This window comes from Xenopus laevis, chromosome 1S (assembly GCF_017654675.1).
Source record: "Xenopus laevis strain J_2021 chromosome 1S, Xenopus_laevis_v10.1, whole genome shotgun sequence".
NCBI lineage: Eukaryota > Metazoa > Chordata > Amphibia > Anura > Pipidae > Xenopus > Xenopus laevis.
Window position 1 is genome coordinate 47,550,069 of NC_054372.1, and position 144,179 is coordinate 47,694,247.

General features: G+C 38.4%; 1 protein-coding gene across 3 annotated transcripts; it reads left to right on the forward strand.

Annotated features, from left to right (window-relative positions):
* Positions 1 to 8,911: 8,911 nt before the first annotated feature.
* On the forward strand, positions 8,912 to 115,192 carry hhip.S (hedgehog interacting protein S homeolog). 3 transcript variants are annotated; one of them, XM_041579560.1, is made up of 14 exons: positions 8,912 to 9,476; positions 24,076 to 24,271; positions 31,423 to 31,579; positions 33,248 to 33,449; positions 76,379 to 76,530; positions 79,937 to 80,110; positions 81,455 to 81,598; positions 82,516 to 82,637; positions 84,179 to 84,302; positions 84,634 to 84,764; positions 87,009 to 87,090; positions 104,390 to 104,538; positions 106,631 to 106,759; positions 114,276 to 115,192. In XM_041579560.1, exons 1-14 carry the CDS (start codon positions 9,207 to 9,209, stop codon positions 114,278 to 114,280), a joined length of 2,037 nt encoding a protein of 678 aa, XP_041435494.1. In that variant the 5' UTR covers positions 8,912 to 9,206; the 3' UTR covers positions 114,281 to 115,192. The 3 variants fall into 3 exon arrangements, with proteins under 3 accessions (XP_041435494.1, XP_041435493.1, XP_018098767.1); XM_041579559.1 differs by lacking the exon at positions 114,276 to 115,192 and adding an exon at positions 110,855 to 111,123; XM_018243278.2 differs by lacking the exon at positions 114,276 to 115,192 and having other exon boundaries at positions 8,913 to 9,476; positions 106,631 to 106,916.
* The last annotated feature ends 28,987 nt before the right edge of the window (positions 115,193 to 144,179 follow it).

The following is a 144,179-nucleotide window of genomic DNA, read 5'->3' on the forward strand; positions in this document are numbered from 1 at the left end:
ACATGGAACTATGCACTGCATTTAAAAGCACAGAACACTTTTCTAGACCTTTGTGATCTAATATTGTTTATATAGACTGGAGCTGTCCAGCCTGTACTGGATCCTGGGAATTTCATTGTATTCTTGTTATTGCCCACAAATCCCATTATAGCTCATTCACAGAGAGATGAGGTTACAATCCTGAGCGCTAGGGTACAAATCAGACCTCTGCAAAATAAGCAAGGGCTTTTATGCTTTAACTGTGCTGCAGCTCGTAAGTACTGTACAACTGTATTGGGCACAAGTGGTTCTAAAACAAAACATATTTTATCTGGTTACCTTCCCATCAGGTCCGGACTGAGAATTAAAATAGGCCCTGACATTTCAGGTACAAAGAGGCCCAAACAGCCCCCACCAGCCCACTAAATACTGACTTTCCATGGCACCTTATAGCAGCCCCTCTGGCATTTGCCAGAACCCACAGATTGCCAGTCCGGGCCTGCTTCCCATTGTTCTGCTCATATGCTTCTGGGGAGGGGAAGAAAAGGGGTGATATCACTCCAACTTGCAGTACAGTAGTAAAGAGTGACTAAAATTTATCAGAGGAAGTCACATGACTGGGGGCACCTGGAAAACCGACAATATGTCTAGCCCCATGTCAGATTTCAAAATTAAATGTTTTGAAAAATTAATTTCAGTGCAGAAGTCTGCTGAAGCAGCACAATTAGCTGATGCATTTTGAAGAAAACATGTTTTCCCATGACAGTATCCCTTTAATGATCCCAGATTTTTTGTTTTCTCAGTGATCATTTTTTGTTTGACTAATCCCATTGTTGCTATTGCACATAATGGGCGTGCTCATGCCAATGTTGTTTTGTTTCATGAGACATTACATAGCTATGGGTTCAGTGTCGGACTGGCCCACTGGGATACCAGGAAAACTCCCAGTGGGACCAGGTGTCAGTGGGACCTTCTGCTCACCCAACTATTTGCCTTGTATGCCTATACAACAGTAATTGCCCCATTTCTATATAAGAAAAAGAGAAGAAATGGAGGGAGAGATTGATGACAATATTTGAGGAAAAGTGATTAAAAGAATAAAGAAAGCGAATGACAAAAGAAGGAAAAATAGTTTGGAGAGTGGGCCTGTGGCCAAACGTTTTCTGGTTGGCCCAGGCATCCCAGTCCGACACTGTATGGCTTAATAAATAACATGTTAACATATAAAATTTTAATACAGCAATGATGTTAAAACTATACCAATGAAGGTGGCTTTCACTGAATAGTGAATTGGGGATATTTTGTTACCCTGGCAATTATTAGGTCTGGCTGGAATTTCTGTGTCTGCCATTGCCCTCAGACTAGAGGCAATTCTCTACAAACTTCTCCAAATATTACAATCACCCGTCTTCATAAACATAGATGTTTTTTATGGCCCTTTCAGAGCAAGCCATGTTGATCCCCACTGACAGTCAGTGTTTCTGCTTATATTTGTGAACACGGAAGTCAACATTACCAAGTAGGGATATGCTGAAAACAGGATTCTGCCTTTTTCAGCAAGTTCATATTCAGGCTAATAACTGGAAAGATGGGACTCTACCACGTGACTTTTCTTTACACGAACTAGGATTTAAATTTTTTTTAAACTGCGTGTGCGTGCGTAGTTTTCTTTAGCCCATCCTAGCACTATTTTGGATTTTACTGAGTCTTTCATAAAGGATTCTGTATTTGCCAGAATTCCACAATAGTGGTGACACCAATATTTAAGAAGAAGTGTCTGCTATAGACAGTATATAATAATTAAAAAAAAAGCTAATAGCCATCTGCCATTAGATATTAGGGCCTTTTTATTAGAAGATGAAAACATTGCCTTGAGAAAAATCCCAAGGACCGAAACCTTGGAAAATTAAATGTTTTCTGTATTTAAAGCTCTTGCAGTGTATTATTTTTTACGGATACTTGTTAATTCCTTATAGGAGCTAACCCATTACTTGCTTTCTTTTTCCATTTCTAAAAGTATGCTGTTGTGTAAGTAATTGATATTAGTTTTATTATTTTACCCTATATTAATGGACATCTTTAGCAGATTAAAGGAAAACTATACCCCCAAAATGAATACTTAAGCAACAGATAGTTTATATCAAATTGAATGACATATTAAAGAATCTTACCAAACTGGAATATATATTTACATAAATATTGCCCTTTTACATCTCTTGCCTTGAACCACCATTTCGTGACTCTATCTGTGCTGCCTCAGAGATCACCTGACCAGAAATACTACAACTCTAACTGTAACAGGAAGAAGTGTGGAAGCAAAAGGCAGAACTCTGTCTGTTAATTGGCTTATGTGACCTTACATGTGGTTTGTATCTGTACACAGTGAATCTTAAGATCTCAGGGGGCGGCCCTTATTTTTTAAAATGGCAATTTTCTATTTATGATTACCCAATGGCACATACTACTAGAAAAGTATATTATTATGAAAATGGTTTATTTACATGAAGCAGGATTTTACATATGAGCTGTTTTATGCAACATCTTTTTATAGAGACCTACATTGTTTGGGGGGTATAGTTTTCCTTTAGGGTAGGGACACACTGGGCGATTTGGGGAGATTTAGTCGCCTGGCGACTAATCGCAGCGACTTTTCTCCCGGAATGCCTCCCCTCACTCTGCGCCTGGATAAAATGAAAAGTCGCCAGCGCTAATCACACACGGCGATTCGTTTTCCGAAATCGCCGAAGTTGCCTCACGAGGAAACTTCGGGCGACTTCGGAAAACGAATCGCCGCGTGTGATTAGCGCAGGCGATTTTTCATTTTAGCCAGGCGCAGAGCGAGGGGAGGCATTCGGGGAAGATTGGTCGTGGAAAGTCGCGGCGATTAGTCGCCAGGCGACTAAATCTCCCCAAATCGCCCAGTGTGTCCCTACCCTTAAGGTGCCACACAACACATTGTAAAGCTGTAGAGAACTGCACACAGTTGCCAAGAGTTACCACTTAGCAGGATTCATGGTACACAGACAGAAAGTGTCACTGGGCAAAGTATACCAGTACATTTAAGAGACAAGGTGCAAAGATTTAGCTGACCACCCAAGTAGTCTGAGTTCAAAAAGGCAGCTAATCTGCAAATGCAAGATAGGTGTTTATTGTTTTTCATTTAGGTTTATTTATGTCATACTCCAGTCCAGAAGGAATTCTCAGTACTGAGTCTCCAGGTTTAATCCCTGTATTATTGTACCATAGTTGTATAAAAAGAGTAAGATACATAAACTTTCTTTATAGGAGTGATGATTTCTGGCTAATAACTTAAGATATTTTTATTGCTTTTAGGGACCACCTTCAGGGTTTATCCGTGCTTTTTTTTTAATCTCAAACAGTAGTCACAGACTGACACACCTTATAAGTAAAATGCTTCGTCTTGTTCTCCTGCTGTTCCATAGACTTACTTCCCATGTGCCTGAAATGTAATCTTATTACAATGTTTGCTCAGGAAAAATAAACAAAAAAACATGGGCCATCCAACCTACTCCCTCTTATCATCCCTTACAGCTCTGTTTCTACATCAATTTAGGCCTGTTGTGCCAACTGCCATACGTTACCTCTCTTTTCCCTTTCTTATTGCATAATGAACTAAGCATATGAAATGAGAATGAGAATGAAAGTCCACCCTGCTAATTTGGAACTTTTGAATGACAACTCCTAATGCCTAGTGAGATTATGGGAGTTAGGTTCAACAAGCATAGGAATACCAGGGGGATTTAAAAACATACAGGCTAATCTGTAGATTCTGCCAAGTGCCAGAGGGGCAATTTGGCCCGTCACCTGCGCTGGGCAAATATCAGCTTTTGGTGGCCTTTTTAGTGAAGTTTAAACCTCCATTTAAACCTCTATTCTCCCAACAACTGCCTCCTGTCACTGATAATATACTTTTTCATTATAACTCACCAAAATATCACATTATTTATTTAGGCCAACATACAGCAATATATTTCAGGATATTAATTGCAGTTCACATTACAGATCAGTTCTGATTCTAAGATAGAAATGTGGGTCGGTTTTGAAGCCTTGTAGGTGGCATTTTTAATTATTTTCTTGCAACTTTCCTAATTTGCAATTAACTAGCACTACATGATACCTGCTAAGCAAAGTGCCGGCAAATGTAAGCTCTTTTTGACAAGACTCTCACAGCCTCATGTGCAACTATGCGTTTTAAAAAAATGACTGATTCATTCAGTGCTTGAATTGCAGTGAAAAAAGTGGAGGGAAGCTCTATGTGGTGAGCATAGCGCAGAATACTAAAACAAGCCCCTCCCACAACCAATAAGCCACACCCATTGTTATAAAAAGCCTCACGCACCTATACTTTCTGGTTTTACCCACTTTAAAGCAAAGCCATTGCGCTATTTCCTTTTTGGTATTTCCTTCTAATACACAGTTTGATGCCCAGATTTATGTGACCTGTAGAGACACCAAAATTAAAATTGTGAATTTGTTTTTCTTGGCTGACAATTCAGCTTCTGCAAACACTGAACCTTGTCATAACATAGCACAACCCCATCATATTCTGTATTACCCAAGATTATTTCATATATATCATTCTCTCACTATTCCTTAATCTGCTGCTGTTTAATACCTTCATTTTCTCTTTTTGTTTCCCCTGTTTTCTTCCTCTCTCCTTTTCTTTATAACCCTCTCTGATGCCTCTACCTTCTTGTTTAACACTTACTCTTTTCTAATTCTCTCCCAGCAATCTTTTCTCTCCTTGTATCCTCTATATATTTAACTATATCATATTTAACTTCTGCATTTTATTTGCATAGTAAACTAACAATGCAATATCCATTAAGCAAAGATTTCCAAGCAGCAATATTTGTTATTGTGCTTGAAGGAATCTTTCCTTTATTGTTCAATAATAGGGCACATGCACGCACAAAACAAGAGTCCTTCACGTGAATATATTAAGTCCTAATTTATAGTACAATAGAATTTTTAGGGCCGGAAGGATTAGAGTTCTGGTCACTCATAGAAACAGATGGAATTTCATTCATTTGTAGAAAAGTTAAATGACCCCATCTACAATAACTAGAAACCATAGAATGAACACCTGAATTGGTAAAGGAAGGGATAACCTTTTGCATTAAGTCAGTGGATTACTTAAATATATAGAAAGTTTAGAGTGGGATCTTTTTGAGAGTATTGACAAGGAATATTGATTCCTAAGGTTCTGGAACTCAATAAAGAGTCTTAGAGAAACATTCTTTCTGTGCTACAATGCAGGAAAAATCTGCAGCAAACTGCATAACGAACATAGGCGGAGGGTGATTTTTTTTTTGTTTGGAGAGGCTAAAGTTGACCATAGACTGGCTAACTTAAAGGGAACCAATCATCCTGAATTTCTTTTACCCCACAGAGGGTGGGCTAATAGAGCTTGCATGCCGGTTGGGTAAAACAATAGGTTTTTTTTTCCAAAATATATTAAGTGTATTGGAGACAGTGGGTACTGGCACATTATACTCAGTGGGAGACAGTGGGTCCTGGCACATTATACTCAGTGGGAGACAGTGGGCCCTGGCACATTATACTCAGTGGGAGACAGTGGGTCCTGGCACATTATACTCAGTGGGAGACAGTGGGTCCTGGCACATTATACTCAGTGGGAGACAGTGGGCCCTGGCACATTATACTCAGTGCAGACAGTGGGTCCTGGCACATTATACTCAGTGGGAGATAGTGGGTCCTGGCACATTATACTAAGTGGAAGACAGTGGATTCTGGCACATTATACTCAGTGGGAGACAGTGGGTCCTGGCACATTATACTCAGTGGAGACAGTGGGTCCTGGCACATTATACTCAGTGGGAGACAGTGGGTCCTGGCACATTATACTCAGTGGGAGGCAATGGGTCCTGGCACATTATACTCAGTGGGAGACAGCGGGTCCTGGCAAATTATACACAGTGGGAAATTAAATGATAATTTACATATAAGAGCCTCAGGAAAAATGGTAGGTATAACAAAGGGCTGTTTCCTTGAAAACAACAATGAAAAAAGACAGAACAACTAGTATAAAGCAGCAAGAAACAGAGCAAAAAAAAAAAAAGGAAAAAGAAACTAAAAAACCTTTAATACTTATTCAAGCTGGTGGAGAATCTGCTGTATTTAGTACCTGTGAGTTGAATGAGCCTCCTCTAGCCTTATTGAAAATCCGCCTATGATAACGAAAGCATGAAATACTATTTTTGAATATCGGTATAGGAATTAACATTCTGCCATTTAGGAAAAATATAAGGACAAGTCTTCGTAAATTGAATTTAGTTCTATATGCTATTATCAACTGTAAAATATTGATGTCAGAGTCCACTGTTTCAAGTTACATAAACCATAGTGACATTGATTACAGAAATATATAGAAAAGAATACTCATTCAGTAATTTACCCATATGTTGTTGAATATATTATAAATATTATATATAAAAAAAATCATTCAGTATCTCATAAAATCCATTTGCTCTTATCGGGGATCCAATATGTAAAAAAAAAAAAGTTAAAATAGACTAGCACTTTTGCTCCTCTAGTGAGACACCACTCTTCTCTGTTACCATCCACCTCTCTGTTACCTTGGGTCTCAAAGCTATGCTAACGCCAAGTCCATCTGACATAGCCCAAAACATAACATTAATTACCTAGGTATATAAGGTATTTCCAAGATGCTTCAAGGTGTTTCCCAGCAGCACTGATAGTGAGCTGGTAAGTCAAAAGTACAGTTTTTAAATATAAAACTGGTTATATCTTTACAAGTGGTAAAAATCAGGGATTCACTGAATAGGCTTAATCCTAGCACTTTCTGCAAGGATTGGCCAATCAACTGAATGTTAAACTTTATTGTTTAAAATTAATACAATGTTTTTGTTTTATCTTCTAAAATTTGCATATGCAAATTAGTGTTCATATTCTATTTGGGATTATAGTGAATCTTTTGTAGAAGATCCACCAATTTGCCAAATCTGAAAATTATGGATTTGGTGCACCTTATCCAAAAAAAAGAAAACTGCTCAAAAGAACATACTGAGCAAAGTTTGTCTCAAATATTCAGAAATTATTTATATATATATATTTTAGATGTATTAATAAATCAATACATATCGACTACTGAATAGATTGCTTTGATATTCGGTTGAATAAAATTCACTGCACTACTGCTGCTATTCTTCTGCTATCACAATACATATCAACCTTTGAATAACTTGCATTGCCCTGTTCTGCTGCATGCATTTGAATGAATTTGCTATTCTGCTCAGTTCGTAGTTTTTTTTCACTGCATGACTAGCTATATTTATTGATTTATTTATTAATATATAGCATTCAGTTTTACTCTGCTACCATTACTGTGTTTATGTTTTCTTTGTTGTATTCAGCAACATGTATGCCATTCATTGAGCTTCATTACAACAATGTTTGGCAGTCTGTGGTAAATGCCAGAGGCCATAGATAGTCACTATTTATTGGGCTTGTGGGGGGGGGGGGAGGGGGGGTTGTTGGGCATCTATGCACTTGAAATATCAGGGCCAATTTTTAATACCAGTCCAGCAGGGCCAAAATTTCAATCTCAATCGACCCTAGGCCACTTGCACTCCTGTTCCCCCACACTCCCACCACCCCCATCTTGCACACCTACTGCTTCACCTGTTCCCGGTGGCTGTCGATCGCTGGGACTGAGTAGGAGATTCGAATTCTCTAGCCCTGTTAGAGTTGCCACATTTTGAAACAGTGGAGACTGGGCAGGGGGCAGGCCGTGACGTCAGGGGGCGGCCGTGATGTCAGGGGGCAGGGCCATGCCGTAGGTGTAATGGGCCATGATGTCCCGGGAGTGTCCATGACGTCAGGGGGCTATGACGCGCCAATCAGCGATTGGCCAATCACCGTGTCAATCAAGGGAATCCTGCCTGGTTTTCCTTATTTGGAAAACCGGGCAGGAAGTTTTGACCCAGGCAGCCCTTCAAAATATTGGGCTGTTCGGGTCAAAATCGGACAGGTAGCAACCCTAAGCCCAGTCCCAGTTTACACGAGGAGCACTTAGATTTTTGGTGCCCTAGGCCCGGGCCTGCAGTCCAGGCCTGATTTAGCAAGCCTTTCCACTTCTCGCCAAACCTTTGCTCCATATATGAAATGGGCTTAAATAGGGCACGCATCTACAACACCAGCCATATCCAGTGGGCAGCAGGCCCGGACTGGCAATCTGTGGGTTCTGGCAAATGCCAGAGGGGCTGCTATAAGGTGCCATAGAAAGTCACTATTTAGTGGGCTGGTGGGGGCTGATTGGGCCTCTGTGTACCTGAAATGCCAGGGCCTATTTTAATTCTCAGTCCGGACCTGGTGGGCAGTCTTATTACAGGTGTATTTACTTTCACGCACTCCGTCTATTTGCATTTATACTGTGGTATAGAAGGGTTGCCACCTTCAGGAAAAAAAATACTATATTCCTATATTTTTATGGTTTTTCCCTATAAATTACATTGGCATCAAGCAATGTTTTCACATGTCAGGCAGGTAAAATCCCGGCAACCCTATGTGGTATCAAAAACAGAGGCAGCACTCCTGGAAATAACTGGCAAGGAAGGCTAGTGCCAGTGTTTAGCATAGAGAAGCAGAGAGAGAAATGCCACTTTTTTTTTTCCTCACAAAATGTGCCAACTAGTATGGTTGAAGTGTAAGGGTCCAGGTGATTGGCATTTGGACAAGTCTGTATGCAATGCTTCATTTCTGGTTGTACTGCAGTATTGCAGCTGCCAAAGTATTACAGTGTGAATCTGTGGTGCTTCAGTACGAGGTACCGGGCAGCGCGCTAAATGCACCCCCTCCTCACTGTAGCGCGCGCTGCGCATGGGACAATGACGTCAGTCGGCGCGGGGTGGCAGCACCTCCTCTACTTAAAAAGCAGCAAAAATAGGAGCGAAACATGAGAGGCGTGTGGAGATGCGAGCCCTACATAAGCATTAAACACAGGCAGCTGCGTTACAGCAGGGTGAGACATCCCAGAGCGGTGCCAATAACCTCAGTCCAGCAGCAAGTGGCACCCAGCGCCCTCCTGCCTCACCTGAGCTACTGGCCCGTCCCACACAGCTCACCTCAACAACTCTGCTTTGGACCATACCATTTCCCTTCGGATAGGAGGCGATTACAAGTTTCTTTGCCGTTTCTGTGGACCCTTTTTTTTTTTTTCAGCAATGAAAAAGATTCTGTTGGTGCAGTGGATGCTACTTTTTGCGCTAGCTATGCTTATTCTGGAAAGCGACGCTAAGTTTGGGGAAAAGAGTGAGACTGTCACGAGGAGAAGAAGGTGCCTAAATGGGAGCCCCCCGAGCCGTGTGAAAAAGCGACACAGAAAATTACAGACTTTGGATCTAGGGGGAGCTGGAGAGGGGTGCGGGGGCTTTTATCCCCGACTCTCGTGTTGCCCCAAACCTGACATCCCTGGAATGCCAATGGACAATAAGGTAAGAGACACGTGTCATAATAACGCCAAAGCCATCCCACCAGTGTAAATGAAAGCAGCGAATGAGGAGGATGCAGGGAATTGTAGTTGCGCAACTGCAGATGTTTAAAGTGATGTAGCACAACACCTTCCTCTTGGTACCCAAGCCAGCCAATGAGGGGAGGAGGAGCAGTTCCTGCTGAAAGTCTCTCACTTAGAGCAATCCACGTGTTTGCAGTGCATGGAGCTGGCACTCACCTGGTGCACATATGGAAGAAAACAAGTTTGTTCAGTTTAGCACTGCAACTTGTTGCCTTCTAAAGCTGGCCACAGACGCAAACATCCGATCGTACGAATCAATGTTCGATCGGACTTTCCCATCTCACGACCCGCCACTAACCATTCAGATCAAAGTCTTACCATTCCGACCAAATAAAGTAGTTAAAGAACAGATCAGTCGATGTTCTGCCCCTGACAGCAATCGTACGATAGACAAAGCTAGTGACAGTCTCCCACCGAAAATCGTACGATCGGCAATACATGCAGAGATTTTACCCGCAGCCGACAGAAATTTTCTAACCTGTCCGATCGACCAAACGACCGATCTCCGCCGGATGAAAATTGTCGGGAGATCTTTGCGTCTATGGCCAGCTTAAGGGCATTTAGGCATGTATGAAACATACCCTCCCAATGGAGGGGCTCATCATCCTATCAGACCTGAGTCAGATAATATAATCATAATAGAGGCACAGAATAATACTGAAGCATACAGTAGTTTGTACACCTGTTAGCTGGAAAGCCTCCTGTATTCTGACTCTGGCACAATATGCCATCAGTCTGTAAAGCTGGAAGCACATTGCATCCCTTTTTGTAGAAATATGCCTGGTATGTGTGAGGGGCAAACTTTGCCCAGTGTGTATTTCCTTTCCAATGGACACCTGACTAATGAGGGGGGGGGAAGGATCGGACTAACACAATGAATTGTGCGACTGTATACTTATGCTCTATGAGACACTCTATGTGATTTCATAATTCCCTGCCAACCCCTCCTGTGCCTGAGTGAATGAAATATTGGAGCACTGCAGGAATCTGATTACCTCTGAATGTTAAGTATTGCCAGATTCTAGAAACTCTTTACAGTGCTCTTTTGACTGGCTGGCTGATTGTGGGTATTTATTTGTTCGCTTCAACTTTTCTGAGTGGTGCTCCGACTGGAACCCCCAGCTATGCTATAGGCAGAACAATTCCCATACATTGTTTTGGGACGCAGGGACGGGTAGAGGAGGGACTCAGGAGGGAAATAGAAGGGATCTTTACCAAACCAATTATCTCATTTACACTAAGGCTAAAAACCAATTATCTCATTTAGACCAAGGCTAGGATTTCCTAGGTTACATACAGCACTGCAAATGCAAACACTAAATTACTTTTCTTTTGTTATGAACATGAACAGTGAAGATATAAACATTAAGTTCCTCTTGATATTGCCTGTTGTCCCTGCTTAATACATTAAGTATCCCTAGAACTCCCATGCTCCAAAGCATTGTGATTTTAAACCAATGGCTCTCCCATTGTTGTTGAATTACATCTTTCCAAAATCCCAAGAACAGCTAACCGCAGTCATTGGCATTCCAGTAGTTTTGGTTCAGCAACAGGAGGTTTAATTATTGGTCTAAAACAACTTAAGAACCAATACTCAGTGGTACAATTTACTGTGTCTTGGCAGTTAGTTCTCCTAGATGTTGATATCTAAATTATTAGCTTAATACGATCCCAAGCCCACTCCTTTACCTAAAGACAAGCCACACTGCTTGGTTTTACCCATGCCTATGTCTAGCTGGTATGAATGATGCATATTCAGAGTCTTCCTTTGCTGCCCAAGGAAAGCTAACGTTTTTTTTTTATAAAGCAGTGATCCCTCTAGTTTTCCATATTGCTCTTCAGAATGCACTTTTAGTATGATTTTAACTTTCTTTTCTGCCACTCTCTTGTGTGGTCCTATTCATATTTCCATCTGTCATTCAGAACCACAGCCTGGTTGCTAGGGATCATGGCACACTACCAACCAGATAACAATTTTAAACTTTAATTTCTAAACTGGAGAGGTTCCAAAGAATGCAAAAAGGTTCAATATCCAAAATAAAAATAAAGACATCATGCAAATAAGGTAAATATGGCTGTGATGTAGTTTAGTTTGAAGACACCAGGGTGAGGGATATAACAGGGTTTTTGGCTTATGTCACATGGTGTCACATCCCTGCTGCCTCCCACTGATTTGAATAGGCACCCCTGGGAATTAATGGAGGTTCCCATCCAGAAAACATTCTAGTACTGACAGTAGTTGGTGGAGTTTCTGTATGAAACAATGGTATGTGTTATGGGTTTGTGGGATTATTCCTGGGTGAGAACCACCCTGTGTGATGTAAATATTTACTTCATTTATATTTCCATGCAAACCAAGAGCACAGAACAAGTTAACTTGGTGTTGCCCTGTTTCTTTATTACCAAGTTATATGTATAAGTGTGTGAGTGTATCTTTTAAGGTGGGATAAAATAAGTTTAGAAGTGTTTATATGTATGCGTGTGTGGGTGTGTATGCCCACCGTTTGCTTTAATTGTGTAGGTATGTACAGTATACACAAGTCGTATTCCCGGGCATAAACACACAGAATATATGTACTGGTGAGCATGAATGTACAATATTTAGATAAACTTTGAGTTTGTTTATGAATTTTAATATTATTTATAAATATTGACTTGTTGCTAATGTGTTTTTAGTACATGGCTTTCCGTAATACAGTGTAAGAGTGCTGGTAAAAGAAAGCCTTGTTTATGTGTAGCACGTGGGCTTTGTCCACTACATGCATTCCATCTTTCCTGCACCTGGCTTTGCTTTTCTTCTATTACACTGATAAATGTTTATATAAACCTCAAATTTAAAAACTGATAGTTAACACATGAGGCCCCATCTGTTGGGTACTATAACTCCCAGAATCCCCAACTGACTACAGCCTTCAGCATAGCAACTCTCCAATTGCCTTGACATACATATGCCAGTAACCCAGCACTAAAGTATTTAAAGCCCACAACTCCCTGCATCACAGCTTTATGTAGTAACCTAGCGCTCCCAGAATACTCAGCTCATGCCTTAAATTTCCAGCCCCAGCTGTTGAGACTATCAGTGTGAGTGTGTGGTAAGGACTTTAGATTGTAAGCTCAGCTGGCCAGGGACTGATATGAATGTTGAACGTTCTCTGTAAAGTGCTGTGTAAATGTGTTATGTAAATAAAGGATAATGTGATGATGCCTTTCACCACAGCATGATTTAGTGGAAGTTGTCGTGGAATGTTGTTGGAAGCTAGAGCATATTTCCAAGACTGAGAGGGCATATATTTAAGTTTGGGAGTGGTTTTAGCTGTTAGCAGCTCTAGTGTTCTCAGTCCTGGGACATTGGTGTATACATTGGAACTCACTGAGAGCATCATTGCTTTGGGCTATGCCGTTACCATAGTGATTATACTGGAGACCTAACGTTAACAACTTCTTGCCCATATTTTGAACAGTAACATCCTCGCAAACAGATCTCATGTTACAGACCACACAGAAACCAGAAAGTCTTACCAAAAGCCACATTTTAACTTGAAAAAAAAAGATGTGGGTGAAGAAGATGTTTATCTTGACACTTTCCTACTTCCTTCACCCTCTGCAAAGTTTGCAACACCTTGGCTGACAGAGGCCTTGCCGCCCAATAAGAGAAGCATTTCAGAAGCAGAATTAAATGCAGGCCTAAGCTACTCCTTTTCTGACCCACGTTATTTTGTTTACCATAGTCCAATGGAGCTTATATAAAGGTTAGCAGGCATTATGGGGCAGGCTGCTGCTGCTTGATATACTGGTAATCATGAAGGAGAATCTCACCTTGTCTCAACCAGAAGAGAGCAACTTTATCTGGAAAGTTGGAATTTTGGATTTATAATTACAACTTGAATAAATCCAAACATGGTTACACAGTACCTAATTGCAAGGTCTGATTATATTCAATCTCAGTTTATTTACTGTTGTCTATTGGAGCAGGACATTTCAAGTAGTTCATGGGTACCCACTCTAAACAACATGCGGACCCACCTTTTAGTTCTTACCCACATATCAAATCACTACTGTATTGGCTTCAGTTCTGGCTTTCCACCTTTAATTCTAACTGGAATTTTTCTGATGGTGTTTGCTGTTTAGTTCATAGGGTTAAAATGGGTATATCACTGAAAAGACAAATCTGAAACATTGTGCAGTCACTTAGCTGCTGTTACTACCTATTTCTCTCTGCCTACTTTTTGAACATAGGACTTAATGTTAACATTAACAGGGTACTGTAATAAAAGTCAAAAAGGTTGTGCCAGGTCTAGTAACCCATAGCAGCCAATCAGATGCTTGCTTTCATATAAGTGACCATTCAGTGCTACCTGCTGATTGTGTTGCTTTGTGTCTTAGTGAACATGCTGCACCATTTATTATATTACACAAAAGTCTCTAAACATCAATCCTAAAACAAGGACAGATCCTTGGCTGATTTGGCCCCATTTTGGCCAAATCCAAATCAGTTGGATCTCATGGGGATGCCCTGTAATTTTTCATGATTTTTAGTTTTTCCGCCTTCAATCAGATACTTATTGGTAAACCTGTCATATACCTCTCATAAAACCAATAGCCATTTCAAGTATTTTGGGTTGGACAGCTATAGGTTAATACCCATGCACATCCATGCACTGTGCTTTTGTGTATTCACCAACATGGGTCTATATGTCAAAACTTGTCTAGCTGAGCCATTGGGTTTTGTTTAATAGATGTGCAATCTGTGGCCTCCAGATGTTATTGCATTACAACTCCCAAAAGGCCAAAATATGCTCATTACGAAAAGGAATTTAAATAAAAATACTATAAATAAAGGAGCACCCTGGGTTAGGGTCAAGTGCGGGCACTGCTGGGCATGGTTTGGGTCAGGTGGGGGTCGAGTTTTAGTCGATCTGCACATCACTAGAGCCCTGTACTAATTTCATTCTTGAGCCCCACCATTGTCTCAGTGGGTCCCAAGATCTGAGGAACAGCAATATTCACTTTCCAACTGTACACTAAACAAAGGGGAAAATGCATAAATATAATAGCCTTATCCATTCAGGCATGGGACAGGTACAAAACAGATTCCAGAGACATTCAAAAGATATTTTAAGTCTAAAAAATTCCTTCTACAATTTTTATCCTGGGGCTATGTACATAGTATTTTATTTTTTGTATGAAGCTTCACAGGGAATGTACAGTAAAGCCAAAGAAGATGAAAAAGGGATGAAAACATATATTTTACAAACAAAAAAATTTGCTGCACAAAAGTTATATGTAGTATGGGGCAAGAAGCAAAAGTGAGTGTATGGAACCTTTTGATGGAGGTCCAAGATTAAGGGAATAGATAAAAGGAGTTATTTATAGTCACAAGTGCAGTGGGCTAAGCGAAATTTTAAGTGCAATCACCATAGATGTTTTACCCAAAATGCAGTGCTTTTTCCATGATTCCAGTGTTATTATGGTTGCCAGGGGGAGATAAACCTGACACAATCACACCAGTGCATCAAAATTTCTTTGATACAAATTGGATGATATTGTGCTGAAAATTTCCTGTCTGGTTGTTTCAATGCAACTGGGCTGCTGCGATAGATGCATGTCACTGTGGAAATCCTGGAGCTACCCTCTGCAGAGGTGGTGGTTTCTACAGGATTCTTTTATGTCACAGACACAACTGTGTCAAATTCGGAACATGTGGTAGGAGGAAGCCAGTGCCACTGACTGCAAGCAGCACATGTTGATGCAAGTACCATTAGTGTGGAAAATTAAGCACCCGACACAACTGCACTTGAGGTTGTAAACAACCCCTAAAGTATATCAAGATCAGCCTGTAACCCTCTGGCTGATATTGGACTTCAACTTTTAGAAACCCTTCTACCATAATGCTTCTGTCTGTCAGTGGTGAATGAGAGATCAGCAGCAGCTAGAGTGCGTTTGCCTTTTACCAGCTCTCTTGTGGCCAGGAGCATGCACAGTTGAAGATTATTCACTCCTGACTACAACTGTGTGTGCTCTTGGTCAGCATTTACCACCAGATGTCAAGTGGATGGCTATGAGATTCCAGCTGTGGCTGTCCAGTTGTCCAGGGGAACTATTGCAAAAATGTAAATTTAATATAAGCTTCATCTTACTGAAATAACTTTCTAAATACAATCAATTAAAACTGCATTGTTTCTGAAATAATCAAGTTTATATTTACTATCCCTCTATCAGCATCTGTTTCTCTTCATTCTCTCTTCATGCAGCAGTTGGGTGTCAGATATTCATTGACAGTTAGATCCAATATACCTTATAGGGGGGCTTCCTTTCTTAGCAGATGTATTAGAGCTCACTCAAATAACTGATCCCAGTACAAACAAAATAACTGCCTTTTGCACAAATTCTGCATGTAGAGAGACATGATGTCTGGTGATTTTAATAGAGTGAGCTCTAATGCATCTTCTAAGCAAAAGGAGCCCCCCTATAAGATATATTGGATCTAACTGCCAATGGTTATCTGACACCCAACTCCTGCATGAAGAGAGAATGAAGAGAAACAGATGCTAGGAGAAGGATAGTGAAGATAAACTTGATTATTTCATAAACAGTACAGAATTTTTAATTGATTATATTTATGAAATGTATTATTTCAGTATGCTGACTCTTATATTACATTTTCATTTTCTCCGTGTTCCCCTTTTGTTACACCTGCCCACCGGCTGTCAAACCTGTTTAAAAAAGCTGAGGCTCAAAGTAACTTGATAGAATCCTCTTTTAAAAGGCCTTTTAAAATCAGCAAATTAACAATTTGTTGGTGTGATTGAAATTATGGGGGAAAGGGGCACATATCTGCTATGCTCAACCTTAAGACACTCATGTAGACTTGCTGGATTTGCTGAACTTATAAAGGTGAGATTTTAGGAGTATAATAGAGGCATACACAGTGTGCATACTGAGATAGTATTTGGTTTCATTTGAAATTTAAAGAGACATTTTCGGTTAAGACTAGACAGTTTCCACAGTGCATGTGTTAAATTTGTGTTGTCCATTTCTCTGTACGTAAATGGGTTTAACAAATCATATATTTCAAAATCAGTGCAAGTGAAGTTAAGCATCAGGTGTCCCTTTTTCCTGTCTCCTGTGTCTAGTTTAAGAATGATTCAGTGGCAAGTGTGTTGTTTTCAAAGTCTGAGATAGAGTATCCTTGGAAAAGTTGTGTTTCTGCCTTTCTGGCCAAAGCATAGAAAAAAAATGGCTATTGCTGAATGAAATTTTTATGCCTAGTTCCCGGTAGATGTCATTCTAGTCTCATGTAAACAGCTTCTATGAATCAACATATGTGTCTGGGTGGTATCTCTCACTTTGTTTGGTAACAAAAAAGTCATATTGCATCATTTAATTTGCTCTAGTCATGCAAATAGGACAAAATCAATAGAACAAAAAGGGGTCGACTTCTCCTCCTCCCCACTGAACTGCTGCCCACACGCAGAGTCTTGTTGCTTATGGCAAAAGAATAACATTGTCATTGTTAGTTTGTTAGTTGGTTCACTAATGGATGAAACTGTAGAACATCATTCTGCTTCAGTATCTGCTCTTAGTCCAAATGTTCTTGTCTTTTCAGGGACTAGTTGGGTTATCCCCCTTTTTCATCCTAGATGAGTGAGAACTGTCTTGCTGCAGGTTTTTAGTGTCAGCTTGCCCTTTATTCTTTTCTCAATCAGGAGTAGTTTATGATTCCAAGCATGGAAAGCTCTCCATAGTTTAGTAGACAGGCAGTAGACAATGTTTAAAACAGCAACTGCAACAGATGGCATCAAAAATTAATGTTTTGTCATTGTCTTCTCATACAAACATACATTTACTCTGAATTTATCTGATCGTGCAATGGTATAGACCACATTCTTATTACGTTGATCTCATGCATATAATACTAGTCCCACAGATCCCATCCACTAGAAAAGTCCAGCCAATGCTTGTTTCATCCACTGAGACTTATTGATGTCTGTGTGCAACAAAAGATTTACGTCATAGTATTTAACAATATAGTATCTAATCAGACTTGCTTTTGACTTTACAAATGTTTTTCTTCTGTTAATGCTACCACCACCATATTAAAAATACATCTGACAATGTTGAATCACCAGCTCTTTCACAAGGGCAACACAATATAACACTGTAGCCAGTCTCAAAACATTTATCCACATAGAACTGTCCAAGTGCTGTCAAGCTTACACTGCTGATATAAGATAAGAAATATCCTATATCCCATCTGCCATAGTGATGGATAATGCTTATATTCTCATCATTTCCTCCAAATGGAATGGACACTACAAAGCAGGAACACCACTTTATACCTTCGGAAGTATTCACAGCCAAGTCTGTCAAGATATAATTGTCTGATCATGGATCTCAAGTGTGTCTTTTTACAACCATTCGCCTGCTTTTGTTCCACAGTCAAAAGCTATTGTCAGTATCATCCACATAAACAAAAATCTCTGAGGGTTTCTGTAACACATGCCGATTTTTATCATCTCAAATAAAGCAGAAATGTAATACAGGTAATGGGATCCGGTATCCGGAAACCTGTTATCTAGAAAGCTCTGAATTACGGAATGGCCATCTCCCACAGTCACCATTTTATCCAAATAATCCAAATTTTTAAACATGATTTCCCCTTTCTCTATAATAATAAAACAGTAACTTGTAGTTGATCCAAACTAAGATAAAATTAATCCTTATTGGAAGCAGAACCGGTTTATTTAATGTTTATATGATTTTCTAGTAGACTTAAGATATGAAGCAAGATCCGGAAAACCCCATGTCCCAAGCATTCTGGATAAAGGTCCCATACCTTTACTCTTAAGAGGCAGAAATGTTCTCATTGGGTATGGGGAGAAGAACTTTCAAATCATTATATTTGTAAATGTCTGTATAGTTAAATGACATAACTATCAATTTTTGTCATGCTATTGTTTAAATGGAACTGCATCACTGAATACAAGAACTTTCTGTAACAACTGTACCTGGTGGTCTAGCGGGAGGGGGTCTGCAGCGGTTCTGGTTTTAGGGTGCCAACCGTTACACTTTACCTTTTCTACTTCTGCTAGTCTTTGCAATTGGAGAATAATGCCTTTGCCTTTACTAGGAGGTAGAGTGCAAATGAAACCTTAAATTTTCTCTAATTCATTGCTGTCTGTCATCCATCCCATTGTAATTTAGTGTTACTGTGCCTGAATCACAGTTTAAGAAAAAAGTAATTTTTGGAAACCAATGAAAACCTGATCAATAGAAATAGATGAGCTTTTCCCTAAAGGTGGCCATAGATGCAAAGATCCGCTTGTTTGGCATTGTTGCCAAATGAGCGGATCTTTCCCCGATATGGCCGAACGATCAGATTACGATGTGCCATGAGCTCCGGCAGGATCGGTCGATTCAAAATCAAACCTGACCGATCGACCAAATGACCTATCTCCTCCGGGCGAAAGATGTCGGCACACGCCACACACGATCCGAAAATTTTACGAATCCTCGATTCGTACGATCGGATCTGTGTGTCTTTGGCCACCATAAGGGTTAGGCACAGTGGGTGTGGATTTTTTTAGGTGGCAGAAAATGTGACCTGTAAACTGCTTTTCACCAGCAGTCACAAGTTTAGCCTAGAAATATTTCCAATGATAGGTAAGTGGGAGGGCACCGTGGAACATAATGAAAAGGTCCCACTACACTCGACCTCGGGACTATCTGCAGGGTGTTTGAATACTATACATGCATCTGCTTATCTCTCAGTACTCATGTTTATAACCACACCCTAGAAACAAACAGGCAGGTTAATTGGCTCCTGATGAAACTGACCCTAGTGCATGTAAAAGAGACCTCAAACTGTAAACTCCACTGGGACAGGGACTGATGTGAAAGATGAACAGTTTATTCAAGAACTATAAGACGTAGCAATTCGTCACAGCGAGGCGTCACAACTTTTGAAACTAATCTCGGCAATTTATCACCATATCGCAAACGTCCTACGGTTCATTGTGGAGATTTGTGCACTTAAGGTGGCCATACACATAGAGATCTGCTTGTTTGGCGACATTGGGTTTGGTGATATGCTCACATTGAGTTGCAGCAACTCACCTTAATGAATCGCTATGTGTGTCTTTGTCCGAAAGTTTTGTTTGAAGCGATTCCAGTCAATCCAGAGGGGGTGTTATTATCTGGTACTTTATTGTCCATGGGAGAGGGGCTTTCCCCCTCTATATTACAGTTAAGATCCTTGTGAAACTGAGCTTGTTTGACATACTCATATGCCAGGATGTATATGTTGTTTGCCTTGTTGGGTTGGGCAGGGTCATGAATGGATAGATTAGGGGTTGTAAAGGGCAATGGGGCTCAAAAACCAACTGTTAAATATCAAGGAAAAGTAATTTCTTCCCTGTACATTAGGCTTTATACATACAGTGTGGGTGTGTCTATATGATAAGTATCACTGGTGTCCTGGGTTTTATTTAAACCAGCACATTATCCACATGCTTTTTGTATGCTCTCTGTGTGTTTTTTTAAACACTCTAGAATATTGTAAGGCTATTGGCTCCTCATGAAACTGACCCTTGTAAATTCATGATCTTAGACAGTTGGGGAAGGGAATAATGAACAATCTGTAAAGTCATGTGTAACATCTGTGCTATGTCAATTAAGAATTCTATTAAAATAGTTTTCCTCCATCATTTTCTGTATAAACCAATTGGTAGCTCCCATTTGTGTGCAAAGATGAACAGGACAGTCCGTTGCATTCATATTTTTGTTCCATTAAACCCATTAAAAGTGGTAGCATGGGACATTTATACTATATTTATATATTTATACTATATAGCCCCCCCCCCTTACTTCATCCTGTGGAAGAGCAAACAGGGACTACAAAACTGAAAGGTTAGCTAATGTGATGGTTATTTCTGCAAGACGGAAAGTAACTTTTTAGGGGCATAGTTATTATGTTGTGTAAAAAAACGGCAGGATAATACACCACACAACACCATGCTTTGCTGTAACATCAGTTATAACATCAGATTATAGAGTTTGTCAATGACAGATAGGTTTTACATTGTGTTGCACCAGACAAAGGAACAGTCTAAAAACAAGTCAAATGCTGTAATTAATTGTGAAACAATATGACCCGTAACTTGTAGTAAAACAGCTGTAGAAAAGTTCTCCGCCTAGAGAAATAAACATGCACGGCACACTTTAAACCCAGCAGCACAGCGGAGGTTAAACAAGCAAGCAAAGGCCTGAATGATCCAACATTCACAATATTGGTGTTGCTGAAGAAAATGGGCCTATCAACCATAATACTTGTTGGTGTCACAATAGCACATCATAGAAATCTGGACTGTTGCTTCTGTCCGTTTCTCCTTTGTCTGGTGCTTGTTCAACATTCCATTCTAGCCATGAATGTGTTAAACAGGGCCCTAAGGAGTTATAATTGACTTCACAAGAGTATTAGTTTATTGAGACCAAACCTGGAGTGATGGCTCTATCAATCTTCCTGAAAGTTAATTTTACCACAGACTTCACACAGAACAAGATGTTAGGTTCCTGCTGTGCTGGGACAGCATGAGACACAGAACAGAATACTGCAATTTTGTACTTAGACAATTTATTGAATAGCCCATTACAAATCTCACATTCATGCACGTTTTTTTATCTGGCCACAACTTCCATTAAATAATATTTTTTGACAGGTAGCTAGATGCTTTTGTAGTCTGCCAAGACCTAAGTTATCAGTACCAATTACATGTAGGCCTTTCCCCCTTTTTTTGTTAACCTAAAGGGATTGGTTCTGGTTTCTTAACTTTTTCTCTTGCATACATTGCCAAATGAAACCACATGCACCTGCATACTATCAAATTAAAGGAGAAGGAAAGGCTAAAGGCTCTATATAAATACACCAGTAAACCCTCAAAGTAATGCTGCTCTGAGTCATCTGTCAAAAGAAGCACAACATTTCTTTTCTTCTATTGTTTACACATGGGCTTCTGTATCAGACTTCCTGTTTTCAGCATAAACCTCCAGGGCTAGGGCTTGAGCATGCTCAGTTTGCTCCCCTTTCCCCCCTACCCAACCTGCTGTAATCTGAGCCCAGAGCTATGAGTGAGCAGGCAGACACTCAGACAGGAAGTGTAGGCAATGATGCGTCTACATGCATTTATGTAATCTTTTCTAATAGCAAAATAATAAAGGAGAAACACATTTTTTTTATCTGAGGTGCGGTCCATATCCTTTTGATCAGGAAGTGATGTTACACCAAGTTAATATAGCAGCTACTATCTTAAAGAGATACAGACACCAGAAATTAAACTCTTTTTTACATCTATCATAATATTTTCTTTGAAAGCAACTTATAACTTTGCCATAAAATATTTGCACAATGCTTTTACATTACCTGTCTGATGCCCCATGTTCCTGTATGAGTGGGCTGCCATATTTGTGCAACAGTAGTCCGTTAGCATTAGAAACTTTAACTGACAGGTTGAGATGGGACAGTCAGGTTGGCAAAGCAGCCAGGTTTAGAAACTTCAACTAACAATTACTTACTATAACAAACCTCAGCAAAAAATGATCAACAGGACCTATAGGTAAATTTTAATGTACGTTCATATTATAAAAAGTAGTTTTTTTTGTGTGTCAATGTCACTTTAAACAAACAGATAGATTTTCTAGAGCTGTTTACTCCGTTATAGTAAAGCATTCTGCAGAATAAATATAGTTTTATAGCTTATACTAGCAGAAGCGTAACTAGAGGGGGGCGGGCCCTGGCACAGGACGCCCAGCCGGGCCCCCGCCCCCCTCCGTACACCCGGAAACTGGGGGGGAATATGCGCCGCACAGAGGCGCGCGGACTGCCGGGGGGCCCTGAGGGGGTGCGGGCTCTGGCCCGCTTGCACCCTGCTCCCCCGGTAGTTCCGCCACTGTATACTATTGTGTAAGCTATACTGTGGCTAATCTATTGGCAATAAACTGCTTTGGTAGCTTTCCTTCTCCTTTAAAAGGGCAAGTAATAGTACTTCCACTGTCAGGTAATATCAGCAACCCTCTTCTTCCTTCTTCATGCTCTTCTTTACATTTCTGATATATCAAATATTCAGTTACCCTCTATTTTACAGAAGCCTGCCAACTGGAAATTACAGTAACTAATTATTTTTTACTGGAAGGTCAAGAAACAATTCTCTTACAAAATGACATGCTTATCTTTGTATGTATATGTGTGTTTCTAAAGTAGGGAATAGCAATTGTAACTGAGAGTTTGGCTAAAGTAATAGATCTTTATTTTTTCCTTATAAACTGAATTGTGTTTTAAAGATCAAGGCTATGGGTACACAGGCTGAAGGCTCCAGCTGTTGTCAGTCTGTGTATGTTTGCAGGCTGAGAGAAGCAGATCTGCTCCCTGCCCCATCTCCATTGATTTGATTTGATCCCAAATCAATGGAGCAGGGGCAGGGAGCAGATCCACTCTAAAATAACAATTACCTACACTAGACAGACACATACACATTTTGTCATTTGTCATTTTGTAAAAGGCTGATTGGATTCAAATCAATGGGGCAGGGAGCAGATCTGCTTCTTTCAGCCTGCAAAAATACACAGACTAACAATCTTCTTTGATTTAGAAATATGACTGGAATTCTTCAGTATATGAATGAGAAGCTCACTCTTCCAAATATTCACTTCCCTGGGATTAACAGGGGCCTTACAGTTTCGGTCTTACTTCAAGATGTTTTATTTGCAATGGCTATACAGGTATGGGACCTGTTATCCAGAATACTCGGGGCCTGGGTCTTTCCAGAATTTGGATCTTCATACCTTAAGTCTACTCAACTCAGGGAAACAAAAAAGGGTTACGTTTCTCTGAGTGGAATTTGTAGCCACATGAACTCTCAGCACTGAATGAGCCACATTGAGAGACTTCCCCTGGAGGAATTTCAGGGGTAGGATCAATACAAATATCATGTAAAGCTTTTCCATTTCACCCACCTGCATAGTTTTTTATTCAAATTGACCTCTTAAATATATATTGTATGCATAATTTGAATACAAATGATAGGGATCATTTTTTTCTTAAAATATTCTATGACCTTTTCTTGCAGAAAATTTAGAATTCATTTTAATAGACCAGCTTCATCAATTATAAAAGGCCATTTACGAAATGCAGCTCAAGATTTTTACCACAATGCAGCCATTTTCCCCAAAATACTGGAAAACTTGCAGCAGTTTGCAGTTCAACTAATGGCTATAGGGAAAGGGAGACCTGTCATACCCAATCATGTTGCACTGTGTACCTCATTTACCAAGGTAGTGCAAATGGCAGATTGGCAAACGCCACTAGTATAGGTGAGTGCAAGAAGGTGTAATTGTTTTGTGTATAAGAAAGGTAAAGGAACCCTAATGTTCAAAAATAAAACACATTTTTGAAACTTTTTGATGAAAATCAGAGAAGAAAAACTAAATAGCTTTAGACTTTATGCATCTCTTTTTTTGACTTGTAGATATTGTCTGTCGCCAACAACACAGAATGTGCAAAGCTTGTGGAAGAAATTCAGTGTGCCCACTGCTCACCCCATGCTCAGAATCTCTTCCATGCAAGTGACAAATCAGAAACACCAGAGAAGCAACTCTTCCTTCCTGCCTTGTGCAAGGACTATTGCAAGGAATTCTACTACACATGCCGAGGCCATATACCAGGTAACTTAAAACCACCATTTTATAGAAGTAACTTGAAAAAGTAAGAGCAGTTATATAGATATAATGAAAAATACAATATGGAGAGAGCAGCAAATAATCTACAGGGTGATTGATAAATAAAATGAATAATACATCAAGTATAAGTCTATCAAGTTGCTTGTCCCCATCCAAATCTTTTAAGGCTTCCCTATCTCCATTTGGGTGCACATTTTTAATAAACTGGCAAACAGATTATCTTCAAGACTGGGCCTCCACATCTGTGTTGTTTTACTGCAAGCCAACTGCAAGTAGTTTGTTCAGCTACATTAGGATTTCTGGGACCAAGCTGAATGATATTTGAGGCCCACAGAAACAACTGAACAATCTTTATGGGATTGCAAGCCCAAAAATAACGTTCTGCTTGATGAATAAAAGCAAGTTTGTGAAATACATTAAAATAATGAAATGTTTTAAAGTTATTTGAAAATATAGTTACAGTTGAAAGCAGTATTTGTCCTTTTCTGCTGTTCAGACTTTTGCACCAGTGGAACAGAAAGAAGTTGGCTCTCCTATAGCCAAGGCTCAGTTTCCCACAATACCTTGCACGCTGCTGCACTGGTAACACCAAAAAATTAAAGTGTTTTTAAATAATTAAAATATAATATACTGTTAGCCGTAACTGTTAAAACTGTTGTGTTTGCTTCAGAAAGACTTCAGAAAGTATATATAAACAAGCTGCTGTGTAGCTGTGGGGGCAGTCATTCAGTCTGAAAAAAGGAGAAAAAAAGCTGTGTAGAATCCCATTGTATTATATAAAGCTTATCTGTTATCTGCTGTGTAAGCTTTGAATGGCTGTAAATTATATCTTTTTTCATCAAGCAAATTTCCATTTTAGGTTTTATAATTTGAAGGTTTCTTTCATGTAGTTTATTAGCTACCTGTTCTTTATAAAAAGATGCCCTTTAAGGTGCTTATTTGACACATTCACATCGAGTTGGCACCTTATCTGCCTTTGTATGGTGCCCACCAATGAGCCTGTCCAACTGATATCTGTCTGAAAATCCACAAGATATCAATTGGGCAGGTTTAAAAATCCTGTTGGAAGAGGAGTGCATTGACATATTGATAAGGTCTTTGCCCAATGGGTCTTTAAAGGCCCTAGGGCCAATTATCACATAAGCCCTATTTGGCCAAGCATGTGGATGGCCAAATAGGGCCCAGATTTGTTTGTTTAGCCACCTCAAGCATATCTGCCTGTGTATGGCCCCCTAAACAGTTCAATAAAAGATATGCTGAACTTTCGCTCCAGTGTTCCTGTATAAAACTTTCCTCTTCAAGTCCCACTGCTGCCCCCATAAGCCTTACATAAGGCAGTTCAAATAAATAATTAAAGGGGAACTATCAAAAATATAATATAAGCTTTAGCTTATAGAATTAAGAAACTTTTCTAAATATAATATTTTCTACCTTGTTTGCCAATTTGTCATTTATAAAAATTGATCAAAAATGGAATTTCAGACTGCCGTTTTTACTGTAATCTTAGTAAAATGAAATACTATGTTCTTTTTTTGCCCTTTGGGGCTATATAATCAAAGGCACTAAGTTTGCCAAGGAGCAATAACCCATAACAACCAATAAGGGATTTGTTTTCAACATTAAGAGCAATGACACAAGGGGGCAACTTAAGTAATTTGGTACCTGCTTTTTTTAAGTAACAGGGCAGCATCAACTTGCCTGAAATCACTCCACACTGACTGCTATGATTAACACTTCTCACTGTCTGTCGGTTAGCAATAGAGACTGACACATTTTGTTGATGGGAACTGAAGTTTTTAAACAGTGGGTGGGACATTCCTTTTGTAGCATATTCTTAAAGGGGAACTATTGCGCAAATGAAAATTAAATATAAGCTTCAGCATACCGAAATAAGAAACTTTCTAAAAACAATCAATTTAAAATTCTGTACTGTTTCTGAAATAGTCAAGTTTATCTTTACTATTCCTCTCTCAGCATCTGTTTATCTTCATTTTGTCTTCATGCAAAATGTGGGTGTCAGATATTCATTGACAGTTAGATTCAATATATCTTATAAGGTGGCTCCTTTTGCCTAAAAGATGTATTAGAGCTCATTCTATTAAAATCACCAGAAATCCTGTTTCTCTACATGCAGAATTTGTGCAAAAGGCAGTTATTTTGTTTCGACCGGAATCAGCTATTTGAGTGAGATCTAATACATCTGCTAGGAAAGGAAGCCCCCCTATAAGATATATTGGATCTAACTGTCAATGACTGTATGACACCCAACTGCTGCATGAAGACTACTGCTGCATGAAGAGGGGACATCTGCCATTGACTTTAACATGAATTCGGCAGGTTTTTGATGACGTATTTTCAGATTCAGACTTGGAAGAGCTTCAGGGTATAACAAATCTTGAAAAAAAATTGTGGTTTTTTTTTTACCACAACCTTTTCAGCATCAAAACAGACAAAAAATTGTGTTAATAAATAACCCCCTATGTATTGAAAAAGGATAGGATGGAGGATTTCCACATTTTGTTAATTCGGTTCTGTTAAAATATTATTGTAATGTTTGTTTCCTACATTGGATGTGTGTGAATTGTCTTCTTTTTATGAACTAATATTAATGATTAATATCAGTTCATAAAAGGGGGATATTTCACGCACATCCAATGTAGGAAACAAACATTACAATAATATTGTGTGACCTAAGATCTCTTTAAAAAAGTGTAATCAGCTCAAGGATCTTTTTTAATAACACTTAGATTTTCTCGCTGCAATAGGGGCCTCATTTAAAGCATTGGGTTATAGGTCTTCCATTTTATTGGGTTAAGTGATCTAATTTACACTGTTTGCAACAAAACAAGTGTGCAGATTTAAGCCCTTCTCATATTCTTCCTGCATTTGCTGAAGTCTCAAGGCACTAAATGCAGTATATTTACAAAGGCCATTTTTTAACTAATGTGTGAACAATTCAAAATAAAGTAACTGCATCACTTACGTATAAGTCCCCTTTGTATGTACACATTTTAAATGTGTTCTGTTCAATATATACACTCATTTATTGTATAGCTATAGAATATGTTGGTGATTTACAAATATGTGATAAATTATCCACAGCTGCAATGAACATAGTCATTTTCATGACATATAACCATATATAATATTTAGTTTTTACTTAAATTATAGTCTGTGTATGTTCTTTAAGGGGTTGTTCACCTTTCAAACCATTTTTTTTTAGTTAGGTTGTTTAGACTTTTTTCAAATTGCTTTCCATCTTTTATTTTTTACAGTTGTCCCAAAATTGAAGTTTAAAATTTAATGTTCGTGTCTCTAGTGTTTCAATCTTACAGCTCAGTGATGCAGGAGCATCTGAAATGTTAGAATTTGCTACATTTAGTTGATACAATTAGTTGATACATTTCTCAGCAGCATCTGTAGAATATCAGCAACTATTGTATCAATTCTAACAGCTGCCTTTAATGACACTCAGGGATTCTGCTCAGCAGGGACAAAGATAACAAATGTATCAACTAAATGTATCAATTTAGAACAGTTACAGAGTCGGCTCCCCCTCATAGAGCTGCTTTAGAAGGTGAAAAATTAAACTTTTCACTTCAATATTAGAAAAACAGCCACAAATAGAAAATAGAAAGTAATTGGAAAAAATCTTTATTTCTGGTGGTTTCAATTTTAGTGTTAGTGTTAGTTAGTGTTACTGCAACAATGCAGTAGTATCAACTTTTGGCAAACTGCATACAGTATATTGTTACATAGTAAACATATTTGAAGAGGTTATTTTTATTTGAGATTGGTTAATTATCACAATTGCCATGAAATATTAAGACAGATTTGTATCAGGACTTGAGGGAGGTAGAGGCAGGAGCTATGAATAATGGGGGGGGGGGGCGGGTGCTTGATAATGCACCTGACAGCATCTGCTTGACTTCTAGGTATGGCCAACGTTTTCAACAAACTTCAAACAAACTTGCCCACTTGAATACTTTTCAAGCTGTACAATTAGCAGTGATGTGGATGGCTGATTCAGCCTTTGTGCTCAGCATTATTTATAGGAAAAGAATTATGAAGGCTTGGATAAAATCCGCTGGGGTATTTTACCCTTATTTTTATTACATTTTCCCGAAAAAAAATCAGATTTTCAAGAATTTTTCTGATTTTTTCATCCGATTTTCACGATTTTTTCATAATTTTCACCCGAAAACTCTGAAAACTTTGGGGTATTGCCTGAAACCCAGCGCACATAAAAAAATCATTGGAACTTCTCCCATTGACTTATATGCAACATCGACAGGTCTGAGATGCAGGATTTTCAGATTCTGACTTTACCATCCTTGGGGTTTAATAAATTCAGAAAAATTCATGATTTTTTTAACAGTCAGATTTTATTTAAAAAAAAAAAAGTCAGATTTTTATAAAAAAAAAAAATCACACATTTTTTGTGATTTTTGCATTCGGAGTTTAGTAAATAACCCCAAAGCCTTCCCACAAAAATGACTGTATCCTGATGGTATATCACTAAATCCTCCTGGAGAAAGCAGTCAGTTATACTCCAAAAACAAAAAGGTTTATATCTTTCCACCTACATGGAGTACAGTTTGATTCTACCAAATCAAGAAAATCTGCAGTAAATATTGCTTATTATCCAGCATTAGGCAGAATCATTTTATATCCATATTTGCTAAAAGATACATTTTGAGTTGAGGGCACTACAAGCCTGTGCCTCATTTTTACCCTATAACGTGTCACGGTTTACTCCAGGCATTTTATTCTTTTTACTCCTTTTTATAACAGGCAGCTTTTAGTGAGTACAAATGATTATTCCAGGCCAATCAGTGGCAATAAAAAGAACCCCTATCTACTAGTTCTACTATGTGCCTTTTGAGTGAAAATAAAGAGGATAGCAGATATTTTATTTTACTGAGGCCAGATTTCTATGATATATATATCTGTTAAGCCATTTTGCAACGTAACTTTTGATTTCTGAACTCTTGAGGTGCTGATGCACTTGAGCAATCCTGCATATATGATAAGTAATAGTGCACATAATCCATGTCCTGAAAATTATCTGTTTAAAGCAAAATATATAGAAACTAACCCTAACTTGTAAACAGAATCTATTTGCTTTAAAAGCAGATTTTCAGAATGCCTGAGAAGTATATTTGTTGTGAGATCTTGCAAATGGTTTCCTTCTTTTTAAAGATATATGTCATACAAGCTTTTAATCATTTTCCCAGAAAAGGAAGAGTTAAGTAGAAAGAAGGGAGTAAAGCTTGAAACAAGCATGGAGGAACACAGGAGCCAGAGCTGCTGGAACCTCATTCCCCAGATCAACATATGTGGTGATGAATGACAAATTTATTTTTCTACAAAGGATGTGTATATGTAAAACTCTGAAGTGCATCAAGATGTCAAGTGCTTTTTGTGGCCACCCAAGCTGCTTTGAAAGATAACCAGATGAAAGCATAACTAGCACTGGATAGAGACACACTGCTTGGCAGTAGGAGAACCATCAGCAGCCGCCAAGCCAGGGGCCAATTTTCATTGTCTGCATCGCAAAGTTGCTGATAATTATTTTAAAGATGTATTTAAAAAAGTGGAGAATTCTTGAGATGGCCTTAGAGATTTCGTTTATCCCTAATGGCTAAAAGAAAAGAACAGGCTGTGAACACACAGGCTGTTTTTAGAGGCTGATTTCAGCCTGAGTATTTGGGCTGATCTCAGCCTGTGTGTGACAGAACACAAGCTGATAGGATTCAAATCAATGGAGCATGGACACTGAGCAGATCTGCTTCTCTCAGCCTGCAAAATTACTCAGGTTGAAAACAGCCACTGAAAAACAGCCTGTGTGGCCATAGCCTTTATCTTCCATGTTTCCATACAATAGGACTGCAAGTCTGTGGCCCTCTGTTTGTTAGTCCTGTTCCCAGCACTATTAGTTGTAGACTTCACAGTAGCTAGAGGGAAAGCAGGCGTGACTTTTCGAATCATCCAAAACAAAAAATAATGCAACTTAATATGCCCTAAAACTCATAAAGATGCTTCTCCAACATAGCCACATAACTTCTGAAATCAGCATCAGCCTAACACCTTTTCTAATTTCAAAGCTTCAACACAGATATGGTGCCCCAGAATGCTGACCTGGGGCCTTTATTATTTATTGTCTGCATGTTTCAGTGTCTGACAACTACAGTAAAACCTCAATTTTACACCCCCTGAGTCTGTTTTCCTGCATTTTACACCATTTTTGTGGTTCTGCCAATATACATTGCATAATGCCTTTTCCTGAGTTTACAATTTCCCTGATTTATCAGGACTCTGTAAAAAATAAATTGGGGGGTTATACTTTATTTTAAAGATTTATTATACAAGTGGATAGTGGTTTATATGGGCTCAGATATTTTGTGTATTTCTGCACTAAAGTTATAGTCCCAAAGGGCCCAGAAATTGACACCTAAGTAATCTCATTCAAATATTGCAAAAGCAATTTTGCAGTTGGTCTGTATTCTAGTTTTTGGCATTTTGGCATTATGTTCTTTTACCCGCCACACATTTTTTTTAACAGAGCATTAAACATATGTTCATTAAAACTGATGCTCTCAATGTGTTATTCCTATATGGCAGTTTCTCAAACCACATTTTTCATAATTTAAATTAATTAATAAGTAACTGTGTATATTAGTGACTTCTAGCAATCAGGATATCCCTATGCAGCATAATGTTTCTAATTCAAAGATCTTATTCTGCCAATGTGTAGTATGAATTCTTGGCATGCCGAAAGAAGGGAAAAAAAGAGAAAAATATGCCAAAAATGTGTAAGCACTGCCCAAACATCAAAAATCCATTAATGATTATTATATATCAAAATAAGAGAAGGGGAGAAGCTCACAGTTCACCCCAGTCTGAGGGTGCAAATGATACCAAGCAAAAAGTTATGTGAGTGTCCCCAAAAAAATGTATTAACAAATAAGGTGTTAAAAGTAAAAAAAACATTTATTAGGACATGAGAGACAAGGACCTAACACGTTTCATGCCTGCTGGGTCACTAACTCATAGGCTGTGTCTTATTCTGCCAATGTGTAGTGAATTCCTGGAATGCCGAGCTAAACTTGCTCACCCCTTTGTCTTTCTTGCAGGTTTAATTCAAACTTCAGCAGATGAATTTTGCTTTTACCACGGCATTAAGGACAGTGGACTATGCTTCCCAGACTTTCCAAGGAAGCAGATACGTGGGCCAGCGTCAAACTACTTGAATCAGATGGAAGATTATGACAAAGTGGAAGAGATCAGCAGGTTCATAAAGATAAATTCTCTTTAATCTAAAAGAAAAAAACTCTTGACATACTTTTGTGGTTTTGACAGGGATTCAACTTAGACTGCCCTTATGTTCAGCAGATGTGCCCTCCAGATGTTTTACTCATCTGCTGTTTATATGATTTCTTGGGAACAAATGTCCTTTTAATATTCTGAATGCTAGTCATGCTTTGTTGGATGTTAGAATGTGCGCCCAGGGTTTTTATTTCTAGGTTTTCCTCTGGAAGCAAAACAGTTGTATTTCTATTAAGTAATACTATTATGTAATACTTTATTTCTTTATTATTACTGTTCCTTCATTCAGCAGGGACCCTTGCTGAGTTTTTGCTTAAATGTTACAGTATCTGATTATAAACCTGAAACTGAAAGCATGCATTTCATTCTATATTGTCACATTTTTTTTCATCTATCTTAATATAGAAAAACACACATTCATAAATTGTTTCTATTTATTTTTAAATTGAAAAAGAAAGAGAAAGGAATTAGTTAGCACTTTCAGCTCAAAAAATACTCACAACAAGGAGTGGGGAGCAAGGAGCAAATAGATATAAACCTGTATTAGAGTCTATGGGGGGTATTTAATAAAACTCAACTTTTTTGGACTAATTAAAAAATTATGGACTAATTAAAAAAAATGCAACCGAACTCCCAAACCTGAATACCCTTAATTTACCAATAAATCTTATTAAAAAGTCGTTGCAGGAAAAAGTATCGACAAAATCGATTGGACACTCGATCATGCGAATCACCCAATCGTGTCATCCATAAAACTCGACCTTACCAAATGAAAACCAGTCCAAAACCTCTCATAGATCATGAAGGAAAGAAACATCTTCAAATTGTTAAAGGGACACCTGCCATTTACTTTTACATGATTTCAACAAGTTTTAGCTGGAATATTTTAGGATTTGAATTTTTTTTTGCTCCTCTACAAATTCAAGTTTTTCCCCTTTAAAAACTCAACCAGAAAAAAATTAGATTTAATAAATGGACCCCTATATATATATATATATATATATATATATATATATATATATATATATATATATATATATATTCTGATCTAAAGCTGGCCATAGACGCAAAGACCTGATCGTACGAATCGAGGATTCGTATATATCTAAATGAGTATAATGCACTGGTACATTTTTATTTTTTTAGACAATATGTCTCCTTCAACAAAAACTAAGAAAGTTGTTTTGCATTACAGTCATTGTCAGACTGGGACACCAGGGGCCCACCAGAAAACCTTAGACTGTGAACATACTTTCCAAAATATTATTCCTCCTCTCCTCACTCAACCTCTTTAGTCTCCTAGTCTTTTATATCTACATACTATACTCTAGTCTTCCATTATTGAGCCTCTTTTTTCTCCATAAAGAAATAAGGAATGACCATGAAATATGCTAAATGTCTAGAAGCAATAGGGCCCACTTACACATGGGCCCACCTGGAATTTTCCTGGTATCCCGTTGGGCAGTGCGACACTGATTGCAGTTTATTTTATTATGTAACTGGTTAAGGTGGAAATGCCCATATTACCATATTTTACACTATAGGAAAAAATATATATTTATGTCTTCAGGTAAAGTTATTTAATTGTACCTTCAGCAGTAGTCACGCTGACCATTGCTTTTCTGTTCATAGCAAACATAAGCACAATTGCTACTGTATCCAGGAGGTTGTGAGAGGCTTAAAACAACCGGTTGGTGCAATGCATAGTGGAGATGGATCACAACGACTCTTCATACTTGAGAAGGAAGGCTATATAAAGATTCTTACACCTGAAGGAGATCTGTTAAGGGAACCTTTCTTGGACGTACATAAAGTGGTCCAAAGTGGAATCAAGGTAAGATATTTGGAATGTCTTCCAATATTTCGTACAGAAATGTTGTTGCTTTGTATGTTACATTTAGTCCCATTTGTCACTAGGTGTGTTAAACAAATGCATACATATCTGTATAAAAAGATTTAAAATGAGTTTAGCCTAAAGTGACAGCAATGAGATACAATGAGTGGAACAATGCAAAGGAGGCCACGCCGTGTACGGCCCCTCACATGGTATTTGCCAGTCATGAGCACCTTAAATTTGTACCTAATTTATACAGCCTTCTATTATCTGAATTTGATTTGATGTTTTGTATTATAATTTGATTAATTTAGGTTTGCATAAAGGAATAGCAGTTCAGTGGCCAGTGAGCAGCAGAACCCTTATGACCTTTTATCACTTTTTGTAAATACAAATATGGCCAAAGGCCTAAGGCATATAGTTATACAATGAAAGTTGCAAATCAGTGCTTTTCAACCCCATTTTTTTACTGAACTTAATATCACATGGTTATGAGAAATTCTGCATGATCTAAGTCGTTGATTAAATTGGAGCTTCGGTGTTTGATTTTTTTGTATTGTTGTTGTTTTGTTTGTTAATATAAATAATCATGTTAAAGGGAGCTACTACATAAATGGTTTAGAAAAAATATAGTGATTTTTAGCATAGACCATAAAAATGGTGAACATGGCACTATACACTACCAAAAAAGAATGTTATCAAGTGTAAATTACAGTCTGGGACCAGCAAAATGTATTTAATCCTCAGCCCTAATACCATTACACTCTAAAGCTCCCCATAGAAGCGACGATTCTTCTTGCCGAACGACCGATTTTAGGGAAGCCCGACCAATCCTTCGAAATTATCGTGCGGTTAGTGGGATTCGAACAAACGTACATCTTACGATTTTTCGGCCGACATCTGTCAGGAAATTGATTGGCCAGGTCAAAAAATCTTTGTCGGTCCCAGTGCAATCTATCTATGTTTGCAGGGCCAAGCAGGCAGCTCCCCTTTGTTTTCCTGGCAAATTGGTCTTTTTAGTTGATGGTCAATTCGTACGATCGTACGATCGTTCTGAGAAGATCGTGGTCTCACGATCAGGATCTGATCTTTTAAAAATCTCAACATCTATGGCCAGCTTAAGCTTCATCCTATAAATCTGTCACGTTCGGCAAGAAGAATCGTCGCTATGTTATATTTGATTGAAGCAGATATTCATAAAAAGAAAAGGACATTTGTAAAAAAATAAGATTCACTAAGGACCTAAATGCATTTTCTCCTGAGCTCAGATGTACCTCAGCAGGTTAATTCTCCAGCCAAATACTGTTCCCAGAATAGTCACAGAATTTGGAGATTTTGGGAATATTTATTAATCAGGAATAAAGTTTGGAACATATTAGGTCATTGGTATAATTTAGTGGGCAGCTTGCCAATAGATGCCAGTTAGCAGCTGCCTTTTTTGGCTGGCAAAGAGTATACAGTAGAACCCCCTGATTTTAAGTTTTTCCTCATTATACGTTGTTGTTTTTTGGTCCCACCTATATATTATGCATAATACATTTTCCTGGATTTTACATAATAACATTTTTTCTGGTCCCATGAAAAACGTAAAATGGGGGTTCTACTGTATTTACATTATTCTCAGTTAGCATCTATGGACTTGCCAACTTTTGCAACCTTTGTATCATCTGCATACATTAAAGTATATTGTTTAGTAAATAGCTTTAAAACATTCAGTATATTCCAGTAGTCATTAATCTCAAGACTCAAAAGATTGGACAGCAATGCTTTTAATGTCATGCTAGGTAATGCATACATGGAGATATGTGCCATGTATTAAATCTGTCAGCAACCTTCAGCATAAAGATCCATGGAATTTCACTTGTTTGTTTATGATCCCTTGCCAGGTCTTCTGGTTTGGCTACAGTTGTGGCTGTGTCATTCCTAGTGAACAGTGAGTGATCTTGGACTGATTATGTTAGGATATCGTTTCTTGCTGCAGAAAACGCAACTTTATAAGGTATTGGACCTATTATCCGGAATCATCGGGACCTGGGGCTTTCCGGATAACGGGTCTTTCCGTAATTTGGGTCTTCACACCTTAAGACTACTAGAAAATCATGTAAATTTTAAATAAACCCAATAGGCTGGTTTTACTTCCAATAAGGATTAATTATATCTTAGTTGGGATCAAGTACCAGCAACTGTTTTCTTACTACAGAGAAAAAGGAAATCATTTTTAAAATTTTGGATTATTTGATTATAATGGAGTCTATGGGAGACGGCCTTACGTAATTCAGAACTTTCTGGATAACGGGTTTCCGGATAACGGATCCCACACCTAGGAAAGTTTAGGAGCAAATGGCATGGCAAAGGGGATTGTATTAAAGATTTCTGTAACAATTTACTGGATGTTTTTCTGATACATATGTGACATCATTTACGCCGGGTTTGAGTGCTTGGAGTTGTTGGTTCAACAGGTTGTTGAATTGGAGAGGAAAGACCTGTCTCTGCCCAGTGAATTCAGTGCTGCCTGTTATGGGCTGCTCTTTATGCATGAGTGTCAGGAGCACCCGTCCAAGATGGCGGCGCCCATGACCTACGTGGGTTGACGCCGGCGCAATGATGTCACACGTTTGGTGCAAAAATTGAATACTAAAGGACTTCCAGGTCACGAGTTCAATGCCTGATTATAGCATTTGTTTAAAGCATCCCTGGGTGTTCCTAATTATTGACTGCATACCTGGACTTTCTGACCTTGCCTGAACCTGTGACTTGCTTCTATTCTGCCTGCCTTTGAACTATTGCCTGGATATTGACTACAATTACTTCTGATCGCAAACTTGGACTTTATCCCAAAGCTTCCTCCTTGGCCCGGACTTCTCCGCTGGGAGCTGATAGGCCTCTGACAATGAGAAGCCTTATCGATCACCTAACTTGTATATCATTTAGTCACACTATGTAGGGATTGCCCGTGGGCACAGGCTGTCGAGGAGCCTACCCTGTGGTGTAACACTCTGCCCCTCAAATGCAGCACACTTGATTCCAAAGTGAACTACCATTAAAGGTGAATGTAAAGTGTAAACTGATTAATATTCCCCATATCTGCATTATCAGCCCCTATAGTCTACTCGCAAACTGCATAGTTCCGAAGTACTGTACAAGAAGTTACTTTCCACTGTCTAATAGTCAAAGGGGCAGATTTATCAGAGGTCGAATTTCGAAGTTATGTGAATTTATTTTTTTATTTGAATAAATTAGAATGTACTCGAATCGGAGGTTACAGTGTATCATTTTTATATGAGAGGACACTAGAAAAAAAGAAGGATTTTCTTCTGAAAATGTTTAATGATAAAATATATAGACATATATCCATTCTATAATAATGTGATACTTTACTCACAAGCCTTTGATATTACTGTACAAGGATTGAAACAATGATTAGCCCTACTTTGAAAAGCAAGTGCTAATGTTATTATTGGGCACTCCAGAAAATATGCATATGGTCACAAATTCAGTAATGTTACTCAACAGCCTGAAAACCTTGGAACACTGATGCAAGAGGGGATAGTGGAACATCTACGGCAGTGATCACCAACCAGTAGCTTGTGAGCAACATGTTGCTCCCCAACCCCTTGAATGTTGCTCTCAGTGGCCTCAAAGCAGGTGCTTGTTTTTGAATTCCTGGCTTGGAGGCAAGTTTTGGTTGCATAAAAACCAGGTGTCCTACTGAACAGAAGCTCCTGTAGGCTGCTAGTCCACATAGGGGCTACCAATAATCAATCACAATCCTTATTTGTCACTACCCTGGAACATTTTTCAAGCATGTGTTGCTCCCCAACTCTTTTTACATCTGAATGTTGCTCACGGGTCGAAAAGGTTGGGGACCCCTGATCTACGGTATGAGAATGCATCCTTACTCTTATTTGTCATCCTCATTCTTCATGATGCTGCATATTTTCTGTGATAAACAGCAGCATCACTGGAGGACACTGGGATACAAGGAAAAAATGCTCTATTCATACTATATAAAAGGTCATATTGCAATCAAATCCAACTCTAAGTAAGTTTTTTTTTTGTGGAAGTCTTAATGACCATGGCAAGAGCAGACTCAAAGAATGGCTAGACATTGTAAGGGGAGGGGGAGAAAAGAGCCTTTTCACCTAGTAGCCAAGATTGCCAGATTTCAGGATCTGGGAAAGGAGATAATAGTTCACATACACATGTGTATATAAATTTCAGTGTTCTCTGTTTCCTCGAGAGGAATCCCAAGGAGCCACGTGTTCCCAAACAATTCTCGTTTGGAAAGGATCATTTTCATTGTGGGTGTTCGCTGAAATTGTATGCCTCATACCCTGTTATTACTGAAATGTGTGCTGTGCTCTCGAGAGTACCAGCGTCTTTTCTTATGGACTGTATAGATTATTGCTGTATCCCACACACAGAGCAAGATAATCCCTGTTTTGATTTTGTTAGGCATACAAATCCTTTTTGAACATTTAGTAATTTAAAAAATGTAGAGATCCCATCTGTATCTTAAACTGCGACATGTAAACATAAATTGCTTAATTTCAGTGATTTAATTAATGATTTATTTGGCCGAAACAGTGGTGTGGCATGTTTAAAGATTTTAGAAAAAAGCTCTACACTGAATTTGGTCTCTGTTGTACCATACTAAAAGTGTTTTACTTACTGAATGGCTTGTCTATTTACACACAATAAATACAGTCTTGTGCTAATTGCATTTGCAAAAGCCTTGCTTATCGCTGAGTTTTGTTGTTCTTGGTAGTTGGCTATATTTCAAGACTTGAAGGTCTTTGAAGACTGGAATAATATGTAAATGATACATTTGATTAACCCATAGCCCAAGTCCGTTTACTGTAATATCCCACTCATTTGTATGAAGCCGAATGATAACTAAATGTATGAAAAGGAGCCGCAACAAAACACAAATGGTGCATTTAACATCCATTGAACTTAAAACTAGCAAACAAGAAAACCACAGTTGCTTGGATAAACAGCCCCAAGCAGCACCATCATTTAGTTCCAAAGGGATATACAGTATATACAGATTTAGTAAAACCATCAATACCTTAAAGGGATTCTGTCATGATTTTTATGATGTAGTTTTTATTTGTAAATTACACTGTTTACACTGCAAATAATTGAATCTACAATATAAAATGTCATTCCTGAACCAACTAGTGTATTAATTTTGCCTGGTCATGTGCTTTCAGAAAGTTTTTAGGATGGTACTGCTTTCTTGCAGACTATTCTTTCTCCTACTCAATGTAACGGAATGTGTTCCAGTGGGACCTGGATTTTACTATTGAGTGCTGTTCTTAGATCTTCCAGGGAACTGCTATCTTGAGTTAGGGAGCTGCTACGTGGTTACCTTTCCATTGCTCTTTTGTTAGGCTGCTGGGGGGGGGAGGTAGGGGGTGATATCACTCCAACTTGCAGAACAGCAGTAAAGAGTAAGGATGCACCGAATCCAGGATTGTGTTCGGGATTCGAACTTTTTCAGCAGGATTCGGATTAGGCCGAATCCTTGTGCCTGGCCGAACGAATCCTAATTTGCATATGTAAATTAGGGGCAGGGAGGAAAATCATGTTAATTTTTTAGCAAAAAAGAAGATTTTTTTCCACTTTTCCCATCCCTGCCCCTAATTTGAATATGCAAATTAGGATTCGGATTGGTTTTCGGCCAAATCTTTCCACCAAATAGTGGATTCGGTGCATCCCTAGTAAAGAGTGACTGAAGTTTATCAAAGCACAAGTCACAGGACAGGGGGCAGCTGGGAAACTGACAATATGTCTAGCCCCAGGTAAAATCTCAAAATTAAATATAAAAATATCTGTTTGCTCTTTTGAGAAATGGATTTCAGTACAGAATTCTGCAGGTGCAGCACTATTTATTAATATTTTCCCATGACAGTTTCCCTTTAACAAATAAGTTGCTATACAAAGGGCAAATGCTCCACTATGAGTTTTTATGATTATTTACTTTGGATCTGTAAAGGAATTGTATTATTAATAAACGTATAAATTTGTGATGTAAGAAGACTCAGGAGTGGTAACATAGCAATCAATTAGCAGTTGTCTGCATAATGCTGAGGGCAACATTTGGTGCAGGATGAATAATGGTGTCAAGCGGTTTTTTATGGTTTGGACTGGCTCCATTGAAAGACATCCTTATAGGACCAGTAACATCAATTAAAAAAAAAAAAAATGCGTTAGTATACAAAGAAAAAAAAATAATTTAGACAAAGACAAATTAAACTTTGAAATTGAAAGTCTTTGTTAAGAAATAACTTACCAAAACTCCGCTTGCGCTCCTCTTCAGAAAAGGCGATCCGGCGATCCATCGTGCTGCACTCGATTTCTCCTCCTTGCCTTCCTTATAGGAGATAGCCAGGGAGGAGAAATCGAGCGCTGCACGATGGATCGTCGCCCTATCACCTTTTCTAAAGAGGAGCGCAAGGGGAGTTCCGGTAAGTTAATTCTTAATAAAGACTTATCATAAAGACTTATCAATTTCAATGTTTAATTAGTATTTGTGGGGTTTTTTTTCATTGTATATTAATGAATTTTAAAAATTTATGTTACTGGTCCTTTAAGGCTTTAACATACATTTCTTGTCAACAACATGTGCCTACTTTGTGGTAGATGGTAGTAGAAGGACGTGACTGACCTTCCCAGAGCCCTAACCTCAACCCAGATTAAGCGTACCAGTTGAATATTCAGGCTGAACTGATTGCAATTGAATTTAAATGCAATCAGTTCATCCCTGCAACATGCATTTATTAGAGGTGTCCCTGAATTTTCAAGTGCTCTGGTAACGTTAACCCAGATGAACTCCATTGGGATGAACTGCATTAACTTCAAATCTGATCTCCTAAATCGGTCACTCATTAATGTAACACTTGTAACTGAATGGGATCAAATTTTACCAACAATGTTTTATTTCTGATTTGAATTTGCAAGTAAGGGTTTTGATTCAGTTCGGTACTGAAATTTTTTTTGATAGATTTGCTGCATCGCTAGCAGTCACAATCAAAATAGCTTGAGCATTTACCGAATTGCAACTAACCTGACGAAAACAACAACAATAAAGAATTTGAATTGGAAACATTAATATTCAGTTTATTATTATTAGTAGCATTTATAGTCATCTACAATTTAAAAAAGAATGGGCTTTTACTTTAGTTCTATTTTCACAAAATGTTATCCTTTGCCAATCAAATGTAGGTGCGCCATAGACAATTTGTCTGCTCTTGTGGAAAGACTCATTCATAGCTAAGAAACTACAGAAAATGTCTTATCTCCAAAGTCAGTGGAAAAAACAAAGGTAAGAGCAGCCTTTTTAAAGGAGAACTAAAGCTTAACTAAAGAAGTAGGCTAGAAATGTTGTACATTGTAGTTTAGGCTTCTGTACCAGCCAAGGCAATCACATCCCTTTAGCAGTAAAAATATGTGCCTCCAAAGATGCCCCAGTAGCTCCTCATCATCTTTTCTGCTGATTCACTGCACATGCTCTGTGCTGCTGTCAGTTACTGATCTTAGGGGCCGACTCAAAATATATAGTACACATAGAATATAAATATCACAATATAAGGCTGATTAGTAATTAATATAGATAATTACTAAATGGCAGTACAGAAACCAGTGCAACTAGTATCAGAATGTCAGCCTTGTAGCATCAGTTTATATTACAGGCCAACTTCATTTTCTGCTTCATAATTTGTGACAACCCCTATGCTTAGCTTCTCAACAGCTGCTCATAGACCACCAAGCATATGAGTGTCACAGACACTTTCCAAGATGGTGCAAATAGTTCAGTTTATAAAATACGGCATTTTTTAGCCAAATTCATTTATAGGGTTTAGTTCTCCTTTAAGTAAACAAGTGCCACGAAGGCAGGTTGACAGTTTAAGAAACAAGTACCATGAAGGCATATGGCTTTTTTTTCTCCCACTGGAGAAGGACTGACTCAGAAAAGGATCTCACCTTGGGGCAAATTCACTAACCTCCAAAAATTAGACAGTGACGGCTTCGCTCACAACACAACACTTCGCCAGGCGTAGATTCGCCAGGACAACGCTAATACACTAAAATCTGAAGTTGCGCCAGCATTACTGCGCCAAGCGAAGCAAAGTGGTGCTAGCGTTGCCTAATTTGAAAACAGCGGGAAGTTAAAGTTCACTGGACATATATGTTGCAGCAAATACATTACACTACACAAGCCCGGGATACCTTAATAAAATAAAACAGAGTTGTTATAATGCCCTACACATGAGCCCAGTGTATAGTGCCATATGTTAGGAAATGTAGGGGGGAAGCCGTTTACCCCAAAAAAAATTTACACTAGCGTTTTTTGGGAATTAGTAAAATTTTCAAATATTTTTTGAGGAAGTCCTTTCTACTCTATTGCACTTTGCCTGGTCTGAGGTGGTGAAGGCAAGTCTGGCGCAAGAGATAACGTTTAGTAAAATCCGCATCTTCGTGAATTTGCATAGTTACGTCCATATGCCAGAACGCAAATTCGCCTGGCGTTAGGGAGCGAAGTACCGCTAGAGTCTATCTCCTTCGCTAGTGAAGTTATGCTGGCGACCGTTAGTAAATTGGCGAAGTTCTGAAATGACGTCATGTTAGTCACTTCGCCCTTTAGTAAATTTGCCCTTGTTGCTGTAAGGCACTTGTGTGCACTATACTCTCATTGACAGATCTTATCATTTTAACACTATGACTTGTCATCAAAAGAGGCAATCCCCAATATAACATCAGCCTGAATCCCCATTTCTATGTGATACCAATAAAATCTCACTAATATGTTTACGAATCACTACATTATGGCATTTATTTGCTCATTCAGTTTCTTAAGATTTGAGTTTCACGTATTAATTGGAATCTGTCTACATATTTTTGATTTTTGCTATTGCTTACTTTTTACAATTGAAGGTATGTTTTTGCTAGAGGAAATCTATTATTTATTGCTTTAGGCTAAGGGTTTACATTTCCAATGGCATATCAGTCTATTTTTAGAGGTTTATTTTAAGTGATATTTACAGTGCTCATTCTCCTTATTTTTCTCATTTCTTTTAAAATGTGTACATAATTAAATTTTATTGTTACATATGTCATTAGTTTGCATAATTTGGTCACCTGGTATATTTTTAATCATTTGCTTGCCCTGAGCCTGTGTTTATCCAGTTGTAATCAGCCTAAGATTTAGTTTAGCTTTTACTGTTTTGGTGGTTGTGGTTAGCTCCAACACTTGTAGTTTTGCTTCAGAGACATGTGTAAGTCCCTTGCTGCAGGTGTTATATAATATCCAGGAGGAGGATCAACAACCATACCAATAGTTTCAAACGTTTCATCACTAGAAAAACACAAAATACTAGCAAACAATAACTCCTAACAAAAATAATAGCAAGACAATAAGACTGACTCATAATGTGACCTCCTAGGCACCCATCCACCAAACACTAGCACCATTATTCCCTTGAAGCTATGCACAGCGAGGGAGAACTGGCTGGAATTTGCCATTCTGCAATGGGCACCCTCCACAAAATGGAAAGAGTTGTCTTTAAAGGGGACCCGTCACCCAAGAAAAATATTCAGAATCTTATATGATCACATTAGCAAAATTATTTTTAATTACACAATGTAAATTATTTGAATCTTGTTTCCTTCAGTCTGGGAATTCATAATTATAGCAGGCAGGCAGGAGCCATTTTGTGGACACTGTTATTAAGACTAGCCTTCCATCATCTCAGAATCTTGTTTGTGCACCAGAATGGGGGAGTTGATGTCCATCCCCATGACCTGGCTACACAACTAAACGGTGAAGAGAACGGGGGAATGTGTGGAGAGCAGTGACATCTAGGAAGTGCTGAATGGAAAGTGAAAGCAACTACATGCCCCACCTCTATGTCTAAGGCATAGAGGAGGGGCAGACAATATTTGATTGACAACTGAGAATTAAATTAAATAAGCTTACAACAGCTATGAATGCGTTAATAATAAATAGAAATTGGATTTCATGTTTAATTTGAAAAGGACTTTTATTGTACAGATTTTTGTGTCTGGGTGACAGGTCCACTTTAAGGGGTGCAAGTAGGGGTGACCACACTGCACCAAGGGATCCTGTATTTGAATCAAATTTTTGCAGTGGGAAAGTAAAGATCTATTACTTTCCCAGGAAGGGACTGCAGATGTGAACCAGTGGATTAGAAATAAATTCTAACCCAGCAGAGGGCAAGTTGTGTATATGGGCAAGGGAGCTGAGGCAGATGGGGGGTACTCATGCAATTGACACCTGTGCAAAGACTGTCCAGAGAGCCCTGGAGACAAGCATAGCATAGGGGGAAGGGCGGCATGACCAGGCCAGCCTACTAAGCGGTGATTGGTTAGGCAGAATAGACTGGGCAAAGGAAAGGGGGGGGTTATAGTGGGCATAGGTTTGGGCGCCAAAAGGAAAGTCAGTCAGCGGCCATTTTACAAGGAGAAGAGACTGGTCGTACAAACCGAGCGACAATGGAGCCAAGCATTGAAGCGATGCTAAAGCAGCTGAGAGCAGAGGCGTCAATGAGAGGAGCGGGGTGGCTTCAGCAGCTGATACTAGAAGCACCAACGGAGACGGACAGGACTGGAAGCAGCGGAGCAGCGCCGGTTGAAGCCAAGAAGGCACGGCGGTCCAGGCCTCCTGTCAGACTCAGCCCGTCACCACCACGCAGAGGCATCAGACGGACAGCAAGCAGCAGCCCGCAGCCAGCGCAACAGAGGTACCGGAGTCGGAAGGAGGCAGCTGATACGGCGAGAGGTGAGACATCCGGGAGACAGTCAGCAGGGGCAAGTGGAGACAGCGGGAGCGGCGCGGAAGGGGGTAATACCACTCAGGGCAGCGCAGCAAAGCAACCGGAGAAGCCACGCACCGGGGGAGGAGGTACCCCGCGGGTAGGCTGGAAGCGGCACAGGAGCGAGGCGCCAGCAGGGGGTCTAGAGCAAGGACCCGCCAGGTGACAGCGCTGCCGCCGGAGGAAGCGGTATGGTCTACCCCAACTACGGCAAGGGGGGAGTGTCAGCTTGCACAGCATCCACAACACAGTGCAGCGCTGCAGCACGGCAGTCAGCTCAGGCCATAATAGACCCACAAACATTCCGGGGGAACAGACAAGTTAGAGAAGGGTCGCAGCCAGCTGAGAACAGGCAGTCAGGGTTCGCGGGCGACAGGGAAAGATCCCTGTCAGGCAATGGCTCTTCACAGATCACAGATGACAGCGTGTTGCCCAGCACTTCGACAGCTGGGATGACAGCGAGAGCAGCAGAGGATCAGCGCAGCACAGTTGCTAACACAGGTAGCTCTAGCCACACAGCACAAATTATCACCACACAGAACATGCAAATTGAACTGGGGCAACAGGGAAGGGAGATAACAATCCCAGTTGGGGGACAAGGAGCACATAAGGTTCAAGAGGGTAATACCCCGGGTTCAGACAATTCTATGGAGACATTCCTAGGGGGTTTGCGCACATTACTGATGAAAATGGGTGGTGCACAAGGTAACAATATACTAGCCACTGCGGCAAGTGAAATAAGACCACCAGTGGTAAGCACCACAGAAAAGGCTGCAGAAAGCACAGGGAGTAAAGCAACACCTATTTCAGATGCAGCTAAGGGGCATACATATGTGTGTTATGAAGGCCCACTAGGGGCATATCTGAAACAGGAGGTTAGAGAAAAAATTTGGAAACGAGAGTACGTGGATATATTTACGTTACTACCGCTGGAGAGGTTTAATGCAATTTTGGCCAGTGTGACAGGTGAAAAACACCCAGGGCAATGTTCTGGGTTATTTTGTTATTTAGATAGTATCTGGGAAGCACATAGGGTATACGGTGGCTTGGCATGGCTAAGATACGATGAGCATTTTAGGCAAAAGATGGCGATCAGACAGGACCTTCAGTGGGATCATAGAGACATTGGTCTGTGGATGCGACTCATGAACAATAAAGGTTATCAGGGCTATACAGTGGCGCATAACGCTCAGCCCTTTCAGGGGGGCTCCAGCGGGGGGACGGCCAGCTCGTCAGGAGCCCACAAAAAAGGAGTTTGCTGGCTGTTTAATGACAGCTACTGCAAATGGGGGAACACATGTCGATTTAAGCACGAGTGCTCATCATGTGCAGGATCACACCCGTTTTCCAGATGCTTTAAAAGAAACAAGGCGGTTTCACCCAGAGCAAAAGATAGCTATACAAAAAGGGGAGACACTAGTGAAATTAAAGGAGATGCTTCCTTTTCTAAATGAATACCCTGATAGAGATAAGGCAAAATTACTGATTGGGGGTTTTAGAGACGGTTTCCGAATTCCTGGGAAGGAAATGATGGTTGCAAACCGTTTTAAAAACCTAAAGTCTGTAAATGACAATTTACAATTGGTGAGGGAGAAATTGGAGAAGGAAGTCAGATTGGGAGGTTTGGCAGGGCCGTTTAAGGAATCACCATTGGATAACATCAAGGTATCACCATTGGGCTTGATTCCAAAAAAGGAACAAGGTAAATACAGATTAATTCATCATCTGTCCTATCCAAAAGGGGGCTCAGTAAACAATGACATTGATAAAGACCTGACAAAAGTATCATATACATCTTTTGACGAAGCCATACGGCTGGTCAGAGAGGCAGGCAAGGGCGCCTTCATGGCCAAGACAGATATAGAAGCAGCTTTCAGGCTACTGCCAGTGCATCCAGACTCATTGTACCTTTTGGGTTGCCATTTTGAGGGGGAATTTTATATAGATCGATGTCTGCCAATGGGGTGTTCGATCTCATGTGCGCTGTTTGAGGCTTTTAGCACATTTCTGGAATGGGCGGTGAAGCGCAGGGCTGGTCTAAATTCTATGATACATTATCTAGATGACTTTTTATGTGTGGGTCCTGCCAATTCCATGGTGTGTGCTGTGTTGCTGCAAACGATACAGGAGGTGGCCATTCAATTTGGCATCCCACTAGCGCCAGAAAAAACGGAGGGCCCAACAACGTGTATAAAATTTCTGTGCATCGAAATCGACACAAGGGAAGGGGTGTGCAGACTCCCTAAGGATAAGATTCAAGGGCTACAAACAGACATTCACAATGCGTTGGCAGCAAAAAAGGTCACATTACGGCAATTACAGTCACTCATGGGCAAGCTCAATTTCGCTTGCAGGGTTATGCCAATGGGCAGGGTATTTGCAAGACAGTTAGCGATGGCCACATCAGGTGTAAAATCACCGCATCACTTTATTCGTTTGAATAAGAGTCATAAGGCGGACCTAGTGGTCTGGGAGCAATTTTTGGAGAACTATAACTGCAAGTCCTATTGGTTGGGGGAGACAGAATCTAATGTGGATCTGCACTTATTCACAGATACAGCTGGGGCTTTGGGGTTCGGAGCCTACTTGGAAGGCAGCTGGTGTGCTGAGCAAGGGCCGGAGGCATGGGGACATGGTGGCCTTACGGGTAATCTTACACTGCTGGAATTATTTCCTATCAGAGTGGCCATAGAAATTTGGGGTGAACGTTTTGCAAACAAATCAGTCCTTTTTCACACAGATAACATGTCAGTAGTGATGGCGATAAATAACCTCACTTCATCTTCACAACCAGTATTAGCGGTGCTAAGGTCCTTGGTGTTACGCTGTTTACAATTGAACACTGTGTTTCAGGCAAAACATTTGCCTGGAGTTGTCAATGATATTGCTGACGCTCTATCTCGTTTCCAGTGGGACAGGTTCAGGAAATTGGCACCAGGAGCGGAACGGGAAGGAACTCGATTTTCTCTGGAAAATCGTGTGCGAGGTATGCTAGAATGGCTGGAACAGTCAGTGGCACCAACAACTTGGTTGAGTTACAAAAGGGTATGGGAAGAATGGTTCAGGTTGGAGAGAGAGAGTGGAAGTGCACAGGATGACACAGATAGGCTGAATATTTTACTTTGGCAGTTGTCATTGTATTTTGAGGAGGCAATATCGGTGAGCCGGTTAAGTAAGAAGATGGCAGCATTGTCATTTTTATTTAAAGCAATGGGGTGGAGGGACGTGACAAAAGATTTCATGGTGAAACAAATTTTAAAAGGTTTTAAGAGAGGGAAACAAGTGATTGACAAGAGACGACCAGTCACGTTACAGATGCTGAGGGAGATTATTGTTCCCAATACGAGGTGGCGTTATTTAGATTGGCGTTTTCATGGGCATTTTTCGGAGCACTTCGGATTTCGGAACTAGTGAGCAATAGTAGGAAAGGTTCAGGAGGAATACAGTGGGAAGATGTACAACTTACTAACGACGGCCTTCACATTGTTGTCAGGCATTCAAAAACAGATAAAAAAAGGGCAGGGTTACATATATTCCTTTACAGGGTTGAAGGGTGCGACACTTGCCCAATTCAAAACTTCAAGAAGTTTGGGGCAATTAGGCCAATAGCTCAAGGCTCGTGCTTGATACACGAGAATGGAGCATGTTTGTCTAAGTTTCAATTCATAGCCATATTCAAAAAAGCAATAAGAGTTTTAGGGTTGACTTTTTCAGAGTACGGCAGCCACTCTTTTCGTATAGGAGCGGCAACTGAGGCGGCAAGGTGGGGCCTCGGGGAGGAATCAATCAAGAGAATCGGGCGATGGGAATCATCTAGGTTCAGGTCATACGTAAGACCACATAGGATGGAAGACGGACTAGCTCAGGACCTTTTACAGGTTCAGGACCTTGTGTGGCTTGGATCGTGGGCCACTCCTACATTCGGCGGGCGGAAAAGAGGGCCAGGGTCCGGGAAACCAGTGGGCAGTTAGGTTTTTTAAGGAACCAGTTACAGTTAACATGGCTTGGAGTACCAGGTCTACAATGGGAAAGAATAGTACCCATTTTAGTGGAAAATGCAAAGAAACAAGGGCCGCCGAACGTGGTGATTTTGCATGCAGGGGGCAATGATTTAGGGAAGTACCCAATGAAACAGTTGATAAAAGATATACGTCGGGATTGTTTGAGATTGTGGTCCCTATTCCATAAACTGCTGATCATATGGTCAGATATCATCCCCAGATGGGTTTGGAAAGGGGTCAGGTCAGAGATAGCCATCAATAGAGCAAGGATTAATGTCAACAAAGCAGTAGGAAAATGTATACAGAGCAACGGAGAGGTAGTAATCCTGAGTCCTGAGACTGCACAAATTGTTTTGGTGAAGGGAATTGCGGATGGCTGTCCTGATTTAAATTCAGCACTGGCTACTCCAGACTCCCTGTGACTTTCATGTTGAAGCCAAATTCAAATCAATGGAAAGTCAATACAAAAGCTTGAAAAAGGGCCCAGGGGTTGCTGAAACATAGCCTGCTTGTTATGTTGAGGGCTAAATAAATACTCCACTTGATCTGCAATTGACAGTATGCCGCTGATTTTTTTGAAGCCAAATTTAAAGTGAAAAATACTTTACTGGTACAATTGAACAGTGCTCTACCATTAAAGGGGTAGTTCACCTTTGAGACTTTTAGTATGATGTAGAGAGTGATATTCTAAGACAATTTGCACTTGGTTTTAATTTTTTTTATTTGTGTTTTTTGAGTTGTTTAGCTTTTTATTCAGCAGCCCTTCAATTTGCATCTTAACCAATCTGGTAACTAGGGTCCAAATTATCCTAGCAACCATGCATTGACTTGAATAAGAGACTGGAATATGAACAGGAGAGGGCCTGAATAGAAGGATCAGTAATAAAAAGTAACATTACATTTGTAGCCTTACAGAGCATATGTTTTTTAGAAGGGAGTCAGCGACGCCCATTTGAAAGCTGCAAAGAGTCAGAAGAAAAAGGCAAATAACTATAAAACTATAAAAAATAAATAATGAAAACCAATTGAAAAGTTTCTTAGAATTGGCAGTTCTATAACATAGTAAAAGTTACTTTTAAGGTGAACCACCCCTTTAAAGCACCCATGGCAGAAGCCTTGTCTGTCTACCCCTAGTCCTAGTCCTGTTGCTGGAACTGGTTAAAACTGTAGGCTGAGCCAGTAACAAGACACATGGGAAATAAAGCATATTGACATTTTATACATTCATCTCTTGATATCAATGAGCAAATGTACTGGTGAAATAAACCATGTACCTTTATTAGTAATGTAGAAATAAGGTTAATGAATAAAGAATAAACAATCAAAAGGAAACACAGGGACAGAGATAGGCTACATATTTATAACAGCTGTATAAGGAGAGGGGAGTGAAGGAAAGGGCAAAACAAACTCATACACACCCATTCAGGGGTGTCACTATAGAGCAGGCCCTGCGGCTGCAGGGGGGCCCAGGAGGTATAGGGGCCCCATGAGGCCCTACTTTATATACATTTTCAATAAATATTGGTAAAACAGGTCAACCTCTAGACATTGCTATGGGGCCCAGCAATATCTAGTTATGCCACTGCACCCATTATTCAATGACACCACTTCATTATAGAATGAATATATTGATACTGATAGTCATGGACGGTTTACAGACAGGGATAGGGTCATTAAAGTCCTTTACCCCTTCAGATTACAACATTTTTGAAGGCAGCTGCGAATGTAAAATGAAGCAAATATGCAGAGCATGTCACATCCTGGCTATAACGATTTGTGCATATAAGAAGGTTATGAGCTTTCACTAATGATCCATTTGATTTAGAACATATGTTCTTTGAGTGTATCTGAAGCTGGGGAGCTGGAAAATTAATAAGTTATGTTACAGACACCTAATAATGCTCGTTAGGCGATGCAAATAATAAGTCTTGTTACACAAGATTGTGTTTTCCATTTCTAAGTAGAGTCATAATCAAAATTATGGTTGGTTTAATTAATTAGAAACAAAATACAGTCCTAAATGAGTTCTAGAGACCTGAAGCTTATAACCTGATATTTACATAGCAGACTTCTGGTTGAATTTGACCAATGTTAATAGAGACACAGCTCAGTCTCATTTAATGTATGAGAATTGCATATTTTGACAATATCCACAGCTGGCACAGTTCTGAAGACTGGAGGTGTTATTCACAGCACTAGCATGGCAAATAAGGTCACTCAGCTGTGGCTTGTTGACTCTTAAGAGAATTGGGGCTCTGGCTCCAGAATGTGAGCACTAAATTAACCTTCATCAGAAAGTCTTAAGATCAACTCCACAGGCTCACAGTGACTGGTTAGCTTGCAGACAACTCTGAATATTTGTCCTATGTGTCCTATGTGTAATTAAGCCCCTCATAGCTAGATCTGACTGTTGTGTATCTTGGGGGTAAATTGATAGAGCTACATTCTATAATAAAAACACAATTAGAATGCTACACAGTTTAACATTTGCCCAATAAATAATGAGTGAAGATGCCCATTTAGGCAGTGTCTTATTCATAAATACATCACAACCTGCTGTACTTGTTGGGACATCCAGATTCCACCAACTAAATAACGTTTTACAAACATACAAATTAGTGCAGTAAACGTGGTTGGGAGTTTTCTATTTATGATTCCCAGACATAGGTTTCCTTCCTCTGTACAGGGATCTTTACATTAGTAACTGTGGCAGACACAAGAAAGCTTCAGATGAATGTAACCTTTGTGGAACATGAATAGTTTCATCATTTTTAATAAAATCATTAGTCTTGATTGATTTTCACTGTAAGGAGAACTGAAATATGTTCCTGGCACAATTATAATACATTACTAGGCTGAGGAGATAAAGTGCTACTTGCAAATGTTGCCACCACCATGCTCAAGTTCCCTTTTATTAGGAACAGATTAAATTCTTCCACATCTTCCACTTAGGGGCGGATTTATCAAGGGACGAATTTTCTAATTCGAATTTCGAGTTAGTTTAGTGTAATTCGACTAGGGAATAGTCCAAATTCGATTTTAGAAATTTATCATGTACTGTCCCTTTAAGAATTCGAATTTGACTATCCGCCATCTAAAACCTGACGAATTTTTTTTTTGAATTTCGAGTTTATGGGAGTTTTTAGAAATTCAACCCTTGATAAATCTGCCCCTTAATAGAACAAACTTATCACATCATAGTTTTTAGAATCCAGCAAAGCATTCATAAAAAACCCACTTGGGTGTGAGACACATATAGTAATAGGTAATAAGTTATTTCCACTACATTCAATAATCGTTTGGATTTCAAAAGAGAAATGATTTCTAAGCGTTAAACCCTGACTTCTGAAAGTAAGCATGAAATTACAGAATATATGACATAAAGTGCATAAGGTATAAACCCAGGATCTTAAAACCATTAATAATGTGACTTTTAAAAGACATTATGGATCAAGTCTGGGACCATAAATGGAAAGGCACACAAGGATATTGTAAGTGTTTTGTCTTAAATTGATTATTAGCCCTTTGAGTGGGTAGCAAATGCTTAAAATGTCCCTCATTCACTTGTATGGCAATTGCCTGTAAGGTAAGGTGCACTTGCTTGTCATGCAGTTGTTACTTTGAAAATGTAGAACTCAGTGTAATAGTAAAAATCGCCACACATCAAATGTTGTTTGCAGGCAAATTTTTTAAGTGAATTGGTGGTGATTTTGATTGCTACAGCATTCTGTTGCTGCAACATGTTACTACTTATTAGCATATTTTATTTAGGGATGCACCGAATCCAGGATTCGGTTCGGGAGTCAGCCAGGATTCGGCCTTTTTCAGCAGGACTCAGATTCAGCCGAATCCTTCTGCCCGGCCGAACCAAATCCGTATCCTAATTTGCATATGCAAATTAGCAGCCTTGAGGGAAATCGTACCAAAACAAGGAAGTAAAAAATGTTTTCCCCTTCCAATCCCTAATTTGCAAATTCGGTTTGGTATTCTGCCAAATCTTTCGGGTAGGATTCGGGGTTCGGCCGAATCCAAAATAGTGGATTTAGTGCATCCCTAATTTTATTGTATTCTTTTTGCGTCCAATAAAGATATTGATATGAATGTACAAAAGCTTCTGTCGCTAAAGTAATCCCTTGTTTCTAATATGTTTTTGCTGTGTTTGTAATCCATGGTATCAACTTCAAAAACTCTGCTTCTTGTATGACCATTTTCTGCAGAACACTTCCCTTAGCATTTGCATCACCTTAATTAGGCACAATACAGCAATGGAAGTGAAAGTTTTTCCAACACTACCCTTTAACATTTGGGGGCAAATTCATCAAGGGTCGAATATCGAGGGTTAATAAACCTTCGATATTCGACTGGGAATGAAAATCCTTCGACTTCGAATATCGAAGTCGAAGGATTTCGCGCAAATACTGCGATCAAGCGATCGAAGGAATAATCGTACGATCGAACGATTAAATCCTTCAAATCGAACGATTCGAAGGATTTTAATCCAAGGATCAAAGGTTTATCCTTCGACCAAAAAAACTTAGCCAAGCCTATGGGGACCTTCCCCATAGGCTAACATTGGGTTCGGTAGCTTTTAGGTGGCGAACTAGGGGGTCAAAGTTTTTTCTTAAAGAGACAGTACTTCGACTATCGAATGGTCGAATAGTCGAACGATTTTTAGTTTGAATCCTTTGATTCGTAGTCGAAGGTCGAAGTAGCCCATTCGATGGTCGAAGTAGCCAAAAAAACACTTCGAAATTCGAAGTATTTTTTCTTCTATTCCTTCACTCGAAGTTAATGAATTGGCCCCTTGATGTTGTTCCTCTATAAGCACAGTACTGATGAAAGTTGTCAATAGTATTCTTAGGTCTAAACATCCCAAATGGATCTGAATGAGCATTTATAGTAGAATGAAAGGCTAAAATTAAGTAAGCTTTATCAAAAAGGTCTATATAAATACACCAGTAAACCTTCAACAGAGATTCATTTATAGCTGGAACACATATTATGCAGATACTGTGCTGTGTTCTAAAGTGTATTCCGACATATGCGATTGCATTTAATAAATTCAGCATTAAAGTAGTGACATGAACACCGTCAAGGAAATTACAAGGCATATTTACCCCCAATAAAGGCATAGTGCATTAAAACTCGCTGTGTTCTAGAAAGGGAGAGGTGCTATATAATTCCAATAAAAATCAAGCTGTAAGTAGTTTAAGAGCATTACTGGAACCTGAACCATTTGTTGAAATCCCTAACCAATTAACGACCATGATGACATTTTTATTGTGCAACTCAAATAATTGATACCATTACTAGAGGAACTGGAGCAGACAGATTTAACCCACTGAACAGCCATGGGGTGAATAAACACATAACTGTTACAATCAGGACTGATTTATTATCAAATATTTGCAGTTAAGACAAGTCTTATAGATACAGATGTGAGATCTGTTATCTGGGAACCCATTATCCAGAAAGCTCTGAATTATGAAACTTCCATTCCAATTTTTTTTAAAAAGATTTCCTTTTTAAAACAGTACATTGTACATGATCCAAACTAAGATATAATTCATCCTTATTGGAAGCAGAAATAACCTATTTGGTTTATTTGATGTTTACATGATTTTCTAGTAGATTTAAGGTCCGAAGATCCAAATTATGAAAAAATCCGTTATCTGGAAACCCCCAGGTCCCAAGCATTCTGAAGAATAGGTCCCATACCTGTACAGTCATTTAATTCAGTGCAATTTTATAGATCCTCTACTGTGATGGCAAGATAAACAATATGCTGGTATCTGCATATAAACAGAATGCCCAGTAATATTTCACTGGACAGATTGGAATACTGAAAAACATGGTATAATACAGTTTTCATGAACAACATCTTATTGTGGCATTTATTTAAAGGTGTTACTGTAAATGTTTATCAGCAGATAATTAATTTACAGGGTTAGAAGGTTGTACACGGATGCCAACAGTGACGTAACCAGGCCTCAACCATTACACAATGTTGTCCCCTAGTAAAAAGGTTATCAGGTTACTTCTTTTTAGGCCAGTGAACAGTAAATACTAAACACTGGGGCACATTTACTAAACGGCATATAGTGTTTTTTTTTTGTGAAAATTCACCAAAATCACAATTCACAGCGAATTCACCAATTTACTAAAAGGCTGAGATGACAATTTCTTAGCCAGCGAAAATCTGGTAATTTATCAATGTGCAAATGTTACCCTTTTTGCCAAAGTGTACTATATGCCTTATAGTTTCACATGTCAACAGGAGCATTGTCACTGGCTGCGCAATTTCAATTTAGGATTTTATAGCAGATGGTTTATTATGAGGTGTGTAATACCGGTAATGTTTTAATCTCTGTCCCAGCTGCGTCAATTTATATTGTTTCTTACTAATTAAGTGCCAGGTATTTGGCTAAAAAACATGCTTTCCACACATCATTATTAGAGTTCAGACATCTGTTTTGTCACATTCCCTGGCCTGTTCAGTTTTGAACCCTGACCTGCATAGGCCATCATGGTCATCACACAGGGGCTAAATTGTGTTCTCTGAGTGGTCTAAAACTATTAATCACACTAATTCGTTTAACCCCTGCAGTGAAACACCAGTCTTGCTCACCACTGCTATTCTTGTTCTACCTTACATAAAGAAGTCTAGCACATAGGAAGAAGTATAATAGCTATTTAGTATTATAGTGCACTGTGGGGTTAATAGCACTGCATATGAGGCTTCTTTATAATAGAGGCTAAGTGCATAATATACAGTAAATCAGCCCACTTGTTCCCCACAATGAGCCTTTTTCTTGTCCCAAAATTTAGCATTATTGCAGCCACCACAACATTTTGGTGCAATTTCTTCTAGTACATGGCACATCAGTTGCAACTGCATCATTACGGACAATATGCAAGCTGGGCATTGACATTCACTGAAGTGGCGCTTGAATCTGCAGACACACAAAAAAGGAGAAGAGACAGCAGCTGGCCCATGTTAAGTTGGCACCAATATGGGCCCTGGGATGTCACGCAAGGTTTGCTTTCATTTGGCTCATAATCAGAGTATGAGCATGTGTCACCATAACTGCTGAGGTGGCTGCTACACCATGGGTACTACTGACAGTTTACACCGAATCAAAGATAATAGCTCCAAATTGCGCAATTTATACCAAAATGGTAACTATGCCAGTTTAAATAAAGTCACCCCTGCATAGCGTCATCATCACAACCCCTCAGGTATTCCCCCTGGGAAATTCACAAAATGATAAGCCCTTCATTTGATATCATAGGCACATCTTTTACCCCTGTAGAGTGCATAGCTACCAAACAGCAGTTGCCGGTCTAGCCCAGTTACAATAATACAAGTAAATAATGGTACAACCAGTCTGCTCAATATTAGTCCATTTTTGGTACACATATGAATTGCTAAATTGCAGTGACCTGACAATTCGATCTTCTTGCTGATTGGACAAATAACCCCGCAAAGACATTTTCTCTTTACCCGCACAGGTCATTGGTCAGCCTCATTTTCCATTTTGCCGGTCAAGTGTGGAATGCTATAGTATGATTAACTAAACCACTTATAACGGGCTACCCTACTCACAAAGTATCATACAGCTCAACTGAAAGCAGTCGATCTATCTTTATGGTATATTGGTACATGTGGCCAGAATAAAAAACTACCCTGTGCCTCAAGCTCTAACTTGTACAGTGCAGGGATTATCAACCTCCGGAGAAGTAAATCCATTTTCTCTTATTATCCATGCCTTTGTCTCATCATGTCCTGTTACTCCTCAAGCAAGCCCCCTTGCTCAACCCATTTTTGGGGTATAAATATGGATGACTCCCATAAAATGGATTAGGGCCTGCTTTTTCTGGTGCTTTGACATATATTGTCATCTGTACCTGTGGGTACATTATGGGCTAAATTGATCACTTCCACACTGTGGCAATGTGCCAGCTCTTCTCTTTGTTTTATGATGTGAAGCACATTGAAATTTGTGTATAATTTAAAGAAATGTTGGCTTCCCAAAGCTTCAGCAGGCTCAAGCTATGTCTAGGCACAATGATACATAGACTAAACCTTGCTTACACTGTTGAATGAACATTATTATGCAGACCGTTGGTACATAGTTGGCAGAAGCAAGCTTGCACCTAGGTGTGCCAGTGATTTACTGACACAAAATGCTCTTTATAGGTGAGCTGACTGGATTTGCTTCAATAAGATGGACTTTTTTTTTTTTTGCATCACATTGTGGTGTTCACATTTATCTTTTACCACATATTCTCGCACCCTTTTTTGTTTCTCAGCTTGGAAAACTGGCATGTTCAACTGAAGGGTTTCACTGATCATATTAATGGGTGAGAATTGAACTAATATAACACAGGAACTGACATTACACAAAGACTGGTGTTATGCAGATGTGATTTGATAAATTCTCCATGCATTCTCTTGAACAGGAACCTCCTTTCTCATGTGTATCTTCACATTTGCAATGTTGCTGAAAACATGAAAATGCACATTAACTATGTGCATTTTGTAAGAAATTAGTATGTTTTTGTCCCTTCTGCATTGAACATGTGTCAAATACATAACAATTCAGCAATTTTACATTTAAAAGTGTAGTGGAATGCAACTGTGCTTACCTGCAAATCTCTTTCATGCTTTCTACCTAAAGGGAAAGCAGCCCAATCTTTGCTATTGGTCTATCAATTTGTCTTTAAGTGTTTTTATACACAGGCATTTTGCTCTGCATTCCCCTGTGGAGGAAATCTGCATTCCATTGCAGAATGGGCTGCGTTTGCCTGCAGTGGAATGTAGGAGACATCCACCGCAGGGTAAAGCAGGCCAATATTCTTGTGTATTATACCTTTCAACATTTTGAAAATAGAAAGTGGAACAAAAAGTTTGTGCGTAATGCACCAAAAAATATTGACCACGCCTATTTATTGCAACACCCCCTAATTAGTGTGTCCGTTTTACACTTTTTGGCAGGTTATGGAAAGTTTGAACACATTTCTGGGGGTTTTAGGGTCAGGGTTTTATGTCATTACTGTTTTGACTAATGAAGGTGAATTGCCCTTTAAGCTGAAAGTCTTCCCCAAGAGACCTGTTTATTTTAAATAGTTACATTTGTTTCTTTGATTATCTTAAATTGTAACAAATGTATCTAAGGGCTCTTGCACACGGTCGTTTTACCTGCGCACCCCTGCGTTGCGCTTTCGTCCATTCTTCCGTTCAGCCGCATGGAAGCGCAGGAGTAGACGCAGTCAATTATTTTGAAGGGGGCTGTACTTACACATGTATGGGCTGAATGTAGGTTAAAGGGAACATGCTGCGTCCCAAACTGTGTTTGGCGCTTACATGTGTCTGTGCGAAAATATATGTAAATAATAATAGAACAAAAACCATATGCACAGCCCATATAAGCTGAGAGAAAAAGGGAGCCCTGCCTTCTAGGGAGGAGGATGGAAAAAAAACTGAAGGAAAGGCTAATGTTGAGAAGAGGAGAAGCACCCTCTGCAGTTTTTAACCTGTCATCCTGTCTCCTAGAAGTTTGACATTAACCCTTTGTCTCTACCCAAGGAACGCACAACCCAACCCAGACCTGCTGACTGACCTGTCCCTGCTACCTGCTCTACACAGTCGTTTAACCCAAAACCAGGGACCTGCAAAACCAGGGGAAAATTGTACTTTACTCCAGGAAGTTGGGTGGAATGTGAGCCTACAATCGGCCTGGGTAACCCACGCGGAACACCCACATGGTCAGGGAATCGGGGTCTTTCAGGTCAAAAACCTGGCTAGCATTTTAAGCACGATGAGTGAAATTTTTCTCTCACACAGTTGCAAACATAGGAGTTTATAGTTGGCATACCCACTGATGTGTATAATTTGCAAGGGAAATTTATACATGTTCAACAACATTTAGAGGCACCTGTCACATAAATATAACACAGGGAGGACACAACTTGTGCGGTATAAAACTTTTTTACAAGGCACAGACATGTTTGACATTTCCTGTTATGTCACTCACATTGTTATTACTTAAATGTTGATCTTAAAAGTGGTAGTTGGACTAAAATGATTCTGTTGCAGTGTTGCCTTTTCTAAGGTATAGTAAAAATATATAAAGGGCAATGTAGCTCTGTTTATCCATAGGGAAGTCTGAAGGTTACACTGTGTGTAACAATTTAACATGGCTCTGCCCTTACCCATACTGTCAAACCAACCTGCAGCTTTAGCTTTCATGCATCTGGGGTCACGAGTATTTCAGTAGTTATTTAATTTACTGGTGCAGCGTCGTCAGACCTTACTCTATACCACATATCTCCTTATGAACCACCAATGTTTTTTTTTAACACTATTTGTCCTGTGGCAATTAAAGAAAGAAACACACTAGATACCAGCTGGATGGAATTGAAAAACTGTTATAAGTAATAAAAAATTCTGAAACAAGTCAACAAGAGCAAACCAGGAATGCTTGTCTAGAGGATCCTGGATACTGTTTCTTTATTTGCCACCAAGTGTACCCTTACCCAACCTTCTGCAATGGTGGGCATATTTAGCAGAATAGCCTGAACTTCTGCTCCAGTGATTTTGTACCCAGAGATCAACCAATTGAAGATAATCCTTTAATGATTTATGTCCCACCAATTGACAAGCATTTCAACCCATGATGGATCCAGCCACTTGACCTCTTATGCCCGTCTGGGCCACCCCACCAAGTTCTTTTCATTCTATCCTGGAGGCCAATCATGAGTATGTCGAAGTTCATGTCAGATAAACCATCTCAAATCCACCACCCTTTAGTCACTTATTGTTTTCTTCAATGCCTGACCTCAAAACAACCTGCTTTTCTGCCAAAAACCGATAAGATAACTTTTAGTATTTTATAGAAAGTTCTGTTCTTAGCAATTTTTAGGATTGTTTTTTTTTCTATTTTTATCATTTCTTCCAGCTTTAAAATGGGGGTCACTGACTCCTCTTTACAAACTTATTGTAATTTTTTATTACTTATCTTTTTACAGAAACTAGCAAATTGCATAGTCGTATTTACGAGCACAAGTGCAGTGTGCAAAGTTATATTTCAAGTGTAAGTCACCATATTCTTCACCCGCTCTGCAGCTTTCCCCCCCCCACTCAATTCCTGTGTAATTGAAGCCGTTATGTGGCAATGTGTCTGATGCAATTTCAGCCGATGCATTCAAATACACACAGTACTGTGGTGAACTGGATGCAATTGTTAAAAAAAACTTCATAATCGGGATGCCTTCATTTCCAGTGTTCAATATCAAAATGACATCTGCGCCCAATTCTTTAGGTACAAGTATTTTAGGTCTATTAACACAGGCCATGTGTAATGAATGAGCACTTAGCACAGTTATGCTCAAGTGCAAGGAGGCGCATTAAGCAATAGCATTTTACAGTGTCATCCAGACATTGCAGTAGCCTTGCTTTACTCAAGAAAATGCATAACCAAATAATAATTTTTAGTCTGTTAATTCATCAACGTTTCTTCATAAAATGATGCCTTTACTTTCATACTCAGACATTTGCTTTTTTTATATATAAATAACCATGATTTTAAATATAAGCTCATTCATCACTTTAAGCCTCAAATATTATTTATTTGTGTTTATACTTTTTCCTTTTGAACTGCTAAGATTTTTGGAACAATTTCTGGAGATTCCAGTAGCCCTGGCATGGAAGGATGACATCAGAAACACATTAATCATGCCTTTAAAGCACAGGTGGGCAATGTTTGTAACTGTTCCTGAAATACCAAGGGAAGAAAATACCAAAATGAGAGTGTGCTTTGCCAAAATAATCTCTATATTGGAAAGGTTGCAAACTGGTGTAAAATGAAAATACTATAACATTGCAAAAGATCTACAGACAAGTGGTACAGACATGATACCCACTGGTGCAGTATCTCAGGTATATCTCAGGTACTCCAGCATTCAGTAATTGTCATATGCTAATGTTGCATGATTTTATTAGGAACAGTTTCACTACATTATTGAGCATGCAGAGCTGATTCCCTGAAAACCTTAGCAAGACGATACCACTTTATAATGCTTCGCATTCCAATAAGCAATAAGGCTATTCTTGGCCTGCTAAAGAACTTAACTTATCTTAAATGCTGTGAAGCAAGCCTTTTTCTTGGGTTATTGAATGCTTCCTGTGGGTTTTTATTATCTTGGTGTAGGGCATCAAAAGTGTTGTGTTATCGCAATATATCAAGCTCTTGAGGAAGCCTCAATTAAAGCCACAGTCACTTGCAGAAACAGAAGTTGTAAAGAAATGAAAGTATAAGCACTTTCTAGTGGGTGTCCTAGAACTTGTGACTGCTCAGGCCATGGATTGTGTCTGAATTTATGGAGTGCAAGGAGACATTTTTGTCTTTCAGAAGGGGATCTCATGACTAAGGATATCACTGTCAGTGGGGTACAGACCAAAGGCATAGATGCTCTTGGATCTACCAGAGGATGCATTTGTAGGCATAGCCATTCTGATAGCATAGCCAACTGTATTTTATATAGTATAATTATGTGGGAGCATGCAGACATTGATACAAGTATCAAGTGAAAAAGACTTGTCTGATATCATTTCAGGTAAAGGCAAATTAAACTCCAAGGATGCTGTATTTTCTGTTCAAAAAGTGGTGTAATAATTCGCAAGATGTACGTAATTTATAAGATGACGAAAACCTACACTAACAACTTAGTACCATTTTTAAATGAATATTAAATGCCTTCAGTTGAACAAAACAGCAGGACATAATTTGCAGGAAATCCACCTGCCACAGAATAATCAAGAGTTTACAGATTTTATGGGTTCTCTGCTAATGGGGTAAATAAATACACCTGCAGCCCATATTTTGTATATAAACTCCAACCAGAGGATATTAACACATAATTATAATTCCATGAGCTGCCATAACTTGCAACTCCAAAAAAAAGATTCCACATTTTGTCTTATTCAGGGCCATCGTTAGATGTATTGGAGATCAGGAAAAAAACAACATTAGTGGGGCAGTGAAGTGGAAATGAACATAAACTGTGGATATGGCCAGTTTTATGTCCATTCAGCACTCCTGCAGGTACAGACCAATAGAGGAGACTGCAATTAATTAATTCCTGCAATTGAGCATACAGCAGAATGCACAAAATTCCACCTTGCAGCAAATGCAAGTACAAACACCAATAAATATCCATAAATATTTAATATATTATGGAAATTAAAATGTTAAACATATTTAAAGTCGTGTGGTCAGCACATAATCCCAAGAACCCGGTTCATACATCATTCAGGTTTAATTTGTAAAGGTTTGTTATCTAGCTCTAACCAGTTTCCAACATTATGACAGGTAGGCCTACTTATTCTAAATGTTTAGCCTAACAAGTTTGAAGCCACTTTCTCCCTTTACCGATTAATGTGCCAGTGATATTTGTAACACTTTTCCTCAACTGTGTTATGCCCAAAATCTGAAGTCTGTGTGCTATAAAACCCCTTGGCCACCAGTAATAAGAAGGTGTGACTCAGACATGATTTAATTCACAAAATTATTACAGCAGTATGTAATGCTTCTCTAAAGATTATACTATTTTCTTAGCTGGTTTTTATTAGTTGCAAGGGTCTGCATGTGACTTTTGAATTTTGTGTGCATTGGGAGACGAGAACAAGCAAGGTGGGAACAGATTAAACTACATTGGTTTGGATCGAGCACTGCTGTTTAACCTTTTGGAAGTCAGTTACCCAATTAAAGGGATACTGTTTTGGGAAAAAAATGTTTTTTTTTCAAAACACATCAGTCCTGCTCCAGCAGAATTCTCTAGATTTTTTATATTTAATTTTGAAATCTCACATAAGGGCTAGACATGTCAGTTTCCCAGCTACCCCCAGTCATGTGACTTGTGCTCTGATAACCTTCAGTCACTCTTTACTGCTGTACTGCAAGTTGGAGTGATATCACCCCCTCCCTTCTCCCCCCCCACCAGCAGCCTAAAAACCTTCAGTCACGCTTTACTGCTGTACTGCAAGTTGGAGTGATATCACCCCTCCCCCCCAGCAGCCTAACAATATACAACATTACAATTGGAAGTAACCAGATAGAAGTTCCCTAACACAAGATAACAGCTGTTTGGTAGATCTAGGAACAGCACTAGTAAAATCCAGGTCCCACTTCGACACATTCAGTTACAGCTTGCCAGAAAGTAGTTCCACCATAAAGTGCTGGCTCTTTCTGAAAGCACATGACCAGGCAAAATTGGCTGCCTACACACCAGTATTACAACTAAAAAAATACACTTGTTGGTTCAGGAATATAATTTTATATTGTATGGTGAATTATTTGCAGTGTAAACAGTGTAATTTAGGAAAAACTACATCATAAAAATCATGACAGAATCCCTTTAAGGTTGGTTATAACAGAAATAGAGTATATAAGGAGTCGGCAGCTTATTGGCCCATGTGTGGGGCCATCCAACGGGCTCCCCCGATTGATATCTGGCCAAAAGTTGGCCAGTTTTTGATCAGGTAGGTTAAAAAATCCCGTCGGATTGCGGCCGCATATGTGCGTGTATGCGGTCCGACAGCCTTTTTCGGATGCATTATAATCAGCCTGATATCGCCCACTTCAATGTAGGCATATCGGGGAGAGATCCGCTCTATTGGCGACATCGCCTAATGAGTGGATGTCTCCGTCTATGGCCACCTTTAGACTTTACCTTTTTATCATATACCTTTATATATGAATGTACGGAGAAACAGTCTTATGTGCCATTAGCCTTACAAAAAATGCCATAGTTTTAGTCCGATATTCCATGTAATTTTTATTATCTGCAGACTGCACGTCCCCACAGGGTGGGCAAATGGTTAAACTTTATTAGAAGCCTTGCTAATGCAATCCTTTTTAACTAAGGTGTTCATTTACCAAACAGGAAAAACCACTAAATATTATTCAAGACTGAGGAATGGAAAGCTTCGTGGATGAAGTCGTACACTACAAATATTATTTGTACTCGAAGATTTTTTTCAAAAAAAGTTATGAGAATGACATCATAAGTATGACTTACTTTTATTAACTTTTACTCTTAAACTGTAGAATAAAGCTGTTAAATCTAGAGTCCCAAGATATCCAAGCCATGTTCATATTCTGCCTGTGCTTTCAATTCATATATTCTGCCTGCGTTTTCAATTCATATATATTTCAAATATAGTTTTTCATAGACATTCAAATATTATTGATCACCGTAGAACAAAGATGATACAGTTAGTATAAGCTTATAAAAAAAGAGAAATGACCACAGTGTTGTGTTTATTAGGTTTTACACTGCTTGGTTTGGCTCCAAGATATATTTCATTTGGTTAATCGAATGGTTTTTCTTACCTGTACTTTCACTGAGATTTCATTTTTGGGGATACAAAAAGGAAAAGAAAGAAGAAGGCATTAAAGGAGAAAATAGTTATATGACCTTTTTTATATATATGGGGGGTGTTCTGGGGAAGGAGAATTTAACATGAGAGCACGTTGCAGGTGCAGAGCTCCCAGCATTTTTGCCATTGCTCATGATATTTGTAATTGGGCAAGCCAGTGAGAAGGGCATGTCCTTTTTTATGTGTGGGTCTGGGACATAATGGCAGACTGCTTGGCCATAGTAAGATAGTTGGTACCCCAATAATGAATGTTAGGCTATGCCCCAATAATGAGTGTTAGGCTATAGACTTTACTGAGAGACTTGAATGTTTTCTTGTAGAGAGAGTTACGTTAACATTCTGCAGCACCAGGGACAGTGTTGGTGGCCCAATTTCTTAGTATTCTCTAGATTTATACCCTTATTAAACTGTTCCATGCTGCTTCTACTATAAAATACTATTTTAGGTGCATTTTCTATGGCAAAAGCATTTTAAATACTGTGGTTTATTAATTTTCCATCTGAAGTGTATGTGTTACCCCCAGAAACAAATAAATTGTTGTAAAAACCTCTTTGTTGACAAGACAAAAAGAAAAAACCAAGGCACAGGCCAGTTGCTAGGATCAATGTTATCAGTATATAATAAGTAATGTGTGACCAGCATCTACCACATTAGATTCCCTTAATATTGCAAAATGCTTTTATTTCATATTGATATTTATTTTCCTCTTTGTTGTACACAAAACATTTCCAATTAAACCTTGTGATGTTTAAAGGGGTCCGCCACCTAAAAACTGTTTTTTGGGGGGGGGCGCATGCGCGGTGCCATCAGGAGAAGATGCAACCGATGTGAGCTCCGTATCCCAGCCCGCTTCATTTAGCAACCAAAACTATAAAACTTTCTGGCACTGAGTCTAACCTATCTTAGGGGTGATATCACTATGCCACAGCAGGCGACTAAGAGAAGAGAAGCAGCGCCGAACACGCATACGTTTTTTTCAGCAAAGGAGCCCAGGCACACTTCCAGCATCTTTGCAGGCCTCTCAAGACACGGAGCTGACGCACTCCCAACCAGAACAACAAGGACCGTCCTCCGAGGTTTCAGAAATTTTAAATACTATACAGACTATGTTCCGGACAGAGCTTGCAGCTGCGGTCACGGATTTTACTAAACAAATCAAAGAATTGGGCAATCGAACGAGTGCCTTGGAGAACCACACAGAGGAGCTTGTAGTGGCTATGCATGCTGACAGTGATGCTATAGAATTCCAAAAGGAACAGATGGCGGCAATGGAGAAAAAGATTAAAGACCTCGAAAACAGATCCCGAAGGGCTAACATCCACCTACGCAGGGTCACAGAGGCTGAGATGGACTATCAAACTATTGATACAAAGAGGTATGAGACAGGGGTGCCCATTGTCCCCGGCCATTTTCACCCTTGCAATGGAACCGCTGGCAGAGGTTATTAGGATTAACCAGAATGTTAAGGGCTACACTATAGCCAATACTGAACATAAAGTATCCCTTTTCGTAGACAACTTATTGCTTACTGTTACACAGCCTCTAACCAGGTTGCCCAATCTTCTCCAAATTATTCAAGAGTTCTCTAAGGCCTCGGGGCTATGACTGAATCAGGACAAGAGTGAATTTCTGCCTTGTGGCATCCCCAGGAGTACCAGTAAGCTTATTGAGCTTAACTTTGGGTTCCAAATTAGAGAAAAATATTTATCATATCTAGGTATATATCTCACTGCTAATCTAGAAAAGTAATTACCCTCAATTGTATAAGAGACTGACACACGAACTACAGGAGTGGAGGCTGACGCAGATTTCATGGATTGGGAGGATAAATTGTATCAGAATTATGACTTTGCCTAGGTTGTTGTATTATTTCAGAACTCTGTCCATTGCCATTCTGAGAAGGGATTTGATAAGTTTCCAACAAACACTTATGGCGTTCATATGGGGCAACAAGAGACCAAGGATCAATAAACAAATTATGTTCCACAAGAATAGAGGAGGACTGGGAGTCCCAAATTTACTCCATTATTACAGAGCAGCACGTTGTGCCCAAATTCCCCCAATACATGGAGGACCTCACGCACCTTTGTGGGTGACCATGGAGACAAACATGGTACAACCCTTCTCATTACAGAGCTTACTCTGGAACCCATATTCAGATATCAAAATTTGCAGAATTGTGTCCCCATTGACCTATATTATGCTACAACAATGGAACTGAAATTCAAATATCACTTGGCATTTAAACCTTCTGGACTGGTACCAATACATGGAAACACCCTTTTTCCCCCAAGCCTTTCTGATTCAGCCTTTATCTGGTGGAAAGACAGAGGAGTGACAACCGCTCATCAGCTTACTGACGGATCTAAGCCATTACATAGGGCGGAACTTATCCAGAAATATGAGGCCCCGAATACTGAGACCTATCGGGAAATGCAACTACAACACTTTGCTGCACATTTCTGGAATAAAAATATGGTCACTAGAACTTTTTTGGAAGCTTTCTGCATGACCTCCCCAATGAGTAGACATGTTTTATCAGCTATTTATAAGCATCTGAACCATGCGGTTGTACCGGAGAAACTCCAACACATTCTGGACTAGGAAAAAGACTTGGGGAAACGTTCTCTCCAGAAACATGGCTCAAAAGCTACTTGTTACTATAGTGGAAACCTCGCTTAAACTCTTCCACAGAGCATACTATGTTCCAGAGCGACTTCATCGTATATATCCAACTATTTCACCTCAATGCTTTAGGAACTGTTCAACTAGAGGGACGGTATGGCATACCTGGTGGAGCTGGCCTACGGCACAAACTCTATGGCAAAAGATATCTCAAGTATTATCTAAACTCTTTTATACCCCTATTGATCCGTTTCCGGAAGTCATGCTCCTTGGACATAAGCTTGAAGGCATGAATCAGTCGGCACAACATTTGACACAACATATCTGTATGGCAGAAATGATTCATATTGTGGCACAGTGGAAATCACCTTGCCTCTGTTTCCCTAAAGTTTTGGAAAAAAATAGAGTTCATACATGCTAATGAACGTTTGAAATACCAGATTGATAACCAGCTGGAGAAATATACAGAGATATGGGACACATGGATTCTTAATAGAGAGACTTTTATACACCTATGAGTTGGAACAGGGCAATGGGCAGAGTTCATTTTATTAGAGAGTATGTTGGTCTGATATCTGGGGCCTATGGCAATAGTTTGCAGTTAAGGTAAAAGTTTTGACTGACCGAATGATAAACCTCGTACACACAGTGGATTGATTTTGTTTATCACTTGCTTTCTCCTTATTTTCTTTTTTATTCTCTTTTTTCTTTTCTTTATTGTATCTTTTCCCTTGTAAAGCAATGTACTGTACCATGCATCCATGTGTTGTGCATTACGATGTTATTGTAAACAATCATATGAGAAAAGTGAAAAATGGTTGAAATAAAAAGAAAGTTGACAAAAAAAAAACAAAACAGTTTTTGCCTATTAAAAGTATGTGTAATTCTAAACTACTATCCAATGCATTACAAATTTCAGTGGTTTAAAATGTATTTATAAATGTAATTCCAATAGAAGGTACCGTAGTATTTGTTCATCCCGTTCTGTTCTTTGGTTATGACTTTGAAACACTGTAGCAGAATTAAGTTCTCCTCCAGCTTCATCATGGACTGTTTCTCTTACATTGTTTCAGGAGTCAGAGCAAGAAATGCAGAGAATGTAAACAAGACCAAAAAGCAGTTTTTAGTAGAGGAACCCTTTGAGCCCACAAGAGGGCACATATATTGTAGTATCTTAGCAAACATTTCAATCTTACCTTCTACATATTCATTCCAGCGTGCTCCCTGTTTATTGTAATTCTACCTCTTTGTTAGCATTATAATGTTCTTGGAATGCATTGTCCAATCAGATCACACAACAAGCTGACACCCCCCTAAACTTTTGTGCAAAGGTGCAGAACAATTCTGTTATGGGATAGCTGGAACTTTTGTCTGTCCATAGATTTACTTTACAATCGAATCACCTAAACAGGTAAATTGTTTTTTTACATGAAAAATGGAGCACTAAAATTTTGCAAGTTGCACTATTCTAATCCTACCAAAGGCATCTTTAAAGTGAATGCATGTGTGCACCACATGCCCTACCCCCCATAAACTCTGGCTTTGTGTTTGTAGCTTCTGATGCACTTCTTGATACAGAACTTGCTTCAGCTCTTGAGGCCGTTCTCCAGAGTATTTTGTTTTTTTTATATAGCCTCAGGCACAGGTGTTCAAGGGATTTTGTATATTTTAAACACAACTGATTGTCTGTTCTGAAACCACACAGGATAAATCCTTACAGTTTAGGTAAAATTGCTATAAGCTTTCTGAAGGTTCATAAGCGCCCAGCAATGATGGAACACTTTGTCAGTATCATTAAGGGTAACTGATAGCCACAGTTAACATATACTATTTTTACGTATACAAAAGCAAGATAAAGATGAAAAGAAATAGGCATGATTTTACTGCTAGCTGCATATAGTGGTGCACATGGAGTTGGCACTTACACTGCAGTGATGAAAGATGATTACTGTTTCTGAATGTTTACACTTCTACACTTTCTGTAGATTTTCAGCTCTGTATAAAATGGCAGTGCCAAACAATTATTTAATATGTACCATTATATTCACAATATTTCTACTATCTCCCTGTGACAATCATACCATCCATAATGTGGTAATAAAGTAATGCTTTCCCAAGTCCAGCAACCATTCACATATTTAGTCACAATATTGTCACTGAGCGAGACCCTGATTTAACATACTGTAACCCCCTGGTGTGGAGAGCCCCTCAGTGTGCACCTAACCAGAATTCTTCTCCACACTGGGAAGCTCATATATCAAAGGTCGAATTTCTAATTCATGTGAATTTTTTTAAATTCAAATATACTCACAATTCAACTGGGAGGCATTTTAAGAAAAAAATTGAAAGTCTAATATTTGATCGAATGGTTCCAACCCGAAAATTCGAATCGTATTCAATTTGTATTTGATTCGTACGAATCAAATTTTTCTCCCAAAAAAAACCTCGAATGTCAGGAAGGCTATTAACATCTCCAAATGGCTCAAGGGACCTCTGCCATTGACTTGTACATGAATTTGCCAGGTTTTAGGTGGCAAATATTCAAATTAGAACTGTTTCCATGGTCAAGGTAGGATAAATCTCACATTCTAATTTAAAACTCGAATGTGTGAATTTTGACACTCGAAAATTCAAATTTACTATTCGACACTTGATAAATCTGCCCCCTAATTTTATGTAGCCTCGGTGTTAATTGAGACTAATTTTGAAATTGGCCCAGTTACATGTTGCCTGTTCGCTGATTACCCCATTGTCCCCTTTTCCTGATTGCCATCTTGGCAATATCCTTCTTAAACCGTTCATCTTGGTAAGTATATTTCTATACTACTCATACACCTTAATAAAATTTAAAAATAACTGTAGTTACTGAGCTTCAATTATGTATGACTCGCCATAAAAACCTATGCATTCTTGTCTTTACAACCCTGATAACAGGTATCACAGAATGTAGAAGCATCCACTTCTAGGTAGACCTTGTTTGTTGCGGTGGCCACTGCCCATACATTCACGGTTGGAAGGGTTTGCAGAATCTGTTTTGCTTTTGGGTGTTTTGGAGAAACTATGACTTGAAAATGCATGAATATTTCTTTATTCATCTGCTGCACTCACTCTCTGTCATGTCATGCTGATATTTAATAACACAGTGTTCATTGAGACAATCCATTTTTATGGAAACATTTCCTTTCAACTTTTTGGCCCATATTTTAAAAGCAACATCTTTGTGGACCTTTATAAGGGAGATATGTCTATTTTTGACCCTAAAAGTCAAACTAATTTGCAGAAAAACTCCACAGGGACAGTAAAGTGATAACAGCTTCATATATCTTAAAATGATATATGACTGTTCCTTGGTGGTCTAGATGATTTAGAGAGAAAACAGTTTTAAGAAAGGGGGGGTTGGATTGTCTTATTATTAATATAGATGCCAGTAGCATATCCATGGACAAGTATGTTACTAGCCAGGGTTACTGGCTTTCTGCTCCATAATAATACTTTTAGCTGCATGACTATTCCATTAGTCACAGTTAATGTGAACAAATCTTTATACAAATAAAGATGTGGGTAAAAACAAATGAAGTTACATTTATGTTGGCAAGCGTAAAGAAAAATGATTTCTTATTTTTCACCATAGTAGAGGAGATGAAATAATAACAACCGTGTTTATGGCAGGGGTTATAATAAGCTTGCTGCCTCATCCCTTTAAAGCCAATCATCTGAAGTGTCCATGCTTCAGGGCTTATTAGTAATCAGTACAGGTGCCCACCACATCCTGGCATGGATGAAACATCAGTCTACATGATTATAATATTGTAGGTATTTGGCTTTAGGGCAGTGGCTGTACACATCCATATAAAATTGATGTTTTCTGGCATGGTGGAATGTAAGGTGCAGCTGCATCTGTATTGCATATTATGCCACTTTCTGAAGAAAGAAAACCAGTGATTGATTTAGATGTATATGTGCATCTCAAACCTCTTACTAGTAGTGAGGGGCAATTCTGTCCTGTTCAAAAAATTTGCAAAACAGCGAAAGTTTGCAAAATGCGTTGGGTGTTTTGTTACGGCAACTTTTTCTAAGCCACGCATATGCAAATAGTCACCAAATTTTCCAAATTTATTAGGATGATGATGGGACTTAAAGGAGAAGGAAAGTCATCTTGCACTTGGGGGTGCCAAATGTTAGGCACCCCAAGTGACTGTATTGACTGACCTGAAACCCCAGTCCAGTGCTCCTATCAGCAGAAAATTGCACCGGCCAGTGAGCACCAAGGAGCAATCCTCGTGAAGAAAGAGCAAGCCGGTGGTGCTCACTGGTATAACCCGGGCCGGTGTAGTTTTCTCCTGATATGAGCACCGGCCCGGGGTTTCAGGTAAGTCAATACAATCACTTAGGGTTGCCTAACATTTGGCACCCCAAGTGCACAGAGACTTTCCTTTAAGAAATGCCATGCTGTTGTTTTTTAGACCAGTAAAAATCCTCCTCCATTGGTGTTCAGTATTACTTAGAAAATGCAGTTAAATTAGACTTCCCTCTACTAGATACTGTATATCATGTCCTCAACATGCCCTAACCCGCAAAACCTTAACCACACCCAACCCTAACCCGCAAAATGTTGCCATTATAGGACCCTCACCCAGCCTCTCTTCTCAGTCTGTACACTACTTTTGTGCGCACCTAGTTCCAAGACAGAGAATCTTCAGGAGAAGCAGAGTTCTGACATTGTGACATTTATTCTTAACCCCAAACTGGGACTTCCTAAAAAGGGGAATGACCTCCTACAATAGGCAAAGTTAATCAAAATAAGGTTCATAATATAATTACAAGACAGATTATAGGGTTACAAAGCAGAATCCAATTTTCAGTGCCAATGATGTTCACAGATTTTCATCCACTACCTTGATATTCCTGTTGGCTTTGTTTTATTTATGTTTGAGACCAGATTGCTTCCTGCCGATGCAGAGTTTAAACATTAATAATAATTATTCAGTTTCTGGTGTTTTACTGTGGTTTCATAACAGAATGGAATCTCAGGATTTTCTGGTATTTTCAAACTCCATAGCTTGTTTTCTAGGGTGAGTCCCAAATGTGATATGCCTTATACAATCTGCTAAACTACAGCTGGCCAGACTTATAATGATATACTGTATAAGACATTTTCTACCTTTCTGTGCAGAGTGAATTAAAACTAGAAGCATCCCATTTATGTACCAAGCCATGTGGTAAATATTTTGTTTCTAGTACTCTTCAAATATTTGAGATGTTCCCTTTGTGAGTTCATCAGCCTGTCCACACTGCAAATCTACAAAGGAGCAGGGTGCCAGGCGTTTATCAAAGCCTACATTGCTGCAACATTTGTCTTAGCAAGGGATTGAATATCAGCATTCTGGAAACACTTCTTGAGACAGGCTTAGCAAGGGAGGTGTTTTCATTTAAAGAATCACTAGGGACACTACACTACATGAGTGAGAATGCAGAGTGTGTGACTCAGGGGTCAGTTTATTAAGTCTCCCAGCTGCTACAAGAGTTATGAAAGAATAAATATATGTGTAAAGGATCTCAGTGACTGGAATTTAAAAAAGAAAATACTGTTTTTTAATAATATTAATTTTGGCACCATGTTTATGGCATATTTTAAACTTTTAATTTGAATTTGCCATTATTTGTATGCATTTTTATTCCTGGTAGCATGTTGTAAAATGCAAAAGAATTAATATAATCTTCTGAAATATTAATAGGTTGGTGCAGTAAATAAGTACAATAAAAAGTAATGCTGCTTAGAATGTTCCCTCCAATTTCTTGTAGGATACACATAGTTATAATTCAATTTTTTCATGTGTCCAGATGTCATAACACCTGTATTAAGGGAGCATTCACCATGTCCTGTGGTGCTTCTCTGTGGTACCGTAGTTCCAACCATCGATTCATGACACTTTATTTTAATCCAGCACTTGATGAAAGTGGACCAATGTCTTAGCAATAGATAAATATTGGATATTGCCGCATGTGAAATTGCCGGTATCTAGACACTCCATCTAAAATGATGTCATCAGAAGCAATGGGTATGGGGGTTTTATGGGTGCAATGCTGGAGTGATATAAAAGGTCACCTTTACTGGACTCTGTGTTTTACTACCTGGACTCTGTGCTTTACTACCTTTCTGAATGCATAATGCCACTAAAGTTTGGTGGAGGATAAATAATGGGTTGAAGGTGTTTTCCATGGTTTGGGCTAGGGTCCCTGGTTCCAATGATAGCAAACTTTAGGCTGCTTTTGCCATTCTGTGCTTCATGCTTTGTGGCAATAATTTGAGGAAGGTTCTTTCCTATAGTGGACTGCACAGAGCTCTGACCTCAACCCATCTGAACACCAGTGGGATGAAATAGAACACTAACTGTTTTCCAGGCCTGATCCCCAACATCAGTGCCTAACCTTTGGAAAGCCTTCCCTGGAGAGTAGATAGAGGCTATTATAGCAGATGAGATTTTGGACAGGAAGGTTGTATGTCAACTTGTGGCTGTATGTATGTATACAAACAAGGGAAAGTTGTGCTCACCACTATTTTTTAAAACCATTAGGCGGGGGTGCAATGAGAGTGTGACCACAAAATACATATAGTCAACTACAAGAGGTCCTCTGCACTCAACCCATTATCAATATATTTAAGACAGAGACATTTTGTGCATACTGCTACTAAAAAATGCCTTACCCTTTAAACAACACAGGGATTGTTTGTCCATATATTGCAATATATTTAAGCTGGCCAACTACGTCAAAGTCATCCCATATCTGGCCAGTCCTACACTTAATTTTCATCTGATTCATTAAGAATTCAATTGCTTAATTATACATTTTACAAAGGGACTAAGTTTTACCTGCAACTTACTAGCTGCTTTCAAAGTAAAACTCCCAAACTTGGCTGCCCTTTTATTAGACACCAGTGGGATCACCTGACTATAGCTGGGAGGGGTGGGAGCTACAACATGGAGCTGGTCACTGCTCCTGTATAACTATAACAAACAAGGGAAAGTTGTGCTCACCACTATTTTTTAAAACCATTAGGCGGGGGTGCAATGAGGGTGTGACCACAAAATACATATAGTCAACTACAAGAGGTCCTCTGCACTCAACCCATTATCAATATATTTAAGACAGAGACATTTTGTGCATACTGCTACTAAAAATGCCTTACCCTTTAAACAACACAGGGATTGTTTGTCCATATATTGCAATATATTTAAGCTGGCCAACTACGTCAAAGTCATCCCATATCTGGCCAGTCCTACACTTAATTTTCATCTGATTCATTAAGAATTCAATTGCTTAATTATACATTTCTTGTAGTTGACTATATATATATATATATATATATATATATATATATATATATATATATATATATATATATATATATATAGAAAGAGAGGCATGATTTGCACTTTAACTTTTAACAGCTTGCACAGCCTTTTAATTAACAATATTGGGCAATAAATTAGTATACAACTGAATTTGTCACCATTTTGGCACTTAAGAGTATTTAAGTCACACATTGATCATTGTTTGGTATTCTTGATAAATAGTTTTTTTACTTATCCAGAGTGGGCTGGTCCTACCTGCAAAAGTGTTCATATTTTTGACCGTGCACCCGAAACAAAAAGCATAAGACACTTTTTCAAATATATAGATTATTACAAACACCAGAAAAGGCACATAAGGGAAACTGTGGTTTTGAAGGATACAAGGAAGTGAACAAACTTTGAAAACTGCTTATCCAATCTAGGAAGCCAAAATGTACATTTTATCAATATTTCTGATGAGAAAACAACACTTTACAGGAAAGGAAGAGTGGAAATTTAAGTAGTGGGAAATCCAATACAGATCATATTACAGACTGTGGAATAATCTTTTGTGCAGTGGGGAGGTTATGAAGGAGTGAATGACAGAATGATTAGGAAGAATCTGACACCAAACAAAAAGCACTGGAAGAGGTCAGGTGTAAGGGATGCCATGTAATATTATTTCAACCCTGAAGGCGCCAAGCATTCTCTAAGGGAATGGGTGTTAAGGATAAAAGTTATCTCCTAGGAAAAGTGCCTTGGGGTGAGATCTAAAACTGAAAAAAGAGACCTCACCTAAAGATAATATATTCTTTTCATACTAATGGCATGTTTATTGGCTTTATATTTAAACAGAATGAAACCAATTTTTTCCATTTTCAAAATTACCTCAAAACTATTTACTTGTATTTTATTGTGTAATTGATACTTTTTACATATGCAGAGACACACAGTGTAAATACATGAGTATTTAATATGCAGTGAAATATATCCATAAATTTGTCACTCAGTGATGGAGAAATAAAGATATTGTTTACATCTCATTCTCTCTCTCTTTCTTTGTGCAAATATTGTAGCTGAAAACATCTGAACTAACCTTAACTGCAGTGCAAAATGTAGACAAATAACTAGATGTAGCATGTGATTGTCTTCATAGCAGAAGGTTGGCATATTTCTGGACATATTCACTAAAGCATAATATAGGACAGAGATGCAGACCTCTTGCTTATAATTGTTCTTAAATAAGCATAAAACTCTAGACTGAAATGCCATTAAGGTAAATATTATAAGATATAATGAACCCTGGAACCCTATTTTTCATGTTGCTTCTGGTGGATGTTGACAGTTTTAATGATGGTCTGGAAGATAAGCTCTGGAGTACATTGGAGTCTAAAGCTGGCCATAGACGCAAAGATCCGAACATATCTCCGCCGGACGAAAAATGTCGGGACTCTCCACACATGGTCCGAAAATCGTACGAATCCTCAATTTGTACGATCTGATCTTTGCGTCTATGCCCAGCTTTAGTCCTACACATGACCAGGAAGAGGCATTTGCAGTGAGTGTAGGTGTGGAAGTTATGGAAAGATGAGAGGTAAAACATCGTAAACCCGGTACTGGTGGTCCATGATAGTAGAAAGCCTGTTATGCCATGTAGCATAAAAGTTCATTTTCTCTAGAAGAATGTAAGCTTGTCGTATGATATTAATATAGATTTAAGAACTGAATCTGTGATTGCTGCTGTCATTTGTGGCATTTGATACAAACGATTCCACATGTCACCTTTTAGGAATATTATTTAAACTTCAACATCTGGCTTTGCTCCTAAAGGCAATCAACATGATCTTTACCGATGCCTTTAATAATAATAATAATAATAATAATAATGTGCTCTTTGACCAAATACATAAATTAAACACAAGTATTATTAAAAAAAAACTCATGCACTGTTTTTAATTTGGTTTTAGCTGGATACTGCATGACATTCAAGTAACATAAATGAAATGGTCGCTGAGCATTTCAAACAGTAGTACTTGTAAGGAAATGGGTTCTTCTCAGAAGTGACCACAGACATAGCTGGGATTTCTGTTCAGCACACAGAGATAGCAGCTTATTACCTACCATGATCAATGATGAAAAGACCACCAGAGTAGCAAAAACTCATGCAGCTGCCCCAGGGTAAAAAACAAAGGTTTATATATTACACAAGCAATGTGAGTTCTTTCTAAGCACATTGCCAAGACAGTGGGAGTTGGCAGCTAATGCTGTGTTTATAGGTCCTGCTTAGTTGGATTAAAAATTACTGCTGATTATTAACCCCTTTTTTATTTTTTGCCTACAATGAACTACAAGCAACCTAGTAACCCAGCTAAACAATATTCACAGCACTTAAACCTGTCTTCATGGCTACCAACAGATTACATCTACAAATCACTTCACAAAAGTAGCATAAGAGCCTAGTGCATAGATAACCACCCAAGACAATTGTCTTGTCCAGAGTCTTAAAAAGTCCCCAAAGTGAAAGGTTTTATAATCCTTTTTGTGTGACAGAGAGAGAGAGAGAGAACAGAATGGAGTTTGGGCACAGATTATCCAGCAGAATTAAAGCATTTTTCTGGGGGTTCATGCTGAAACACAATAAAGCACATAATTAACTTCATCATTCTTTGTGTTTTTCATTTGACTGCAGGGAGGAGATGAAAGAGGGCTGCTAGGACTTGCATTTCATCCCAATTATAAGAAAAATGGAAAGCTGTATGTGTCGTACACCACCAACCAAGAGAGATGGGCCAGCGGACCTCATGACCACATTCTTCGTGTTGTGGAATACACAGTATCTAGGTATCTGAATGGTTTTAACTGCTGTGTGTTGAGATCTGTGTAGCTAATGCAGCCAAGCAGTATATGGATGAAATACATAAAGGTTTCGTAAGAATAAACCTATATATATATATATATATATATATATATATATATGCTGTGAAAGGCTTTAGCACACACTTCAAAAGTTACATACCTGGGTGCAGTTCAGAAATCAAATATCCAAAGGCAGAAAAAGCTGAAGCACACCAGGATTTTCTTCAAAAAGATATATATATATATAGTAACCAACAAAAGGATCCGCACTCTCAGGTCGATTATTATAGTATAAAAAATGTTTTATTGTTCAATGCGAGACTGACGTTTCGGCCTCCTCTGAAGCCTTTCTCAAAGTGTCTAATGGTTCGTAAAACTGCCATAAATACAAAGTTTGGCGGGAAGCTAGACAAATTAGAGCTAATGTGGTGACCTCATCTCTCAAAACGTAACTGCCATTTAAATATCCCTCTCATTACTTATAAGTCCAACTGAACATATACAGCACATATATATATAGCATATATCTAGATAGCATCTTATAAATAATCTCAACATTAAAATAATACAAACATTCACTGTTTAAAAACATTCATTGTTTAAAAACATGGTGTTGTGCAACTGTATCTCTCTACATATGTTACTATAGCATCTTTTTTCTCAGCATAGCATTAAGTTATGTTACAAAAAATGTTGTGAAATGTTGCAAACAACAACCTTAAGTTGAGTAAAGTTGTCAGGTCTGTTCAGAGACTACTTTCATCGTTCGTATTGTTAACTTAATCAAATATCAAAACTTCAGCTCAGTTAGCTGTTTAGTGAATCTGCGGTAATTGACTTCATTGAATTCACGGCTGTGAGCCCAACCTCTGCAGGGAAAGAAACTTTTACCAGTAGTTTCACAGTATATCCTGTGATATCAATATCCCACTTTGTATATGGCCCTTTAATTTTAGTTTAGATGACATTCTCACTATAGGGACATGTAAGCTAAGTCAATCACAAATATATACACATAGGAACCTTAAACCTTAAATATATGTGTATCAAGTGTTTTGTGTAATAAACTAAAGAAAGACCCTACTAAAAATACTCATGCTCTGATATACTCATACTGTATGTGTCCCATATAAAACTAATAGTGTGCCTAATAGAATACTTAAGTGAAACATGCCATATTGATAATTAAAGGCACCTTTGTGAGTGAAAGTGTTAACCCAGTAATGTATAAACAAGGTGTTCGATGCATAAAAATGACACAAAACCTCCAAAAAGGTCTAACATATCACAAGTGGGGAATATACAAAGTAAAAAAATATAAAAAATAAAAATAAAAAAGTTTTTTGCAAAGAAGTTCCGACTGTCCAACTCCATTTGGAGTCATGTTGTATAGTCCTGATCCGATTGTCCCACATTCTATGGTGGCTCAGGCTCCCCTGAATGTCACACATGCGCACGTATCCGTATTAGCAAGAGTCATAGATCATGTACATCGCTCCATGGATAATGAATATTATTGGCACTTGCCAGACGGTTATAAACTTCCTCATGTTTATCATATACAGTCAGAGGTTCAATGCAGGGCATGAACAGACAAATAGTGTCCTGTTGGAATAAGCTCCGCATCAGGTTTTCAACACCAACGGTTAGATGGTTCTAACCTCTGCCTGATGTCAGGATTAATCGCAGGTGCATCCACCCTTCAAACTCCAGGCTACGAGTAAAGGTGCAGCAAATACACAACCAGCCAGCTATCACCGGACACACGCCGGTCCCAAGTATCAAACCCACACGGACTGAATCTCTACCTCTGGGTCGCCAGGTAGCCAGCCACATTCAACGTGAGGTACTTCTCTGGCCCCCATCCTGGGCCACTCCATCCATCTCAACAGCGCACGGGGGATCACACGTGAATGGAATCCCATTCAGTCATCAGGACCGCAGGCCTCACCATTAGTCGCTAACTGGCGGTCGGTCTCCACTCCAGACCATTATAGGCCTCTGGGGGGTAAATCTTCCATCGCCAGTTTTGTAGGCAAATGTAAAAGTTGTATTTTAGTCAAAAAGGCACGGGTGCACGGCTAGGAATACTAGTAGACAGTCCATAGAATAGCCAGCACTCACGAAAAACGATTTAAATTGCCTGGGTGCAGTCTCAAAATTCAAATAGTAACCAACAAAAGGATCCGCACTCTCAGGTCTTTAATATAGTATAAAAAATGTTTTATTGTTCAATGTATATATATATATATAACCTGTATACATTTTGTTGCATGTTTATAAATAAAACAAAATACATAGTAATCAATAGAAATGGGTCTTCTTCAAAGTTATGTCTAGTTGCAATGTATTTTCATCAACACCTGCAGTGGATAGTTGTATTGCTTTAACACACAGCACTGACTTAAGGCAGTTGTCCTTTAGTTGTGTTTTAATGAGGGAGTTTGTCACAGAATTCCCAAGAATTCAACTAACATATATCTGTGAGAACACTGAATTTCCTCATAATATTTAGAAAATTTGTTTTGGTTTGACTACAATAAAATAAGCAGCATTTTCAAATAACGTGAAGGATTATTATATAGTTATCCATAGCAGAAAAATGCTGGAGGGCCTTGTTATACGTATTCCTACACACTGATAGAAATTCTCTTAGAGGCATTTCCTGGGTCAGACTCTCACATTTGGGGGCACATTTACTAAGCTCGAGTGAAGGATTCGAATGAAAAAAACCGTAGAATTTCGAAGTTTTTTTTTTTGGCTACTTCGACCATCGAATAGGCTACTACGACCTTCGACTTCGATTCAAACGATTCGAACTAAAAATCGTTCGACCATTGGACTACATATTCCGAGGTACAATGTTAGCCTATGGCGACCTTCCCCATCACTTTTCTAAGCGATTTTATCTTTCGATCGAACGATTTTTACTTCGATCGTAGCATTTGCAATAAATTCTTTGAATTCGATATTCGAATTCGAAGGATTTTACTTCGAGGGTTTATTAACCCTCGATATTCGGCCCTTAGTAAATGTGCCTCTTATTGTTACCAAGAACTACAGTGTATGTGTTCCTGTGATCAGTATCTTATAAAACACAATATCCTGATATTCAGCACTTTCTAACATCAGACACTCTTGCTGTACATTTGTCTGTGTGTGCAGACACCCACAGTGGTGGTAATCTAACAGAAACCATACCCTTTCTAATATTCCTAGAAAATAGTACAGTAATAGCAGTACTTTAGGGAAATATATACAGTATGCAACTGTGTCACCAAGTACTTTATATGTTCCAAATGTTATGGGGTTGCCTGTTCTTGTGTAGTGTAACAACATGCCTTTAATCTGGTGTAGTTTTTTTCTGAGACTATTTCTTGATTTGGAGCAGGAAAACCTCAAGCCAGGTTGATGTAAGAACAGAGAGAGTTTTCCTAGAGGTGGTAGAGCTTCACAGAAAGCACCTGGGAGGACAACTCTTGTTTGGTCCAGATGGCTTCTTGTATATTTTCCTTGGAGATGGAATGATAACTATTGATGATATGGAGGAAAGGGATGGCTTAAGGTAAAAATAAATAATGCTCAGATGGATAATTTTGTATGCCTGTCCAAATATTTGCTTTAAATGGCCTTTAAAGCGATACTGACACGTTCCTATAAAAGTCATAGGAACGTGTCATTATGAAGTATGTGCTGCACCTGGAATATTTTGCCTCAAAGCCACCCCCAGCCCTGTGCACCTTTGCGCAGCCGACTGGTCACTTTACTAACGGATATTCTGTGTTGCTTCCATGACGCTGGGCTGGGGGCTGAGTGATCCTTCCATAGGCTGAAGTCCTGTTTTGATTCGTAATCAGCCTATGGAAGGATCACGCCACCCCCAGCCCAGCGTCACTGAAACAGCACAGAAGGTCTTTCAACAGTGTCGAAGGGTCGGGTCATTGCAGATGTACGGGGCAGCTTTGAGGGGGGCTTTGAGGGAAAATATTCCGGGTGCAGCAAATACTTTATACTGACACGTTCCTATGATTTTTATGGGAACGTGTCAGTTTCGATTTAAGGGTGAGTTGCATCATTTTACTTGTGTGCTTATGTTATTGATAAAGCCTAAACATGCTTTAATATTTCGTTAGAAATGAAATAGCTGCTGGAAAGATTCCTTTATTAAGAACCCCAATGAGGCAATCCATTTTCTTACTTTCCCAAATCCCCTCAACCTTGTAACTTTGTCCTCTGATAACCTTCAATCTCACTTTACTACTGCTGCACTGCAAGTTGGAGTTATGTCATCCCACCAGCAGCCTACCAACAGAACAATGAGCAGATAAAAAAATAGCAGCCCCTGGCACCTCTGCTGAAGGATTCAGCTACCCGAACTGATAACACCTCTATGTCTGTATATTCACCTGCAGCAGCAGCATTCACAAAGGTCTTGTTGTTTTACAGCAAAAAGGGGCAATTGAAAGAATTTTTGGGTGCTTTGTTACCCGTTGGGATGTGATTTCCTGTGGGGGAAAAGCACTCCATCTGCTATTTCCCCAACAAAATGGATAAAGTGGGAAATGCACTGCTTTATTTTAGCGCTTTCTCCATAATTAGTTTGCAGATAATTGATCCTGTATCTGTAATAAGTTTTAGTTTTCAGTTTTTAACCTTTCTACTTAAACATATATTTAATTCCAAAAAAAAACTAACAATGCAAACCCAAGCAGGAATTAACAATCTGGACAATTATTTTCCTTAATGGAATGAATCAGTCCAGCTTGGAAAATGAATAGTTTAAAATGATCAGAATTTCATCATTAATATTATATTGATCACAAAGTGTATTGCTTGATGCTGTTTGCCTGTCTGCTTGCAACAGTTAGTCAGTTTAATTCCCCAGTTTTTTTTATTTTACGTTTCACAGTGACTTTACAGGCTCAGTCCTACGAGTAGATGTAGACATTGACGGGTGTAGTGCTCTTTATTCAATACCAAGAAGTAATCCTCATTTCAATAGTACTAATCAACCCGCTGAAATCTTTGCACATGGGCTTCACAATCCAGGCAGGTAAGCCATGCATTTTATTAGCTGGAAATGTCAATATTTTCCATTTACAAATTAGCTGGTGTTTAGCTTTATGTTTTGTATTCATATACATTCTCCTATACACATATATTAACTGTGTTTAATTTACAGTTGTCTAATCCAGCATCATTTTAGCATATATGTTTCTTCTCTTTGATTATTTCAAGTCCTATACTGCAGGAGTCAAGTATATTACAATAAGTATGAATTAATGGCTCTGAATTAATTGCTGGATCTGTTCTCATTGCATGTATAAGCACTGGTAAAGGAACAATTTGTATATCTGCCTCATAAAGCCTTAAGATGGGGTTTGGTATTAAAGTAATGTTATGCTTGTAGTATAAAGCAAATAAATATATTAAGGGTTATTAACATATTGGTAGATTGAAGTACTGGAGTACAATTTGTAAAATGAACCCCCTTATAGTTCCATAGGCACAAAAAAGGACATTTACTTAACATTTACTTAGAAAAGGTATCTAATAATAAAACAGTACTTGATCCCAGCTAAGATATAATTAATCCTTACTGAAGACAAAACAAGCCTATTGGGTTATTTAATGTTTAAGTTTTTTTATAGACGTATGGAGATACATAAAGATCTCTTATCTGGAAGACCCCAGATCTTGAGCATTCTGGATGTCCCATACCTTTATTTGTAAAGGTGCCTGTATATAAATATGTAAATATCTATATCCATAACCATAGGTTTGCTAGTTGTAAGCAGCTTCTAGGGATAGAAAGGAACATGAGCCTTGAGAATAAAATGTTAGGAACTGCAGATATATATTAAACCAATACTGATTATGTGTGGTTTTTAAGCATTTATAAAGCAATTAAAGAAACATAGAAATGCAAGCGATGGGAAGCTTTGTGACTGTTATTACGTTTCATTGTAGATGTACAGTGGATCATCATGCCAAAGACAGCAATATGAATATGACTATGCTTTGCTCAGATTCAAGCACTAAAAACAGATCATCTGCAAGAATTTTACAGATTGTTAAAGGGAAAGATTATGGTAAGTTGTTAAAGGGAAAGATTATGGTAAATTATCAAGAGGGACACCAAACTCTGTGAAGACACAAGAGATCTTGAATCCAAAGCTTTTTTGTGCAGTAAATAAAATTTCAATTTTAAAAGGAAAATAAATAACAGTGAAACAGATTGAGATATCTTTTGATAAAAACTAGACTTTGGAATAACTGTGGATCTGCCTGTTTGATTGGAAGTGTTTAATAAGAGGCACATTGTATGATACAAAATGTTTAGAAATGAAAAATATGCAATGCTTTTGTCAGCCACTCAGTTTACTCATTTATAATTTAGGTAAAATACATGAAGCATATAAAGGGACAAAGTTACATAGTTAAGTTGCGTTGGAAAAAAAACCCCAAAGTCCATCAAGCTCAACCCCTCCAAATAGTGCACATATCTACACGTGTGTGTGTATGTATATATATATATACTAATAGCTATACTAAACTAACTGTAGATTTTAACATCACAATAGCCTTGGATTTTATGCAAGAAATCATTCAAGCCCCTCTTAAAGGTAAAAAAAGATCCCCCCGCTAACTCTCTGCAGTCTACTCTTATGTACTTGTAAAGAGTTATCATGTCCCCTTGCAGACGTCTTTTCTCCAGAGTTGCTTAAATCTTCCACCCCCTTTACCAGTTTAGTTGCACGCCTCTGCATTCTCTCCAGCTTATTAATATCCTTCTTAAGAACTGAAGCCTAAAACTTCACTGCATGCTCAAGGTAAGGCCAGGTTTTTTTTATACACTGCACCGTGCCTCAATGGAATTTGCAACTGGCGAATATGTAAACCTAGGGAAACCCTTTATGGGGCTGAAATAAAATCATTTGTGGGCAAAGGTCTGATGGAAAAAGTCCAATGATAAGGAAACAGACTGATAATAATCAGTAGCTTCATTTTACATAATGGAGTATATGAATATAACTGCTTGTAAAATTAGCTTGATTATTAAAGCAGGGATTTGGGAGCCAGTTACAATGGAACCCCCATTTTACCTTTTTTCAGGGGTCCAAAAAACATGGAAAATCTGGGAAAATGTAAAATCAAGGAAGTCCATTATAAATTTGCGAGACCACAAAAATACAGTGTAAGATATGGGGAAACTTAAAATCAAGGATGTATAATCTTTTTTATATATTTTTGGTAAACTATACCAGGATATTTTTATATTATTTTTTTTTCTAGGATTTAACCATTCTTTGTGTTTGGAAAACATTCTCAAAACATGCAATTTGCATTGGGGAATAATGATTCAAATTGCACATTCCTACTGCTGAGCTGCACCCAATACCCCATATTAAATGCAACTGCTCAGAGCAGTCTGATGAATTTATCAGTATTCCCCAACAATAGTCGTGAATTATCCCCTTAGTGTATATTACCATGTCACATTGGTTTAACTGGGATTATTATTAATATTTTATTTTGTGCAAATTATTATAAAGAAATTCTTGTAGATCTATAACCATGTATGTTTATGCTGCCTATCACCTAATGCTATTTTAATTTCTTTCTTTTCCAGAAAATGATCCTCCCCTTTTGGAATTCAAACCACTGAGCAGTGGACATATGGCTGGAGGATTTGTATATAGAGGCTGTCAGTCAGAGAGACTGTATGGAAGCTATGTGTTTGGAGATCGCTATGGGTAGGTATAGTCTGTGCAGTAGATGAGGTAGACTGATTGGTGTTATGATGTTCATCTGATATTGACATTAGCAAGGCTGTAGTTCAGTGCACTTGAGCACATGTACTGTAGTTTATACTTGAGCAGGTGATAATGCCAGGGTTCCCAACTTTCCTGGCAAATGACATAAATAATACTGCCCAGTCAGGAATGGCCATAATGACTTGTAACTGCAAACCCAAACCTCACAAGTATATTATTTACATAAAAAATTGTAAAAGTGATTCTGTGAACAGTTTGTTTGGTCTGTATATTTATAGAATCTTTATCATTACATTTTGTATGTTTTCAGTAATTTTGTAACACTTCATCAGAACCCAGTTACAAAGCATTGGCAGGAGAAACCCCTCTGTCTGGGCAGTGGATCTTCCTGCAGAACTCCCTTTACAGGACACATACTGGGGTTTGGAGAAGATGAATTAGGTACTATTTGAACCAGCCTTTACACATTATTTTTTTTACTGATGATTTTTCTTAATGCTATTCAGAGTTCCATTTATCTGCTATTCAGAGTTTCAATTATATGTTTTAATCAAGCATAACTTCTAGACTGTAATATTTATTAACAGATTGTGCAGAAATAAACTCTGCTAAAATGGCATTGCTACTCCAACAGGTCCAGACTGAGAATTAAAATAGGCCCTGCCATTTCAGGTACACAGAGGCCCAAACAGCCTCCACCAGCCCACTAAATACTGACTTTCTATGGCACCTTATAGCATAGCAGCCCCTCTGGCATTTTCCAGAACCCACAGATTGCAAGTCTGTACTCCAAACATCCATAAAACCAGTTCTATCAGCCCCTTCTAGATAAATAACAATACTTTGAAGCAGATCTCAAAGACTTTTGTGGTAATTGGTGGTGATCAATTCTGTTGTCATTATCATCTTATCTCTGGCCACTTATATGGGACATGAAGGCGAGTTTTGATTGTATGGCAATAAAATGCTCAAAGTCAACCAATGTTCCATTGCTGATATTGTCACACAGTGCATCTTGCACCATCCCATATGTAAAGTGCCAGGAATGAACAGGATTCTACTGACACTATGCACAGGGCATATTTTGGTTAGAAAATGCAAGTGCACGTATTTTTTGCCTAGAATCAGCCCCAGGATATCAGACAGATCTCATTCTTTCCTGTCATTTTACATATGGGACAGATACAGGAGGGATCAAAACACACTGTCCCACTACTTGAAGGGGTTTATGGCAGGAAATGCCTTTCATTGCTGGGCATCTGGGACTCATTCCTACCAAGTCAGTGCTTGTGCTGGTTTGTGCTCTAATTTTCTCCTGTAGGAAGAAAACATGCAAATCTTGTAGCTGTGTCACTGGTACAGGGATTCATGTGAGTGACTGAGCATGCTTCATGAAGCATCTTATAAAGTATTGAATGAATATATATATATATACACACATATATAGGCGGGGACTGTCTACCTGGAGGCCTGCTGGCAAGAACTGACCCTTTAAAAGATTTTTATGACCCTCAACTGCCCCACTGTTCCACTGACTGATCTGTAATGTAGCAAATAATTGTCCCACAATATTGACACAGACTGATATTGAAAAAGCATCTGTATTGTGACTACATTGAGAACATTGTTTTTCCCAGACATGTAAAATGTCCAAGAAGGTGATGGAAAGTAGAATAACTAAGACTGAAATAAAGGAAAGAGTCATGACATCAGGGTGCTACACAAACTTTACTTGCAATAGAGTGCCTTTCTCTTCAGGCATCCAAAAAACAAACTCCACCGGTGCTCCTGGTCCACCGGTGCTCCTGGGGCTTGCCCTATCATATATACTTGCTGCCTTAGACTTTCCTCAGCAAATCAGTACATTAGAGAGCTGTAAGGGTAGTTCTGGCAGGGAAACAATATCAGCTGTAGATGTGTATGGTACATTAATTTATCCTATTATACATATTTGCTAGTTTATTGATATACATGATACAATACATATCTAGTATAGGTCAATCTAAAAACAACTGGACTTGCTGAGTAATCAATGAATTCATTGATTACTCAGCAAGTCCAGTTGTTTTTAGATTGACCTATACTAGATATACCATGACCTGGATGAATGAAAATCTTCATAGTGATACAATACATATTTAAATTAGTACTGTAGTAGCTTTTGCTCTTTCTGAGTATAAATCAAGGATAACTTGAAGACTGTAACATCTGTAGCATTATTATAGTAAGTATGCAAAGGTAATTATATACTGGAGATGCTCAGTATTCAGTTCATATTATGTTCGAATTAAACTGCTTTTTGGAAGGTATTAAAAAAAATGGCATTTGTGCCGTGTCATGCAATGTGTTGATACTTCTATGATAACCCAACTGTGGGCGATGTCTGTTAGCTCACAATGACTGTCATGATACAACTATTGCCATTGCCTCAATACCAAAGAATATTCCATGAAAGAAAGAATGAATGCCTGGAAACCGTTAGACAGAGACATTAGTTGTACACATGCTATGTATGCTCCACTGCATATTCATCTCCTTTCATGTACCCTGTCCAAAACATTCTAATACAGATAGAAGGTATAGCTTGTACAGCCAATTGCTGTTGTATCAGTTCTCAATACAAATTCCTGCCTGCACTATGCTAGGGTTTTATCTAATGTATGTATGTATTTTTTTTTCAAACAGGTGAAGTTTACATTCTGTCAAGCAGTAAAAGCATGACCCACTCACACAGTGGGAAAATCTACAAAATTATTGATCCAAAAAGGTAATTACTTTTTTTTTTAAAAGTAGGCCACTTAAAGCAAATGAGTACAAATGGATGTTGCTGAAAAGCAATAATTTCATACTCGTGCAGTATAGTGGCTGTAACATGAAAGCAGGAGTGCTCAGTGTTATAATGTCCTGTCTTGTATTTAGAATAGGCACCAATAGGCAAAATATCAGTATATCTTGTGTGTCATTGAGGTGGAAAAATATAATCAGGAGGTGCATAATAAATAGGTCCAGTAGAGATATTACTAAAATTTTAAATTTTACTAAAATTACCCCACATTTCGTGGGGTGGGGTGGCTCTTCGGCAGCTATGGGATATTATATTGAGGTGTTTTGAATTATCACTTTGTAAGTATACATTGGGCAACTGTTTATAATCTGTATTGATTAAATATATTTCTATACAATATGGCAATTTACTCTACATACATCTTTGAAATGTTTGAATGGTTGAATTCACTGTTATACAAATGTGATATCTGATATCAGCTACTAATGTTTAAGGGGACATCTGCTTTAGACCACCCTTCTCCTTTTATTGGGTCTATTTTTTTAAAAATTTTAATTTTAGTCTTCTACATTATGGGGAAGATTTATCAAGGGTCGAATTTCGAGTTCATGGGAGTTATTTAAAACTCCCATGAATTGGAAATTTGTCCTAAATGTATTTAAAAAATATAATTTTTCAAAGTCAGGTGAATAGGATCGACCCGCAAACTCTAATCAAATTCGAACTGAATTTGATTAAAATTTTAATTTAAAAACTTGATTCCAGTTTTTTCTCTGAAAAAAACTTGTCAGGATGGCTGCAAACAACTCCAAATTGATCCCAGGATGTCTTCCATAGGCTACAACAGCAATTCAGTTGGCTTAAGGTGGCGAATAGTCTAATTCAAGTTCTTAAAGGGCCAGTGTATACTAAATTTCGAAAATCGAATTCAAAAACTTAAATTGAAATTTGATAATTCCCAAGTCAAATTTGACAGGTTTTGGCCATTCGAGAATTTGAATATTCAATTTTTTGATAAATCTGTCCCCATGAGTTGAATCTTGGGTGTGCCTTCCTTTTAGATACATGTTCATTCTACAACAATACAAAGCTTATATAGTTAAATATATATGGTACATCATCATCATTTATTTATATAGCGCTGTCAAGATACGCAGTGCTTTATATATATAAATATATATATTGTATATTGTCAATCATAAGTAAGAACGCATATAAACCCTTTATAATAAATAATAGTATCCCTGTTAATTGGGCTTCACTGAAAGATGCATTCTTCATCCATCCATTGGTATTATTTGAATTAAAGGAGTGACGCATTATACAAAGAACAGTTTAACACCTTGTATATACAGTATAAATGCAGTTAAATTATCTCTTATTATTATGGGCATAAGGCAGGCTCAGTATGGCTGTGTTTATGCCAAGAGTAAACGTTTAGAAAAAGATGGACTGTGTGGAATTCTTTGAGAAAAGAACGTAAACAAAAAGAAGTCTTAAAATTAATTTGGAAAACCAGAGCCAGAAAGGCCTTCCAACCCTGACCTGTGAAATAGTTACATAGTTACATAGTTAAATTGGGTTGAAAAAAGGCAAAGTCCATCAAGTTCAACCCCTCCAAATGAAAACCCAGCATCCATACATACACCCATCCCTACTTTTAATTAAATTCTATATACCCATACCTATACTAACTATAGAGCTTAGTATCACAATAGCCTTTGATATTATGTCAGTCCAAAAAATCATCCAAGCCGCTCTTAAAGGCATTAACTGAATCAGCCATCACAACATCACCCGGCAGTGCATTCCACAACCTCACTGTCCTGACTGTGAAGAACATCCTACGTTGCTTCAAATGAAAGTTCTTTTCTTCTAGTCTAAAGGGGTGGCCTCTGGTAAGGTGATCCACTTTATGGGTAAAAAGGTCCCCTGCTATTTGTCTATAATGTCCTCTAATGTACTTGTAAAGTGTAATCATGTGCCCTCGCAAGCGCCTTTTTTCCAGAGAAAACAACCCCAACCTTGACAGTCTACCCTCATAATTTAAGTCTTCCATCCCTCTAACCAATTTAGTTGCACATCTCTGCACTCTATCCAGCTCATTTATATCCCTCTTAAGGACTGGAGTCCAAAACTGCACTGCATACTCCAGATGAGGCCTCACCAGGGACCTATAAAGAGGCATAATTATGTTTTCATCCCTTGAGTTAATGCCCTTTTTTATGCAAGACAGAACTTTATTTTCTTTAGTAGCCACAGAACGACACTGCCCAGAATTAGACAACGTGTTATCTACAAAGACCCCCTAGATCCTTCTCATTTAAGGAAACTCCCAACACAATGCCATTTAGTGTATAACTTGCATTTATATTATTTTTGCCAAAGTGCATAACCTTGCATTTATCAACATTGAACCTCATTTTCCAGTTTGCTGCCCAGTTTTCCAGTTTAGACAAATCACTCTGCAAAGTGCCAGCATCCTGCATGGAACCTATAGTTCTGCACAATTTAGTATCATCTGCAAAAATAGAAACAGTACTTTCAATGATAGAGAGGTGATAGAGAGGTGGAATTTGCCACACACTGCAGAGCTTTAAAGAATAAGTGACAATGCAACAAAACTATAAAACTGACACTAAGGGGCACATTTACTTAGGGTCGAATATCGAGGGTTAATTAACACTCGATATTCGACCGTCGAAGTAAAATCCTTCAACTTCGAATACCGAAGTCGAAGGATTTTCCGCGTTTCCTACGATCAAAGGAAAAATCGTTCAATCGAACGATTTGAAGGATTTGAATCCATCGATCTAACAATTTTCCTTCAATCAGAAAATTGTTAGTAGCCTATGGGGACCTTCCCCATAGGCTAACATTGCACCTCAATAGGGTTTAGGTGGCGAAGTAGGGGGTCGAAGTTTTTTTTAAAGAGACAGTACTTCGACTATTGAATGGTCGAATAGTCGAACGATTTTTAGTTCGAATAGTTTTAGTTAGAATTCTGCTGATACGCAACTTGCAAATGCATTTTAGTGAATTAGCGTACTATTAGCAGATCGTTCAGTGGCGAAAATTCACCCTTTAGTCAATTGGCACTTTGATATCTGGCCGACTACAAAATCCTCCACAAAGGATTTGACTGAATTCAGAACTTAATCCGATCGCTTATTTGCATATTGGATAAATCGTACACGCAAAAAGTTACATGGAAGAAAAAATAGCACCTTTTGTTGCCAAGTGGTCTACAATCAAGTAATTTTAAGGATTTAGTTTGACCAGGAATAAACTTTGATTCATAAATATAAGCACCCGTGGACCTGTGTCTATGTATTAAAAAATTTAAAAATATCCCCCATCTGCTGCCAGAAATTTGTGGTTAAACATGGGGGAGGGGATGAATACCACGAAGGTAGGGCGCTACCTAAGGCATTTGAGCAAAAAACGGAGCATTCGGGGTGATATGTTAAAATCTTCAAATTTTAATCATCCAGGTAAAAAGACATAACAGCGTGTCAAGTTCCAAATACATCAGATCATCCGCTTTACGCGTTTCATGGCATCTCGCCACTTCATCAGAAGCGTACAACTGATCCCACTACACAGCCACAGTTAAATAGCACCTAGTCCCACCCATAAAACACATTAACCCTTACATAATACCATGAAATTAGATCGTATGTTAAACAGATATTAAATATGGCTATCTATAGAACAAATCACATAGCCCGAGTAGCAATGTTATCCACATCATATATACCATACAATTTTTGCTGTTGAATTAATTACTGTTGCATACTACAGGACTACGATATAAGGTATATTTCAGCGGAAAAAAGATACTATCTGGGAATAATAGTGAATACCTAAAGTTCTCTCTAGCATGTTACATGTATGATTTTGCTAGAATAGCCTAATGTATCACTGTATCTATATCGGTATAAAAGCTATTAACATTCAAGATAATTCATTTCAATTATAGTTAGAAAAAACACGACAATTCCCAATCCTTATTCATACCCCCTTCCCTTTCCAGCGTTTTTAGACGATAGATCCAGTATGCTTCATTTCTCAGTAGCCTTTTGTCCGCATCTCCTCTCCTAGACTGTACAATTGGTTTGTCAATAATTTGGAAAGATACATTTTTTCTCCCCTCATGTTTTTCTAACAGATGTCTAGAGATTGCGGATCTCTTGTCATTTCTATCCACCGCCGCTAGATGTTCTAGGAACCTAGTTCCCGCTTTACGGACCGTCTTCCCTACATATTGGACACCACATTGACAAGTCGCCAGATATATTATGCCCTGTGACATACAATTAAAATATTGCTTAATCGGAAAAGAGTGCCCAGTCCTAGAACTTACAAATTCTTTAGATTTCTTAATAAATTTACAGGAACCACATCTATCTCTACCACACTTATAGTTACCTCTCTGCTTTAGCCAATTTTTCGAAGTAGTTTCTTTAGAATTAAAAATACTTTTTGATATATGGGAACCTAAGTCCCTAGCTTTTTTGTAGACGAAAGACGGTTTCTTTTCAAGTTGCTGTTTCAGGACCGGATCCTGTAAGAGAATATCCCAGTGTTTCCGTACACTTCGTTCCACCAAACATGTTCCTCTATTGTACGTAGTACAGAATCGTAATCTGGGGGCTGCTTTCTCTGGATTATTTCTATTGCTCTTACTTGAAAGCAATTCGGACCTGTTACTTAATACTGCTCTATCATAAGCTGCCTTAATTTCTGACTCATCATACCCCCTTTCAATAAAGCGATCCCACAGTTGCATTGCCCTGCATTACCTAAGGCAGCACCAGGCAAAGATACAACCCTGCTAAAAGGTGTGAATTCTGGGAGCTGATCCATTCCTATTAGGAGCAGAACAGTTTGGCCAGCAACATTGTAGCCAAATTAGGGATGCACTGAATCCACTGTTTTGGATTCGGCTGAACCCCCGAATCCTTTGTGAAAGATTCGGCCGAATACCGAATCCGATCTTAATTTGCATATGCAAATTAGGGCTGGGAAGGGGAAAACATGTTTTACTTCCTTGTTTTGTGACAAAAAGTCATCCGATTTCCCTCCCCGCCCCTAATTTGCATATGCAAATTAGGAGTCGTTCGGCCTGACAGAAGGCTTCAGCCGAATCCGAATCCTGCTGAGAAAGGCCGAATCCTGGATTCGGTGCATCCCTAAGCCAAATATATTGGGTATATGGCCAATTTTAGAACTTTTTTAAAACTAGATGACAAATCATAATGTGGTTGCATAAGGGGAAATCATTATTTTGTAGTTGTTTTACATTCATTGTTTAGCAAAAGGCTATTGGTTACATTTGCAGCTTAGGTGAAACACCAGATTAATTATCTTTATTGAATTAATAACCCAAGGTTAATGTAGACTACGTAGTTATTTGGATGGGGATAACTGCCCGAATGTACTCCATTGTTTGGGATAATTTCTCAAAATCACCCCTTTTAGGAGGATAGAAAAGCACACAGTGCTGCAATTTCAAACAAATCACCTGACAACACTTGCAGATTCCCAGTCAATGTGAATGGGATCATTATGAGCATTTTGCTCCCCTCCCAGTGAGCTGAACACTCGGGTGATAAAAGTGTGAAATCCCCCTGGTGCAGGTGCAGGGCTGGAAATATAAGAAATATGTTTCTGTATTTCTCGCTGGGCATTTTATATGACTAGCCGGTAAATAAACAAACATATGTATACCTTCAAAAGCTGCATAAGTATCATCCCATCGTACTACTGTACAGCAAAGTGAGACCTGAAGATACATAAAACATACGTAATAAATTGGTGCAAATACTGTGTTCTCATCAATAGCTGCATTCATCTCTTCTAGCTCCATATGAACCATAGCTTTAAATATACATTCTACCTGTGTTTTCACATTACAATCCCACAAATACCAAAGCAAGTACTCAACAAAAGGTACACTGGGGGATTCTTCGATTCCTTTGTATTAAGTAGATATTGGGGTAAACATAACCTGCTTGTCCATTCTGAAAAACATTGTGCAAGGGTGAACCCCCAAGGTCTTCAACATGATCAAAAGTTTATTTATTGATCAGGAAATACTAGACCTTATGACGAAGGTTAGCGAAACCTTCTGCCCAGAAAGAAGGAAGGCCCTGTCTATTTGCTAGGGATGCACAGAATCCACTATTTTGGATTCGGCCGAACCCCCCGAATCCTTTGTGAAAGATTCGGCCAAACCGTATTCGAACCCTAATTTGCATATGCAAATTAGGGGTGGGAAGGGGAAAACATTTTTTACTTATTTGTTTTCTGACTAAAAGACACGTGATTTCCCTCCCCGTCCCTAATTTGCATATGCAAATTAGGGTTCGGATTCGGTTCGGCCAGGCAGAAGGATTCGGCCAAATCCGAATCCTGCTGAAAAAGGCCGAATCCCGAACCGAATCCTGGATTCGGTGCATCCCTACTATTTGCTTATGTGATTTAAGCATAATGTCTCCATTATTATACAATTTCAACAGTTTTTATGTCTGTGTTTCAGAATATTGCATGTTCTCTGATGCTAGTGACAGAAGTGCTCATACAGGATTGGCACTTGTAACTGTAAATTATGCAAAATGCGATGTTGAATGGGCACAGGCCAACCCTGTCCTAAACCCATTCCATAGAGTGAAAACCCCATGCTATAGAGCAGGTGACAAGTACAGGTCTGTGTTGCATCCTGCATCCACCTCTGTTCATTAACTTGTGCACCTAAATGATACGTAAGTTAAGGGACAGAGGGAGGCACATTTATCAAAAAAAATTAAAAAAAACCTCCCCTAAACTTTTATAAATCTAAATTTATTAATAAAATCCGAAAAAACTCAAATGTCAGGAAGGCTTGATAAATCAGCCCCTTAGTGGATAGTAGAGGTGACATAGTTGTGCTACCCCCTCTGCTTCTCATGAATACAGCTCTGTCCAACACAAGTTCTACTGTGTTCATGGAGGGCAGCCAGAAGTTTCTGGGTTTCAAAAAAAACTCAGATTTGCAGCAATTTAAGTATCTTGTAAGGCATCATTTTTAAAAATGGCAGATTTCACCAATTTTTTGTACTTTTCTCCTTACCTTCCACTTTGTAAATGACCTCAGGTATCTGTGTCTAGTTACACATCTGGGACACTTTGGCTGATAAAGACACTGGTCTGTTATTCAGATAGCTGGCAGAATGATATGGCTACTTGGGGGACCCAAACAACACATTCCACAGATTTGAGCAGTCAATATGATTGTACACTGGTAGTGAATACCAGTATGTGTATAGTTTATTGGAAGGAAATCAGCTTACTGTAACCCTGCACATGGGCAGATATTGGGGCAAACTTCAGCTTATTTGCTGCCAGAATATTGCCATAGCCTAAAGCTTTGTATATTGGCTTAAAATGTATTGTGTGACTATACTGTAAGTGCAATGGTACACATACAGTATACAAGAAGCATTGAGAATGCAAAGCAATCCAGGGTGAGTACCAGCCGCTGAAAGTTTCTAATGTTTGAGCTGCGTGATGTCAGCTGTTGGCACTTACCGTTTGTAATGTCATTACATGTGATTTTCTAATAACACACCTGTCAAATCAAATTTCAGTTTTTGCTTTCAGAGCATGGCAGACACTGTTTTTATCATCTTAAAGCAAGGGTTGCCCAGAGGTATATCGGGATCTACCAGTAGACCTTTAGAGTAGATCTCAAGACACTCAAGCTTATTTAAATCACCCTACTACTGTATTTCATGTTTTCCATTCAGATATTTATGTTAAGGTTACATAAGAAATAGTTGTTTGTTAAATTTAACAATAAAAATTTTCTTATCAATCAATATTTAAGTAGTATTTTCCATGGAACAGAATGCTAACAATGCCTTTATGGATGTAGATCATAATGGGACAACATCACTAAAAGTAGACCCTGCATTAGTAAATCATGGGCACTCCTGTGTTAAAGTAATTGTAAAATTGGTCTTGTATAAATAGAGGTTATTTTTTGACATCACATCTAAAGATGCACAACAGTTTTTACCTTATATAAATTCTCACATGGGCTTTTATTTGATCTGCTGTTTCAAGGCAGAGACAAACACAATTATTCTACCATGAAATGTTGTAGCCTATGACTTGTAGTGCTCATAAAGACTGGCTTCATAGTGCATGTTGTATTTTCCATTACTTGAAAATATTTTGTAAGTGTAAATGGTCTTGTTCTCTGCAGTACTATGCAAGTTGTTCCAGTAATTGATCAACTCAAACACAGCCTGTTGACCCAGCTGCCAAGTGCTCATGCAGCAGGTGTTGTTTTTGCGACCACACTGGTAGTAGTGCAAACTGTTTAGCCATTGCACTAACCCTTGAGCTATTAATCCCTTCAGTGCCTCAATCACTTCCAGAGAAATGGCACATCTGGTGGCAGAGGGGTTAACTTCTCAAGGATTTGCAAACATGACATAACTTCATGGGAATAAAGGTCATGGCTAATGGACCATACGATAATTCATTCGATACATGGGCTATTTTTGTTGCTTCAGATAAAAAGACGGAACAGTTGAATCTCTCAGGCTCTGCAGTAACAGTAATGTTTTAACAGTGTTCAAGAAAAGGATCCTTTGAACAACTAACAGGATTTAACAGGGGCCCTTGTCTGATGGGGCTGGATTGCATAATTAAGGGAAATACAAGATAGAACCCGCCGGATGTTGTTAAACTATAACGCCCCCCCCCCATCATCCCTCCTGCCTGATGTACACTTAAACTATCCGAAAATTCCCATAGTATAATACAGGTATGTGAACCATTTTCCAGAAAGCTCAGAATTATGAAATGGCCATCTGTGATAAACTCCATTTTAATCTAATAATTCATATTTTTAAAAATGATTCACTTTTTTCCTGTATCTAAGATATAATTGATCCTTCTTGGAGGCAAAACAATCCTATTGGGTTTATTTAGGGGTTTGGGTCGAGTTTTAAAGGGGGGAAAAAAACTATTTTTAGAGGGGAAAACATTAATTTTTCGAGATTTGTTATGCTCTGAAGCTGCTAAAAATTTGACCTGTTGAAATCATAAAATCGTAAAAGTCAATGGCAGATGATTCCTTTAACCTTTGGAACATATTTTATACCTTTAGGATTCTCAAGAGTTTCGGGCTGGTTTTCCCTTTATAATCAGATAAATTCAGGTTTTTCATACGACAAGTCAATAAAGTCGAGTTTTTGGAGCATCAATTCAAAAAAGTCAAACTATTTGAATTGACACTTGATTTTGTCGCAATGTTTTTTTGCAGCAAATTTTTTGAAAACTTTTATTAGTAAATTAAAAGGGGATTTGGGAGGTAAGTCTAATTTTATTTTGCCAAACAGTGAGAAAAAGTGGTTTTATTAAATAACCCCCTTAATGTTTAAATAATTTTTTAGTAAACCTAAGGTATGAAGAGCCAAATTATAGAGATACCCCTTATCTGGAAAACCCCAGGTGCTAAGCATTCTTACAGTAAGAAATGACGATAAAGGTCCATTAATTTTATTTTTACCAAAAGTGGTTACAAGTTTAAACCCTCCTAGTTAGAAGGAGAACTAGATCTGCAGATATTGAGTCCTATTTATTAAGTTTATATTAGAATTATGTGGGGTTTTACAATGTCCTCCTTAGAAAATAAATCCAGAAAGTGTTTTATGCCTCATCAATTAGCCTTGTAAATCAATATGGCAGACCTGGCAGACCGTATGCCTCGTCCAGGTGCAGGTTCCCTAGTTCCTTATAGCAATGCACCTTGATTGTAAGTCACAAGTAATAAACAGAAAGGACTGGAACTCGAAATTAGGCTCTTTTAGCGGGACTTTAATGAATTTGTCATTGTAAGTGACAAAGATGTGGTTTAAAGACTATTCTGCTTTGAGGCAGTCAAACACTGTCAATGTTCTTAGGCTAATGGCACACAGGTGAGTTATTCCAGTTGTGTACCTATACATCAGCTCAGAAACGTACCTGTCTGCCATTAACCTGCTTTACACCTGTGAGCATTTGCTGTAGGCTAAAAGTCTGTTATCATTGTTAATCTCACCCCATTAAACACATGGGACATATGCTAGTTCAAGCACATTGTGTTACCAGTGATGCTTTACAGTTGCACTAGAACTGCAGTAATCGCAGCTGCACTAGAATCAAGTAATTGTCCATTAGTAATGTTAGGGCTGGCCAGTTGGTCAGGAAGGTTCGGCCGACCTCGCTGCCCCATTTTAAGGTTGGAGGTTCGGGTTAAGCTCTTCTTCCTGCTCTCCCCACCCGTGGTGACCTTACACTGCCGGTTTTATAGGTGCATACCTACCTGCCCCACCCCTTTTGTGATGTCATCAGTAGGTCGGGTCTATAAAAGGAAGTGGCAAGACAGGGGTGGGTGTAGTGGATCAGGGGCTCGCGGGTCGAGTTTTTCTCAATCCGCACATCACTATTGTCCATGTAGTTATTTCCAGGTATGCCAAATTCTGCCACAGCAGATTCCCACATATTCCTTACCCCAGCCTCATCCAGCTCTAGTATGCTCGGATTTAAAAATCAAAACTGGCACTAGAAAAAACTAGCACTTGATTAACGAGCACTTCAGTTCAGGCGCATTTTTTACATGACCTCTAACTGCCATTTTTTTTACATTTATGTTGAGAGACGTGATCAGTTGTTAAACTAGCAGTGTTGTTAAGAATACAGACTGCTCTCTAGATAATACATATATAATACACAAAAGCCATGAATATCTTGTAAATTATATCTTTATAAACGGTGAGTAGTGATGGCATCAGTTATAAACAGTGATGTCATTTCTGTCACATGACTCACTAAAATTTGTGTATTATAATAAATAAAGTACACCCAGTTGTAAAATATGAGGATATTAGAAGTTACCTCAGAGTTCCATGACCTGTATAAAAACACTCAGCCTTCGGCCTCATGCTTTTATATGGTCATGAAACTCCTCGGTAACTTATAATATCCTTATATTTTACAAGAGGGGGTACTTTATTCATTATATTATGGCAAGAGCTTGCAATGATCAGAATTTTATATTGGTGCAATGGAACCAACACCATGACATGCCAATGTTCATATTGAGAATTGTTGATTATTATCAAGGAAAAAGCAAGTATTTACGTTAGAGCTTTAGATCTTATTGTTAGTAATTGAAGTATTAAGTAAAAAAAGGCACAGTTTAAATTTATTTGATGTCACATTGGTAGTTAGCTGTGCAGTTTTATGATGTGATACCGTTTTCTCTGCATTTTAAAAAAAAAATCTGGTAATTGTAAAGGTATTAAGGTGGTCATGTTTATGGAAAAGCTATGACTGTATATTTAATTTCTAACTGATCTGGATCACAGGTGCAATTATTTATAAGCTTTTTAAAACATGTGAATGTGTGCAAGGCAACTTATATATTGAAATAGCTATAAAACAAGCACACGTATAAAATAGGCTTCAGCTGGTGCATGGCTTATTTTGGCACAGTTTCAGTTTCAGGCTAGAGCAATATTTTCTTTAGGCTACTTAGCTCTCTCTCACTATAAGACATTATTTAAACCTAAAATATACTTTTATGATTTTATACAAACAATATAGATGTTTATGAATGTCATAGGTGTATAATTAAGCACAAACATATAGGAACAATTACTTTGTGTGTCCTACAAGAAATATATTGTTGTATCAAATATAACAAGGCCTTACTAAATATGATAGCATAATTCCACAATGTATTATAATAAATGTAATATTATGGGGGGGGGATCTAAGAGACGCTAGTGTTTCTACATTGTCTTTGGAATCATCAGGTTCCATTGGGCTCAAATTAATTATTTGCTAGTTTGACAGCATGAAGCTCTTGTAATACACATGGGGTAAACAAAGTAATGACATAGTGATTTTTTATGAACTAATGCGTCATATGCTGTCATATTAAAGGTTAAGTAAGCCCTTTATTTATTGATTTTCTTTGGAACAGAAACAGTAAAAACCTCTTTAAGGTCTTCATAGTGGGAGAGAGAAAGAGAATGAAAAGTTAACTGCAATGAAGAAAGCACAATCTATATGCTGATCTTTTGTACACTCCAATTTGGGCTTTAAATGCTCTATCTTCTCTTATTTTGCTTCAAATATGCATTCTAAATTTTCAGACAAATATTTATGTATATTATGTGATGCCTTCCTTAAATTAATTAGAATGCACCTTTATGTTCATCTGTGCGCACGGCTTTATGGTACCAGCTTATTGGCTCTTTGCAGCTTTTTTCTGTTGCTGAATTAACAGAATTTTGTTTTTTCTGTTATCCAGACAAGAGTTTTTAGTGTGTGATTTGCTAAACTGTTTTGTTTTTGGGTAGTACTTGAATTCACTACTTTACAAAATTTTCCCAAAGCCCATTTCACATGTGCAGGCCCCTGGAGACTATGCCTATGCCTGTCCACTGTACTACTCCTGAAATATTTCTTCTTTGGGTGCTCAAACACTCCCATATTCCAGCAAATTGATAGGAATTTTGCATGGGAAGTGTTGACAGCTCTGAGCTTTGTGTTAACAGACGTGATAGAATGCAGCTCTTTTACAGGCTCCACTTAATGAGTTCAGCCTATTGTACTTAATTTGTTCCTATGGGTTGTGCGATCTAAGGAGAAAGCTCAGTCAAGGTAGCTATATAGCAGCTGTACATTAAAAATATATATATATACAGTATATATATATATATATATATATATATATATATATATATATATATATATATATATATATATATAAAAAATATATATAAATATTGTGAAGAATATGGAACCCCAAGTTGGACTCAATTGACACTTGCTTGCTAACTACCTAATTTGACTTCTTGACTTTCTTCTATTTTTCTGTATCTAACCCTTCTTTGTAATGTTAAAAATGCTAAATAAAATCTTCCCAAAAACAAATATATGGCTGGTAGCACCCATGCTTAAATACCAATATGTAAAGAAGGAATGTTGTATGTGCTACATCCACATGATTTGGTGTTTATTAAAGGAACAGTAACACCAAAAAATGAAAGCATTTTAATTAATTAACATATAATCTACTGTTAGCAAGCACTGGTAAAAGCTGTGTCTTGAAAATATTTTATTTGATTTGCGAAGCGCAATAGAGTAGATAGGGATTGCTTCAAAAAAAGTCAAAATTTTTTCTAAGTCCCAAAAAACGCTGGCGTGTTTTCTACATTATGGGTGATAGGCTGAAAAAGATTGAAATTTTTTTTGGGGCTCCCCTCCTTCCCCCCTACATTTCCTGACTCATGGCAACTTACCTATACAGTGGGCACATGTGTAGGGCAAAATAAAATTTTTATTTGATGTTTTGAAGGTTTTCTAGCCATTTGTAGTGCTGATATGTATTCCTCCATTGAAATTTGAATTTGGCGCCGTATGCAAATTAGCCTTCGCTAGCGTAACTTCGCTTCACTTAGCGAATCAACGCTAGCGCAACTTCGCAATCTTACGCTACCCCTGTGCGCAACTTCGGATTTTAGTGAATTTGCGGAGTGCTGGCGAAACTACTAAGTGTGGCGAAGTGCGGCGAAGCGCGGCGAAGTTGCGCCTGGCGCAACTACAAATGTTAGTGAATTTGCCGCATAGCATCTGCTAACGAGGGGGGTTCTTTTTGTAGGTAAAAGCTGTGTGTCTTCTTCAGAAACACAAATATAGTTTATAGAAACAAGCTGCTGCTGTAGCCATGGGAGCAGTCGTTCAAGCTGGAACAAATGGAAAAAAGTCACAGGTTACATAACACATAAGCCCTGTCCAATACAATGGTGTTTTATCTGTTATCTGCTATGTAACCTGTGCCTTTTCTTTTTTTTCAGCTTGAATAGCTGCCCCCATGGCTACACAGCAGTTTGTTTATATAAATTATAGTAGTGTTTCTGAAGCAAACACATTTTACCACTGAACTTTACAACAGTTCTACCAGGGTAGAAACACTACATTATATTTGAATTACTTTGATACACTTTCCATTTTTAGTGTTACCGTTCCTTTAAATATGTTGCAATTTTATTTCTAGAATGATTATAAATATAATATTTTTATGCTTTGACTCGTTAACCTTAATTTGGTTAATGTTTTTTATGCTAAATCAGAGCAGCTTTATTTCAAACCAATCATATGTCAGTGACGTTAATTATATTCCTAAAGCCAAATCTAAAGTCTAAACCTTACTAGGCTCATTGTTTAGTTCATCTTATATACATTTTTGTAATGACGTTAGGAGTGTTAGGTAAATAATCATCTGCCACTATAATGACATGATGGCCAGTGTGTCTTATTCCCAGACCCCAACTCGTTATAGTGCCTAAAAACAAAACCCGTTTAATGGATAATATTAATTTGTTCAATAGCAATTTATCTAATGCTGATGTTTGCTTAGCACATACCCTTACTGCAGAGACTGAAGTACTCATAAATACAATGGGATTCAAAAATTGTTGAATTTTAAAGTTGTAGGCCAAATATTTGGACAGTGCTCATCTTGAATAAAAGTAAGGTAACAGATTAGCCATTAAGTCAATGCTACAAAAATAAGTTGTAATTCGAATTTCTGAGTTTCAAAATTCACATTTATGGGTAAATTCATCAAGGGTCGAATATCGAGGGTTAATTTACCCTCGATATTCGACGGGGATTTAAAATCCTTCAAATTCGAATATCGAAGTCGAAGGATTTTTGCGCAAATAGTTCGATCGAAGGAATAATCGTTCGATCAAACAATTAAATCGAATGATTCAAAGGATTTTAATTCAACGATCGAAGGATTATCCTTCGACCAAAAAAATTTAGCCAAGCCTATGGGGACCTTCCCCATAGGCTAACATTGGGTTCGGTAGCTTTTAGGTGGCGAACTAGGGGGTCAAAGTTTTTTCTTAAAGAGACAGTACTTCGACTATTGAATAGTCGAACGATTTTTAGTTCGAATCCTTCGATTCGAAGTCGTAGTTGAAGGTCGAAGTAGCCCAAAAAACACTTCGAAATTCGAAGTTTTTTTACTTCGAATCCTTCACTCGAGCTTGGTGAATGGGCCCCTTAATTTTTATCCCCCTATTCGAATGTAAATTCTAATGTGAGATTTATCACATCTCAACCATGGAAACCTAATTTGAATATTCGCCACCTAAAACCTGCCGAGTTTTTAGGTCCGTTGTGCGGCACAACTTGTGCCATTTGTTAAAGGGGTGGTCTACCTTTAATTTAACTTTTAGTATGTTACAGCATAACCCATTCTAAGCAACTTTTTAATTGGTCGTCATTATTTATAGTTTATGCTTTTTAAATTGTTTGCTATCTTCTAACTCTTTTTAGTTTTCAAATGGGGGTCGCTGACCCCATATAAAAAACAAATGCTCTGTAAGGCTACAGATGTATTTTTATTGGTACTTTATCTTAGTCATCTTTCTATTCAGGCTCTCTCTTATTCATATCACAGTTTCTTATTCAAATCAGTTCATCGTTGCTAGGGTAATTTGGATCCTAGCAACCAGACTGATGAAACTGTAAACTGGAGAACTGCTAAATAAAAAGCTAAGTAACTCAAAAACCTCAAAAAATAAAAAATTAAACCAATTGCAAAAAATCATCCTCTACATCATACTATGGGGGAAATTCACTAAAGGGCGAAGTGTCTAACGTTACTGAAAATTCGCCAGCGTGACGTCATTTTGAGACTTTGCCGATTTACTAACGGGCACAGGTGTAAATTCACTAGAGAAGGAGACTGTAGCGCTACTTTGCACTGTAACACCAGGCGAATTTTCGCTCTGGCGAATGGACATAACGATGCAAATTCACTAAGATGCGGATTTTACTGAACGTTGCCTCTTCCGCCAGACTTGACTTTGCCACCTCAGACCAGGCGAAGTGCAATAGAGTAGATAGGAGTTCCTCAAATGAGAAAAGTCCCAAAGGGTACTCAGCTTCCCCCCTACATTTCCTAACATATGGCACATAAACTATACAGTGCGCTCGTGAGTAGGGCATTATAACAACTTTATTTTATTTTATTAAGCTTCCCTGGGCTAGTGTAGTGTAATGTATTTGTTGCAACATATACATTCATTCAACTTTAAAGGGATACTGTCATGGGAAAAAAAAAAATTTCAGTGCTGCTCCAGCAGAATTCTGGACTGAAATCCATTTCTCAAAAGAGCAAACAGATTTTTTTATATTCAATTTTGAAATCTGACATGGGGCTAGACATATTTTCAATTTTCCAGCTTCCCCAAGTCATGTGACTTGAGCTCTGATAAACTTCAATCACTCTTTACTGCTGTACTGCAAGTTGGAGTGATATCACCCCGCTCCCTTTTCCCCCCAGCAGCCAAACAAAAGAACAATGGGAAGGTAACCAGATAGCAGCTCCCTAACACAAGATAACAACTGCCTGGTAGATCTAAGAACAACATTCAATAGTAAAAACCCATGTCTCACTGAGACACATTCAGTTACATTGAGAAGGAAAAACAGCTGCCTGCCAGAAAGCATTTCTCTCCTAAAGTGCAGGCACAAATCACATGACCAGGGGCAGCTGGGAAATTGACAAAATGTCTAGCCCCATGTCAGATTTCAAAATTGAATATAAAAAAATCTGTTTGCTCTTTTGAGAAATGGATTTCAGTGCAGAATTCTGCTGGAGTAGCACTATTAACTGATGTGTTTTGAAAAAAACATGTTTTCCGATGACAGGATCCCTTTAACTTCCCGCTGTATGCAAATTATCCAACGCTAGTGCAACTTCGCTTTGCTTGCCGAATTAACGCTAGCAAAACTTTGCCATCATTCGGTGCCCTGGAGTAAACTTTGTTAATTAGCGTCGTGCTGCCGAATTTTCGCCTGGTGAAGTGTGGCGATGTGAGCGAAGCCGTCGCTGGCGAATTTCCGCAGGTTACTGAATTAGCCCCTATGAGTTTGAATTTAAAAAATTCACATGAATTCGAAATTCGACCTTTGATAAATGGGTCTCTAAATGAACCTCAAGCCAGGCAAATAGATATTCTTACCAGATCTCAGCCTAGGTGGCCTGGTCCCCCCAGCAAACCAGCTTCACCGTTTGGAAACCACTACTCTAAATGATTCAAGTTGATTTGTCAAACAAATATTACCCATTTGATTATCATAATCCACATTTCTGGTGTTGGTGTGCGGAACCCATGTGAATGAGCTTGTACATTTTCTTCTTCCCTGAATGTAGACCAACAGTTCCAGAAGAATGCAGACGTCCAATAATGGCTGCACAGCCACTCGCTTCTGAGTGCTCCCGCAACTGCCGAAATGGACACTGCACACCAACCGGAAAATGCTGCTGTAGTCAAGGATGGGAAGGAGAGTTCTGCAGAATTGGTTAGTGATGAGAACATTTTTTTGTACATTTTGGTAAATCCAGGGCTACTTAATTTTATGTAACAGAAGGAAAAATCTGTTTGAATATTTTCACAAGATGACCAAGCACAGGTACAGTATGGGACCTCTTATCCAGAATGCTCAGGACTTGGGGTTTTCTGGATAACTGATCTTTCAGTAATTTGGATTTTCATACCTTAACTCTACTAGAGAATAATTTAAACATTAACATGAACCCAATAACCAGGATTCATTATTATTTTGGATGAAGTACAATGTCCTGATTTATTACAGAGAAAAGGGAAATCATTTTTAAAAATCTGGATTATTTGATTATAATGGAGTCTATGGGAGATGGCCTTTCCATAATTCTGAGCTTTCTGGATAACGGGTTTCCAGATAACGGATCCCATACCTGTAGTTATTTGTAGTTTAAAATATTAGTGGTTCCTGTAACACCATCTAACTGCGCAGTTACTTGATTGAAAGTAAATTGCTTTGTCGGTGGTATGACTTTTTTTACAGATATTTCTTAGAATTTTCTCATGTAATTCCTAGAAATTGTTCCCTGTGACCTAAATTCCAAATATTTATAAATTCATGAAATATACCATCATTACTGAGTAAACCAAGAAATTTACTAGAGATGCACTGGATCCAGGTTTCAGTTCAAGTTTCTGCTAGGGATGCACCGAATCCACTATTTTGGATTCGGCCGAATACCGAACCGAATCCTAATCCTAATTTGCATATGCAAAAAAAGGGGTGGGAAGGGGAAAACATTTTTTACTTCCTTGTTTTGTGACAAAAAGTCACGCGATTTCCCTCTCCGCCCCTAATTTGCACATGCAAATTAGGATTCGGTTCGGCCGGACAGAAGGATTTGGCCGAATCTAATCCTGCTGAAAAAGGCAGAATCCTGGCCGAATCCCGAACCGAATCCTGGATTCGGTGCATCCCTAGTTTCTGCTGAATCATATCATTCTTTGAACAGAATCTATAGTCACTGGACATTAAATTCATTTTTTATTTTTCTCAAATTTGAATATGCAAATTAGTTTTCGGATTTTACAGAATCTTTAGTGGAGGATTCAGTATTCAGCCAGATCCAAATTGTATGAATTTGGTGCGTCCCTGGTATAGATATGGGATCACTTATCTGGAAACCTGTTATCCAGAAAGCTTCATATTACAGGAAGGCCATAGATTCCCATTATAATTTTTAAGAATGATTTACTTTTTCTCTGTAGTAATAAAACACTACCTTGTATTTGATCCCAACTAAACTGCATAAATCCATATTGGTGGTAAAATAATCCTATTAGGGTTTATTAAATGTTTAAATAATTTTTTAGCAGACTTCCGGTATGTAATCCAAATTACGGATAATAGATCTTATGCATGTATATTGTATTATAAAATAGCTTTTTTCATAAAAGGTGCATATACTGTGTAGGGCAGATTTATCAAGAGTCGAATCGGAAATTTAGATTTTTGAATTTTTTTTGGTCAAAATTCACAAATTCGAATTGGGAATAATCCAAACTCAATCCGAAATTCAAGGTTTATCAAACTTTTACCCTGAGAATAATTTGCCACCTAAAACCTGCCGAGTTCATGTTCTGTATAAGTCAATGGGAGAGGTCCAGTGACACATTTGAAGATGTTAATAGCCTTCCTGACATTCAAGTTTTTTTAGAGAACTTAGAAAACTTGATTCGAGTTTTCAAGTCGGTAAAATTTATTTTTAGACTTTTTCTTAAATAACCTCCCAATCGAATTTCGAGTATATTCAAATTTATTAGATTTAAAAAAATTCAAATGAATTCAAAAGTCGACCTTTGATAAATGGGCCTCTAAGGGGCACATTTACTTAGGGTCGAATATCGAGGGTTAATTAACCCTCGATATTCGACCGCCAAAGTTAAATCCTTCGCCATCGAAGTCGAAGGATTTAGCGCTATTCGTTCAATCGAGCGAATAATCGTTAGATCGAACGATTCGAAGGATTTTAATCCATCGATCGAACGATTTTACTTTCTTTTTGTATGCCAAAAATTTTACTAATCAGAAACCATTGTATTTATTATAGCAAAATGCGAACCAGAGTGTCGGCATGGAGGCGTCTGCGTGAGACCAAACAAGTGTTTATGTAAAAAAGGATACTTGGGCCCACAGTGTGAGCAAATGGATAGAAACGTCCGGAGAGTGGCCAGGGCAGGTATTCTTGATCAGATCATTGACGTGACGTCATACTTGCTGGATCTAACCAGCTACATTGTATAGTGATGTCGGACTGCTTGGATAATCCATCTAACGGGGCATTTCTTTTTAAAACATGTACAGTTTATAAAAGGACTTTGTAATTCTGCTCTAAATCCCTGTGTTTTAAAATTATTTTATTAATTTAAATATATTGTCCATAAAAGTGAGCTTGTGTGTGTAATTTATGAATATTTGAATGTATATGTATGTGTGAAGATGTAGACCTGTCCATTTATTAAACAGTCTGATATTTGAAGCACTGGCTGCAGCATGGTCATGTGAACAAAGCTATACATTGGCTTGTTTTAAAACTAACATTAAAGCAATAGACATTCATATTAAAGTGCAGTATTGTATTATTAATAGCAATCACTGTGTGGGAGGGACACAACCAAAAAAAAAAGGTCCCTGCAATTAATGTATCTATCCTGGTTTTTGCAGGAGATCTGCAATCTCTTTACTTACTATAAATACATTTTAATTGCTATAGAGATCTATATAACTGCCAACCCATGCCGTGGGTAATATGAATGTGTATGCATAAACATCTGTACAGTGTCGGACCCACCCAAAAACCTTAGACCAGGGGCCCACTCTCAGTACTATTATTCTTCCTCTCCTGACTAAACCTCTATTCTCCTAGTCTATTTTCTTTACATATTATAATTGATTATTCCATCTATTTAGCCTCTTTTTCTCATAGAAATAAGGAATGACCATGAAATGTTTAGCAGCACAAGGGCCCACTGACACCTGGGCCCCCGGGACTTTTCCTGGTCTCCCGGTGGGCCAGTCCGACACTGCATCTGTAGAGGAGCCCCACTTCTGTTCAAATGCTTGATATCAAATTTCTGCAAAATGCTTTATAATAGATGTTTTTCCAATTCCGTCTTGAATTAGTTACTATTCTGTAAAGCCATGCAAATATGTGTTGAAGTATTTTGTACTGGGGTCAAAGTACCTACTGCCATTACATTTTGGGCATATTTTTAAAAGAGGGAACTAGCAATTTATCATATAATTTAACTATACTTCATATTTATAAATGTCATCCCAGTAAATTAAAAAAACAAAACAATTGCCCTGCAACATTTTGCAGCTGAAACAAATAAAGAAATTCTTTCAATTTAACATGTGGGTGGTATGTATGTATATTATGTCTGGAACAATGGGATATACAATGCAGATGTAAATTAGGGGACATCTTTGCCTCCTTAGAAGTAGATTGGGACTTCCCCTGCAGTGTTACAGTTAGGGTATCAGTTCCAGTGCACAGAGCACTCAAGCAAATTGATTAGGAGGATTGAGAGTAGGTTGACTCAGTGTATTATACTGCTTAAATGCAGAAAGGATTTGACCCTTTTGCATTTCCATTTCATTTTACCCCTTACAATGTTTTGGTTGGAGAAACAAGGGTGGGAGTAATGAGAAACGTCACAAGGGAAAACGAATTTTATGAAAACTAGATCCCATATGTAACATTGTTATTTCAACCTGTGTATACAAGGACATTTATCTCATGTTAGAGGCTACTTAATAAAAAAAATTCAAATCTAAATAACCCTGTAATGTGTTTTGGGATATGAAAAGGTCCACAGAGAAAAACTGTTTGTTATTAGAAAAGCCTGTTAGTAGTAGACTTATCTAAAGGCTCAAGTAGTGTTTCCTTCATATTTAGGCTATGTTATACAGGAGATAATGATGGATCACCCAATGATAAAAGATTGGCTAGAGATGAGTTGTCTTTGTCACTTGCAATTGGCCATACACGCTACAATTACGATCTTTCCTGGAAAAGATCTTTCCAAGAAAGATTGTTCGTTTCAATACACATGTGTAGAGCTGATTGGTCAGACATACAGGTAGAAACAATAGAATTCTACCTGTATCCGACGATTTGCCTTCAAAGGCACCTGATCAAATTTTTCCGACCAGTCCGATCGGCTAGGCTGACCGATATCCAAGTCTTCTGCCTATATCAGTCAGCTCGTCTTGCACCATACAGGCACCGAATATCATACAAAGATTAGTTTTGTACAATATTATCTGTGTGTCTATGACCACCTATAGACAGGAAACAAGCCAAAGAAATCAGTGCATAAAGACTTCAGATCCAGATAGCAGAACATCATTGACAATGTATTAAAATGTTGTTATGCAAGGTTTACTTATTGAATAGGTCTATCAAATTAGGGCAAAAAGAAGACCATTAATACATCAATAATAAATACTGACTTCACAACTCCATCTGCAAGGGCACATGTGTATTGATTGGTTCTAATTTCACTGTGTGTGTTTGTAAGAATGCAGACACAAGTCTTACATGGTGACCATGTCACTCTTTCACTCTTAAAACTCTTGGGGTAAATAGGAGGAGTTTGCCACCCCCTTCTGAGGTTAGTTAAAGTTACAACTGGAATTGCTGTGTTATTATTCAAAACAGAGCTACAAACTAACCACAGGGAAAAAAGTATAGTAAAGTCTCTGCAAACTTAGCACCAGAAAATGAACCATCTTTCAGAGTAAAATAAAGTAACATTTTTATCCTCCATTTATTATTTTCAAAGGAAGAGATTTTTTAAATAAGGCATCTTTACCTAAATTCTCTTTGTTTCTTCATTAAATTCACATTTTGTCAAGGGAAGGACCATTGCCCTTTTTAAATTTACTGGGGGTTCTAAATGAGAACATGAGTATACTATGTCAAAGTCTATCTTTAGTACCAATGTATGTTAGAGAAGCTTTTAGAAATAGTAACATGTGGTATCTCCAAAACTTTGGTGGTATCACATTTATTCTATGAATGTTCTTAAAAAATTGTAAGCTCTTGGATAATGCACTCTAAATTTTTCTTCAGTCCTCTTTTTGGTATATTTTGTAACGTTTACAGAATATATTAAAAGAAACTTAATGATTTCTTTGTTTGATTTCTGGACAAATGTACAGTTTTCCCTTCTTACAATGGCTACGTTCAAGTTAAAAACATTAACTCTGCTGAATTCACTGGAAATATTACCATAGTTTTGATGATTTCATATTCACGATCTTAGTATTGAATGGAAATTAAGGAGATGATAGGAAAACACAAGCTATATCTGTAATTCAGCAGACTTGTTTCAAAGGTTTCCATGTTTATTTTATGATGTCTTTCATAACAAAAAAAATTCTGCCCTAAGATTTACAAATAAACTCAGCTGAAGGTTCCAAAAATAAATATGACAGTTTCTAATAAAGAATTGAGATGCAAGATCGAATTCCATAAGTTATTGCCTATAGTGTCACACTTCTACTGAGTAACATGTACATTGACCAAAAGGAGAAGGCTAGAAGGGCATAAACACATTTGGAAACTCTGGTAAATTATTCAAAGAGAACAATTAAATGAGGAACATTAATAGCCAAGGCTTTAATGCAGTTTTGCATTTCACTTTCCGTGGCTACTTGGTTACAAATACCAACTCTCTAATCACAGTAGTGAATATGCAAACCACAAAAAAAAACAGACTTGTCTGCATTTATTTGCCCGACAAGTAATTATTCCTATTTTTTGTGTTTATCTAATTGATTGCATTTTTGAGATTAAAGATTAATGAAAGATCTATTCTTTAAATCGGTCACGTGAAAATGGAAATGAGCTTAGAAATCTGCATTCAATTCTCTGCGAACAATAAAAAGTGCATTCATAATGAGGAACAATGTCGATTCCGTGTACAGCCAATTCAAAAAAGCATCAGACTGAAAATAAGCATGAAGGCCAAATTGCCCTTTTACCCCAGAAAAGGGTGGTCCTGTTTAGTCATAGGAGTACTTCATTGGCAATACAATGTGACAGGTTCCCCAGTGAACTAAACAGCCTGAATTTGCAGGTTAACAGCAGCCCTTTATCCTCCGTGCTTTCTGCCTTTATTTTACTCACTAAATTCCCATACAATGTTTTAACACTTAACTTAGAAAAGGAGCCTTGACGTCTGTTTTGCAAATTGATCTCGCTGTCCAATTTTCTCTTATTCAACGTGGGTGACATTAATAAAATGTGAACTTCTTTCAACAGATGAGCTATCTAAATGCTTGAAACCACATTGTTTCATAGAACAGTTTACATTTCTGACAAAAAGAAGATAAGCAATATTTAAATACTGCTGAAAAAGGAAAAGAAAAGGAAAGAACTTAGCCTGGCAAGTACTAAATATTGATTTCGTTCACACTATTAAACCAAAGCCTGCTTTTTCTTTATTGGCCCAAGGGAATGACACTATAAGCATCACATTTACAAAAACTGCCTTTGATCAAATAATTATTCTTAAAGGAGAAGGAAAGGCTAAAATTAAGTAAGCTTTATCAGAAAGGTCTATATAAATATACCAGTAAACCCTCAAAGTAATGCTGCTTTAAGTCCTCTGTCAAAAGAAACACCACATTTCTTTCCTTCTATTGTGTACACATGGGCTTCTGTATCAGACTTCCTGTTTTCAGCATAACCTCCAGGGCAGGGCTTGAGCATGCTCAGTTTGTTCCTCTCCTCCTCCCCTCCCTGCTGTAATCTGAGCTCAGAGCTGTAAGTGAGCAGGGAGAGACTCAGGCAGGAAGTGATGTCACACCAAGCTTATATGGCAGCTTCTATACTAAACAAACAGAGACAGTGACTACAGCTGTTTATACAGGTATGGTAAAGCATTCTGCAGAATAAATATAGTGTTCTAGCTTGCACTAATGTGGCTAATCTGTTGGCAATAAACTGTCTTGGACCTTTCCTTCTCCTCTAATAGATAACAGTAGACTGTGTCGGTTTGCCATTGTCCTCACATAAAACAGCTTGCTCGATGTTGTTTGATGAATTTCTTTTTCTCGTACTCTGTAACATCTGCTGTGTTTTAAAGGGCTGATACTGTATATTTAGCCGTAGAAAAGTTTGGTCAGCTAATTGTCTCATACATCATTGTGCTATGTAAAAATGACGCTAGACATGAAGGATATATGGGCAGCAAGATTCAGAACCGGACATGTTGCCCTTTATTTTTAGGAATACATATAAACTGGATGCCAAGGAAATTAAGATGTGGAAATGGCCAGAAATCACATTTCGTTGTTTTCTATTCAATTTTAAGGGGCATATATATATATATATGCTTGTATTTATAATGTGGCTGAAGTGAGACTTCACCCTTTAAAAAAATATGGTGTTGAAAATTCCTATACAATTGAATAAAGTGCTGTGATATTTCCTCTGGCAACTGGTGGCATGTTCATCTTCACTCTTTGCTAATTCTGCTCCAAACTTAAATATGGTCACATCTTATTTTCAGGTAATGTGTTGTTGGCTGTTTTTTCTAATAAGAAATCTTAAAGGAGAACTAAACCCTAAAAATGAATAGGACTAAAAATGCAATGTTTTATATGCTGATCTTATTGCACCAGCCTAAAGTTTCATCTTGTCAATATCAGCAATGATCCAGGACTTCAAACTTGTCACAGGGGGTCACCATCTTGGAAAGTGTCTGCGACACTCACATGCTCAGTGGACTCTGAGCAGCTGTTGAGAAGCTAAGCTTAGGGGTCGTCACAAATTATCAAGCAGGAAATTAGGTTGGTCTTTCATATAAGCTAATGCTACAGGGCTGATTATTAAATTCTGGTGCTAGTTGCACAGGTTTCTGTATTGCCATGTAGTAATTATTTGTTTTAATTACTATTGGCCTTAAACTGTGACATTTATATTCTATTAGTCTGTCCCTAAGCTCAGTAAGTGACTGCAGCACAGAGCATGTGCAGTGAATCAGCAGAAAAGAAGATGGGGAGCTACTGGGGCATCTTTGGAGGCACAGATCTTCCCTGCTAAAGGGCTTTGGTTGTCTGGGGCTGGTACAGAAGCCCAAAACATAATGTACAACATTTCTAGCCTACTTCTTTAGTTTAACTTTTCTTGTCCTTTAAAGGAGAAGGAAAGCTACTGAGGCAGTTTATTGCCAATAGATTAGCCACAATAGTGCAAGCTATAACACTATATTAATTTTGTAGAATGCTTTACCATACCAGAGTAACTAGTTCTAGAAACTCTGTTTGTTTAGGATAGCAGCTGCCATATTAGCTTGGTGTGACACCACTTCCTGCCTGGGAGGGGAGGAGGAAGGGGGAGAGGGAGCGAGGAGCAAACTGAGCATGCTCAAGCCCAAGAACTGGAGGTTTAAACTGAAAACAGGAAGTCTGATATAGAAGCCCATGTGTACACAATAGGACGAAAGAAATATGGTGTTTCTTTTGACAGAGGACTCAGAGCAGCATTACGTTAGGGTTTACTGGTGTATTTATATAGAACTTTCTGATAAAGCTTACTTTGTTTTAACCTTTCCTTATCCTTTAATGTCCACTAGTAACCTTCTCTTGTCCTACAGGCCATAAACTCACTGCCTCTGTCTCTGTACCTGTATGTTCTTCCACATTAACTTTATCATAAATGCTCCTGCATAAGTTTAAACATCCCTATTGATTCGTGGAATGGCATTATTCTGGGTTCATGGAATATTTTTTGGCAAATAAAGGCCACAAGAAATGTCTTTTAAGCAGTTAGACTCATGCTTTGTAATTGAGCTGTACATTGAACATTGTGATCTGAATTTATCCTGCTTCTCCTCCTATATACTGTATATTCTACTGAAAATTGCTTTTTTATTTAATTCTGAATTGAGGAACAAGGAGTTCAAGGTGTAACAAATATATTTAAAAAGAAATTGAATTAGAATACATTCCTTGTTGACAATCTAATGCTTTCTTTGTGTATAGATAAATCAGTTCTTAAATGACTCATGCGGCCCTGGGGGGGGCGTGTGTGCGCGAATGCCGGCGCTGGCCTCGGCGCCGATCGGTGAAATCCAGCCCTGCCCATAGCAACCAATCAGCAGGTAGCATTGATTGGTCACCTGTTTAAAAGCAAATATTGTATTGGTTAGTGCTTCTGGGCAAACTTAGTGCCTTTTATTACATTTGGGGGTAAAATGGTAATTTATAAATACAGACAGTAATTGACAGGGTCCATTTGCCCATAACATCCAGTCAGTTTGATTCCATTATACTCCAGAAAAAAAAAAAGCTACTGCAGGAGGCCCACCATACCCAGGACCCAGTGTCCTGCAGATCACATTATGGTCACAGGTGGCTGGGTTCTTGAGCTACAGTAAGTCCTGGGGATGACATTTCTGCAGTAAATACAAAATGCCATCAGTATGGCCCTAAGCTCTGGAAAACTTTCTTGCTGCATAGGGAATGGCTAAGCCTCTTTCTTTTTTTTTTACAAAGACACAGCTCTGTCTTCTTTTATAACTAAGATTATTGCTCTATGACCATGGCGGCCACAGTTCCAATCCAAACCCCTTTATTTACATCATAAAGCTTAGAAAGGCACTATACGCAATAAGCATCAAAATACACCTATATATGTATTGTGGCCCCCAGCTTATAAATGTTTCTCTTTTTTCTAGGCTGATACCACCTCATGCCTATACTTTCACCATCCATAGAGGAAATATGGCTTTATCTCCCACCTGCCCCTTGGCCTCAGGCCTTCACCCTCCTGGCTGCACTAACTTGTACCCAGCAAATAGGAAATGTCCCTGAATTACAATGTTGATTTTCCTGTTATGTATTTGAGATGTAAATGATGTTGCTTTATAACTGGGATCCTTAACTTATGGTTTTCTATTCATATTATGGTCGGTTTCCATGATTCCCCAATGACTTTTATTTTCTAATAAGTGAGACTAATAATGGATTCAAAACCTTAGATTGCAAAGGTCATTCCCCAACTGCTCTTGGGTAGCACACACATTTATTATGGGGGGTCAGTACAGATAAGTGTGGAATAAACTGATTTAGCACCACAGTTCTTTGTAACATATTTCCCATCACAAGTTGTAATCATGTTACCAAACAAACAATATCTGGTTCCATTTTTAGACCTGGTCTGTGAGAGTTGGCAATATGAATGCTCAAAATGAAAAGGCATTAGCATTATTCCCTATGGGATGTTAATAAATTTGATAGCTGCTTGAGCTCTATGTATGACTTAAGGAAAAATTTCATTGGGTCCTTAATTGCCCTTTAAGATCTATTCAAACCAAAAAAAAAATACTAATTGTGCCAAACCTCCAAAGACACGCCTTTAATAATAATACTAACAGGCTTTTAAACTCTGTGTACATTCAGTGTAAATCCTGTTTTATATTTCACTTAACAAAAATATGGTGGAACCAATAACAATTCGAGACAAAATAATAATAGTGTGAGTGTCTGGTGAGTGCTGTCGATTTAGAAAAAAGACAGACGAGATTTGGAGAGATTAGTCGCCTGGCGACAAATCACCTCTTCTTCGGACAACTAATCTCCCTGAACTGCCTCCCTGCCGGCTAGAATCTAAATCACCGGCGGGATCGCACTCGGAGTGCTTAGTTTTCCGAAGTCGCCCGAAGTTCCCTCTTGATGCAACTTCGGGCGACTTTGGAAAACCAAGCACTCCAAGTGACATTGCACCAGCGATTTAGATTCTAGCCGGCGGAGAGTCAGTTCGGGGAGATTAGTCACCTGAAGAAGAGGCGATTTGTGCCCGGGTGTCTAAATCTCCCCAAATCTTCTCGTCTGGTGTTGCCTGTGTTTGTCTGTTCTGAACCCTTTGAACATGTTATACAAGAAAAGGGAATCATTTTGTTAGTCTGCTATAACTGTTTACATGAATGAGAGATAGGTCTTTCAGTGCCTGCAATGAATCCAAAATATTATAAATTGTATTTATTCTGTTTATCCATACACAGATAAATTATGTATTGTTTTGCCATTTTTTTTTCCATTCACAAATGTAATGTATCTGAGCAGAATTGTGTAAAATAAATAAAATCATACATTTATTAAAGTTTCAACCTGTAGAAAAATTAAGTTAATGTAAATTCTATGCTTAACAAATAATCCTGTGTTGGTAAAATGGAAGTTCCACCATGTTTCTATGTCTCAAACAAATACAATCTTGTATTTATATTTTCTTAGCATCTACAGTAATGTGGATCTGATGCTTTTTTTATAAAAAAAAAAGTATTTTAAGAATAAAGACTGAACAGGTTGGACTGTCTGAGTAGATGTTGTTTGTTCATTCTGTTGTTTGTGATAATCATTTAAAGGGGCGGTTCACCTTTAAGTTAACTTTTAGTATGTTATAGAATGCCCAATTCTAAGCAACTTTTCAATTGTCCTTCAGTATTTCTTTTTTATAGTTTTTGAATTATTTGCCTTCTGACTCAACAAGACCAGCTGCAAAGTGTCAATGAGAAACAATCTTGACTACTTAACTAACTGAAATGGGCCTCCTCCAGTTTCTAAACCTTTTTTTGAAGACATCAGAGGTTCTGCATACACTGCTCACGCTGTTGACAGATGCTTTGATTTCATTCCAGCAGGCTGTGTTTTTGTGAAAAGAATGTACGGACCTTGCCAGTTCCAAACAGATAATCATTTCTTTCAATGATAGATGTGAGTAGTGCAAAAAATTTTCAGAGTTAAACCTGTGGTCTTGTTAACTATTGTCATCATCTACTGTGGTATGAATGTATGTTGTTTTCTGACCTTGGCTTGAAGCACTCTTCTAACACAGTGATCCCCAACCGGTAGCTTGTGATCAACATGTTGCTCCCAAACCCATTGGATGCTGCTCTCAGTTGCCTCAAAGCAGGTGCTTATTTTTGAATTCCAGTTTTGGTTGCATAAAAAAAGGTGTCCTACAAAACAGAGGTTCCTGTAGGCTGCCAGTCCAAATAGGAGCTACCAATAGTCAATCACAACCCTTATTTGGCACCACCCAGGAACAATTTTCATGCTTGTGTAGCTCCCCAACTCTTTTTACATCTGCATTTTGCTCACGGGTGGAAAAAGGTTGGGGACCCCTGTTGTCACAGAACTACATGAACCATGTCTGGAGGTGGTAGAAGACCTGGTTTTGCTTTCATTTGGCTCTTTAGCCACATCTCGTCAGGGCCACCGTGGCGGGGTCCATTATACTTGAACATTTTCAAGACAAATAATCTAAAAGAGGGAAAAATATGTTTAGGGCTTTGGGACACCTATAGATACAATGACATTAACTTCAAATAATGACATTGTCTAGACAGAGACAATTTAATGTAATTGAAGCTTTCAAACATAGCATGGTGATAATGCTTAGCCTCATTTTTGGTTAATTCACCATATTTTTGTGTTGCATCATAGTTACTGCTGTTTTTCTGTACAACGCCTATCTAGTTGTTACAGTATGTGACCCTAGCAAGCAGCACAGGTTTGTAATGGCAGACTGGAATAATATTAGAAATGGCACAAACATAAACTATCTGTAAACATAAACAAATCAAACCTGACACCACAAAATTGTGTAATGGTAAGATCAATCACCAATCGTGGAAACATGAAATTGTGTAATGGTAAGATCAATCACCAATCGTGGAAACATGAAATTATGTACGATATTAATCATTTCATATTTTCCATTAAACAGGGTGATTTATCACTTTAAAAGTACATTCTGAAGAATATATATATATATAAATATATTTAGACATAAATGAATTGAAAAACATTGACATGGCCAGTAAATGGTTGTAAATAAATACATTTTTGTTGGTTTGTTGGAGACGATGGGTGTTACAAATATGATTAGTTAGATGTGGGTTATTTTGGCACTCTAACATTAAACCTCATTTTGAAAAAACAAAAACACATAAGATGAACACTTGCTGAAAATAGAAAGAGAGATGATCTGTTTGGAAGGTGTGGTGTACGCTGTATGATATAGAGGATATGGTTTACAGTGCAAGTTTACATTTTGAAAAGTCCTTCAATAAAATGTGAACTTGTTTTTGTACACAGTGAAGTGAACATAATTGTCTTGTGGGTTGTTAGAATGCACATGTGTGTATGTTTTGTAAGTCAGCTTAAATATAAACTCTGGAGACCCACAGCAAATTCAGTGGTTTTATTTCTTACACAAAGAAATAAAACACACTGGATTTGCTGTGGGTCTCCAGAGTTTATATTTAAGCTGATTTACAAGTTTTGTGGCTGGACGGGGCTGCTACTCTGTTGAGGACACCCTACTCATTGAGTGAAGGACCACCAAAAAATCTAAAAGGACTTGTATGTTTTGTAAGGCCAAATGTACCTGGAATAGCAAACTTGAAGCAAGCAAGCCCCTGCAGCATGGAGGCAAAGGCAATCACAGAAAAACAATATGTCTCCCTGGAAGGCTGGAGAAGGTCCTTTTCAGCCAGTATGGGGTACACTATAACGTAATATAGAGGATATGGTTAAGTGCGTGAATTTTGGCTTTATAGGTGCGCGCCTGCTCGCTCTGCCCCTTTTGTGACCTCATGGGCGGGTCGGCACTGGTCTATAAAGGGAAGTCGGGCATGGACGTGCGCGGGTGGAGGGGTGACGGTTTAGGATCTGGTGCGGGTCAGGAAAAACCCGACCCGCACATCACTAGTTTGGAGTGCTCAATCCTACCTTATTGCTTAAAGGAGAAGGAAAGGTTGAAACTAAGTAAGCCTTATCAGAAAGGTTCATCGAAATATACCAGTAAACCCCCAAAGTAATGCTGCTCTGAGTCCCCTGTCAAAAGAAATACAGCATTTATTTCCTTCTATTGTGTACACATGGGCTTCTGTATCAGACTTCCTGTTTTCAGCTTAAACCTCATTGCCCTGGGCAAGAGCATGCTCAGTTTGCTCCTCTTCCCCCTCCCTTCTCTACTGTAATCTGAGCCCAGAGCAGGGAGAGACTCAGGCAGGAAGTGATGTCACACCACATTAATACTGCAGCTGCTATCCTAAACAAACAGAGAGTTTCTAGAGCTTTTTACTCAGGTATGGTAAAACATTCTACAGAATAAATAGAGCATTCTAGCTTGCACTATTGCAGCTAATCTATTGGCAATAAAATGCCTCCGTAGCTTTCCTTCTCCTTTAAGGTCTAACTTCCCTGTCTGTCAGTTAAAACATCCCACATCAGCCCTTAGCTACATATATTACATATCAGTATTTTAACTAAAAATATATTTTAATATCACAGAAACCCACAAAAACATACAGCAAACATCAATATAAAGCATATTTTATTTGGAGACTAATAAGATCACAAATTTATTCAACATAGATTACACTGCAATATAAATCATTGCGTATGACTTTAACATCTGCAACAGCAAATATATCTAGTGACCATTATTGACGCCAATTCCCTGTTACCAAAAAACTCTGGTTATTCTCTTTCAACTGAATTCTCTGACCTCCGCTCTGTGTCCTTCACATGTCTGCAAAAATCCATTGCTTTTGTTATTTTTATGACACATTTCAGGTGAAGGTTGCTTTAAAGGAGAAGGAAAGCTACGGAGGCATTTTATTGCCAATAGATTAGCTGCAATAGTGCAAGCTAGAATGCTATATTTATTCTGTAGAATGTTTTACCATACCTGTGTAAAAAGCTCTAGAAACTCTCTGTTTGTTTAGGATAGGAGCTGCAGCATTAACATGGTGTGACATCACTTCCTGCCTGAGTCTTTCCCTGCTCTGGGCTCAGATTACAGTAGAGAAGGGAGGGGGGCGGGGGAAGAGGAGCAAACTGAGCATGCTCTTGCCCAGGGCAATGAGGTTTAAACTGAAGGCAGGAAGTCTGATACAGAAGCCCATGAGTACACAATAGAAGGAAAGAAATGCTGTGTTTTTTTTTGACAGGGGACTCAGAGCAGCACTACTTTGGGGGTTTACTGGTATATTTAGATGGACCTTTCTGATAAGGCTTACTTAGTTTTAACCTTTCCTTCTCCTTTAATTTGCATTATTTATTTAGCATTATCCACTCATACACTTTACTCAGCCCTAGCAATTAGTGCTTGCTAATTACAGCAGACTACTTACTTTAATCAAACTGAACCAAATGGTTTAACATGAATGCCCTTCTTCACAAAAATGTGCTTCATATGAAAACTAAAATGTAAATATAAATGTAACTCATGATTTATCTCACATATTGCCATTATACCTCGGGACAAATGTAATCATCTAATGAAATGTGGCCCTATATAACATCACATGGGGTATATCAGGTATCCTTTTTTGCTGGATTGTAATTGACAACACTTTATACATTTGGGAACTGAGAAAACCAGTTGCTGTAGATTTTAAAGTAAAATATTGTCATATTCTTGCCTGATATAAAGATTTTCACCTGCTCAACAGATTTTGGGTCTTCATTGTATTTTTCATTTCATAGTTACATAGTTACATAGTTAAATCGGGTTGAAAAAAGACAAAGTTCATCAAGTTCAACCGCTCCAAATGAAAACCCAGCATCCATACACACACCCCTCCCTACTTTTACATAAATAATATATACCCATACCTATACTAACTATAGAGCTTAGTATCACAATAGCCTTTGATATTATGTCTGTCCAAGAAATCATCCAAGCCATTCTTAAAGGCATTAACTGAATCAGCCATCACAACATCACCCGGCAGTGCATTCCACAACCTCATTGTCCTGACTGTGAAGAACCCCCTACGTTGCTTCAAATGAAAGTTCTTTTCTTCTAGTCTAAAGGGGTGGCCTCTGGTACGGTGATCCACTTTATGGGTAAAAAGGTCCCCTGCTATTTGTCTATAATGTCCTCTAATGTACTTGTAAAGTGTAATCATGTCCCCTCGCAAGCGCCTTTTTCCCAGAGAAAACAACCCCAACCTTGACAGTCTACCCTCATAATTTAAGTCTTCCGTCCCTCTAACCAATTTAGTTGCACTTAGTCTCTGCACTCTCTCCAGCTCATTTATATCCCTCTTAAGGACTGGAGTCCAAAACTACACTGCATACTCCAGATGAGGCCTCACCAGGGACCTATAAAGAGGCATAATTATGTTTTCATCCCTTGAGTTAATGCCCTTTTTTATGCAAGACAGAACTTTATTTGCTTTAGTAGCCACAGAACAACACTGGCCAGAATTAGACAACGTGTTATCTACAAAGACCCCTAGATCCTTCTCATTTAAGGAAACTCCCAACACACTGCCATTTAGTGTATAACTTGCATTTATATTATTTTTGCCAAAGTGCATAACCTTGCATTTATCAACATTGAACCTCATTTTCCAGTTTGCTGCCCAGTTTTCCAGTTTAGACAAATCACTCTGCAAAGTGGCAGCATCCTGCATGGAACCTATAGTTCTGCACAATTTAGTATCATCTGCAAATGTGGTTAAATGCGTCTGATCTTTTCAATGGGTGTCAGGTCTGGCAATGCCGCTGTTATAGGTGCAGAATGTGGTTTGGGGTTGTCTTGCCATCCAGTATTAGCTTTTGCCCTGTTCCCATGCATATACTGTAGACATTTCTCTGGGTTCTTTGAATCTTTTAATGATATTATGTATTGTAATAATACAATGATTAATGGTATTCTTAAGCATTTGCAATATTTGTCCCTGCACCCATGTTCCACCCATCCCCATATTTACTTCAGAAAGACCAAGTCTATCTGGGATCCCCTCTTTCATACCCCATAATGTTACTGACCTGTTGCCCAATGGCAACATATTCCACCTGGTCATTTTTTAGCAATACACAACTTTTCCAGTGTTTTGTTGCTTATTGCCAAATTCTGTCTCCTTCTTTCACCTGTTACAGCGAATGCATGCACTCATTCTATCCTACCTAGACTACTGTAACCTTCTACTAACTGGCCTCACCAACTGCCATCTCTTCCCAATACAGTCTGTATAAACTAGAATTCTTCTCCTCTCATCCAAGGGGGTACAGACCCCTCCCCTGCAGAAGTCCTTATCATTGCTTTCCATAGAACAATGAGTAACTTTCAAACTCCTTCCCACAACCTTCAAAGCTTTTCATTCCTCTGCACCTCACCACGTCTCCAGGGGTGTGTAATAGCACCTTAGTACTCATGCAGAGAGCACTTCTGTTTCTGGTGCAGGCCCAAAATTGTGGCATCTCATATTGATGAGCGAATTTTTTCGCCTTGTTTCACACGTAAATGACGCCCTTAGACTTGTATGGCATTGTGTGTCAAAAACATTTTGCCACGTGTCAAAAAGTTTTTGACGCCCAAAGACTTTAATGGGTGTCGGCAACAATTCACCGGCGGCAATTTTTTGTCGAAACTAAATGGATCAAATGCGCCCGTCCTGGCCAGGCCACAACTGCTGCAAAATATTAGGGGCAGCATGCTGTCCAGCCACTTTCTGGGGAGCACTGGGGAGAACAGCTCGCCAGCAGCGCCACAGTGCTGGCACGCATGCGCGTTGCATCGAGAAGAGTATGCTAGGACCTGTGGTGCCGCTTAGGGGCGCCCGCCTACTAAATCAGGCGCTGTTGGGGTGTGGCTGCACTATGCAGAGTTTTGGAGGATGCAGCCAGCAGAGTAGACTGGGTCCCATTGTGGAGTGCATCTACATCTGATCCCTAACTTGCATATCTGGATGAAGGGGACTCCTACAGGCTTTCCCCTTCCCCTCATGTATAAAGCTGTAGGTGTCTGTGCTCCTGATTCATCGATGGTGGAAGTTGGGTGCAGACTACAAAAACAGGGCAAATTATGCCTGCTATTTGCACTTTGTCTTTTGCCTGCCACATTGTAAATGGCCCCTTTTGTGTTTGTTTTTTTTAAATTAGCATTTATATAATAAGAAGGGCATAAAGGGGATATGTCCTAATTGAGCCGCACCTCACCTGGAAACTCCTTATCCAGAAAGCTCTGAATTACTGGAAAGTCGTCTCCCATAGACTCCATTTTAATCAAATAATTAAAATTTTAAAAATGCCTTTTTCTTTTTCTCTATAATAAAACAGTACCTTGTACTTGATCCAAACTAAGATATAATTAATCCTTATTAGAAGCAAAACCAGCCTGTTGGGTTTATTTAATGTTTACATGATTTTTTTTAGCAGATTTAAGGTATGGAGATCCAAATTATGGAAAGACCCCAGGTCCTGAGCATTCTGGATAACAGGTCTGATACCTGTATGAGCATTGATAACGTTTTTTTTAAAAGAGACAGTGCTTCGATTATCAAATGGTCGAATATTCGAACTACATTACATCGAATCAAATTCGAAGTCGTAGTATCCTATTCCATGGTCGAAGTATCCAAAAAATTACTTAGAATTTCGAATTTTTTTACTTCGAAAATTCCCTCAAATTCACTTAGACCCTTAGTAAATCTGCCCCTAAGTCATAATAATCAGCGTCAGTCTCTTAATGAATGCAAACGATTTTCACTGCAATAAACTTTAGCATTCTCAGGGCTCAGGAATTCTGGTTAGTTGTATGGGGATTCCAGCTGAAACAAGATGCCTGACTAATCCAAACTCCTGCTCTCCCATTAGTGCTGTGAAAAACGAGCGCTTTGGAAAGCAGAAAGCCAACTGACACCATTCCAGAGTATGGCTACATCTCCCTGCTGGACCTGTCAAACTGAATGTGGGTGGGAATGAGGTGGAGAACATCTGGAATTAGCTGATGGAAAATAAAACAGTAAAGACACTGGGGAAATCTCAAAATATGATCCACCCCAAGGGATAGTCTTAGGTCATTGACAGTTTAATTATAACAGTATTATTATCATGAAACATTACATGAAGGACATAGAAAGCTGACCTACCACACTGGGTTGTCAAAATATTACATCTACATTTTCTGTAAACAATTTATTCTCCGGTTCCTCTTTACAATTACTATGAACTTTTGGCAACTGGGATATCCCTTAACTGGGGTTTCCTGACTTGACTTGTGGTTTGTGTCTAGCCTGCCTTGCTCACTTTCAAACTTTTTAATTTATAAATGGTTCAGAATGTATTTGCTGGAAATCATTTACTGGACACTCAGACATAATACTCATTGTTCCCCTCAGTGGCAGATACTTAAAACTATTGTCAGTTGTGTATGTTAAAAAGGAGTCTTGCACAATAATGAAAGTAAAATATGACAATTTATTGCATATCTATTTAAACTATATTAGCCTTCAGGCCAGTTTTTTTCCCGAATTTTAAATTCCTAATTTATAAAAAAAAAAAATTAATAAATTCTGACATCTAGGGGGTTATTTATGAAAGGTCGAATTTTCGAAGTTATGTGAATTTATTTTAACTCTAATAAATTTGAATGTACTCACATCTCGAATGGGAGGTTATTTATGAAAAAACTCAAACCTCTAACTTTTGATCAAATAGGAACGACCCAAAAATTTGAATCAAAATCGAAGCGAGTTTTCCTCCAAAAAAAAACTTGAATGTCAGGAAGGCAATTAACATCATAAACTGTTCAACGGACCTCTGCCATTGACTTGTACATGAACTCGGCAGGTTTTAGGTGGCAAATAGTCGAATTAGGACCGTTTCCATGGTCGAGGTGTGATAAATCTCACATTCGAATTCAAATTTGAGTTGGTGCTTTTAAATTTGAATTTGTGAGTTTTGACAAAACATTTCACGAAAATTCAGATGCTGATTTGCCATTTGAACCTTAGTAAATCTGCCCCCTAAAATGTTAATCTATTAACATTCATACTGAGATTTTATCTTATAAACATCCACAAACAAAGCTGGCAATAGACTCAAAGATAAAGGTCCTACGAATTGAAGGTTCAGACAATTTTCGGACCATGTGTGGATCATCCCAACATTTTTCGTACCATGGCAACCGGTCGTTTAGTCGATCGGACAGTTTAGAAGATTTCTGTCGGCTAACGATAATTTCTTTGCAACTACTCTCCTTGTTGGAGCCAGAAATCTGCTCACTAGCTGAACTGCCACTAACTTTCTTTCCTAGAGTGACTATAACCAGTGGCGTAACTAGATATTACTGGGCCCCACAGCAAATTATTTTTCAGGCCCCCAAAATTTTTAGAGGTTGACTTGTTTCTCCAATATTTATTGAAATTGTATATGAATTAGGGCCTCATGGGGCCCCTATACCTCCTGGGCCCCTCTGCTTCCTCTATAGTTACGCCCCTGACTATAACACAAATCCTATCACTAAACAGAACTGTCCCAAATCAGGAACTGTCACCGGCTCAGTCCCACCCCAGCACCCAACTCCCACCAAGGTTGGATTCAGGAAGAGAGCCCTGAAAAATGTGTGCTCTCCCTTTTATATATTTTTTCAAGATTATTATTCATTTTAGTCCTTGCTCATCAAAGTTTACAGTAAAATTTCCAGCTACAAACCCAGGTATAATATAAAAAAAACCACTGCATGTGGTTAGTGGCCTGTTCAGGGTCAAACCCAGGACTGCATTCAGTAGCTGCAAGACAACGATGCAGGCTGCTGGGGTAAAACTTGGAATATAACTGTGACAAAAGTATATATGCCAGTGTAAAGTTGGGCAACTAAACTTGGCATTAATACACACTCAATAGAGGTTAGCATGACATTGAGCATATAAAAATATGGTAATACATTCAATTACCTTGGATCAAGAGCATGGTAAAAATTGTTTGTAGCATGCCGGAATCCTCTAGTGGCCAAACAGAGGTATACCTATATAACTTCAAAAAATGTTCCCAAAGCATGCCAATAAGTTAAAATATAAATTTTATTACGTTAATAAAATTCAAACATTCCCCTCATGGCGCCATGAGGGGAATGTTTGAATTTTCATAACATGTCATAAAATTTATATTTGAACTTATTGGCATGCTTTGGGAACATTTTTTCAAGTCATATATATAAAAATATATAAAATATATAGTGAAAAGGAAGAGAATAAGGGGAAGAGGAAAAGAAGGTGGGAACAAAAGAGAAGGGGGCAGGGTGGGGAGAGGAGGATAAAGACAATGTGCTTATTGGAGAGCATAAGAGACAAAGATGTGGGGAGACAATAATAGGAAATGGAACACAACACACAGCAGGGAAGATAAGTATTGAACACGTCAACATTTTTCTCAGTAAATATATTTCTAATAGGGCTATTGACATGAAATTGACACCAGATGTCAGTAACAACCCAAGTAACACACACATACAAAGGAGGAGAAATGGCACTGCACATCACCCCAAAAATACCATAACAAAAGTAAAGTTTGGAGGTGGAAACATCATGGTGTGGGGCAGTTTTTCAGCCTATGGTACTGGCAGACTTCATATAATTGAAGGAAGGATAATTGGAGAAATGTACCAGGACATTCTTAAAAAGAATCTGCTGCCATCTACCAGGATGCTGAAAATGAAACGGGGGTGGACAATGATTACCAAACACACAGCTAAGGAAACTCTCAATTGGTTTCAGAGAAAGAAAATAAAGCTTCTAGAATGGCCCAATCATCACCCGACTTTAGAGTTCATAGAAGAGGCCTCCAGAACCTTTAATATTTGAAGACAGTTTGTGTGGAAGAATGAGCGAAAATCACACCTGATAAATGCATGTGATTAGTTTCTCCATACAGGAGGCATCTTGTAGCTGTCATTACAAACAAAGGCTTTTATACCAAGTATTAAATACATTTCAGTAAGCGTGATCAATACTTATACCCTGGGTCACTACTAAATAAGTAGGCTAGCAATGGTTGGACATTATGTTTTGGGTTTCTAAAGCAGCCCAAGGGAACCAACGCTCTTTAGCAGGAAGGATCTGTGTCTCTAAAGATGCCCCAGTAGCTCCCCATCTTCTTTTCTGCTGATTCACTGCACATGCTCTGTGCTGCTGTCACTTATTGAGCTTAGGGACCCACTCACAATATACAGTACACATAGAATAGAAATGTCACAATATCAGGCTGATTAGTAATTAATACAGATACTTACCCCTTAAGCTTAGCTTCTCAACAGCTGCACAGAGCCCATTGAGCACGTGAGTGTTGCAGACACTCCTAACAAAGTCCAAGATGGGAAACTTCTGTATCCTTGGATGACCTGGATCATTACTACTATAGAGATGCTGAAAATTTAAACTGGTTCAGTGGGTTTTCTTTTACACAGTAATGCTACATGCTGATTGGTTGTTATAGGTAACTGTTCCTGGGCAGACTTAGTAGGAGCCATTACAAAGTGCACAACAAGGTGTTAAAGGACAAGAAAAGTCTAAAATAGAGTAAGGCTAGAAATGCTGTATTTTGTATACTAAACATAAGCATGAACTTACTGCACCACAAATCCTATCAAACAAATGATTTATGCTTTCAAAGTTGGCCACAGGGGGCTGTCATCTTGTAACTTTGTTAAACATCTTTGCCTGACCCTGACCCTGCACATGCTCATTGTGGTCTGGGCTGCTTAGGGATCGTCATAAACAAAGCTGCTTGAATTCTGCATGGCTGGGAAGTAAGGCGGGGGCTCCCCCTGCTGTTCATAAGTATGATTGTTTCCCTGCTCAGCAGTTAGGGACCATCTGACAATTCCTATCCACAGCAGTAAATGAAGGTAGAATTTAACTGCATAGTCAGGTTTCTTATAAAAACAGTACATATTTTTAATTAAAGTATATTGGAGATAGGTTTCCTTTTCATTAAAGAAAGTAAAAATGGGATTTTATTTTTTTGCCTTTCCTTGTCCTTTAAGTGCAAAAAACATGGCTTTGTTGCATGTTGCACCCTGGCCTGCACTTTTATGAATTGCGACAGGTATGTACAAAGACCTGCATGTGCCCCATGGTGCAAAGGTAACCTCTGCTGACAATATGAAGTAGAGAAGGTGTTTATGTAACCAAAAACAATTCTGTGTGCAATTGATAGTAATATATCAATCAAGGTCATGGTTATATATGTACAAAGTGTATGTCATAATGATCACATTATAGTTTCAGCCTGTGCTTTACAGATAGACACTGTATTAGCCCCAGACACCAGCCTGGACTGACATAGGGTAATATAAAGCAGGTTCTGCATTCTAGATTGCTTGCTGACATGTCAACTGTCAAAGTTGATCTAACAATGCAAATATAAACATCGATTCTGAAGTTGCTGAAATGTTTGAGCAAATGTTATCTCTATTGACACAACACAAGACTTCATAAGATTCCCTCAGTGCTTTTCTAATGATTTCTTGTTTTTTCTCTTCTTTTCATCTGTCCTCTCATCATCCTTCCTCAGCTTCTCTATGCTCTTCCTTTTAACAAAAACATTTCTTTGAATTGTTCAAATGAAATGAAATCCAAATGTGGCCAAACGTGATGCATCTGGCGACGCAAATAACCAGATCTTCTCCTACTTCTGTCTTATTTGGGATTACATGCCAGTGTGCCTTGTAAAAACCTTGTCAATATCACTCATTCATTAATGCCATCTTTTCATTGGTTTTTCTGACGTTTATTCAGAGGAGAAATATTGGGTAAATACTATGAAAAGTAATATACTCTTATTTTATAGACGTGATATTGACAATGTTTACCATAAAGCGAAGCACTTTTAATTCTCAGTGTGGTTTGGCGCAAGGTGACTTTTGGCTGTTGAATAAAATGTTACAAATAATATCTTTTGTCTTTCTCTATTGACTATCTTTGTTATATTTCCTGGCCCTGTTGGTTTTACCATTATCCTTTGCAGTGTTAGGCCACTGTTTGGGCTGCTTTTTGCAAGCTTTTCTGGAGGAGAATATACATCCTTATGCTTCTATAGTCTTTACATTGTGTTCATCAGATTAAGGCCACAGTGTACAAATGTAAGACTGAAACCAGTCACTGGTTTTGCTCTTGACAACTGTTATATGAAGATTCATTCCTGAAGCCCATGTTTTGTACAATGGTTGTTATTTGGTAAGTTTTTGTGGATTTAGATCTGCCTGCAATGTATAACTATTCTGTTATTGATAAATAGGGGTCTGACTTTGGTCAGTGTAACATCTGGGTTCAAGGCCTTGAAAAATCTAGAAGCGAAACGCACGTCGGCATGAGTTGATTGATTTTAACCAAGATTCACACTCATTTTAACTGAGATTTTTAGGTCAATTGCGGGTGGCCTGGTTTTTATGCCCATAATTCAACTGGTTTTAACCTTTTTCTCCTTCTTAAAGGGCATGTAAAGGCAAAAAAATAAAATCACATTTTTACTTTCTTTCATGAAAAAGAAACCTATCTCCAATATACTTTAATTTAAAAATGTGTACTGTTTTTATAAGAAACCTGATTGTATGCAGTGAAATTCTCCCTTCATTTACTGCTGTGGATAGGAATTGTGAGACGGTCCCTAACTGCTGAGCAGGGAAACAATCATACTTATGAACAGCAGGGGGAGTCCCCGCTTTACTTCCCAGCCATGCCGAACTCAAGCAGCTTTGTTTATGACGATCCCTAAGCAGCCCAGACCACACTGAGCATGTGCACAGTCTTAGTCTTGCAGAGATGTTTAACAAAGTTACAAGATGGTGACCCCCTGTAGCCAACTTTGAAAGCATAAATTATTTGTTTGATTAGGCTTGTGGTGCAGTAAGTTCATGTTTATATTTAGTATACAAAATACAGCATTTCTAGCCTTATTCTATTTTAGACTTTACATGCCCTTTAAGCGTCTTAGGATTTGTGTTTTGTTTTAGGTTTTTAGGCAAGCTAGCTTCTCTTATACTAGCAAGAGAAGATTAATACTGAGACCACAGTCCCAGGTACTTTGACTTCTCCAACTTTGTGGTGTCCCAAAGGCAGTCAACAACAAGATAGTTCTTATAGGACAACTCCACCTTCTATGAAATTCCTTTTATTACTATTTTACAGGTGAATTAGAGCCTAATGGCCAATTAACTCCAAGGATTGGTGTTTAAGTATTTATTAATTGATTAGCACTAAGTCACTTTATTGTTCAAGATTGGAATGCTAATTAATTAAAGTAATTATTCAGGTACTGCACTTTAGTAAACTGTTGAATTTTGGTTTTATTAAGTGATTAATTCACATTACCGCATATGAAATTTAATTCTCACTAATAATCATTAGGGAATTCATAGAAAATAATTGCACTTCTAATTGTTAATTGAGAAGTTCCTAGAAACTATTTTTACTTTGAAATTAATTGGTTTCCTTAATTGATTGATAATTGCTTGTCTAAAGAAAATTTATTTATTTGTCATCTATTTTTTATATAATGAATTCAGGAAATTTTCGAATTTGTATCCTTATTTGATAATTTCATTTCAGTTAAGGGTCTAGTTGATCTAGTTTAGTGTCAGTTGGGGATAAATTGACAATTTAGTTTCATCTGCAGAACAAGTTGATGATTTATCTTCAGCTGGGAAGAAGTTGATCCAGTTAAAATTTTCACTAGGCATATTTCACACCTTTCACATAAAACCATGCAAATATCTTAGGTCACTGTCCCCAATGTCATCAGTCTCCGGCACACTTCATGCATGTGGTCTGGCTCTGTTCTGAGATTCACTGGACCCTTCAAACTTATAACCCATATATTTGAAGTGCCAATTCAATTAGATCCTCAGATGGCTCTACTTAACCAAGTGTCCGAGCTTGATCAAGGGTTGAAGGAGCACTAATATCCATTCCATACTGCTGGTATATTCCAGGAATCCACAGTCTTAATTAGCATCAGTTATAGAAAATGAAAATGGAGATGAATAATTTCCACAGGACTTCTCCACAGATAATACATCTCGGCACCTACAGAGGTCATGTATAGATAGTGCTGCTGTGCTGAAGTCTTTGCAGAAGTGAGCTGTTCCCATTAATATGTATGATGCAGATTTACAATGAAGGCATTTCTGTGCACAGACTGGTAATTCATTATTTAAAGGAAAACTATAACCACCAAAAATGAAGGTCTCTATAAAAGTATATTGCATAAAAAAATATGTAAAAACCTGCTTCATGTAAATAAATCATTTTCATAATAATATACTTTTTAGTAGTATGGCCCATTGGGTAATCACCAATACAAAATTGCCATTTTAAGAAATAAGGGCCGCCCCCTGGGATCCTACAATTCATGGTGCACACAAACAAACCATACATATGAGGTCACATGAGCCATTTAATGAACCAAGTTCTGTCTTTTGCTTCTACACTTCTTCTTATAGTTAAAGCTGCAGTATTTCTGGTCAGGTGATCTCTGGGGAATTTATTAATAGATACTGTAACTCAGTATGGCAAGAAGCATTAAGGTTAAAATCAGCAGAACCGCACCTTAAAAGATCATTTACTGAAATGTGGTCAATTTTCTGGGATCAAATTGACACTAGCTCCAAATCACATACTTTGGACTTGCTACAATAAGCTAATTCATAAAGGTTCAATGAAAATGTCTATGTATTCTTTATTTTTATTCATTGTATTACATGTGTACTATTTTAAAATCTTAATATTCACTGAGCGTTACTATAAGGTTTGGTAGTTTAGTTGTATAATTGGTGTAACTCAGGTGTATTAATCTATTGAACAATCAAGATGGCTCCACTTATTATAACTGAATGAGCTTCACTGTTCAGCCTTCATATTTTGTCAAAATTTCTGCTTGTTGAAATTGGAAAACCAATAAAAATCATTTAAATTATAATTCTGCCAGTGTTGAACTGATCACAAATTCTGCCAATGCTAAATAAAAGATACATGCTAATAAAAAAATGTACCTTCTAGGGTGTAAATGTCTTGGCATCTGATGACACCAAATGCCAAGACATTTGCACCCTAGAACAGTGGTCCCCAACCAGTAGCTCGTGAGCAACATGTTGCTCTCCAACCCCTTGGATGTTGCTCCCAGTGGCCTCAAAGCAGGAGCTTATTTCTGAATTCCGGGCTTGGAAGCAAGTTGTGGTTGTATAAAAACCAGGTGCACTGCCAAACAGAGCCTCAATGTAGGTTGACACTCCACATAGGGGCTGCCAAATGGCCAATCACAGCCGTTATTTGGCACCCCAAGAACATTTTTCATGCTTGTGTTGATCCCCAACTCCTTTCACTTCTGAATGTTGCTCATGGGTTCAAAAGGTTGGGGATCCCTGCCCTAGAAGATACATTTTTTATCAGCTTGACATTATTTGACCTTTATTTGATTAGTTCAATGAAACTGAATTCCTTATATAAGATATTTATGGAACTGATAAAGATAAAACATGTCTTTAGGACAGTGATCCCCAACCAGTAGCTCGTGAGCAACGTGGCCTCAAAGCAGCTGCTTATTTTTGAATTTCAGGCTTGGAGGCAAGTTTTGGTTGCATAGAAACTAAGTATAGTGCCAGACAGAGTCTCCTGTAGGCTTCCAGTCCACATAGGGGCTACCAATAGCCAATCACAGCCCTTATTGGCACCACCCAGGATCATTTTTCATGCTCTCACTCTGTAGTTTATACACGTATATGCGAAGTATAGCTAGTCCAGCTGTCCCACAGGTGCTCCGTCCTTGCACCTTTTTGTACCAATGTATAAATTCAAAACGGAGGACAAAAGGACATTTTTCATGCTTGTGTAGCTCCCCAAATCTTTTGACATCTGAATGTTGCTCATGGGTGAAAAAGGTTGGGAACCCCTGCGTTAGGACATAATATAAAACCTCCTGGTGCGTATCCAATCCATAGAATTAGAGAATCTCTCTAGTTTACCTGTGAGGGTCGGGTGCACCTGCCCCAGACCTACAACTCAAGGTGGAGCTATCAAGCCAAGGAAAAAACAGTAGGCACTCATAGATCCCATTGACAGGCAAAGTAAAGGAACTGCAGACTTGATAGGCCTAACTACTATTTGCCTAAAATAAAGTCAGTGGGGCTCATTTACAAACACTGGGCTGCTGGGCAGTAATCCATAGCAACCAATCAATGATTAGCTTTTATCTGTCAGCTGCAGGGTGAACGTTGAAAGCAATCATCTAATTGGTTGCTATGGGTTACTGCCCAGGAGCAAATTTGCCCAGTGTTTATAAATGAGCCCCTGTGTGCCCTTTACTTTGTCTGTCCATGGAATCTGTGAGTATCTGCTATTTTTTCCTTCCCATGTCTTTAAGATTCTATAGCAGCTTTTATAAGCCCAGGGCTCATTCTCAGCACATACAGAAAGCAGTCGGAATGAGACAGGGCTACAGAACCAAGAACCAGATCCCACCAGGCCCTTGTCAAATACACAATGTTTATGCCAAAAGTGCATGAAATGTAAATCTGTCTCTCTCTGCCCTTCTATTGGGTCTTAGAACAAATTCATAAATTTTTTCCTTTAATTGTTGTTTCTGGAATAGGACGAAATGTGACCTTTGAAAGTTACTTATTGGATTTCATTACTTTTTAGGATGACCCTCTGTTAATTCAAGAAGGTTTTGACCTTGTGTTCTTTAAACATGCAAAAGAACACAGCGTACAACAAATGAAGAAAGGTTATTTGTTTATGAGAAACACTGATATTGCAGATCACCCACATTAAATGTAATCTTCAAGATTCCGATACAGGTATAGGATCCCATATCTGTAAACCCACTATCCAGAAAGCTTCATATTCAGGAATGCCATCTCCCGGATCATTTTAAGCAAATACTATAATTAACATTTTTCAAAATAATTTTTTTCTCTGTAATAATTAAACAGTAGCTTGTATTTGATGGTAACAAAGTTGCATGAATCCATAAAGGTGGCAAAACAATCCGATTTGGTTTGTTTATTTAATTTTTTTAAGCAGATTTAGCGTAAGGCGATCCAAATTACTGAAAGACCCCTGATCTGGAGAACCCTAAGGGGCAAATTCACTAAGAATCGTAGTTGCGCCAAGCGCAACTTCGCCGCACCGCCACACTTCGCCAGGCGTAGTTTCGACAGCGCTCCGCAAATTCACTAAAATCCGAAGTTGCGCACAGGGGTAGCGTAAGGTTGCGAAGTTGCGCTAGCGTTGATTCGCTAAGTGAAGCGAAGTTACGCTAGCGATGCAATTTTTTTTTTTGCCCTACACATGTACCCACTGTATAGTTAAGTTGCCATGAGTTAGGAAATGTAGGGTGGAAGGAGGGGAGCCCCAAAAAATTTTTCGATCTTTTTCAGCCTATCACCCATAATGTAGAAAAAACGCCAAACCTTTTTTTGAAGCAATCCCTATCTACTCTATTGCGCTTCGCCTGGTCTGAGGTGGCGAAGGAAGTCTGGCGTAAAAGGTAGCGTTCAGTACACTGCGCAAGTTAGTGAATTTGCGTAGTTACGTCTGTAGCGAAAATTCGCCAGGCGTAAGGGTGCGAAGTAACACTAGCGAATTTACGCCAGCGTTCGTTAGTGAATTTGCGAAGTAACGAAAACACCCAACGCTAGCGAATTGACGCTAGCGTTAGGCGCTTCGGCGCTTAGTGAATTTGGGTCTAGGTCGGTAGAATTCTGGTTGATAAATCTTATAACTGAATCCTATAACTGGTTCATTTCAGTTTGACAAAGAGTTTGTTTGGGTGGGTGAATGGTAAAACCCGGGCTGAACCCACCCAACTGAAAAGCCCCCCCCCCCCTGCCATCCACACACCTACCTTCTCCTTCTTCCAGGCACGTGGAGAGCCAGGGAGGGAGGTCAGCTTTATGCAGGGAGTGGGTCTGGGCTGACTCAGTCCGACCCTGAACCCACCCCATGACCCAAGAAAGATGTGTGGATGACCAGCAGGCTTTGGACCAGCCCGCACATCACAAGTGGATAATACTGACATCTGCAGGTGTTTTTTTCCCAGTTAGATTAGTAGAGTTTTGTAACAATGTAAGATAAGCAAAGAAGCATTTGTAACAATTTAAGATAAGCAGGTCTTTTGGGGTAACTGTGACTTGCAGCTTAAAGGGAAATTCACTTTAATTTGCAAAACACAGAAATGTATGAAACTTTCATAACCTGCCAAATTTGGTAAAATGAACATGGTAATTAGGGGATGTGGCTCAAAAATGGGCGTGGTTGAAAAATTTAGACCAAATCTTTTTGTCCCTCCTTCTATTTCCAAAATGTTGGTAGGTATGCATTCTATCTACAAAGTACTCCTAAATATGCTCATTCTGTGCATTACCTGTTTTCTCTGTTTCTGAGGATTTTGCTTTTCTGCACATAATAGGCTGAGTAATTAACTGTATATTTAGTAAGTATAACATTCCCTAAAGCTGACAATACACAGCAGACTTGAGGTGCCCTCATTGGTGTGTTTATAGCCGTTTCCCAACTGGCCTGGACAGGCACCACAAAAGTCATGCAAGGTAAAGCATACATATATGTGTTTTGAATATGCATTTTGGCCTTATTTATCTTATTTATCTTATGGTATTTTTTACTCATATTGGGACAAGCTTTGAAAATTAGGGCACATTGTATCATTAAGTAGTTATGCAAAAAAATAGCCAACATTGCACACCTTGTAAAGTGCAAGACTGCTGGGAGCAAACAAATGGACCTGGAAGTTCTTTTCGCTCAGCATTTTATTGGCAACTAGCGATGAGTGAAAAATGTTTGCAAGGCATGTGTTTGCAACAAAAGTCTGTGTTTTTTTCACCTATTGACTTTTGTATTTTAAATGTATTTTGTGCAAAAAAGCAGCCAAAAAAAGACCATTGGCATCGATCATCAAATTTTTCACAATTTTGTTAATTTTTCAATGGTTTGGCAAATTCTTCGGTTCGGTGAAGCAATATTGTCAACCAATGCTGGTGATTCAAGATTCTACACCCCCAAACTGGATTCTAGCCAATAACTTCCCACTCAAGGCTGCAGTGGGTATATTTCTAGGTGACCACAACTGCAAGCACACAATAAATCCAGAACCATGTTCTGCCACCAACATCATCCAGAAAGCTCCACAAACTTCAGGTAATAGAAAAACATTCTCAATTATATTTATAGAATACAAAAAAATAAATTTTAATAGGCTACCTTAAGAAGTATTACAGGTATGGGACCTGTTATCCAGAATGCTCGGGACCTAGGGTTTTCCAGATAACGGATGTCTGTTATCCACCATTTATTCCCTGTTTGCTATAACTGCAGTAAAGCACTGCGTATCTTGACAGCGCTATATAAATAAATGATGATGATGATGATAATTTGGATCTTCATACCTTAAGTCTACTAGAAAATCATGTAAACATTAAATAAACCCAATAGGCTGGTTTTGCTTCCAATAAGGATTAATTAAATCTTAGTTTGGATCAAGTACAACACACTGTTTTATTATTACAGAGAAGATTATTTGGATAAAATTTTTTTGGATTATTTGGAAAAAATGAAGTCTATGAGAGATGGCCTTCCCATAATTTCTGGATAACCGCTCCCATGTCTGTAGTAGTATTAAAAAAAAAAGTGACTTTTTGCACAGTAAGAGGCACATTTGTCAAAGGTCGAATTTCGAATTCATGTGATTTTTTTTTTTTTAAAAAACTGCCATAAATTTACTTACAAAATCGAATTTCGTAAACTCGGTGAATAGGATCGACCCGAAAACTTGAATCAAATTCGATTCAAGTTTTAAAAACTCAATTAGAGTTTTTTCTCCGAAAAAAACTGGAATGTCAGGAAGGCTGCAAACAACTCAAAATTGATCCCAGGACGTCTCTCATTGACTAAAACAGCAATTCAGTAGGTTTTATGTGGGGAATAGTCAAATTCGAGTTCTTAAAGGCCAGTGTATGATAAATCTCGAAAATCGAATTCGAATTTTTTAAAAAAAATTCAAATCGAATTTGATTTTTCAATCCAACCCTTGATAAATCTGCCCCTATAAGTATGGTCTGTGAATTTTCTGCATTTTGAGCTTGAAGACAGATTTTCCTGAATGAAGTCCCATATTCATTCTAAACAATCCACCCAGACTTCTAATGAATATGTATAATTAATGGCATGTCAAGAGAAAAACAATTGTGTAAAATATAATTAATGATGAGTTTGTCTTTATCTATTTTGCTGTATTCATATACTGTAAATCTTTGTAGTCATTAATATGTGAGCAGTAGTCATATTATCTTTGCAGGTGGTCCCAGGAAAGGAGAATTCCTTTAGAGCATAGGTGATACGTTTGGGGTATCATTCCATTCTGTGAGACAGTCTTAGTGGTTTCCAGGAGGAAAGTTTGGATTTTGGAGTATGATTAGAGTGTGGAAGAAGGGAATATTTTCCAGACACTTGTGTAAATTAGGAGAGAGAGATCTTTCCTTTTTATAAATCTTTTTTGTGGTGGAAAGAATTTTATTGGATGGGGTAATGTAAAGAATATCACTTACCCTGGTGGTCCAGTGGCCTTCCCTGGTGGTCTAGTGGTTAGCAGGGACGCCCGCCGCTTGTGTCCTGCCTCCTTCAGTGCCGGTCCTTCTATGCCGCGCTTCCGGGTTTATGCACCGGCATGATGACGTCATTGCACATTGCGCGAGATTCAAATGTATAGAATTTAGGTTTCTAAGCGCTGCCCATTGTTAGGTTCTATTAGCAAGTTCCTGGGTGTTTATTTCACGTGAATTCTTATTGATATTCTGTGTTTGACCTTGCCTGCCTTCTTGATTTCTCTGATCTCTCCAATACTGACCCTTGCCTGCCTGACAACTCTGATATCTTCAATCCTGACCATAGCCTGCCTGTTTAACTCCAAACTCTCCAATCTGACCTTTTGCCTTTCCGCCTACTATACTACTCTCTCCAATCCTGATTCCGGACTGTCTGACCATTCTATCTGCTTGTGCTGGCCCGGGCCTGCCTATTCCACACTGTGTTGTCTGGCCTGCCCTCCTGAGGTGTTCTTCCATTCGAGTATCCTGGTGAGACGATCGTGCCCCTTTGCTCGTCCAGAACCGTTTAGCTTTGCTCCTCTCTCAAATAAGACCTGGCGGCATCTAATAAGCCGAGGGTTCCTCCCAAGTTGAAAGGCGGCAGTTATAGGCAGACGTGATAGCCGTGACCAGGGAGTTTAGCTTGGGTTCTGGATTTAGGGTGCCGATTCGTGACAGGACTATTCTATTGGCATCCAAGCTATTGATGTGTCATGATAGGTCCAGTCTAAGATTCTCAGAAAAGTACAGGCTTGGTGGTTTTCTTCTGATGAAAAGATGGTCATCCACACAGGCACAGATTTTGTATTGTCTATTTCTGTCCTGTTGATGTTGGGATTATCATGTATTTTAAGTCAGCAGTGGTTCTAAGGAGAGTACAGAAATCAATGTATTTAGTATTGTATATAGAGGTTAGATGGCAACCCCAGCACTGAGCCGCACTCGGACATGGTCACATTCCTTTCTCCCCATACCAAGACATAAATGTAATGTGAACTTATGTAATAGTGTTTAGACATCTGCAAACTAAATTCTGGTTTTAGTAGTGATGATTCCAATGGGTGGAGGCCAGAATATCCAGAAAACATGCACTGCTGCTGGGAAATGTAATGTGAACTCCCAGAAGAAATGAAAATCAAAAACTACCTGACACTTGTTTCTTATTTTCACCATCTTTTTATCAATAAGTTAAATTCTGATACCAAAATGTATGTATGCAATGCTTCTCTGTGCAATAAGCGACCATTTATTTCCTAAAAACGTTTGTTATATAGCGCCACATAGTGGTTTAATAGCAACTTCTCTGCCAATAATGTTCCTTCTAAGAGCTTGGATGTGAATGATGTATGTATACATTTTTATTTAGATGACACACGCAGTGTAGTAGAGCAGTACATTTATAGGACAGAAAGAGGTTAGTACAAAATAAAGTACTGTATACAAATAAATGCAAGATACATTTACATTCAAGACTAAGTGCTAAGCACTATAGAGACAGGAGGGGGGAGGTCTCTGCCCCTCAGAGCTTATGATCTATTCTGTGCTATAATACAACCAACTAACAACCCACACAGACAACGAGAAGGTTTAAGTAACAATTAAAGGCTCAAATAACCATGTTCCAAAAAAAATAATAATTCATTAAAAAAAAAGAGCTAAATTCATTTGAAAATTGGCATTTTGCAGATTTCCTTTAAATGAAAAGATTTGCCAGCCCTGCACGCTTTAGGAATATTAAAACTTTAATGGTGGAGTCTGTAACAAGGTCAATACCAAATATTCTCCAGTGATGATTGCCTTGGTTTTCAGATCCCTGCTTGAATGTTTCCTGCGCTGCTTCATTACATAATGTAAAGAGAATCAATCTGAAGCATCTGAATTCGTAGATCAGCAGGACAGTCAACAAAATTGTGAGTGACAGTAAAAGGCAGAACAGATCCTGCCAATGCTCTGCAAATACATTTTGATCAACAAATCCCCCTATTTAGCAGAGGAAACTAAGGACTTTATTCTGCTGGGTGGTTATTATTTACTGATGACATGTTTATAATTGAAACCACCATTGTCAAGAGAGTAATTTGGTCATGGCTTAGTTGTCCTTAATTTACAGTATTTCATATGCTAAGAATGTTTTGGTCTAGGGATGACCAAAAAAGAAGCTTACGCTTGGATTTAGGCCACCCTTGTTCCTGACAATAAATCAAAATCTGTCTTCAGGGTGGTAATAGACGGCTATCCTCCAGCAATGGATTCCAGAACAGGCTTGTAATATGATTTGTGATTTTAAGATAATCCATATGAGCAGGACAGATGATATGCTACATCATATAAAGTCCTAGCAATTAACAACAAAGCGTCTGTAGGAGAAATGAAAAATAGTTAAGGATAAATCAAGCTATCACAAGAACCCCAGAAAATCAGCAGAAAAGAAGATGGGGCATCTTCAGAGGCACAGATCTTTAAGGGCTGGGGTTGCCTTGGGCTTGTACAGAACCCCAAAACATAATGTACAACATTTCTGCCCTACTTCTATAACTAAGCATTAGTTCTCCATCAAAAAATTTTCTAGGTGATAATTTAGGAGAAAGTTTGTGACTTTCCCATCTAAGCTCTAGGGTCATATTCATAAAAGGGTGAGAATACAGTTAACCCCAATCTACCAGATGGAGGAACTCCACAGCTCTATGCTTGATGCAAAGGGCTACAGTACAGTCAAGGTATGATGGAGTTCCAAGGTTATTTTATGTTAGTTCAAACCCCAGTGTGTTACTGTTTAAACCACAAAGAAAAGAGTATACAATGCATTTGCAGTGAAGGTTTTGGGGTATCGACCTGTTGTTTTTTTCTGTATCATCTAAAAGGGAGTTTTAACAAAAATTGCAGTCAAGATTTTTGGCTGGAAAAAATTTACATTTCACATAGAGCATTTTTTCTGAGTAATTGATTAAAACAATGATAATGTACATGAACAAATCAAGTAAAGTTAACATTATTGACACAGGTATGGGACCTGTTATCCAGAATGCTCGGGACCTGAGGATAAGGATCTTTCCGTAATTTGTATCTCCATACCTTTAGTCTACTAAAATTTATTTAAACATTAAATAAACTCAATAAACTGGTTTTGCATCAAATAAGGATTAATTATATCTTAGTTTGGACCAAGTACAAGGTACTGTTTTATTATTAACAGGGAAAAGGGAAATCATTTTAAAAAATGAGAATTATTTCATTATAATGGAGTCTATGGGAGATGGCCTTCCCATAGTTTGAAATTTCTGGAAAATGGGTTTCTGGATAACGGATTCTGTACCTGTAACACAAAAGTATATGAGTGTTCATTGATTACAGAATGTATTTAGGAATTAAAGCTTAGAGGAGGGTTTGTTGCTTACTAAACTCAGATTTAAAATACATTTTAAATCTCTCAATCAAGCATAAAAACACTAAAAAAGCAGTTTAAAGCCATTAAAAACAATTCTGCTTCCCAGGAAAGGTTGTATAATGTTTAATTGTATGTGTAAATTCTGACATAAACTTGGCACATTGTAACACAGGGCCACACCAGGATGTTGACGAAAGTTTTTTAAGGTCACTGGTAGAGGTGAATTAAGGTTTGTAGAGATAGTAGAATAAGCGAGCTCTAACTAATCCTGGGCATGTATTTCACAGGATAACTTCAGGCACCATTTCATCGTTTCCCAATTTTCTGCGTGATGTTTATTGGCAGTGATGTTGACAAAGCCCACACATATTCCATTTTACTGAATTGATTTGGTTTTCTCTACAGTTAGCACTAGAAGAATAAGGCCTCTCAGCAAGGACTATTTTCAAATAGGTGTTACAGGCAAGCTATCTTCACATCCTACTAAATAAGCAAACAAAACATGCCCTTTAAAAATGCTGTGCTTTTGGAAACTCATTGATATTTTTTGCCAATGGCCTAAACCACCTATGCACATCATTCTGTATGAATGCCTCACTGTTATCACTGTTTGTTCCTAAAGGATAGAAAATCATAAGACAGCACGGCTCCCTCTTTCATGTGTTGGTTCTCCAGTTTTCCTTCCCCAGATACAGTTTATGAAGGTGCAACAGCAATCACTTTTGGGATGCCCTGGAAGCATCTTGTTATAATAATCCACATGGGGGTTCTGAAGCCTTTCCTCTTGCCTGCTGTCTCTAGACTCAACCGTGTCAGATTATACTGTACATTATAGACAAACAGCAGGGGACCTCTTTACCCATAAAGTGGATCACCGTACCAGAGACCACCCCTTTAGACTAGAAGAAAAGAACTTTCATTTGAAGCAACGTAGGGGGTTCTTCACAGTCAGGACAGTGAGGTTGTGGAATGCACTGCCGGGTGATGTTGTGATGGCTGATTCAGTTAATGCCTTTAAGAATGGCTTGGATGATTTTCTGGACAGACATAATATCAAAGGCTATTGTGATACTAAGCTCTATAGTTAGTATAGGTATGGGTATATAGAATTTAATTAAAAGTAGGGAGGGGTGTGTGTAGGGATGCTGGGTTTTCATTTGGAGGGGTTGAACTTAATGGACTGTCTTTTTCAACCCGATTTAACTATATAACTATGTAAATCAGCTATGGCGATGCATTGTTTTAGCTCTTTCTAAAGATGGCCATAGACGCAACGATCCGAGCGTACGAATCATGGATTCGTACAATTTTCGGACCTTGTGTGGAGAGTCCCGACATTTTTCGTCCGGCGGAGATCAGTCGTTTGGTCGATTGGACAGGTTAGAAAATTTCTGTCGGCTGCGGGTAAAATCTCTGCATGTATTGCCGATCGTACGATTTTCAGTGGGAGACTGTCACTAGCTTTGTCTATCGTACGATTGCTGTCAGGGGCAGAACATCGACTGATCTGTTCATTAACTACGTTATTTGTTCGGAATGGTAAGACTTTGATCTGAATGGTTAGTGGAGGGTCGGGAGATAGGAAAGTCCGATCGTATGTTGGATCTTTGCGTCTATGGCCAGCTTAAGGCTGTGCTCTTCATCAGCTATAAGACCACCCACAAACAAAGAGGGCTTTTGTCAGGAATCAAATGATCCGCATCTGTGCTGTTGTGGCCCTTAGCATCTCCTCTGCAATATGACCGGACCCTATGCTTTATACCTGCCTTTTTTACTACTTTTGTATATTTTTGTATATTATGCTTTTCATTATCAATTAAATTGTTCTTTCTTTGTCTCTTTACATTTATCTGGCCACTACACATATTTATATTTGTCTTGTGTCAGTTGACAGTGTGTTACCCAGTGCACTCAATTAGTAGAGTGTGGCATTTATAAAGCAGTTATCACTGGAGACAAGGGGGTACAACAATACCCAATACAACAATAATAACAACAGATTTAGTAGAAGGGATGATTTGTATCGATATATTAGGGATTTATATCTTATTTCACAGTGCAACGAGTGCATAGGGTGCACAGTGTATCATGAGTCTGCTGTAATTACTCAGGGGTTATTGTGTAAGGAATGTGGTGAGCCCTGAAACACTGTGCAGGCCATGAACTTTTTACACTATGTAATAAATATACAAATTTTGGGTGACCCCAGTATTTTTTGCGTATAATATACTCTATGCACAAAGACTGTGTGTGTGTGTGTGTGGGGGGGGGGGTGTATCGCTTAGGTGGATCTCACCAGTAGTCAGAGAGGACCCTAAGCCAGGTCAAAGTGGTTTATAATAATCATGCATAATATATTAATAATAACTTTGTCAAGAAGGTGCTGATGAATTTCTGAGGGGTCCGGAGATAGTCTTTGTTCTTTCAGTAAAGGTGTCAGTGGACTGTATAGGGAGATTTAACAGACATAACATGCCAGAGAATGCCATCGTTGGATTGTGCGGTTTACCGTAACCAGGTTGATTAGCAATGCAGCTGGAAAGATAAACACACCCAAGAACAACTGTGTGTATGAATGATGGGTCTTGTCTCTGTCTGATTCTTCCTTGCAGTAAAAGCCTACATTTGTGCCAAGGCATCTTACAACGCTTCCTCCGTCTGGTCAAGGGGCTCATTCAAACACTTATTCAAGATTAGTTGGTTGGAAAGAGGACAATGAATATCGGACGGCCCTAAAAAGAACAGCCAAAAAATTACATGAAGGCCATCTCCCATAGTCAAATAGTTCACTTTTTGAAGAATGACTACCCTTTTCTCTATAATAATGAAACAGTAGCTTGTACTTGATTCCACAATTATATAATTAATCCATATTAGAGGTTTATTTAATGTTGAAATGATTTTTAGTTGACTTAAGGTATGGAGATGCAAATTACGGAAAGATCCCTTATCTGGAAAACCTCAGGTCCCGAGCATTTTGGATAACAGGTCCCATACCTGTACAGCACATACTAAATAAAACTCCAAACTGATATGGCAGCTATGAACCCTTGAGCTAATTTTTGGAAATCATGGAAAAAACACAATTCATTAAATGTGTATTTTAAGGATACGCGACGGATGAAAGAAAAGCAAAACTGTTTGTTCCATTTGCTGTAATCTTCCCCTTACATATTTTGTGGCTTTCCAGAAGAATGTTTTACTGCTTGTTCAACTCCACAAAATACATTAAAAAATTCCCATACCATGGTCTTATTTTTTTACTAGTTTTTGAATCACCAGGGGAAGGATAAAATATCAGCTTGGCTTCTATGGGAGAGTTCTGCATCATCTTTCAACACAGGTGGCCTCTTTTTTCTCTGCCATGCACCTTGCCACCAGAATGAACAAGGGCAAAGAACATCTGATGCTTCGTCCATGGTTAATAACACTTAAAATCCAAACAGCTGGCTGAACTTCTTGCTATAGTTTCCTGGACAGTTTCTGCTTGGTGCTGCAATTGTGTTCTCCAGATGTTGATGAGTACCATTTTTGAATGATATATCTATTATATTTAAATCTGTAAAAACTATTTGGGAAATTTTTAATAGGCCTTCGGAGAAGGGCTGGCAATGGGAGCTTGACAGGAGTCGTTTTTATGTATAGTGTATTAAATTCTAAACTAACAGCTGTTTAAGAGACATTGGTAAACTACTGTTATGGGTCCATCCAGCTGTCAGTTTAGCAAAATTGGCACTTAAAATAGAATTTAAAGTAAAACGGCATCACAGGGAAAGAACAAGCAGGTTTTTTGTGTGT

Coding starts and splice junctions, on each gene's coding strand:
- hhip.S (XM_041579559.1), top strand. CDS start 9,207: ATGAAAAAGATTCTGTTGGTGCAGTGGATGCTACTTTTTGCGCTAGCT. Junction 33,450..76,378: donor TGGTCCAAAGTGGAATCAAG/GTAAGATATTTG, acceptor ATTTGACTGCAG/GGAGGAGATGAAAGAGGGCT. Junction 84,765..87,008: donor GTTTGGAGAAGATGAATTAG/GTACTATTTGAA, acceptor TTTTTCAAACAG/GTGAAGTTTACATTCTGTCA.